Source organism: Podarcis vaucheri (assembly GCF_965113315.1).
Source record: "Podarcis vaucheri genome assembly, chromosome: 7".
NCBI lineage: Eukaryota > Metazoa > Chordata > Lepidosauria > Squamata > Lacertidae > Podarcis > Podarcis vaucheri.
In genome coordinates this window covers 19,188,241-19,298,249 of record NC_138765.1, presented here as the reverse complement: position 1 = coordinate 19,298,249, position 110,009 = coordinate 19,188,241, and the positions used below count along the sequence as shown (strand labels likewise).

Below are 110,009 nucleotides of genomic sequence, written 5' to 3'. Positions count from 1 at the left end.
GTTGATGGGGAGGAAGGGAAAGGAGAATGTTAGCCGCTTTGAGACTCCTTGGGGTAGTGATAAAGCGAGATATCAATGGCCTGGAGCCATTTCCTCTCCCTTCAGGGGACTCGTTTACACATCCTTACTCCCACAGAGCCTGAGAAACAGACTCAGCCACCACCCTTCCAAGATTGAGAATTTGCAATTCAATAGCCTCTTATGTGATCTAAGGTTAAACACTCATGTCAGAGATACCAGAGAACATTAACAGTTAATTATCAATGCATCAAGGAGTTCAGATATGACTTAGTATACTCCAGTTGCATTTCCCCATGTGACACCTTTTCAGCAATACACATTCTTAATTAAACAATTATATTTAACAGGATTTTTGGGGGGAGGGGGGATTATGGCGTGTTCTTTGACACATTCCTTTACAAATTTCTGGGGTGGTTTTTGCACCCCCTGGGCTCAGTGCTTCATGTGGGGGAACCAGTAACACTGCCCTAAATCTGCCTCTGGTTAATTCTTCTGTGGATCAGGCCACAGTTATCTCTGGGAAGTGTGGGGGACAGGACAAAAAAAGAAAAAAGAAGAAGATATGAGGTGTAGGACAGAATCTACAAGTGGACATGCCCGCACACTATCTCCTAAAGGCACAATCCTGCCTCTGATCTGCACCGTAAGGTTTCCCCATGAAACAAAGAGGCCCAATCTGGCTGTTTGCCTTGGAGACATTGGGCTACTCTCGGCAGCCTTCGACTTTTCCCATTTCCCCAATATGCCTATTAAGGATGCATGTGTGTGAACTGATTTACTCAACATTTTCAAACTTCACCTCAGCTCTTGTATGGATTTCAAAGCTACAGCGACACCTAATGGTGGCAGCTGTGGGAACACACCAGTGTGGGTATGGCAAGGTCAGGGTGTCCACGTAAGGCTTAGCGGCGATGTGGTGAGACACCAAAAACTGACAGATGAGCCCATATCTATGCACTGGGCCCCCCATTCAGGGCACGCACATGGTTTTGAAACTGTGCGGTCCCAAAACTGTCTTAACTGAGGGCAGTGTGCGCGATTGTTAACCAAAGAGATACAGCACAGCAATAGGCCCGATAGGAAAGTCTGTGGCCACATCCATGCCATACATTTAAAGCGTGTGATTTCCCCACCACTGTAAAGAATCCTGGGAATGGTAGTGTGTTAAGGTTGCTGGAAAATGCAGCACCGCAAGGGGTAAACTACAAGTCCCAGGAATATTTGGGAGAAGCCATGTGCTTTAAATGTGTACACCGTCTGTGCCAGATCTCCCCCTGTGTGGTGATGCACTGAACTGAAGGGGGCAGCTCCCCAGTGAGGCACCTTGAGACCCTAGACTGGCTATGTCCACCCAGCCTGGCCACTGGATCCTCCACGACAGGAAGCGGGACTGAAATGCTTCCTGTTGCAATTGAGCTGTGCTTGAACATCGTGGTCTTTTTGTATCCTTGGCTAGGCCAGGCCATTTGATCCTGCCTCCTGGCTTTGGTGGTTTGCTCACTGATTCCTGGCTTGTCTCACAGTTCCTGGTTGCCTGCTTCTGGCTCCCCTCTGATGGCTATCTCTAACCAAGCCTGGGCAACCTGCCTCAGTGCTCTGGAAAGAAGCGTCAGTCCTTCCTTCCAGACATGTGGAATGTGTCATTTCTGTTATTACAGTGGTACCTCAGGTTACAGACACTTCGGGTTACAGACGCTTCAGGTTACAGACTCCGCTAATCCAGAAATAGTACCTCGGGTTAAGAACTTTGCTTCAGGATGAGAACAGAAATCGTGCGGCGGCAGCAGGAGGCCCCGTTAGCTAAAGTGTTACCTCAGGTCAAGAACAGTTTCAGGTTAAGAACGGACCTCCAGAACGAATTAAGTTCTTAACCCGAGGTACCACTGTACATCTGTTGATACAGCACTGCACTTCAGGGAGTTACACAGATCTCTGCCCTGAGGAGTTTACGATCTAAAATATATGGGCGTGAGGGTGTGGGGAGAGAGAGATGGAAGCAAGATCGACACACTGCTTAATGAGGAAAGTCACTCTCCATGTGCTAACAAGCACTAAATATAAATATTCATATTCAGAGCAGGCAAGGGACATGTGGAAGGAGGTTTCGCATATTGCTGCTGGTCTATTGGGTTGGAGGAGTTCAGTGAGTCCGAAAACCACACTCACATGATATATTTAAAACATCATGATACCACTTGAAGCAGCCAGGGAAGAACAGCCAAAGAATTCTGGGAGTGGTAGTTTGTTAAGGGATCTGAGAGTTGTCAGGAGACCCCTATTCAGGACCTCAGGACCTAAACAACCACCTTTCCCTATACAAACTATTATCTGTTATCTAAGGCCCCTCACTATGTCCCCACACCCAAAGGGGTTCAGATGGTAGCAACAGGAGAACGGGCCTTTTCTGTGGTGGCTCTCCAACTGGAATACTCTCCCCCAAGAGGCTCACCTGGTATCATCATTAGATGTATTTACGTGCCACGCAAAAACATTCAGCCTTACCCAGGCCTTTTGGTCATTAAATAATAATCTATGGCCTGTTAAAGCTAGGTGAGGGGGCAGCTATTATGGTAATTTTATTATTATGTTGTCGGTTATTATGCTTTTTTATTGTGCTCCATAAAATACATTCTTAATGTTGTACACTACCATGGGATCTTTTGATAAAGGGTGGTATATAAATTGAGTTATTATTATTATTATTATTAATCTCCCCCCTCACAGAGCTACAATTCCCAGAGTTCTCTGTGAAGAGAGCTTGATTGTTAAACCATTCTGAGAACTGTAGCTCTGTGAGAGAAACATAGCTGTCAACATTTCCCTTTTCTTGTGAGGAATCCTATTCGGAATAAGGGAATTTCCCTTTAAAAAGGGGGAAAGTTGACAGCTATGGAGAAAAATAGAGGTCTCCTGAGAACTCTCAGCACCCTTAAAAAAACTACAGCTCCCAGAATTCTTTGGGTGGAAGCAATGGCTTTAAAGTGATATCGTGGTGCTTTAAATGTATGGAAGATGGCCTAAAAGCCCTTGCGCCCTATCAGCGAAGATGAACCCATCCATTGGATAGTTAAGTCAGGCCTGCTTGGCCAACAGAAACCCTACTGATGGCTATGGGATGTTCCACGGTAGTCAAGGTAACCAAGAAGCAAACGATGGAACTAGGAGTGGGATTCGACTCTAAAGAGAAGGGTGAGGATTCCAGGTTGTTAGCTTTTCATAAATTGAGTGGAAGCAGGGATAGATTGCCATTTCTGACCATGTCAAGAAACCCTGTCAGGAAACCATTGTTTGAAATGGGATCCGCTTAGAGAAAGCAAGTGCCGAAATAGAGGGAAGCCCTCAGACCTACTGACAGAGCTATGGGGTGGAACGAAGTCTTGGCTACAGGGTTCACAGTCTTCACTATCATTTTGCTTGTCTGCGCTGTCATGGATCACCACTGGATCCTAGTCGAGACCAAGATGCAGAATTACTACAGCGGCATTTGGAAAGTCTGTATCAAGCAGGTGTGCTCTGATCTCATTGCCGCTTCACGTAAGTTTCCCAAACCTGTGATTCCAGATTCTTTTCCTCAAGTTCCCAAACCTGTGAACCCAGATTCTTTTTCTCAGAAATTGGTCATTCAGAGGTTCACCTATAAGGAAGGATATAAAAAGCCACCTTTCCCCCATCCTACCTTGTGCTATTATTTTTTTTAGAAAAAGAAGGGCCAGAGCTCACCACAGACTTCTCCTTTGTTCTCTTAGAATGGCAATGGCGCACAGCTGAGAGATATGGCAGCTGAGCTCCTGCGAGTTCTGGCTGGGGAAAAAGCCCTCCCTATATCACAGCTAAATTGTAAAAGATAAATAATGGCACAGGGGGGATGGATTTCCTAAATGCAGAATTTGGATTTGGGAATGGATGGGAGGGGGGGGGCTTGCAATACCTTCCAATGTGGCTCTCTAAGTCTCACAGTCTTGCCCTCAGCACTCTCCTTAGAACACACCTCTCAGTGGCCCTGCTGTGCCTCTCAAGTGTTTTTCACCTGGCAGGAATGTGTCCTTGAACTGTGGCAATACCTCTTGCTCGTTAGGATAGAGAGGGGTGGGTGTTGGTCTTACTGTGTGTGGAAACTGGCCTAACTGCGCAAAGGAGAAACTTAGATAGTTGCTCAGAAGGGAGTGAGCTCTTAGTCTGAAAAAGGGTTCCTTTATAAAAGGTACATTTCCTTGATGGAGAATTTGGGTTTGGGAAGAGACATGGGAGTGAGTGTGTGTGTGTGTGTGTGTGTGTGTGTGTATGAGAGAGAGAAGGTGACCATGGAAGAGCCTTGCTATTCCCCCACCTCTAATAAGTTTTCCTTTGTTTTCTGTTCTACCACTGCAGCCAACGTCTATGGTGCCCGGACGCTCCTGGTCTTAGCCCTTTTCTGTGGAATTGTTGGGGCCTCATTTATGACATTCACTTACCGCTACAACTCCCCTTTCACAATATACCGCTACCTGGTTGCTGCAATGGGATCTTTGATTGCAGGTGTATATATATATATATACATATAAAGAAGTAGAAGAATGTTGCATTTCAGGGCACATACAGAATGAGCTTACACTAAGTCAGTCCATCTCTAACCTGGTTTTGAGGGTGGGCAGACAGCAGGTTGGAATGCTAGGTCATTTGTGTAGGAATGGGATGGGGGTTATTGTTTTGCTGCTTTGTTCTAATGATTTGCTTGTTTTTATCCTGTATTTTATTCTGTGAACTGCCCTGAGATCTTACAATTAAGGGCGGTATATTATTATTATTATTATTATTATTATTATTATTATTATTATTAATTTGCAGCAGAGCAGCAAGGACTCCTGCCTCCTGGTGGGGGAAATGAAGAGCATGAGATGTGCCAGGGAGGGGGCTTTCTGAACTCTGAGGACCCTCAGCCAGTTCCCAACTCAGCTGACCACTGGCACTAGGCTTGGGGTGCATCAGAAGTCAAGCTGTCTCCCAAAGCAGCTCACCCACTTTCTCTCTCTTTCTCTTTTAGCTGGAGAACCTCAGATAAACTCCTGGCAAAGCCCAAGTTCCTCAGGGCACAGTTTGGTTTGGTTCAGGGGGCCCAAACCAAAAACTGGCCTAAAACGTAGAAGCCAGATTGTTGCAGTTCTGCTGTCTCTCTTAAAACATTCCAGGGGACCACACACTAAATTCCTCCTTGTGTTTCCCCCCCCCCAGCTGCCTTGGTGTTCTTAGCTCTGAGCATTTACACCATCCGTATCTCCACGCACTCCATCAGCAGAACAGGCAATATCATGTACCTGTGGTCTTTTTACATGGCCTGGACTTCCTGCCCTTCCTTCATTTTAAGCGGTGAGTCAGGAGGGAGAAGTTATTCTGTCCAGTTTGCATTTAAGGATGACTCTTGTCAGATCTGAAGTTTCTGATACACAGAAGCGTCCTTTGAAATTTGCACATCCGAATTTTGCGACGCAGTTCTTCAGCCAAACAAAGTTGATCAAATAAATGCATATATATTTGGGGGAAGTGTGTATTGAAATGGATATATTAGTGAAAACGATACATTAAAAAGGCATTGTATTAGGAGAAAATGCTTGCAAACAACAACAGCACCATGTTATCTGCATACAAAATGTGTTCATTAAGATGAATTTGCCCTATAAAATCGAAGAATTTGCATTAGGATTTTTATTTTATTTTTTACTGCAAATTGCTGCAGAAATGTGGATACCTGAATGTCACATTGGAAAAAAATGAGAAACTGAGAAGAAACCAAAGTTGACTGATCCTTCCATCCCCAGTGGTGAGGGAAGAGGATAATGTTATAGGCTGCTTGTTGTGTGGTATGTTGGGGAGGAATAATAGGAAATTGGCTGCTCTGAGTGAACACCTGAGTGCTGGGAAGGAGTTGCCATGCAAGTTTCTGTACCCAACACAAGCTATGCATCCAGCTCCTGTGTCTCATGGAACTGCTGTCTTGGCTGTTCTAAAACCCTGTTCCAGCCTCACGAAAAGGCCTGGCAGCAAGGTGGCCATTTTGGGGTGGCACCAGTTCATTCCTATTATCCTAATGTGTGTCAGGCACATGGATGTCTTTATCCCAAACAGGTATCGTTTACCTTTTATGGTTGGTGTCACATCACACTATAATTCATCAGCCGGACAAAAAATGGTTCCTATTGAGAATTTATGCAATTGCATTCAGGGCCGCTGCCATTTTCACTTTGGGACTTTGAGACACCTGTATCTGCACATTCCTCTGTATTTTGCTACCTGTTAATGCTAATTTTGCATTTTTATGCTTGTTGGTGCTAAGGCCATGGTTTTCATGCATCTACTTCTTTTTGTAATATGGATGTATATTTCTTAGAGTCAAGGTCATTCAGTTCCTGCTTCATCCCCCTTTGCTTTGTCTTTTTCAATGAATGTGTTTCCCCTCCCTTCTCTTTGTGTTGCCTTTGGCTTGGACTGTATCCTGAGCCGGCCTCCCCATGAAACAGACTGGAGTCAGGACTTGAAGGACTCATATATGCCTTGATGAGTTGCATTTCCCACCTCTGCACACTAGACGGCACAAGATCTCCTTCCCTGTGTGCACCAGTTCCAGTTCAGACTGTCTGCACATTGAGCATGAAGGGGCTTAAAGGGACTTCTCGGTGCATTCAGCTAGAACATGCTTAAAAGCCTCCCTGCCATCAGAAACCCTGATCTTAAAGCCAAGCATACTTTGGCCACAACATACATGCAAAACATGCTTCAATCACTTTCACAGTGATAGCTCCACTCGCCAAGTTCTTTGGGGACTGTAGTTTACTTAAAGTACATAAAATGTGCTCTGGAAGAAATGGTGTTAGAGTTCTCATATGTATATATATACACACACAGCCTGCGTGGCTCATGGTGCTGGTAATCTCAAGGTTGTGGGTTTGATTCCCGTATGGGACAACTCCATATTCCTGCAATGCAGGGGTTTGAACAAGGTGAGCCTCAGGGTCCCTTCCAACTCTATGATTCTATGATATAGCCTAGAGAGGAAGTTGCAAAAGTGTGAGGCCACCACTGAAACTACCGTATTTTTCGTTCTATAGGACGCACATTTCCCCCTCCAAAAATTAAGGGGAAATGTGTGTGCGTCCTATAGAGTGAATGCAGGCTGCGCCGCTAAGCCCAAAGCCAGAACAGGAAGACGGAGCACTGCGGAGCGCTCCGTCTCGCTGCTCTAGCTTGGGGATGGCTGCACGCAAACCTCTGCAGGGCAGCAGGGTGCCTTCACCCCGCTGTCCTGCAGAAGCTAGCAAGGCTGTTCCCAAGCCAGAACAGCGAGAGGGAGGGCTCCGTCTCGCTGCTCTAGCTTGGGGATGGCTGCGCGCAAACCTCTGCAGGGCAGCGGGGCACTGCGCTTCAAAGGCTTCAGGGATCTTTGAGGCTGGCGGTGGGGGAAAGCAGCACTTCCCTCCACCGCCAGCCCCACAAGCTCTGGTGAATGTACCTTGAACGCACCTTGTTTTAGAGGGGGAGAACAAGAAAAAAAATATTTCCCTGTTCTCCCCCTCCTATGGTCCGGTGCGTCCAATGGAGCGAAAAATACGGTATATTGCCGTTTCAGCTTTCCCCAAGGTCCAGGGGTAGGGGGAATCCGAAATTCTTTTCTTTAAACTGGATTCCACCCTGTCAAGTTCCTATCCAGGAACTGTGCTGGAAATGCAGAATGTCAAAGTCTGGGGAAGAATTCATTTGAGCCAGATTCATTCTCAGGATTACCAAGTGTCAATCCTACTCAGTGATTTTTGCACCTTATGCTGGTGCCATCATCTTTTTTGGCTTGAATATGTTTTAGGTCTCCTTCCACATCAAGGCAAGCCATTGAATAGATCCCTGAAACAAGGGATCAAGGAATAAGAAAATAAATTCTAAATGAAATATCTAAATGAAATAATGTGCACTTTGTGCTGCTCCCGCCACTTCCCTTCTGCACCCCCACCCCCTCTGTAGGTTTGTTCAGCCTGATGGCACACCAACGTTTGCTGGTGCACGGATCCAGTTTCTCAGATGGAGAAAGCTCCACAATCACTTCGAGCTCCTCAGAATTTACCTCGAGCTCATCGAGCTATTCGGAGGATTCAGAAAGGGAAAGAAAGGTGTCTGTATCAGCAAGGCGGTCCCTTCATAAATAATGGAGGGGGCGCTTGTCTGTGTTTTGTTTGTCGGGGGCATATGGGTCCCAAGCAATCCTTTGTGGTTCAGAAATTGTCAGTGCATGTACGGGAGATGGGGGTGGGGGTGGGAGGAGAGAGGAGATGCCTCCTTGGATGTAAACAAAGATTTGTAAATTGTATGCTGCCTTGTTGGGGTGGGGTGGGGGGATGAAAGTGTGGTTTATAAATTCTTAAATAAATGAATAGTGCCACTGTCTGGTCTTCAGTCTGTTTGTTTGTTTGTTTGTTTGTTTGTTTGTTTGTTTGTTTGTTTGGATAGTGGATATGTTGCTTATATTAAAGCAAGGCAACGTAGGTTAAAACAAACAGCAAATACAAAAACATTGCAAAAACACGCACCACAGATGCGTTGACAGTTGAATGAAGCATCCTTTGGGGAATCAAAATTCAAATTGCATCTAAAAATCAAGAACAGGTATAAGGGGGAAACAATAAACCTCTGTAAACACCACAAAGTAAAATGCTACAAATCATGGTTTTATATTCTAAACTGCCTTGTGACCCTTGGATGAAGCACAGTATAAAAATTGTAATTATGATGATGTTAAAAAATGAAATAAAACTAAAAACTATGAGTACATTTTACTCAAAGTAGGCCCACTCTGAAATTAATGGACCTTAGTTAGTCCTGGCCATTATTTTCAATGGGGCTACTCTGAACAGGAATAACTTTGGATACAACCCGTAAGATATGATTGACCGTTGGGCCAAAAAAGACAGGAATCAGCTTAGTCTTCTCAGTCACTGCCTCTGCCCCTATTATATTATTACCGTATTTTTCGCTCTGTAAGACACACCAGACCACAAGACGTACCTAGTCTTTGGAGGAGGAAAACAAGGAAAAAAATATTCTGAATCTCAGAAGCCAGAACAGCAAGAGGGATCGCTGCGCAGCTGTTCTGGCTTCTGGGATAGCTGCACAGCCTGCATTCACTCCATAAGACGCACACGCATTTCCCCTTACTTTTTAGGAGGGAAAAAGTGAGTTTTATAGAGCAAAAAAAAAAAGGTAATTATCATTATCATTGCCACCATCGATCATCACCAGCATTACATTTAAGACCTGCCCTTCACTGATAGGGGCCAGGGCAGGTTAATAGAGATTTAAAATTCAAGATCAAAAACAGTTTAAACAAATCACCACCACAGTAAATAAATCAACTCTGCGCCAGGCCACTTCCTACCCCCTCAACCCAAGGATATGAAGGAAGTCAAGATTCCACGGCAGTTGAGACCAGCTAGAAGTATCTGCAGGAGCCTTAACTGCTGCACAGAGACTCTAGGAACCACTGTCACCACAAGTTCTCGGTGGTCCTCAGTGGCTGTTTCTTCCCCCTAGCGAAGATGCCCCCAGCCAATGCCTGCCAGTGGCTCCGCGTGAGCTTGCCCTATCGAGCCACCACAGCCGCCTCTACTTGCATCAGTTTCCTCCTCCTCTCCATCTCCCTGCTTAGCCCCTCCTGGATGGAAATCATTGTCCCGGACACGAACGGGCCTCCTAACCCCATGGCCAACAAACTCTGCAACAACGTGGCCTGCACCCAACTGAGCAGGAGCAGCGGTAAGGAGGTGCGCTGGTGCCCGCTCATCTCAGTCCTACACCTTCCGGCTCTCCGCCCCAAACACAAGCAACCATCTCCTCTTGCCCCACGGCTGCATAACTCCAGTCCTGGGGGATCTGCCCTTCAGGAGATGTTTAAGTCAGTTTTTGGATCTCCAGCGAGATCCCATGCCAACATGTACTGATGTGTAAGCCCAAATGAAGCAAGGTGTTTTGAAATGTTTATTTCATTATTTCCTGAGGAGATAAACAATTTGCTTCGAATCCCCGAGACGGGGTGAGCTCCTGTTGCTCGGTCCCTGCTCCTGCCAACCTAGCAGTTCAAAAGCATGTCAAAGTACAAGTAGATAAATAGGTACCGCTCCGGTGGGAAGGTAAACGCCATTTCCATGTGCTGCTCTGGTTCGCCAGAAGCAGCTTAGTCATGCTGGCCACATGACCCAGAAGCTGTATGCCGGCTCCCTCAGCCAATAAAGCGAGATGAGCGCCACAACCCCAGACTCAGTCACGACAGGACCTAATGGTCAGGGGTCCTTTTTATTGTTGCATGCAACCCCAATCTCTAAGCAGTGCGAGATTCCAGGGCCCAGAGTTTGTGTTTCCTTTGGAATGAAGGACAGCAGAGACTGTGGTATTTTTATGATTTATGGTTTGTTTGCACATATATGCAACCTGAGCCTACGGTTCACAGAATTAAGAACCCAAGAGAGCTTGCTTCTCCCATAGCTACAGCCTTGGATTCAAACAAACATTGTTTGCGCGCTCTCTCTCTGTTTTGCTTCTAGCTCACATCACTCTACTTCCTTTTCACAGCCCTGGCTTTATCCTCCTAACTACCCAGAGTTGAGGGAGGGTGGAGCTCCAGCCAATTGCCATCGCCCACAGAGCTTCCTTTGTTCCCCTTAATGGCCCATCACCCAAGCAATCGCCTTAACAGGACGCTAACCTGGCTGTCCCAAGAATTAGAAGGCTTGATTAACTTTTAACACTTATTTGATCCAGGGATTAGGAGGGGTGTCTGCAAACAGCCTAACACTGTCCCTACAAACTCATAACTAATATATATATATATATATATATATATATATATATATATATATATATGCAGGTTTTGGTGTCTTCGGGTGTCTTCCCGTGTAAGAGTCGGGGTGTCTGTGCGACGTTTCGACGAGGTCTCACTCGTCATCTTCAGGCTGGTGCTTTCGGCTTCTTGTTACTGGAACAGAGCAGAGTCTGGTGTTTGAGTTCCTATAAATACTGTTGAGGGGTGTGGTGTATAGCCTCCAACGTTCTGGGCAAAGAGGAAGTTCCTAGATTAGTGTGCCTTTTCTTCTTTTGTTCCTTAATTACTTGAGGGATATCTTGGGTGATTTCATGAGTGGTATTCAGAATATCCCTGGGTGGGTCATTAAGTGTAGATTAGTTGCTAAAGCTTTCGTGTCTTGACCTCTTGAGCTTGTGAAGAGTTTTTCTGAGAAGATGGCTGTGCTGCATTTAGTTGTGCTCTGGCTTGGCTTCGTGTATAGGGGCGAGCTATGGTTTTGTGCCTTGTGCCAGCCAGATCTGTGTAGGGATTGCAGGGGGGTGCAGCATCCGGAGGTGCCACTATAGTTTGGCTACTGGATGGAGTCTGTAATATGTCTGTGGAGAGGGTCTGGGTTTGGGTCTGGTGTGGTTGATTGGTGACGGCGTTCTGTGTGCCTCTGGTTCTGGTGTCGGTTTTTGTGGGGAGGGCTAATTTCCAGATGTCTGGCAGGCGGGACGTGTCGTCACGCTTGTTCATGTTGTGCTTGTTTCATGTGTTTCCAACACATGAAAGAAACAGGACATGAAATTAATTTTGCAGATTCCAAATTGCTCTTTAACATGGAACATCACCACAAGAGAATTATCATGGAAGCCATCGAGATAGAGAAACACCCTCACAACATGAACAAGCGTGACGACACGTCCCGCCTGCCAGACATCTGGAAATTAGCCTTCCCCACAAAAACCGACACCAGAACCAGAGGCACACAGAACGCCGTCACCAATCAACCACACCAGACCCAAACCCAGACCCTCTCCACAGACATATTACAGACTCCATCCAGTAGCCAAACTATAGTGGCACCTCCGGATGCTGCACCCCCCTGCAATCCCTACACAGATCTGGCTGGCACAAGGCACAAAACCATAGCTCGCCCCTATACACGAAGCCAAGCCAGAGCACAACTAAATGCAGCACAGCCATCTTCTCAGAAAAACTCTTCACAAGCTCAAGAGGTCAAGACACGAAAGCTTTAGCAACTAATCTACACTTAATGACCCACCCAGGGATATTCTGAATACCACTCATGAAATCACCCAAGATATCCCTCAAGTAATTAAGGAACAAAAGAAGAAAAGGCACACTAATCTAGGAACTTCCTCTTTGCCCAGAACGTTGGAGGCTATACACCACACCCCTCAACAGTATTTATAGGAACTCAAACACCAGATTCTGCTCTGTTCCAGTAACAAGAAGCCGAAAGCACCAGCCTGAAGATGACGAGTGAGACCTCGTCGAAACGTCGCACAGACACCCCGACTCTTACACGGGAAGACACCCGAAGACACCAAAACCTGCATATATATATATATATATATATATATATATATATATATATATATGCAGGTTTTGGTGTCTTCGGGTGTCTTCCCGTGTAAGAGTATTTATAGGAACTCAAAATAGACAACAGCTCCATAGGCTCACCTCTTACACCAGACCCAAAATAGAAGACAACAACCAACTCCCCTTTCTTGACGTCCTAATCTACAAAAAACCTGATGGCTCCCTAGGACACACTATCTACCGGAAAAAAACACACACCAACCGCTACTTACATGCACAATCACACCACCACCCTGCACAAATAAACTCCGTAGCCAAGACTCTCATCTCCAGAACCAAACGCCTGGCTGACAAAGACCACTTGACAACTGAGTTACAGAATCTCTCAAATGTGTTAATCGCCAATGGATACCAGAAAAACAGGGTTACGAAGCTAATCCAAAAAGAAACACCCCCCAAAAACCAAGACACAGAAGAAAACAATGGCATGGCCCTCCTTCCTTATATCAAGGGCACTACAGACAAAATTAGCAAAATCCTCCATAAACACAATATCAAAACAGCCTTCTGCACCAACCAAAAAATAGCCAATATCCTCAGAAACCCAAAAGACAAAATCCAGCTGGAAAACCAAGGGGTCTATGAAATACCCTGCAAAGTCTGCCCAGCCACGTACATTGGACAAACAAACAGACGAATAAATGCACGTATCGCAGAACACAAGAATGCCGTCAAAAAAGAAGAAAAAACTTCCTCTCTTTTCCAACACATGAAAGAAACAAGACACGAAATTAATTTTGCAGATTCCAAATTGCTCTTTAACATGGAACATCACCACAAGAGAATTATCATGGAAGCCATCGAGATAGAGAAACACCCTCACAACATGAACAAGCGTGACGACACGTCCCGCCTGCCAGACATCTGGAAATTAGCCCTCCCCACAAAAACCGACACCAGAACCAGAGGCACACAGAACGCCGTCACCAATCAACCACACCAGACCCAAACCCAGACCCTCTCCACAGACATATTACAAACTCCATCCAGTAGCCAAACTATAGTGGCACCTCCGGATGCTGCACCCCCCTGCAATCCCTACACAGATCTGGCTGGCACAAGGCACAAAATCACAGCTCGCCCCTATACACGAAGCCAAGCCAGAGCACAACTAAATGCAGCACAGCCATCTTCTCAGAAAAACTCTTCACAAGCTCAAGAGGTCAAGACACGAAAGCTTTAGCAACTAATCTACACTTAATGACCCACCCAGTGGTATTCAGAATATCACTCATGAAATCACTCAAGATATCCCTCAAGTAATTAAGGAACAAAAGAAGAAAAGGCACACTAATCTAGGAACTTCCTCTCTGCCCAGAACGTTGGAGGCTATACACCACACCCCTCAACAGTATTTATAGGAACTCAAACACCAGATTCTGCTCTGTTCCAGTAACAAGAAGCCGAAAGCACCAGCCTGAAGATGACGAGTGAGACCTCGTCGAAACGTCGCCCAGACACCCCGACTCTTACACGGGAAGACACCCGAAGACACCAAAACCTGCATTCCTGTACCCGTGAAAATCTACGAAAGCATATATATATATATATATATATATATATATATATATTCAGCTATATCTATATATCTATCTACTTATCTATCATCTCCATATCATGATCTGAAGCAATTTGATATGGAGCAGAGATTTGCTGATTATTTTTAACTGTCGGGTGATTGAATTTTTAAAAACTGTTTAAAAGTGCCTTTACAGAATGCCAAAATCCAGACAGCATAGAGAGATTTGATCTCAGGGACATGATAAGGCACCTCCAAAAGTTCAGCCCCTGAACATGGCAGTGATTTCGCCAGCAAGACCCTCTTAAGGTATCTTGGTCCGAAATTATTTAGGGCTTTGAACTCTATTTTTTTTAAATAAAATTTTTATTGGTTTTACAATTTTTTATACACAATACAAACACATAAAAAGACAGACAAACATGTATAATTTCATATCCTTTTTTTTCATAAACCTCACTTCTCGGACTCCCCCAAACCTCCCCTTTCTGCATCCAAAATTTCAAAATTGTTTCAGCAAATCCTAAATTTAATCTTGTCAAATATATTCCTTCATTGTTCTTTTCCTTAACTTAATCTTTTATCGCTGCAATCTCCTTATCTTTCTAAAGAACCTCAACATTTTAACATTCATCAATTTTATAATATTTCTTAAGATAGATTTTAAAAATCTTCTCCCGCCGTCTCTTTCCCCTGATCATGGATTCTGCCAGTCATTTCAGCCAATGTCATATAGTCCATCACCTTCATCTGCCATTCCTCCAGTGTGGGTAGATCTTGTGTCTTCCAATACTTTGCGATGAGTATTCTTGCTGCTGTTGTGGCATACATAAAGAATGTTCTATCTTTCTTTGACACCAATTGGCAGGCAATGCCCAAGAGAAAGGCCTCTGGTTTCTTAGGGAAGGTACATTTAAGTACCCTTTTCAATTCATTATATATCATTTCCCAGAAAGCCTTAATCTTTGGGCACGTCCACCAAAGATGATAAAAGGTACCTTCAGTTTCTTTACATTTCCAACACTTATTGTCAGGCAAATGGTAAATTTTTGCTAGCTTGACTGGGGTCATGTACCACCTATAGATCATTTTCATAATATTTTCCTTTAAGGCATTACATGCCGTAAATTTTATACCGGTGTTCCACAACCATTGCCAGTCAGCAAACATAATATTATGACCAATGTCCTGTGCCCACTTAATCATAGCTGATTTAACTATTTCATCTTGTGTATTCCATTTCAGCAGCAAGTTATACATTCTTGAAAAATTCTTAGTATTGGGATCTAACAGTTCAGTTTCTAATTTTGATTTCTCCACCTGGAAGCCAATTTTCCTGTCTTGTTTATAAACCTCCATTATTTGATAATAATGGAGCCAATCTCGTACTTTGGGTTTCAATTTCTCATGACTCTGTAACTTCAACTTATCTCCATCTTGTTCCAAAATTTCCCAGTACTTTGGCCATTCGGCTTCCATATTAAGTTTTTTCAACGCTTTAGCCTCCAAGGGTGACAACCATCTAGGGGTTTTGTTTTCCAACAGATCTTTGTATCTTATCCACACATTATATAATGCTTTTCTAACAATATGATTTTTGAAGGCCCTATGCACCTTAATTTTGTCATACCATAAATATGCATGCCAACCAAATGTATTATTAAAACCTTCTAAATCCAAGATATCTGTATTCTCGAGGAGCATCCACTCTTTCAACCAGCAAAACGCTCCTGATTCATAGTACAATTTTAAGTCCGGCAGGGCAAATCCCCCTCTTTCCTTTGCATCCGTTAGTATTTTAAATTTTATTCTGGGCTTTTTGCCCTGCCAGACAAATTTCGAAATGTCCTTCTGCCACCTCTTGAAACAGTCCATCTTGTCAAGAATTTGCAATGTTTGAAACAAAAATAACATTCTAGGCAATACATTCATCTTAATAACTGCAATTCGGCCTAACATTGACAATTTCAAATTTGACCATATTTCTAGATCTTTTTTAATTTCTGACCAACATTTCTCATAGTTGTCTTTATACAAGTTCAAATTCTTAGATGTCAAATGAACCCCTAGGTATTTCACCTTCTTAACCACTGCCAAACCTGTTTCATTCTGGAACTTCTCCCTCTCCATGACTGTTAATTTTTTTTCCAAAACTTTAGTCTTTTGTTTATTCAGCTTAAATCCAGCCACTTGACCAAATTCTTGAATTAGTTCCAACACCCTTTTTGTACTAGTGTCTGGCTCTTGTAGGGTTAGTACTAAGTCATCTGCGAAGGCCCTTAGCTTATAATGTTTAGCTCTGACCTGTACCCCTTTTACCTGCTGGTCATCTCTAATCATATTTAGCAACACCTCCAGGACAGAAATAAAGAGTAATGGGGAGATTGGGCACCCCTGTCGTGTTCCTTTTTCTATTTTAAGTTCTTCAGTTATCACATTATTTACAATCAACTTTGCTTTTTGTTCAGAATATATAGCACCCATACCATTCTCAAATCCTTGGCCTACCCCCATCCCATGAAGATTCTTTTTCATAAAACTCCAAGAGATATTGTCAAAGGCTTTCTCCGCGTCCACAAAAATCAGAACTGCTTTAGTATTTATATTCACCTCTAATAGTTCCAAGATGTCTATTATGTTCCTCACGTTGTCTGATAAATGCCTTTTTGGGAGAAAGCCTGCTTGGTCCCTATGAATCTTCTCCATCAACACTCTTTTAAATCTTTTTGCCAAAATGTCTGCAAAAATTTTGTAATCCACATTGAGTAATGATATTTGGCGATAGTTCTTAAGCTGAGTCTTTTCAGTCTCTGTTTTTGGTATGAGTGTAATATACGCTTCTTTCCACGATTCTGGTGCCCTTTTCCCCTCTAAGATCTCATTACAAACTTCCTTTAACGGTTGTACCAACCACTCCTTCAATGCTTTATAATATCTGGAAGTCAATCCATCTGGTCCTGGAGATTTGCCCAGTTGCATGTTTTGAATGGCACCCTCTATCTCTTGTTCTGTTATTCTCTGATTTAGATCCACTTTACTTTGATGTGAGATTTTTTGTAATCCATATTTTTTAAGAAAATTATCTATGTCCTCCTCCTTCTGCAGTCCTTGTGCGTATAATTTTTTAAAATAACTCAAAAAACAGTTTCTAATCTCATTGGGTTTATATATACTCTTTCCTTCCAATGAGCCTGGGGCAGCGTGTGCAATTTTCTCCTCCTTCGCCCATTTTCATCCTCACATAACTCTGCAAAGTAGATTAGGGTGAGAAATAGCGACCCCAACACCCAGTAAGAGATCCAGTAGGGATTTGAACTGTTCCACATCTTTAAGAATGCATCTTCTGTTTAGGGATTGATGGATAGTGGAATTATGTATGTAGATCAGGAAGGGAGAACCCCAATTCTCTCTGTCCAGGCCTGGCAACGATCTCCACGCAATGTGCCCCAAGTGTTTTTGTTTTATTTTGCCTAGTGAACTCTGAATCATGCCTCTAGTTAAGGGTTTCCCAAACTTGGGTCTCCAGCTGCTTTTGGACTACAATTCCCATCATCCCTGACCACTGGTCCTGCTAACTAGGGATGATGGGAGTTGTAGTCCAAACGCAGCTGGAGACCCAAGTTTGGGAAACCCTATTCTAGCTTCTCTAGATGGAGGACAGAGTGATGCTGCTGGTCAGTGTTGACAAAACTAATTTAGACAAACCAATGGTCCTTCTTGCTTCCTATGTTCCATGCCCCAGTAATAAACATTCTATACAGAACATTCTATACAAAGATCTCAAAATAGCTGTCTTATTACAAAAGAATTTCAGAAATAGACTGGAAAGAGAAGCTGCTGAATTGCAACTTATTACCAAACTGAAAACTATGGAAAGACCTGGTCTGAATAGAGACATTGGATTCTTATCTCATTATACATGATAAAGCTATTTTTAGCCATCTCACCCCTTGCTTTTTCCTGTAAGACCAATTGCAGTCGTTAACAGTCATCAACAGGTTTACCACACCTATCAGCCAATCACCCATTCCCATCACCCTTCTGAGTAATACCCCTCCCCACCCTCTAACTATATATAAAGGTCTGGTGACTTCTGTTTCAGTGTATCTGAAGTAGTGTGCATGCACATGAAAGCTCATACCAATAACAAACTTAGTTTGTCTCTAAAATGCTACTGGAAGGATTTAAAAAACATTTGTTTTGACTACGGCAGACCAACACGGCTACCTACCTGTAACTTGTCTGGACATGTTTGCTAAGGTTAAACTAGTGTAATCCCTGTCTACCCCTCCCCTTTGGTGACACGTCAGTGATGTAAAGATGATATATCAATGATGCTGTGTGAACTGTATTCTGGGATGTGGTGTGAAGTTTTAAAAGTCAATGTCGCTCCATGCTCTGGGTTCACTCGCTGCTGTTGAACCTGTTGCGCAACAATAAGGGATCTAAGTCTACTTACTGCTGTTTTGCTCCAAATTGCTTGGCTGGAATTTCCTTCTTTTACTGACCACATGGACCCGCGGAGGACTGGTACCCCAACAAGCTGGGCTGTCTCAACCCAGAATTTTCCTTAAGAAGTATAACTTTTAAAACTCACTTGTAATAAGATGAAGGAGGTTTTAAAATTAAGTACTGTAGTTTTCGCTCGATTACACACATTTTTTTCCTCCTAGAAAGTAAGGGGAAATGTCTGTGCGTGTTACGGAGCGAATACTTCCCTCCTCCATGGTTTCCAGCGGGAGAAGAGCCACTGAATGGGGAGGAGAGAGGGACAGAGTGCCTGCTTCTTTAAAGGAGCAAAGCGGGAGGGGAGGGGAGCCGCTTACACGAGTTTAGTTCTTTACCGATGAAAATTTAGTCTTTTACAAAAGGCTTTCCAAGACTTTAGCTTGCAGCCTTCTGTCCGGTTGGCTCCTTTAAAGCAAGCAGGCTCTCTGTATCTCTCTCGTCCCGCTTTGCTGGAAATAGCAAGAAAGATTTTCAGCTCGCTAAGGGCGGGGGGGGGGGGAGAGAGAGAGAGAGAAGTAGAACCTGCTTGCTTTAAAGGAGGAACTGACCTTGAATCTCTTAAGTGTTATGGCAAATGGAAAGGAAAAAACAGACGGGATGTCGACAGAAGAGGCCTTAGTGGTTGCATTATTGAAAATAAACGATTCGCTGGAACAACTTCACAAGAAAACAGACGTGATAAATGTGAAAATGGATGCTGCAAATATTGAAATTGACTTAATCATAGAAAGTTTACATAACTTGGGACAAAAGGTGAATACCAATTCAGAAACCACCCAGAAATTGACACAGGAATCTACTCTGATACGGCAAACTGCAGATGAAGTCAGGGGAAAAACCCTTGCTGCTGAATCTAAAGCAATACAACTGGAGAGGAGAGCCCCATCCATACAAAGACAACCTGATGAACATAAGCTGACATTCGTTATGATTGAACTTAAAGAAGAACAGATGAATTTGAGGACCAGAGGCCTATCTGAACTGGAAAAGGAAAGCTTGACAGAGTTTCAGGAAGTGACAGGACTAACATCGGTTGAGAAAGAGAGGTATTTGGGGGTTAGTATGACCGACAAAAATGTGAATCTGTTTAAGGATAACTGTGAAGGATGTTAGATTGAAGAGAAGGGGGATTTGGAAATATGGACAAATCAGAAGTTGTTACTGTTGGGCCGAGTTACTGTGGTGGGGATGAGGGCTGCTGTGTTGCTGGGGATGTTGCTTTTGTTTCAAACATTGCAAGCTTTGGATGGGATGGATTGTTTCAGGAGGTGGCAGAGGGATGTTTCTAGAGTTGTTTGGCAGGGCAGGAAGCCTTGAGTAAAACTTAAGATATTGACGGATGCCAAAGAAGGAGGTGGACCTGCCCTGCCAGACCTCTAAATTTCGTTGTGAACCATCTGCTTTTTGCTGGTTGAGAGAATGGCTGCTTCTTGCCCCATAAAGAGCAACAACAGATTGATACAGGATGTCTCTGCAGCTGTACAGTTGGAACATTAATGGCGCAAATTCCCCGGAAAAACGCAAAAGGATCTTCCATATTTTAAAGAAAGAAAATTTGGACATAATTTGTTTGCAAGAAACCCACGTGACCAGGCTACATAGGAAGGTGTTAATAAATAAAAGACTAGGCCAAGAATTTATTTCATCAGATAGAGTTAAAAAGAGAGGCGTGGTGATCTACGCTAAGGAGAATTTATCACCAAAATTTTTGTTCAAAGACGAACAAGGAAGAATCCTGGCTATTGAAATACAGACCCAAGGAGAGAAAGTTTTGATATTAGGAATCTATGCACCAAATGAGGGGAAATCAGAATTTTATAAGAAGCTACATGAGACATTACTGGACTATCTGGACTATTCTAACATCATTATGATGGGAGACATGAATGGGGTTGTCTCTACCTTTATGGATAAGTCACAGAACCAGAATTTGACCAAAGATGGAAGACTACCAAAAACTTTCTTTGAACTAACTGACAATATGGATTTAATTGATTTATGGAGGACGAGAAACCCCCTAGGTAAAGAAGGAACTTTCTTTTCTGAGGCCCACCTGTCATGGACAAGAATCGACCAAATTTGGACAACTAGAGGGCTGGCACCTAAGACTACAAAAATAGAAATCTGCCCAAAGACTTGCTCCGACCATAACGCTCTGAAAATGGAAATGAGATTTACTACTGCCGATTCCTTCAGATGGAAAATGAATGACAACCTGTTAAGAGATCAAGAGATTGTAAAGAAGGCCCAAAAAGCTTTAAAGGACTATTTTGAAATTAACTTGAATACCTCGGTGGAAAAAAGAATAATCTGGGACGCAAGCAAAGCTGTTATGAGAGGGTTTCTGATACAACAGAATACGATTAAGAAAAAATCCTGGAATGGGAAAAAGGATAAGATATTGGAGAAGATAAGAGAAGGAGAGAAAAAATTAAGATTGAATACAAAATCAAAAGAGATTTTAAGAGAAATCAAATTCCACCAATCACAATATTCGAAATTGATTAACCAAGAAGTGGAATGGAAAATTAAACAAATGAAACAAAGATCTTTTGAATCTGCGAACAAATGTGGGAAACTGCTAGCTTGGCAGTTGAAAAAGAGACAAAAATTAAACTATGTTACCAATCTAGAAGTTGAAGGGAAAAATATTCAGAAACCGGGAGAAATTAGAAAGTGCTTCCAGAAATATTTCAAAAGACTGTATACACAAGGGACCGAGGAAGCAACTGAGATAGAACAATTCCTGAAAGACAATGGCCTACCAGAACTATCTCAAGAGAAGAGATCAATCTTGAACTGTAAAATAACACAACAGGAAATCGAGGATGCCATTCAGAACATGCAATTAGGCAAATCTCCAGGCCCTGATGGACTTACCTCCAAGTACTACAGGATGTTAAAAGACTACTTGATACAACCATTAATGGAGGTTTGCAACCAGATTATGGGGGGAGGGAGGGCACCAGATACGTGGAAAGAAGCATTCATCACACTGATACCTAAAGTGGAAACTGAAAAGACTCAACTTAAGAACTACCGTCCCATCTCACTCCTAAACGTGGATTACAAAATATTTGCAGACATTTTGGCAAATAGATTTAAAAAAGTATTAAATGAAGTAATCCATAAGGACCAAGCTGGCTTTCTCCCAGGTAGACATTTGTTCGATAACACTAGGAATATTATCGATATTTTGGAACTCTTACAAACAAATATTAACACTAAAGCAGTGTTAATTTTTATTGATGCGGAGAAGGCCTTTGACAACATTTCTTGGAAATTTATGAAGAAAAATTTGGAAGGGATGGGAGTGGGAAGGGGGTTTGAGAATGGAATAGAAGCAATCTATTCAGAACAAAAAGCTAAGTTGATAGTGAATAATGTGGTGACAGAAGAACTTCATATTGAAAAAGGAACACGTCAGGGGTGCCCCCTTTCCCCTTTATTGTTTATTTCAGTCCTGGAGGTTTTGCTGAACATGATAAGGAAAGATCGGCAGGTACAAGGAATACGGGTCGGAGCGAAACAATATAAACTGAAAGCATTTGCAGATGACTTGGTTCTAACATTACAGGAGCCAGAATCTAGTACAAAAAGAGTTTTGGAATTGATTCAGAAATTTGGTCGGGTGGCGGGTTTTAAGTTGAACAAACAAAAAACTAAGGTGTTAGGGAAAAATTTGACAGTTACTGAAACAGAGGGGTTTCAGAAGGAAACAGAACTAAACATTGTCAAAAAAGTGAAGTACCTGGGGGTCAATCTGTCTTCTAAGAACTTGAACTTATTTAAAGATAACTATGAGAAATGTTGGTCAGAAGTTTAAAAAGACCTAGAAATCTGGTCAAGATTGAAACTATCCTTGTTAGGCCGAATTGCAGCTATAAAAATGAACGTTTTGCCAAAAATGTTGTTTTTGTTTCAGGCCTTGCAGATTGTGGACAGAGTGGAATGTTTTGGAAAGTGGCAGAAGGATATCTCTAAGTTTGTCTGGCAGGGCAAAAAGCCCCGAATAAAGTTTAAAATACTAACTGATGCAAAGGAGAGAGGGGGGTTTGCCCTGCCAGACTTAAGGTTATATTATGAAGCTGCGGCCTTCTGCTGGATGAAAGATTGGATTCTATTAGAAAACACTGATGTCCTAGATCTGGAAGGCTTTAATAATTCGCTAGGTTGGCATGCGTATCTGTGGTATGACAAGGGAAAAACACACGGAATGTTTAAAAACCATATTGTCAGAAAAGCAATATATATGGTCTGGAAAAAATACAAAGACTTATTGGAAAGCAAAACTCCGAGGTGGATATCACCAATAGAGGCCAAGGCTCGGAAAAAACCCAATATGGAGGCATACTGGCCGAAATATTGGGAAATAATAGAAAACATTGGAGGTAATTGGAGGTTGCAGAGCTTTGAAAAATTAAAGGATAAGGTGCAAAATTGGTTACACTATGCCCAAATTAATGAGGTCTTTAAGCTAGACAAAAAAACAGGATTCCAGGTGGAAAAATCGAAACTTGAGACAGAGTTGTTAGAACCAAAGACCAAGTTATTATCGAGAATGTATAACTTGCTGCTTAAATGGAACACTCAGGATGAGACAGTTAAATCAGCGATGATAAAATGGGCTCAGGACATTGGTTATAATATCATGTCTGAGGACTGGGAGAGGTTATGGACCACCGGTATGAAGTTTACTGCATGTAATGCTTTGAAAGAAAATATTATGAAAATGGTATACAGGTGGTACATGACCCCGGTCAAGCTGGCTAAGATATACCATTTGTCCGATAATAAATGTTGGAAATGTAAGGAAGCTGAGGGGACATTCTTTCACCTTTGGTGGACTTGTCCAAGATTGAAGGCCTTCTGGGAAATGATTTATAACGAGTTAAAAAAGGTGTTTAAGTACACCTTCCCCAAGAAACCGGAGGCCTTCCTTCTGGGCATCGTCGGCCAGAAGGTGTTAAAAAAGGATAGAATCTTTTTTATGTATGCTACAACAGCAGCAAGAATCCTTATCGCTAAGCATTGGAAGACCCAAGATTTGCCCACACTGGAGGACTGGCAGACGCAATTGATGAACTACATGGAACTAGCCGAGATGACTGCAAGGATCCGAGATTTGGGAGAAGAGGCAATGGAGGAGGACTGGAAAAAATTCAAAGACTATCTGCAAAAGTATTATAAGTTATATGAATCTTAAGATGCCGTATGGCTTGGAATGTTAGCCCCAGCAACGAAAGTTTAATTATTTATGAAATTGGATAACATTTATGAAAGAATCAAAGTTTAAATGGGTAAAAATGACAACATGTTATATTTTTAGAGTAAATGGAAAATAAGAGATTTAAACTTAAACTGCAATTGAAAATACAAAGAAACACACGAAATAAGGTTATAATTTGCTGATAACTTTATTGTCAAGAATGCACTATGTGGGAGATGTGGGGAAGTCCGATGGAAATCTGACATAAGTTGTTGAAATGGTTGTGATTTTCTGTTTTTTTCTTTCTTTCTATTTTTTATGTTATTTCTTTTTTCTGTTTTATCTGTAATTTGGAAAAAAATGCAATAAAAATTATTATAAAAAAAAAGAGAGAGAGAATGGCTGCTTCTTGAAAGCACTGAAGTGTTGGATAATGGCAGACAAAGTTGATGGACTATATGGAATTGGCGGAAATGACTGGCAAGATCCGAGACCAAAGAGAAGAGTCGGTGAAAGAAGATTGGAATAAGTTTAAAGACTATTTATAGAAATATTGTAAAATTAAGGAATGTTAGAAAAATGTTGGAATGAAGTTATATGGCTTTAGTAGAAATGTTATAAGGAATTAAGTATAAATAGATTAATAGAAAATTAAAGGAAAAATAAGGCAAGAATGTGTTATAGGATAGAAAACAGAGTAAGATGGAAAGGAATTGCTGAAACAATTAATAGAAGTGGAATACAAAAAGGGAGGTGTGAGGAGGTCGCTGGAAATAAGTGAATGAAATATAAGATATTGAAAATATTTGAGGTGTTTTTAAATTGTTTTTTTTGGTTTTTGCTTTGTTTTGTTAGTCCATGCAGCATTTTTGTATTGTATTTGTATTGTTTTTTCTTTTTTCTTTTTTTGTTTGTAGTGTTGTGTTGAAAATGTTGAAAAAGTAATAAATATCATTTTTTAAAAAAAAACAAAACAAAGCATGAACAATCCGTAGTAATCTTTCTCTCCCTGGCAGGTCTCATGAGAGTTTCGAGAATCCTCCTGGCACTTGCTACGGTCACTGGCTTCGTGGCAGCCATCTCCCTCCTCATCTCCTGCCAATGCCTGAGGCGTTGTGGGGGACCTTCCAACATGCTGGTGTCCTCAGCAGCAAGCTTCACCACAGGTAAGAAAGAGGACTCCCCCTAGTTTCGGAAGGGCTCAGTGGGACAACAAATCTCACATGCAAAAGGTCTCAGGTTTAAGGCTCCATAAGTCAAAAGCAGCACTTTGAATTGGGCCCAGAAACTAACCAGTTCAGTCGGCCCAGATTTGATGTAATATGCTCACCCCACTGAGCAGCTTGGCCATCAAATTCTGCACCAGCATTCAATCCCCAGCATCTGCTGGTTGGCTGGGGAAATCCTCTGGAGCCTTACAGGGCAGCTGCCAGTCAGTGTAGACAATACTAAGCTTGTGTTGCCTGTGGCTTCATGGTAGAGGAATTTGTTTTGCATGCAGAAGGTCCCTGGTTCAATCTCTAGGGGGGCCTGGGAGGGAACCCAAGAGAGCCTCTGCCAGTCAGTGCAGAGACCATTGGTAGGCAAACTAAGGCCCGGGGGCCAGATCCAGCCCAATCGCCTTCTCAATCCAGCCCGCGGACAGTCTGGGAATCAGCATGTTTTTACATGAGTAGAATGTGTCCTTTAATTTAAAATGCATCTCTGGGTTATTTGTGGGGCATAGGAATTCGTTCATTTCCCCCCCTTCAAAATACAGTGGACGCTCGGGTTGCAAACGTGATCCGTGCAGGATGCACGTTCACAACCCACAGTGTTCGCAACCACAGTGTTCGCAACCCACTTCTGTGCTTCTGCGCATGTGCAGGTTGCAATTCGGCGCTTCTGTGCATGTGCAAAGCGCAATTTACTGCTTCTGCGCATGCACGACTGCCAAAACCCAGAAGTAACCTGTTCTGGTACTTCCGGGTTTCGTCAGTCCGCAACCCAAAAAAACGCAACCTGAAGTGGATGCAACATGAGGTATAGTCTGGCCCCCCACAAGGTCTGAGGGACAGTGGACTGGCCCCCTGCTGAAAGTTTGCTGACCCCTGGTGTAGACAGTACTAAACCAGATTGTCCAATGGTTTGGCTCAGTATATGACAGCTTCCTGCCTTCCTGTGCATTCACAAGGCTTATTTTGCAGGCTTAAAGCCTCCATTCAACAGGTTCATGAAAAAACCTGGATCAAATGGATCCCCCATCCCTACTCAGGTGTCATCTCTAACTCACTTTTACTCCTTGTTAGGCATCTTCGGCTTTGTCACAATGGCCTCATACACAGTTGACATGACCCAGAAAGATTTGAGTTCTGTCGGCCACCTTCACTTCACATGGAGTTTCTGCCTCGCCTGGCTGGTGTTCACCCTCTATGTCATGAATGGTGAGCTTTGTTAAGCCACAGTTTCTTAGGGCATCCCTACTGGGAAACTGTGGTTCAAGTACTGCTAACAGGCCAGGATGTTATATTAAGCAATCACTTATTAGGACAGCAAAGTGGAAGGTGGATCGGAGCCATAGGGCACAGTCCACCAGGACGTTCTCTCATGTAAGTCCTATGGCAGGGATGGTCAGTCTCCTTAGGCCTGTGACCTTCTTGGGAGTTTTGAATGAGTGCCAAGGCACTACCCCCTCTGGTCAATTCTCTCCCTTCTCCTACAGGTCAGCCGCCCCCCTGGGGGACAGAAAGAGAGCTAAAGTTTAGGTTTCCCAGGGTATGAGGGTCAAAGTCAGATCCAGTGGAATTAATCAGAGCCTTTGTAGCACCCTGCTTGTGGTTAACGCTTAGCTGGAATGAAATATTCAACGCAGCAATAGAGAAATTAAAATAATAATTTATTTGTCAGACAAATAAATGAGAGACACAGTGGTATATGGTTACCAAAGCTCTGCCTTTCCAGCCCTGATGGCCAGCACTTATATTCCCTCAGCCCAGCCCTCTTGCTCCTCCTTTGGCTGTCTCTGTCCAATCAGCCTGGTTGAAATTCCTATTGGCTGTTTGCTAGAACCAATCATAAAAGATACACCCATTTCCTATTACCTTTTATGGGAGACAAAGAGCTATATTTCCTTCTATCCATAAATGGCAAACAAGTAGCCATATATCTTACATTTGCCTCGACCAGGCACCTTAATTACCAGATAACCTTTGGCCCCTGCTGCCCTATTCACTGCGAAACAGATGGCTAAAGCAGATGGTGCATGGTTCTAATTTTATCTTAAAGAGATCTTGGGTTCACCTTCTCACACACCATCAATGAAATAAGAATCTAACATAAGAATCTAACATTTCTTACTTTCTAAATCCTTTGTATAATTACATTTAAGCCAATATATTTCATACATAACATATATAGATTTTTAGAAGAAAAGGAACTTAGAGAACTTAGAGAATTTAGCTTTTACTAAGTTCTTTGAAGCTTCAAAGCAGCTTCAGAGAGAAGTCTCTTTCCTTAGCCAGCTGCTGTTCTCATTAGCTCTTGCCCTTTTTAACCTTATGAAAATATGACTCGAGTCTTCTGTTAAACAATAAATTTCACTATTTACCAATTCTTAATTGTGTCTTTGCAGCTTGATTGTATTCTGTAATTTGTATGGTCAGTGTGACCTTTTGCTCCTAGCCTGTAATTTCCTGTTACAACCCTGAGGCACTTGCTTAAACAGGGGCCCTTAAACAGGAAGATAAACAGCTGCCAGAGCACCCAGCTGGTTTATGCCTGACATGAGAGAATGAGAGATACAAACATTTACAAATATATTTTTAAGCTCATTTTAAAAATGCAGGTCTTCATCAGATGCCTCACCTTGCCTTGAACAGGACATAGAGCTGAAAGAACGAAGTTGGGAAGAGCACCACTCTACCAACTTCCTTCTACTCTATGAACTTTTTGAGAAATAAAAAGCTAACCATCCTCACCATCTCATAACCAAGGAGGCTTCGTGGACAGCAGGGGAAGATCACAGGGGCATCGCTGTGCCCATGGGCACCACATTGGTGACCCCTGCCCTGTTGAAATGAACAGGAACCACACAGGCCATTTTGCAGAGCTCATGTTCTTTCCAGTTTGGCTTATGCAGGAGAGCTTCCTTGCAGCTCTCAGTGTGTTATGCAGGAGAGCTTCCTTTAACAGCTCTCAGTGTGTTCCCCATTTCCAAACCTGGGGACCAAAATGCTTTCAGTGAGGCTTGCATTATTACTGTTATGTACTGCGAGGAGTTGGATGAGTAATTGGGAAGTGCCTGTTATGCTGAGCTCCTAGGAGGAAGGGTGGGACAAAACTGCAACCAATCAATTCAGTTCAACTTTAAAAAAAACAGAAAAGGAACATGGTCCTTCTTTTCTCCCCACAGGTTTCTTTAGCTTGATGACACACTGGCTGACCATACAATCCGGCAGCGAACAACATTTCAACACAATCCTCTTGGAAGGGAGCATGCAGCAACCTGCGGCTGGGGACCACACAGCTATGGGGCTGTCAGTTCTCCAAGGTCAGGGCCTGGCTGCTCCACCTGCAAGAAGCCCCCTCCCAAGCCCATCCCTCTGTCTTAATTCCACCATAATCTAAACTCTTCAACCTGATAGTTTCTCATTTCCCTCCCATGCTATTTTTTATTTTATTTTATTTTGAATCCGCATTGCCTATTAAAAAAAATTATCCATCCTACTGCTTCTCGTTTTTGTTTTGTTTTTTTAAATATTCCAATGTCTGATTTTTTTTAAAAAAAGCCAACACCTAAATCTTGTAATAAAGTTGTTTTGCATTTTCAATGCCTGGTCTGTAACAGTTTCTTCTCTCTTCCCCACCTTCCCCCTCCTTTTAGGTAAGTAAAACCAAAGAGAGCTGTCCATTTCACCAGGAACTTTTAGTGTCCCCTAACAACTCTCAGCACCCTTAACAAACTACAGTTCCCAGGATTCTTTGGGGGAATGCCATGGCTGCTTAAAAGTGACATGGGGCTGCTTCAAATGTGTAGTGCAGATGGAGCCTTGGAGTGCTTTAAAAATTATAATTCATCGCTCTAAACGGGTTTTCCCCTGACTGTGCTCCCGAGTACGATGCGGTGTTTCTCTGACGTTCTGAAAAAATGGGTGGCATCAGCACAGCATATGGAAAATTGTGATACAGTGGTACCTCGGGTTAAGTACTTAATTCGTTCCGGAGGTCTGTTCTTAATCTGAAGCTATTCTTAACCTGAAGCACCACTTTAGCTAATGGGGCCTCCTGCTGCTGCCGCACCACCGGAGCACGATTTCTCATCCTAAAGCAAAGTTCTTAACCTGAAGCACTATTTCTGGGTTAGCAGAGTCTGTAACCTGAAGCTTATGTAACCTGAAGTGTATGTAACCCGAGGTACCACTGTAGATTAAATATTTTCCAGCATGGTGGATGTGTAATAATAGTGAAACTGTCAGCTACTAACTTTCTAAGAGGCAGAGCAGCCCTATTAGGAGGGAGGAGGAAAGTGACAACTCTTGTAACTGGGTGTGCCATGCATAGAAATGTGTGTGTCTTTGTGTGACAAATAAATAACCCTATTAAAAACAGAAGTGAAAACACTTCAAACCATTTAAAAGCACACAAAAATGAAGTAGAACACCCATCATCAGAAGACCTCACCACAAAGGCCAGTTAGTGGCCTAAAACCTGTGGGAACAAAAAAAAGTATTTGCCTGCTGGTGAAAGGAAAGCAGAGCAGCAGACAGCCTAGCCTCCTGTGGAAGGGAGTTCCATAGGCCCTCTCTTTTGTCCTCACTGAGCAGGCCTGTGCAGGGGGTGGAGCCGAGATACAGGCCTCCCCCAGAAGATCACAAAGCCCAGGCAAGCTCACATAGGGAGATAGCCTGGACCTAAGCTGTGTGGAGGGAAACGGGTGGCTCTGTGGTTTAACCCACAGAGGACTTGCCAATCAGAAGGTCAGCGGTTTAAATCCCCATGACGGGGTGAGCTCCCATTGCTCTGTCACAGCTCCTGCCAACCTAGCAGTTCGAAATCACACCAGTGCAAGTAGATAAATAGGTACCGCTCTGGCGGGAAGATAAACGACATTTCCGTGCGCTGCTCTGGTTCGCCAGAAGCGGCTTAGTCATGCTGGCCACATGACTCAGAAACTGTACGCCGGCTCCCTCGGCCAATAAAGCGAGATGAGCGCTGCAACCCCATAGTCAGCTGTGTGGAGACTAATTGCCTTTCTTTTCTTTCTTTTCTTTCTTTTAAAAAAAATTATTTTCAATGCAACATTACAACAAAAATTACAAACATTGAATGCAAAATAAAACAGTACAAACAAGGGGGGGGAATGCAAGAGAAAAAAGAACACAAAAAAACCCCAAAACAAAAAACCACACATCTACAAATAAAACCATATCATCATTCTAATCTACTCATTACATACATATACACATATTGACTTCCTTCCTTTGTTCTAAGACCTCAAAATTTTTACTCTTTCTAAGTTGTTGTGTCTAATGTAGATTACCTCTATCTTTATACATTTCACACCATTTTTCTCTTTCTTTAACCCTGCAAAGCATCATTCATTACAGACAGATATGCTTACTCCATATTGCCTTTCATTTCATATATTTGCCTCTAATCCAGGTGAACTCTGACCCCCGACTCCCAGAGATCCCATGGGAGAGATTCCAGACACTAGCAAGCATGGACGGCCTTGTGTTCACTGAACAATCCCCCTTTGGATTTGGGATGTTGGTTTGGGATGCTGTTGGGGGAGGGATGTGAGAGCTGTGACAGTTTCCACGATGCAAACATCGGACTGTTATGTTGAATTAAAAGAAGAAGAAAATTGCCAGCCTGGTCAGCTCCTCTTTGTGGAATCAGGGGAGAGGTGGGGTGCGCTGTGCTGCCCGGGGCCTCAGGAAGCGATCAATCTTAGGCCCACCCTGAGAACATTGCAGCATCTCCCCACATAAACCACAGACACTTTAGTCTCCCCCCCCACAAGCACCACTTCCTCAGCATGGGGGGCACAGAGGACGATAGGTGCTAAAAAGAAAGAAAGAAAGAGCTGCAGTAGAATTTGGGGATGACGTGGCGAAAGGAGGAGGGGGTCAAATACACAGGGAGGAGAGAAACGGGGAAAGCAGAGCTGAGGCAGACTATAGAAGAAGACCAATAAGGCTCCATGCTTTGCAACCACAGCTCTGTCCTGATCCCACGCTGACAAGGACCAGCCTTTCCTCCTACAAAACCTCAAGCCAGCAGCTCCTGACACACGCTTTCCTGCTCTGGAGTCCTCAGCATCGCTATCTGACCAACACTTTTTCTTTCCGCAAAGAGAAACAGGTAAGGATGGCAACAGTTCTGCTCCTCTCTAACCCTTTTTAGAAAAAAATAAGGCAGGCTCTTCCCCAACCTGGTGCCCCTTCAAATGCTTTGAAGAGACAGTTTCCACCAGTGCCCCCAGCCAGTATGGTCTGGAGTAAGGTTTAGGGAAATTCCAAGAGCATCTTCCAGCAAAATATAAAAACAAAGTAAGACGTCAAACATTAAAAACTTCCCGATACAGGGCTGCGTTTAGATATCTTCTAAAAGCTTTGTAGTTCTTTATCTCCTTGACATCTGGTGGGAGGATGTTCCACAGGGAGGGCACCACTGCCGAGAAGGTCCTCTCCCTGGTTCTCTGTAACTTCAATTCTCGCAGTGAGAGAACCACTGGAAGGCCCTCGGAGCTGGACCTCAGTGTCCGGGCAGAACAATGGGGGTGGAGATGCTCCTTCAGGTATACTGGGCTGAGGCCATTTAGGACTTTAAAGATCAGCACCAACGCTTTGAATTGTGCTCAGAAATATACTGGGAGCCAATGTAGGTCTTTCAGGACTGGTGTTATATGGTCTCGGCGGCCACTCCCAGTCACCAGTCTAGCTGCCATATTCTGTATTAGTTGTAGTTTCTGAGTTACCTTCAAAGGTAGCCTCTCATAGAGTGCATAGCAGTAGTCCAAGCGGGAGATAGCCAGACCATGCTCTACTCTGGCAAGACAGTCCACGGGTAGGTGGGGTCTCAGCTGCATACCAGATGAAGCTGGGAGACAGCTGCCCAGGATACAGAATTGACCTGCACAAGCGATCCTCTTGGGTGTCATCCTTATATGCTTTCTGCATCGTGATTATCGACAAATATTTCTGCCCAGTTCACAAAGCCCCATCCCTCCTTCAGCCTGCTTGGGATGCAAAAGTCCCTATTGCTGCAGGAGAGGTGAAGAGGAAATCCCTAACATTGTGCTGAGATAAAGATTCCGATAGGAACGGCTTCCTTTGCTCCTGCAGTGGCGAGATTTTGGGATTTGCAAAATTCGTTCTTCTTACACTGTGGATAAAAATGCCATAGTATTGCCCACTGCTGTGTTTTGCAATGGTGTGTGTGCTGATTTGAACTTTTATCTATGGGTTATTTCTGTAGATCATGGCATGAGTAAAAGTTGGCATAAGGCTGAATTCACACCATACATTCAAGGCACATTTAAGGCACATAGAGCTGCTGTTTCAGTTATTGGTTTGTATATTGTCTGCTGCTGCCCAGGAAACCCTTCAGAGAGAAAGGGCAGGCTGTATACAGTTAATAAATAAATATAAATGGGCTGAATTAAAGGGGAAGAATTGTAGCTCAGTCATAGGAGCCAACTCCTAGGGGCCATGGGGGGCTTTAGCCCCCACAATAAAATATTTGAAGAGGCCGGATCCCCACAAAGCTGATGGGCATTCCCATTCAAATGGTGTGTGTGCACTGCATCATGGGACTGATTATGCAGGGCGGGGCTTACCTGGGCCCCCACAGTATTTTATTCAAGTTGGCACCCCTGAGCTCAGTGGAAGAGAAGCAAGTCCCAGGTTTGATCCCCAGCATCTCCAGACAGGGGTGGGTACATGACCTGTCTAAAAACCTGGACAGCTCATTTCCAACAGTGTACTGTAGACAATACTGAGCCAGATTCATCTCAGGGTTGGCCTAGGAAAGACAGACTGGAATTCTGGAGAGCCACTGTAGACCAGAGGTCTTCAGATGTAACCCATGGACCACTGGTGGTCCACTGAAAGGTTGCAGAATATCTGAGGTTATCTGTTCTTCGACCTGAATTTGATTGAGGCTGCATACAGAACATACACTTAAAGCCACAGTTAATGCACATGACTTCCTGCAAAGAATCCTGGGAACTCTCTTGTTAAGGTTGGTGGGAAATGTAGTTCAGGAGGGGAAAACTACTGGATTGATATGTGTACCATCCCATTGAAAAATAACTTCTGAATGCTAGCTTCTAAATGCTAGGTAAAGGTAAAGGGACCCCTGACCATTAGGTCCAGTTGTGACCGACTCTGGGGTTGCAGCGCTCATCTCGCATTATTGGCCGAGGGAGCCGGCGTACAGCTTCCGGGTCATGTGGCCAGCATAACTAAGCCGCTTCTGGTGAACCAGACCAGTGCACGGAAACGCCGTTTATCTTCCCGCCAGAGCGGTACCTATTTATCTACTTGCACTGGCGTGCTTTTGAACTGCTAGGTGGGCAGGAGCTGGGACCGAACAACGGGAGTTCACCCCGTTGTGGAGATTCGAACCGCTGACCTTCTGATCTGCAAGCCCTAGGCTCTGTGGTTTAACCCACAGCGCCACCCGCATTCTGAATGCTAGCACACAGTTATTTCTTTGAAAACTGAAGTGGTAACACTTCAATAGGAAACGTTCAAGGCCAGCCCTTTGCCTGCAATGCTGGGTTTCTGTTTGCAGGGACTTTTGACTGCAACAGATATATTAAATATGCCCCCCACACACACTTCTGAGGTCTGAAACGGAGCAGTCTATTCTACCACCTCATCCCGCTGCATGCAGAGACCAGGACTCAGAAGCAAAGTTCCTTTGATGTTATCAACACTCAAAGTGTGAAGGCTCCAGGAAGTGGCTTAAGGTTAAATATGAACCTGACTCTGTGAGCTGTCATCATAACCACTGAATTCAACCCCCCTCATCATGTCCCTCCAGAAAGAAACAGTTTTATTTACTGAGCACATTTCAATCTCGCCTCTCCAGCCAGTGGCTTTCATACTTTGTTCTGGGGGACCCCGTGGAGGATCATTCCCAAGGTGGAGGGGTCCTGCAGCAAAACACCATTTGGAGAGCCCCACAGCCAGCCGCATGTAACAGCAGCAGGTTTCTCCAAGGCAGGCTGGGAAATTTTATTGCTGGCCCAAGCTGCAAACTCTGCATATTGCCCAAGAATGATACACACTGACACCATACCTGTAGAAATGTCACCTTCCAGTGTGTACTCACAGAAGAAGAAGAGAAGAAGAGTTTGGATTTGATATCCCGCTTTATCACTACCCGAAGGAGTCTCAAAGCAGCTAACAATCTCCTTTCCCTTCTTCCCCCACAACAAACACTCTGTGAGGTGAGTGGGGCTGAGAGACTTCAGAGAAGTGTGACTAGCCCAAGGTCACCCAGCAGCTGCATGTGGAGGAGCGGAGGCACGAACCCGGTTCCCCAGATTACGAGACTACCGCTCTTAACCACTACACCATACTGGCTCCAAGGGCCTAAGGACTTGGATCTCAGGGAATCTATTGTACTCCCCCTCCCCTGAATCATGTTGCTATCTATTGCTATTGCTATTTATTTAAATCAGAACCACAGAGATTTGGATTTAGAATTCAATAAGAAAAGGCACTAATAATAATAATAATAATAATAATAATAATAATAATAATAATAATAATTTATTATTTATACCCCGCCCATCTGACTGGGTTTCCCCAGCCACTCTGGGCGGCTTCCAAAAGAATATTAAAATACTGTGATACATTAAAAGCTTCCCTAAACAGGGCTGCCTTCAGATGTCTTCTAAAAGTCTGGTAGTTGTTGTTCTCTTTGACATCTGGTGGGCGTTCCACAGGGAGGGCACCACTACCAAGAAGGCCCTCTGCCTGGTTCCCTGTAACTTGGCTTCTCGCAGTGAGGGAACCGCCAGAAGGCCCTCGGCACTGGACCTCAGTGTCCGGGTAGAACGATGGGGGTGGAGACGCTCCATCAGGTATACTGGACCGAGGCCATTTAGGGCTTTAAAGGTCAGCACCAACACTTTGAATTGTGCTCGGAAACATACTGGGAGCCAATGTAGGTCTTTCAAGTCCGGTGTTATATGGTCTTGGCAGCCGCTCTCAGTCACCAGTCTGGCTGCTGCATTCTGGATTAGTTGTAGTTTCCGGGTCACCTTCAAAGGTAGCCCCACGTAGAGCGCATTAAAGTAGTCCAAGCGGGAGATAACCAGAGCATGCACCACTCTGGCGAGGCAGTCCGCGGGCAGATAGGGTCTCAGCCTACGTACCAGATGGAGCTGGTACACAGCTGCCCTGGACACAGATTTAACCTGTGCCTCCATGGACAGCTGTGAGTCCAAAATGACTCCCAGGCTGCGCACCTGGCAGACTATGGCTTTATGAAGATGAGTTAGTTCAATCTAATTATTATTGGTTTTTTTAAAAAAAAATTATTGGTTTTCCAAAATTTTCAAACAAACAAACATACATACATCTTAATTGTACATTCAATCTTAGTAACATTGTTAAGTGACTTCCTCAAATCCCCCTGGCTGAATTTCAGTGTATATCATTGTAACAGTTTTCCAAAACCAATTTTCTCATAAAATTAACTTAATCACTTAACATCTTTCTTTCTTTTCATTTTAACTTTAAACATGTTATTCTCTAACAATACATATATAAATACTAACCCCATCTGATATTTGCAATTTTTTCCAATTAAGTTATCTTAACATATTTAACTAAATAGTCTTTGAATTTCATCCATAGTTCAATCTAATTAAACTGAGGCTCTAGTAAAAAACACATTAATGCAATTAAATGCATTATGAGCTAAATATGAGCTAAAATCATTATAACTGCATACACTTGAAGATGTTTTGCCAATAATCAAACTTACCACAAGGGATTACTAAAACTATTAAGCACTAGGTATTTTTTAGTTTTATTAATTACGCATGAGTAGTTAAATGTTTAATGTGTGAAATTCATGCTGTTATAAGTCTTTCAAGTTACACAGCATCATCCTCAGCGTAGACCCATTGAAATAAGTGAACATGCCGAAGTTTGGTCCATTAATTTCAATGGGTCTACACTGAGGAAAACTTAGTTGGCTACAATCCCACTTTTTTTTTTCCATCCAAGGCAGTAAATACTAAAATAAATGTTAGTAAAATACAGTTTACTCCACCTGGTTAGTGGTCCCTTCACTGTGCTACCCGTGGCACGAATGTCTGTGAACTGATCCCTCACCTTGTGCTCCAAATTACACCACCAAGATTGCTTCTTTGTTTGGTGGCAGGCTGTTTGCCTTTGGCACCTTGTTACCCAATGTTGTTTCCATGCTTTCTGCTTCTGCGTTAAATCCCATTCTCTTGATTGTGCCCTTCCAGGCAAGAAAGCAGCCTACGGGGGTTAATTTTGCCAAGGCTCTTCCATACAATCGTGAGGATGCTGCTCTGCAGAATCTTAAGCATACCGGTGGCTTCCATGAGCATCATTGCTTTGTTCATCGCCCTGACCACCGATTACTGGCTGGTGGCTTACGGACCGGCTGGCATCGCCCACAGTGGCCTCTGGCAGGAGTGCATGGATGGGAGCTGCTGGACCCCAACCAAGGCTAATGGTAAGGAGAATGGTGGCAGCTGCCAAGGGACACCCCCCCAATACACAAAGGTTATGGGATGAAGGGGGGTCATCAACAAGGTGCTCAGGGGCAGCAGTGTGCCTGGTTGCACCCGTTGTGACACTCTCAAAAAGTCTTGGTTAAAAATTCCCCTCAGAAAATCCACCATGCATGTGGTACACGCAGGACTAGTTATCAGAACACAATGCATTCTCAGGAAATCACTCTTTAGGTTAGTGTTTGCACAATGAGTTGACAATTTCCTTTTTTTAAAAAAAACATATTTTTTATTAATTTACAACAAAACAAAACATACATAAAATTCTACATCCTATTTTCACTGATTACTTTCTTTTTGGACTTCCTTCAGCTTCTCCACAAATCATCCATAGTCATTTTTTAAAATACGCATTTCATAATTTATACTGACATTATTTATATCCTTGCTTTCCATTTCTCTTTAGACAATACTCCTACATTTTTCACAGTGCTCTTTTAAACCCCACTAGCGTTATCTGTCCCTCACTTATACTTTCCAGATATTCCACAAATTTCCCCCAGTCCTCAATGAACCTTTGGTCTCTTAAATATCTAATTATGAGTTGACAATTTCCATTGATTTCTATGGGAAACTTTCTAATGCATTCCTGACCACAGAATTTTGACCCTGTAATGATGAAAACACCCAGGAAAACCCTTTGAAACCTTGCAAAAGGCAAACAAGGAAGGGGGGGCTCTCTTATTTGTCCAGTCTCCCTCCCACCCACCATGGTTTCTGACGAATGGCTACTACAGGCCAGAAAAACACAAAAATGAGGTTTGTTTAAGGCTGCTTATTTGTTTACAGTCTGGCAGTTTGGATATCTGAATCTGTGGTGAGTATAGAGAGGTCTGGGTGCTACCTGTTTGGATAAGTGAATTTTTGTATAATGAACGTTTAGGTAGCGGGACCTGTGTGTACTTTTTGATATAACAACAACAACAACAACAACAACAACAACAACAACAACAACGGTAACAATGATAACAACAACAGATGGGGGAACTATATTCACCTCAAGCCAAGGTTACATTTTGTAACCTTAGGCAAATATCCTCTTTCTCACACTTGGTCCTCTTTCACTTTGAAATTGAAGCCTTTGCAGTTTAAACTGGTAAGTTACACTTTAATAACTAAACCTTCAACATATCATGGGTGATATCCAACCTTGGTTATGCCCATTAAGATGAATTATGGCAAGTAACACAAGTCTATTGCCTTCCATGGGTCTACTCAATGGGCATAACTAACCTCTTCTCTCTTTTTTAGGCTTCTGGAAGGTTCTGGGTACAAGGAATGAAGACACGCTCAACTAACTCTTTCCCCTCAATGCTTTCATTTACAGAATACATCCTTGCCACACGTGCGTTCCTGATCTTGGGCTCCCTGGCAGCTTTGGCCTCGGTCATTTCTCTTACCGCCTCCTTCATGCCTTGTGACTGCGGCTTCCTTGGCGGAGTCTTCGTCACGTCCATCGTTGCCTTCACAGGTGGTAGGTGTGCCAAAGATTATGAGGAAGAACCTGCTCACGGTCGCAGGTGCTAAATAGCCTCATGGCTATGCCCCACATGCCGTCAGCTTCCACTAGCCACAATGGCTATGGTCTACCTCCTCTGTCGGAGACAGTATGCCCCTCAAAACCAGTTGGTGGGAATTGCAAGTGAGGAGGTGGCGGCTGTGTTCTGGGCCTGCTTTTGGGCTTCCCATAAGCTCCTGGTTTTCCTCTGGGAGAAATGGACGCTGAACTAGATGGGCTTTTCAGCTGATGCTGTGGGACTTTTCTTACATTGTTATCCCTCGAAGAGATCAGGCATGGCTCTAGAATTGAGAAAGAGGATCTTGTAAGGGGGAAAGGACTGCTGGAGCATAGAAAGGGGAGGAGTGTTTTCGCCCTCTAAGGCCGAGCTTAAAACATTTCAAAGCCCTTTAAGGGCACTTCCACACCAGCAGGAAGGAAAGCAAGGGCCCTCAGCAGGGGCGGACTTTGGTTTTTCAAATTTCAGTAGCTCCCTGTGGAAGGCCAAAATTCAGAGCGTCCTGTCGCCTGCCCCTCACTTTCCATTCTGCTCAGTTTGCTATGTCACAGTTTGCAATGCCCCACGGGGGCCCCTAAGCTAGGCGCCCAGTGTGGCAGAATCGGTTGCGCTGCTCTAAATCTGCCTCTGCCTTCACCCCTATGGTAGGGTTGCCATACCTCTGGGATTCCAGTGACGTACTTAGCGTCTAGGGCAGCCTTTCTCAACCTGTGGGTTCCCAGATGTTGTTGAACTACAACTCCCATTACCCCTAGCTAGCAAGCCCAGAGCTCAGGGATGATGGGAGTTGTAGTCCAAGAACATCTGAGGACCCACAGGTTGAGAACCACTGGTCTAGGGGGAACTTCGGGAAATCATCCAAATGTCCAGATTTTTGAAATCGCCACTAAAAAAGCTCAACAGCTTTTTGTGTCTGGATCTTTACTTCTTGAAATATGGCAACCCTACCCTATGAGACAGAGCCTATGCATCAGCTTCATAGTTGGGAAAGGATAGGATAAGCCTCACATTGCAATCCTGATTTAAACCAACCACCCCTATGCCTGTAACGAAAGCAAAGGGGAAACCCATCAGATGTAGGAGGACCCAAGCACCCTTAGTGCAGTAACCTACAGTTTGCACTTGGATGTGTGAACTGAGTGCCGTGACCCTTTTAGATGACAATGATGATAAAAGAACACGGGGACACCAAAAATTGTGTTGTGATTGAGGAGGTACAAAAATTCTCTCCATGGTGTTATATCCAGTAGAGGCTGTGCCATTAGAGCCAATGGGGCACACTGCCCCGCCAATCTGTCTGCCCCCAGGCAGCCCTCACCTGCCTGCCTTCTGGCTTATGACCAGTTTAGGGGGAGGCCCCAAGTGCTGGCTTCCTCCTCCATAGCCTCAGTGTTTCTTTTGTAGAATTAAGCAGGGAGGAGGAAGGGGCCAAAACCAGAATGAGTTGATTCTCTCCCATCACTGCCTCTGGCGGCGCCACCTATTGTTCGTTTCCCTGCCTTCTGTCCTATCAGCATCAATGGACACCAGGCAGTAGGGTTAGATCTGCAACATACATACCAGACAGCCCTTGATAATTGAGTGGTGAGATTGCCTGTGTGAATCAGTGCTATGTTGGCTGCCCTGACACCTCTGCTCTTTTGTAGCACTCTTCACTCTGGTTGGTGTAGTCGTATTCACCACTGAATCCTGGGGGAAGAACAGGGACCCTCAAATCCAGCTCACCTATGAATGGTCCTTCTATCTTGCCTGGGTAGCATTTCCCATGCTACTCCTGACTGGTGAGTAGGGAGGGTGAGGGAGTTCGCATTTAAAGGCAAACCTACCCCATTTGCACTTTCTGAAACAATACGCAAGGTGAAACAGAAGCAGCCTTTCACATTTGCACTCCTCTAAATTTTGCAATGCATTTCTCCGGCAACGCAATCCGTACAAAAATGTGTACTGACTAAGGTGAAATGTACATAAAGATGCGTGTAGAGTCATACCTCGGGTTACAGATGATTCAGGTTGCACATTTTCAGGTTGTGCACTGCACTGAACCTGAAAGTATCAGAACAGGTTACTGTTACGATATAGAAGCAATGCGGCAGCGAGCTGCTGGCTTGAAAGCAAAACATAAATGTGAATGTTGGGGCTGTTCCGTGGGAAACAAAGGGACAGTCTATTCACAGTGCTGAGCACCGGAATTAGCTCAGAGTGTAATATGAGCTGTGCAGGAAGTACAGGAGGAGTTAGTCTCTCTGCTGTTGGAGTTTGAAGAGAGCAGACGTGTTTTCTGTAACGCTGCAAAAGACAGAAATAAAGACATGTAAATACGTTTCTGTCTATCTCTTTCCCCTCCCTGGGAGGGGCAGGAAAGAGTGGTGTGTTCTTCTCACGTTGAGGAGGATCGCCGATCGCGATCTTGCCTGGATCCTGCCGGGAAATGCAGACAGGGAGGTCAACCGGAGATCAAGCCGGGTGCCTGGAGAGTGGCCAGTTTCTCCTGATAATGGCTTGAATCCTGACAGTTACTTCTGGGTTTTGGTGCTCACACATGCACAGAAGTGCTAAATCGTGCTTTGCACATGCTTAGAAATGGTGAATTGCAACCCGCACGTGCGCAGACGCGGCACTGTGGGTTGCGAACGCTGCGGGTTGTGAATGTGCCTCTCGGACGGATCACGTTTGCAAGCCAAGCATCCACTGTATTAGTGAAAATAACATGCAAGAATGCATTGTGTCAAAGGAAATTGCTTTGCAACGATGTGTGCGTGAGTGAAAACTGCATACAAGCATGTATATTTTAAGGAGAAAATTGCACTAACATGCCGGTGAAATAAAAAACAACCCCACAAACTGGAGAACTCCACAAACTCTCAGAACTGGAGAGAACTGAATTTAAGATTGCGAAAATGAGCAACCAAAATGGACAGACTCACCTACACCTCTAGCATTGTGTAGGCAGTGTGAACGCTCATTCCAATGCCCTTCTGCCACCACAAAGAGCTCTGCAAAGTAGGTAGTGTTACGGAAAAGGAGCAATGCGGCAGCGAGCTGCAGCTGGCTGGAAAGCAAAACATGATGGGAATATTGGGACTGTACCGTGGGAACAAAGGGACAGTCTATTCACAGTGCTGAACACCGGATTTAGCTCAGAGTGTAATTTGACCTGTACAGGAAGTACAGGAGGTGGAGTTTGTCTCTCTGCTGTTGGAGTTTGAAGAGAGCAGATGTGTTTCTCTGTAATGCTGCAAAGACAGAAATAAAGGCATGTAAATACATTTCTGTCTATCTCTTTCCCCTCCCTGGGGGGAGCAGGGAGCAGGGAAGAGTGGTGTGTCCTTCTCACGTTGAGGAGGATCGCCGATCGTGACCTAGCCTGTATCCTGCCGGGAAACGCAGACAGGGAGGTCAACAAGGAGATCAAGCCGGGTGCCTGGAGAGTGGCCAGTTTCTCCTCATAAGGCTTGAATTTCCAACTGGTAGCTCTATAGCAGCACCTCACATGTGTGACATGCACTGTCAATGGACCTTCAGCAAGCTACCTGAGGTTCTGGGTTCTGCATTGCACAACCACCAGCCTATAGGCAGTCTCTGGATAAGTAAGGAAACATTCGCTTCACACAAAAGGAAGGCCTTCGCACATGCTCATTAGCACTTTGTCCATAGGTCTCTTTAAAAACAAATGCTTTCCCTTGGATAGAAATGAACTCTGCACTTGTTCAGCAGCACCCAGCCTCCAGTGAGAGTCAGAAGGTTGATAAACAGAAGGTGTCAATGCCATGTGAGGCTGGCTCTGGCTTCCTGAGGCCATTCCACTTGGAATTTATTTCTTGCTCTCTCCTTCTCTCATTGCAGGCATCTTCAGCCTTGTTGCTCACTTGTGCCCTTCGAGGCCTGGCTATGAGAATGTGTGAGGACCTGGTTCCTAAGAAGCAAAGGCAACCTTGCGATGCAGTCGACACACAACACACAAAGGAAGCCTGCCCCCTACCCTTCCCATGCCAGTGAAATCCCCTTCACAACTGTCCCAATAGTGCTTTCATCCCCAATCCATTCACAGCAACCCCCTGTAGGGCATCCAAGCTGCCTTGTCTTCAGGGAGCGTTTTCTGCATTGCCTTGCCTACAGGTTGAGCATCTGCCATGGAATCACTGATTGCAAACAAAAGATGTTTCGCAGGGGGTGGTGTTGGCCACCGACCAAACCGTAAACTGATGTGGAAATGTGGAGAACTAAATGTAAGGCTGGAAAAATAAAACAGATTCTCTCATCCTTGCCTTTGCCTCCTCTTTAATTTCTAACCATGGCAAAACTTAGAAAATTCAGGGCAGGCAACAACCGCCCAAAAAACACCAGGACTTCTTCACACAGTGTAGATATGGAACCTGCTCCTGCAAAAACTTGTGATGGCCACCAACCTGGGTAGCTTTAACAGAGGGTGAGACAGGTTCAGGAAGGGTCTCTAGCTCTTACCCACAATGACTATGATATGCTTTGGACTCCACTGGTGGAGGCAGTATTCTTCCAGATATAAGTTACTGGGAACACTAGTGGGAAGAGTGCTCTTTTGGGGGCTTCCCATAGACATCTGGTGGGCCACTGTCAGAAAAGGATGCTAGACTAGATGAGCCACTGGCCTGATCCAACTGGGCTATTTTGGGGTTTTTTATGCTCTTGCATTGGGAAAGGCTTGAAAGGAGTTCCCTGGGAAGAGGGATTTTAGCTCCCTAGGAATGGTAGCTCTGGGAGGGGAATAGGGATCTCCTGACAGCTCTCAGCACCTTAAGCAAACTACAGCTCTCAGAATTCTTTGGGGGAAGCCATGACGGTTTAAAATGGTACCATGGCACTTTAAATGCATAGTATGAATGAGGCCTGAAATATACTCGGAGTCGAGTGTGGATTTCATGCTCTTTATTCAGCTCATAGTAGTGAGGAATGAAAGTTCCCCCAAAATATCTGCTTTATATACATTATTTAAACAATGGACTGCATGTGATTGGCTAATTCTGGGATTCTCCTATAGGCCAATCAGGTTGCGGATTCACTTCTACCTGGAGCTGGATTGGGTGGCTCCTGCGGACCAATCATACTGCTGCATTGTTCTAGGACCAATCAGACTGCTGCATTCTGGACCCTATTGTTCTAGGACCAATCAGACTGCTGCATTCTGAATCCTGTTATTCTAGGACCAGTCAGACTGCTGCCTTTTGGATCCTATTCAACTCAGTACATAACAAGGCCTTAACTTTGTTGTTGTTTAGTTGTGTCCAACTCTTTGTGACCCGATGGACCAGAGCACGCCAGGCACTCCTGTCTTCCACTGCCTCCCGCTGTTTAGTCAAACTCATGCTGGTAGCTTCGAGAACACTGTCCAGCCATCTCGTCCTCTGTCGTCCCCTTCTCCTTGTGCCCTCCATCTTTCCCAGCATCAGGGTCTTTTCCAGGGAGTCTTCTCTTCTTATGAGGTGGCCAAAGTATTGGAGCCTCAGCTTCCAGATCTGTCCTTCCAGGGCTGATTTCCTTCAGAATGGATAGGTTTGATCTTTTTGCAAACCATAAGACTCTCAAGAGTCTCCTCCAGTACCTCCAGTACCTCCTTCAAAAGCATCAATTCTTCGGCAATCAGCCTTCTTTATGGTCCAGCTCTCACTTCCATACATCTCTATTGGGAAAACCATAGCTTTAACTAAAGCTTTCTTTCTAGGGCTCAAGCAGAAAGAAATTTTGTGCAGACTCAGAAATCCTGTGGGGGGAGGGGTTGTTTTCAGGTTTCAAAACTGACTTTCTGAATTTTAAGCTTTTTTAAATTTCATTTTTCCACAATCAGGTTTTCCGTTCTATTTACTGACTGGCCCATTTACCCAGAAACAACTCTGATTCAGTTCACGGGAATTTAAAAATGCTTATACTGCCTCTGATTGTTAGACATTCCATTCTGAAAAGTACCAGGGTGAAAAGCACTCGATACAGCGGTCTCGAACTTGGATCAATGAATGTGCTGGGGTATGCTTTGGACTGCATGCAAAGCCTTGTCCAAAATCACTCAAATCTTGGCCGTATCCAAACTGACTATAGGGGAAATCTGGCTGGGTGGTTGGTGGCTTGCTCACGTCCTGAGTTGGCAGAAGGAAATACTGGTGGGACCTCCTTCTCTTCATGTGGAAGAACCATCCAGGAATCTGGAGAGGTTCCAGAATGCTGGAGTTACTATGGGAGCAATGGTCTTCCAAGCTTCATCAGTAGAACCTTTGGCTGGAGCTCAGACACCCGAAAGGTTGGGGAATTGGGGGTGCCGAATGCAGTTCTTTTCCAAGGGAAATGAGCCCTGAGGCTAGAAGATGGGTGCTTGCCTTAATTGCCTCCGCCAACCCCAAGCTGAGGATCCTGGTGCTGCTACCACTTCCAAATTGCCCTTGCTTACATGGTTCAAGAAGCTAACGAATATTGAGAAGCTGCGTATAGGTGGCATCGCTATCTCTTGCCTGGAAACCATTCTGCTTGTGGTAGTGATCTCGACAGTATCCTGGGTCAAGCGGTTTGTTCGGGGAATCTTCGTGTTCCAGGGATTGTGGCAGGAATGCTCTTTGGGGAATTGTGTCTATCTGGCCGACACACCAAGTAAGGGCGACGTAATGCTCAGAATTTTGAACTAGAGATCACTCAATATTTCCTGCCAGTGATAGAAGCATTTAAACAGTGGGACAGGCAACTTGATAGCTCCTCTCCTTCTTTGTAAACAAAGGAAATACTTAATTCTTATTGCCTCTCCTTGAGGGAGCGGGGTTTGCTTCTGCAGGTCTTCAAAGTACTTGAATGGGGATAGAAGCCAGCTGTGGAAGCACCTATTGGCTAGTGCCCGAGTTATTATCAACACACCTTGCCCCGCAGATCCCTGGAACAGTTTTGCAACTATTTTAAAAGGAAGGACAAGGCAATTTAGCCCTCCTTTGTGTAGAAAAAACAGAGTGTGGCAGAGGCTGTTCAGCTTGCTGGTGGGTATGTACATTTGCAATTCAAGTGCAAAGAGGGCTCACATCACGGAGTGGAAACCCCACAAGATTGCTCTAAAGAGTCTCCGTTCATCCTAAAAGCAGCATTGGGCTTTGGACATTTCTAGTGCACAAGTGTTCCATGTTCTTACCCAATATTGTATGTGCCTTTTGTTCCATCTGCTGGCTAGCTCATAACACTTCAGGAAAGAAACTTCAGAAAAGAGACTTTTGCCAGTGGCCCCATCTGATTGGTTTTTAAAGTTTCTACCTATGCGGAATACCTTCCACATGGACCTTTCTGCTGAGGAATCCCTGGGCATGAGTCACAGAACCTGTGTGCCTTGTGGGATTTCCACGCATGCAGAGGCTGCACACAGAGCAACACTGTGAACTGAGAGTGTACACCCTCAACCATGCTGTCATGCATTGCTGGCCAGGCCAGCTCCAATTCTGAGTGGACACTTACCAAAGCACCTTTTTGTAAACTCTCTCCCAAAATTGTGGGGCACTTCCTGGCAACAAGGAAGGAAAGCAGAAGGGCAATCATTGCAGAGAGCCACCATTTTTATTTCCCACAATGCTCCCTGTGTAGTGTTGCTCCATGCCAGGGGTCAGCAATCTTTTTCAGTAGGGCTGGTCCACTGCCCCTCAGACCTTGTGTGGGGCCAGACTATATTTGGGGGGGAGGAGGATGAACGAATTCCTATGCGCCACAAATAACCCAGAGATGCATTTAAAGAAAAGAGCACATTCTACTCATGAAAAAAACATGCTGATTCCTGGACGTTTGCAGGCTGCATTTAGAAGGAAATTGGGGCAGATCCGGCCCCCGGGCCTTAGTTTGCCTACCCATGCTCCATGCTTTCTAACCTCCAGTAAATTTGCCACAGTGCCCTGGTAGGATACTCCACTGGGGATTTAAAATAGGGGTTCCCCTAAACCACAAGTCTGGCACTGATCAGAGAATCCAGGGCAGGTATACAGTATTTAACACCCCCCCCCCAGCATCAGCATATGTTAATGTCACCCTGAAATGGCATGGCTTTTCTGCAAGGGAACGATTCCGCTACCCCAAAGAGCAAGAGATGCATTTATGCAGTGGCGTAGCGTGGGTTGTCAGCACCCGGGGCAAGGCAAGTAATTTGCGCCCCCTAACCCGTGGATTTATGCCCCCTAACCCGTGGATTTGCGCCTCCTAACCCTAACCCCCAGATGTTGCGCCCGGTGCGGCCAGCCCCCCCTGCACCCCCCACGCTACGCCACTGCATTTATGTCCATATGCATGCATCGTTAAACAATAAACATATATGTTTCAAAAAGTTGCAAAGATGCTCTGAGATTTGAGGATCATGTGTCAGTTCCAGTAACTGCACAGGCACTAGCCAATCAGTTCCTGCAACGTCCTTACACAGGCATCTGTGAATCCAGCTTTAGTCCCCTTTCTGGGAAAGGGAAATCATGGTCCCCAGGAACACCTTGAATTTGAAGCCCAATTTAAAAAACAAACAACCCTAGTTTGATCAGAGTTGGGTACCACCTTTCCCGGTGGGTTTTGCCATGCAAAACAAACAGCAGGCAGAATCAAGTACAGAGGCAACTTGGTTAGTGTTGTGCCAAAAGGAATATAGGAGGAGTCCAGCTGGATTAGGCCAAATGTCCATCTATCTAGTCCAGCATCCCATTGCCCACACTGGGCGAACAAATTATTCTGGGGAGCCCGCACCAAGTATGTGAATGGTACACCATCCATGACCTCACGGGTGCTGAGAATAGGCAGGAAAGGAACAGGATATTGGGAAGGTGAGTGGAATCCTAGTCATAAGCACATAAGGAGAGCCTGCTGGATCAAACCAGCAGCCCATCTGGCCCATCAGACTGATTTTACGGCAGCCAGCCAGATGCTTATTTATGGGAAGCCCAAAAGCAGGCCTAAGCTCACCTCCACTCTCCTCTCCTGTGGTTTCCAGAAACTGGTATTCAGAAGCATCTGCCTCTGAGAGGTAGAACATAGCCGCCAGAGTTCGAAGTCAATGATAGCCTTATCCTTCGTGAATTTTTAAAAAACAATGCAAGTCAGTTGCCATCTCTGCCATCCAGCACCAGTGAAGGTTGCTCCATTGTGATGAATGGGGCACTGCCCCACCGACCTCAGCTTGCTCTCAACCAACCCCCAACCCCTGGAGGGGGGTTATTGGGTTGTTGTTTTTATTTTGATTACCGTAGATTCCGGCATATAAGACGACTTTTTAACCCCGGAAAAGAGGTTAAAAAGTTGGGGGTCGTCATATATTATGGGTATGGGCGGCGCGGAGCCCGCCGCTGCTGTAGCGGCTCCGAAGCAGCAGCAGCGAGCAGCAGGCTCAGTTCCACGCCGGACGGCTTTCTCCCGGCATGGAGCCGCCCGGCGTATTAGGCGACTAGGCTTATAAGACGAACCCCCAAATTGCAACTGCCAGCAGAGGTTCAAGCGATCATCTCCTCACCCCTGGCAAGGCAGGGCTGGGGAACTGTGCGGATTCCAGGAGGGCACAGGTCAAAACCTGGTCTCCTGGACCGACCGTAAAGAAAACACAAGACTGGAGTCACACACTATCTAGAATCATAGAATCATAGTTGGAAGAGACCACAAGGGCCATCGAGTCCAACCCCCTGCCAAGCAGGAAACACCATCAGAGCACTCCTGACATATGGTTGTCAAGCCTCTGCTTAAAGACCTCCAAAGGAGGAGACTCCACCACACTCCTTGGCAGCAAATTCCACTGTCGAACAGCTCTTACTGTCAGGAAGTTCTTCCTAATGTTTAGGTGGAATCTTCTTTCTTGTAGTTTGGATCCATTGCTCCGTGTCCGCTTCTCTAAGCCAGTCTTGGCCATTCCTCTTCATGGCCACAGATAAATATATCATTGTACTTCTGTCTGTTATTTAAACATACTGATGCAGCAGTTGAATGTTGATTTGTACAACTGTGTACCACTTAAGACAATTTTTGAAATGTTAGGCGGTTTAAGAAATACTTTTAGAATAAATTATAATGGTGTCACTCTGCCCAGGCACCTTTCTTTCAGTGACTGCATCGGCTGTTAAAAACGGCCAACCGATTTAGTTTCAATTCCAGAAGTTCCAGTAAGGACTGTGGTGGGACTGTCCTGCCTCAGGAACAATCAGGAGGTGTTTCAGAACTGTGGTAGCCCATTGGGTGGCCACACCTCCTTAAGAGAATTGCTCCTCCTGCTAGGATGGTGCTTGGGCTGTGAGCCTCCCTCTTGCCAGTGTGGTTAAGAGCGATAGACTCCTAATCTGGGGAACCGGGTTCGCGTCTCCGCTCCTCCACATGCAGCTGCTGGGTGACCTTGGGCCAGTCACACTTCTCTGAAGTCTCTCAGCCCCACTCACCTCACAGAGTGTTTGTTGTGGGGGAGGAAGGGAAAGGAGAATGCTAGCCGCTTTGAGACTCCTTCGGGAAGTGATAAAGCGGGATATTAAATCCAAACTCTTCTTCTTGCGGAGCAATTCAGAGATGGGACTGTGGTGGTAGTGGAGGAGCCGAGGTCTGAGATTAGGGAACGGGGCAACGAACAGAGGGCCACTAGGATAAAGTTTCTTTCTTTCTTCTCTCCTAGACTATATTTACATATCTAGATTTTTTATGCTGCTCTCTGCTGCGACTTCCTATGGGTCTGTGGTCACTGGGACACTTTGCCTCACACCCATCCAACCGCCAAAGTGGTGGACGACAACGTGGCCCGCACTAACCATCGGCCTCTGTTTTGTCTCGGGTAAGAGGAGCCATCTTCTGACTCTTATTTACCCCGCCACCTCCCCTTTTCGTTCCCCAAAAGGACTCCGTGCAGTTAGCACCCAACTGTCCAGGAAATGTGCAGGGAAGAGCAACCAAAATGAGCAAAAGAGATGGAGGAAAGGTTGCAGCATTTAGGACTTTTTAGTTTAGAGCCGTGTTTCCCAAAGTTGGGTCTCCAACTGTTTTGGGACTACAACCCCCATCATCCCTAGCTAGCAGGAATTATGGGAACTGTAGTACAAAAAAATAATAATCAGCTGGAGACCCAAGTTTGGGAAACACTAGTTTAAAGGGAAAGGAAGGATGACTTGATAAAAGTGTGTACAATTATGCGTGGCACGGAGAAAGCAGAAAGAGGAAAGTTCTCCTCCTTCTCTCATAACACTAGAAGTAGGGAACAACCAACAAATTTGAAAGATTTGGGATAGATAAAAGAAAGCACATCTCCATGCAGTGCATAGTTAAACTATGGTACTCGTTCCCACAGGAGGCAGTGATGGCCACTAATTAAATACCTAAAATATATAGAAACTTATTCATGTATGCCACTAGTGGCAAAAATGTTACTTGCCCCAAAATGGAAAGAAGCAGAAGTCCCAGTAAAGCAGTGGTGGCCAAACTTGGCCCTCCAGCTGTTTTGGGACTACAATTCCCATCATCCCTGACCACTGGTCCTGTTAGCTAGGGATGATGGGAGTTGTAGTCCAAAAACAGCTGGAGGGCCAAGTTTGGCCACCACTGAGGTAAAGGAATAATGGATACTTATGGAACAAGCAGAAATGGTGAAACTTACCGGAAGAATAAAAAATCAAGATAACATTTTTTTATATAAAAGAATGGAAATGGTTTATTGAATATTTACCGATAGATTATAAACAGATAAAAACACTGGCAGGATTATTGTAACAACCTGCGATTTTAGAAGAGTATATACTTAAAGATGATGAATAAATGAGTAAATTAAGTTAATTTGGATATGCAGAAGATACTAAAAACAAATTTAAGGAACCACAGACAGAGGGGGGTGGGAGCCGAGTTTTGAAATGTCAAAATGAATGTAAAATTAGTGAAATGTATAAAACTAGTGGAATGTATAAACTTTGAAAAGTATAGATAAATAAATAAAATGCAAAAATAATAAAATCTGATGGCTTTAAAAGAGGACTGGGCAATTTCATGGAGGAAAAGGTTACCAATAGCTTTCAGCCATGATGTTCTGCCTCCCTGATCGAAGGGAGTAATGCTTCTGAATAGGAGTTACTGGAAACCACAGGAGAGAGTGTTCCCCACTGGCATCTGGTTGGCTACTCTGAGAACAAGATGCTGGGATATATGAGGCATTGGCCTCAATCAGCAGGCGCTTTTTATGTTCTTATGACCAGTCACAAGAATGGGTTGCTGAGGCCAAATAAACAGACTGGTGAGATGGTTTCTGGAAATTCAGCAGTGTTACATGACAACCCCCACCCCCCACCCCCAATCTCTAAGCAGTGTGAGGTTCCAGGGATGCCAGATGCTCTGTTATCCCAGGGTCTGAGTTTCTAGTGGGACAATAAGGCACAGCAGAGACTGTGGTGTCTTTATGGTATATGGTTTATTTACACATGTATATAACCTGAAGCCGACAGTGGAGGAGACCACAGCATTCCTGCCACAAGAGGTTGCTCCTCTTATAGGCACAGCAGCATCCTTGCCCTGACAGTTTGCCTTTTCCCAAGAATTGTCACATCTCACCTGTTCTAATCTTGCTAACCTAAACCCTGGCCTTTTGTAACACACACAGAGAGAAGCCCCACTCATCTGAATTATCATACCTAGTTTTTTGATGCCTTGTTGTGCTAATTAGCTTTTACACATGTGGATTGAGCAACATTAAAGGGGTGGCTTATACACAAATTAGCAGGTTTGCCTAAGTTAATTAACACTTCACACATGCCACTTTCAGGGGGTTTGAAGCTGTTTTCACACATGACCTAATACATGCATGGATCTATCTTAAGACAGAACCATACGGTCTGACATCCTGTACATACCAGTTAACTAGTTAAATACCCAGGCATTTACGACCCCCCACAACAGACCTAAAACAATATGATTACTCCACTGTGGTCCTTTCAAATGATTTGTGTTGGATTGCTAAATAAGAAGAATATCAGCTTTTATTTTGAGGAGAAATGCCAAGGCAGTTCACAAACTAGTTATAGTTATGTACTCACACACTGTAGTTTGTAAGGGTCCCGAGAATTGTTCGGTAACCCCTATTCCCTCCTAGAGCTACAATTCCCAGCGTTCCCAATGAAGAAGCATTTGTTAAGCTACACTGCAAATTGTAGCTCTGGAAGGGGAATAGGGGGTTTCCTAACAACTCCCAGCATCCTTAACTACAGTTCCCAGAATTCTTTAGGGGAAGCTATGGCTGTTTAAACTTTAAAGACTGGAGTGCTGAAGAACTCAAGTGCTTGACCTTCCCATTCTTTGCTATCTCGTTGGCTCCCACCTTCCAGGCTTCAATGGAGCGATGGGCCTCTTCAATTACATGAGGGCAGCCACAGAGATGACCAACACTTTCCTTTCGTGGTCCCTGGCACCAGGGTGGTTCTCTGTCATTCTGGCAACCATGGCAGGTATGAGCTATTCAAAGCCCTGGAGGGGTTATGGAAAGATGACAGGACTTAGGTAGGGAAGACTTCCTGGATGCAAGCAGAGAAGGGCTCAGTGCACACTAGGCAAATTAATTGCAACCGCAGTTGTAAAATCCGGCTCTCTGAAACACTGGATTTAGCATCCTGGGATGCAGCAAGAAATAAGTGGTGGCTGGTCTGATGGGGCAAATGGGGCACTGCCCCACAAGCTTCAACCTGCCTTTACCCAGCCTCACCCCGCCTGCTTTCTTACTTACACCCAAGGGCCACATTGCCTCATGGCAAACTTTCCAGGGGCCGCCTGACAAAAGTGGGTGGGGCCAAAGCAACATAGCAGGCAAAGCCACCAACACTATACGTTACAAGAATACAGTCAAGTGGCCAAAAGCCATGAAGTTAGGTGGACAGGGAGGCACGAGGGCAACTTGCACCCAGCAAGTGAAATGGGCTCCTTTTGGCTTACAGGTGTTTGCCACTTGGTGGCGAAGAAATGGGAGAAGGATGAAGATACCACAGAGCTTTTCACAGGCATGACTATAAAGACGCTGAAAGAGGACTTGTTGGAAAACCCTGCCTCTCAGGGTGCCCTCCGAGGGAGGCCGAGGGGGGGCACGTCAAAATCTGTGACGATTATGTGAACTCAACGCTGCGAGATATACAAGTGGCATCAAGTTTGGGCAGGTAGGGTGCCCTGGCTGCGTGAGGGCAACCATGCACCCGATGGCATCTGAGCTGTGGGAATTAGGGTGAGAAGACACCTTGGCAAGGGGTTACTTTCTGCAGCAGATTCCCAGCAAGCATCAAACATCATCATGACACATTCAGTTGCCTCTAAGCTACAAATGATGGATGTCGGCATCAAGGGGCACTGCAGTGACACTTCACATCATGCTTCTGAACTTTTTTTAAAATGCTATTTCTTTGCTTTATATCCTTCCTGAATAAACTCCTTTAATATGCTTCATCCTATGACTGTTCTTCTAGAATCACCTCTTGACAGGTGCTATACCAGGAGTGGGGAACCGCTGGCTTTCCAGATATTGCAGGACTGAAACAACCACCATCCCCGAGTGTGGGCCAACACTGGCTGGTGTGGATGGAAGTTAAGAATCCAACACCTGGAGGGCCCTAAGTTCCCCATCCCTGCATTAGAGTCTAACGCAGTGGCCAATCAAGCAAAATTGGAGGTTTTTAAGCAGATAGCCACCTGTCAGGGATGCTTTAGCTGCGATTCCTCCCTTGCAGGTGGGTCGTCAACACTGCTGCCCCTTCCAACTCTATACAGGTCTCTTAAGTAGAGAACCCAGGCAGACGTGCAGGGTACAAATACAGTGGTACCTCGGGTTACTTATGCTTCAGGTTACAGACGCTTCAGGTTACAGACTCTGCTAACCCAGAAATAGTACCTCGGGTTAAGAACTTTGCTTCAGGATGAGAACAGAAATCGTGCTCCGGTGGCAGCAGGAGGCCCCATTAGCTAAAGTGGTGCTTCAGGTTAAGAACAGTTTCAGTCTAAGAACGGACCTCCTGAACGAATTAAGTTCTTAACTCGAGGTATCACTGTAATACAATTATTCTTTTGTAATGGGAAACAGGCATAGAAAATGTTTTGTATGCAGAAGGTGCCAGGTTCAGATCCTTGGCCTTTCCAGGTGGGTATGGAAATATCCTCTGCCTGAGACCCTGGTTGATAATACTGTACTCTGTCTGATGGCCAATGGTTTGACTCAGTCCAAGTCAAACTATGTTCCTACAAGATACCTGTTGTGGTGTCTTGCAGAAATCTTCTGCAGAGCTCTTCGCTCTCTTCTTTCCTTAGTACTTTAAATGATGTGTGTTAAGGGCCAACTGCACTTTGCAGCTTCAAGTATCATAGCAACCTATGGAGAGTGTTGAAATGCAAACCAAGGCCATGGATGCAGGATCTAGCCTTGAGCAGTGGAGGCCTGGAAAAAAAGGAACAAGGAAAATATTTTGGGGGAGCGACCCCTAGAAAAACAGGGGTCAGTTCCTCCCCCGTTTTCCAGGGGGTCGGACAGGAAGCCTTGGCTGGCAGCAACAATGCCAGTTTCGCAACTGCAAGGTGTTGAGGGTTTTTTTCTGTTGTTGTTCCGTTGTTCCCCTTTAGAAGAGACACGTGCCACGGGAGATCGGGGAACGAACCTCCGTGAGCAGAGGAAATTATTTCTAATCGTGGAAGTTGTCGTTGCGATCTTCTTTGGCTCCCCATTTCAGACGTTACATTGCCGACTCGAAGGTAGGAGGACACGGAGGTCGGCCGGGTGCAGTTAAATCCGAACCGACACCACAGACGGCGCGCTGTTCCCGCGAGCAGGCCAGCCCTGCGCGCAACAATTCGCACGTTACAGCCGGATCCGTAACTGCGTGAACAACAAAAGACACGCGTTACGACCTTTCACCCAGTTTCCTCCAGCGCGCGCGCGCGCAGCCTCCCTCCGCAAGCCTCTCCCTCTTCAACAGTAACTCAGACGCCGCTCTGATTGGCCTCCTTTCGTTTCGGAGGCGGAGTGTGGCGGGGTTCGCGTCACGTAAATGCCGCTGGTTGATTGGCCTGGACAGATGGCATAATCTGTCACCCCCCCATTCCAATGCTGTGATTGGTGAAAACGGCACATCACTCATCCAATTTGAAAAAGCAGTCGCTTTGCCTTCGTTCCCTCCCCTCTCGCCCTCCCATTATGCCCTCCTACCGAGTTCCTCGATTGGCTTGCGGAAACCCGAAAGAAATTCCCGATTGGGCACCACGGACAACTACACACCTGACCTTCTTGTGGAGCTTTGAAGACACACTCACGTGATTCCCTCCTCCCCTTCCCACATGCGCACGGATTGGACCGCCTGATCATCTTCCCGATTGGCTGGAAGAACCCGGTGGGCGTGGTGAGGAGGAAGCTAGGCGACTGCTGATAGGACAACTGAGAGCGGGGCAAGATGGCGGCGGCCGGGCTGAGGGCGATGGTGGGAGTGAAGAGGGTCATTGATTACGCTGTGAAGGTGCGCGCGGCGAGGCAGGGGAGGGCTGCGCGCGGGTAGGGAGCCTCTCGAACGCCTGGGTCCCAAGAACGCTTCTCCGGAGGTCCCCCCTAGCTCAAACCCGCATGTTAACACGACGCTGAGCGTGTGGCGCTCACACGTTCACATTGTCACGTGTCTGAACCTCCGTGTTTACGCGCTGTCTGCCTCATAATATCAGACGGTTTCCCAGAGGCATTTGCCTGGTGCTGCCGGCTTCTTTTCTCGCTGTCCTTGGCTGATTGTTATTATCTTTTTCAGTTACGTGCTTCTGAAGCAGTTTCAGTCGAGAAAAGCTTATAGCAATCCGTATGACTAGAAGGCCTTCCTCCTTATGTTTAGCATCTGAAATGCATGGCACAGGAGGAAAAAAAGGGGATTGAGAGGGAGAAAGGAAAGGAAACACAGGCAGTGGGTTTTACTCATTTATTATTTTATTGCGTTTGTATTCTGCCTTTCCTCCAAAGAATTCAAGGTGGCGTGTATCGTTCTCCCCTTCCCCACCTCCACATTTTATTTTCACAACGGCCCTGCGAGGTAGGTCAGGCTGAGAGACAGTGCCTGGCCCAAGGTCACCTCTTGCTGACAAATGCCTTGGTGGAGGAGAAAGCTGCCAGAGGCTGTCAGCAGCTGTGTTAGCAAAACGAAATCTCCTTTTTCAGAGACTGTATAGTTATGCTTAAGTTTTTCACCATAGAGTACTGTAAAAGAAAAGAAAAGAAACTTTTTTGCAATAGAGTTTTGTATTAAAAGGAAGAGATTTGAGGGAGGGAGGGAGGAGCGGTGACATCATGGAGGTGTACTGCGAGAGAGCAGAGTTGTTGAAGGAAGCCTTTCTTGCCATCATGTTGCATTAAACCCTGCCTGGTTTTATTCTGTACTTGTATCCCTCAATCCCTTCCTTAATATTTGTTTCTGATTCAAGAATCTTAGCTGGACCTTGGACCTGAGAGCAGTGTTTGAAACTCCCAATGTTGTAAGCACATTTTGCAAAAGGGAATTTTATTAAGCGTGAGCAGTTTTTGAGCCTTGGGTGCAGTACTGAGCCTAAGATTTGAGATTAAATCTGCAGAGTGGAAGGAAAGGAGGACCTTTTTCTGCCTCCCTACTTCCAGCTACTCTCTGAAGACTGGAAAAGAGACCCTCTTAAGAATATTAGGAGAGGTGGGCAGGGGAAGGACTAGACGGTGTGAAAAATGAACATAATATTTTCGCTGCAGTTCATTCATTTTCAGCTTTGTATTCTTGTTATTTAAAAAGTGTGCCTAGACATTCCGTTGTTGCGCCCGTAACCTGGGTTTAAGGTGCCATTTAGCTCCTAGCTTTCCTATTTCAGTTTCTAACACTGCCTGAGAGATCAGGGCTAAATTTCCATACTCAGCGGGTGTGTCTTTGGGCAACTTCGGTGTCTCATTCTCAGGTAAATGGGAATAACAGTGACCTGTTTGTTGTCAGGTTTCATGCTTATATCCTGTGTTTCTTCCACGGAGTTTGCTAGCTTGTATTCTCATGGGATTACTAGCCAGTAAGCGTCATGTTTTAGGATTTGACCCTGAGTTACCCAGCTACTTCTCCATGGAATCACAGACTTTGAGGGCTTCTTAAAGACCTTCTGATTTTCTTATATGAAAGGCACTTCCATGTAGGGAAGCTGTGTGCAGGTTAACATTTGTGTGAGGCACTCGTATGTGTGCCTCCTACTGAAAGCATGCATACTGGGAAATTGCCCTGTAGCATGGATAAGTTGTGAATGCATATATAATAATAATAATAATAAATAATAAATAAATAAATAATAATAATAATAATAATAATAATAATAATAATAATAATTAATAAATTAATTAATTAATTTTATTACTTATACCCCACCTGGGTTTCCCCAGGTGATAATTGCATCTGAGAATCTACATGCACCAGTCTCATGTTTTCTGTTCAGTGATAGTTTGGGTATCAGAAGGTCTTAACATCTGAAAAATCCGTGGTGCTGGTCAGCGTAATTCAGGTTGGCCCTCCAGATGTTTTTAAGACTGCAATTCCCATCATCCCTGACCACTGGTCCTGCTAGCTAGGGATCATGGGAGTTGTAGGCCAAAAACATCTGGAGGGCCGAAGCTGAGGGAGCCTGGCTAATGTGTGGAGAAAGTCTGCAGAATAATGCCAGAAGGTTCTGACTGCTAGAAGGTTTGAATGGGTGCCTTGCAGCTGCGTGTGAGCACAATCCTCAATTGCTGATTGCGCAAAGACATGTGTGCAAACAGCCGCCTTCTTTTTCTGATTTTAAGTCTGTGTTTACTGGATCTCTGTGCAGGAGCAGGCTGTTTGATCTTGGGTCTTCCTTATGCAAACAGAAGCTTCTTCCAAAACACTTAAACCCATAAACATTGAGGAGGCATACAATGAGTATTCCTGTTGTTCCTAGGTTTTAATGCTCCATTTCTTTCTCTCAAAGAGTTGAGGGAACTTATTTGAGAGTGCCTTGGACTTCAGCTGTGTGTTTTCTGTAATTCCTTGTGTGCTTTTGTATTGTACTGTGGATACAATTCTCCTTGGGAGTAAGTCCCTTTGAATTCAGTAGAACCTATTTCTGGGTAAACATGGTTAAGGCTGCGGTATTTGTGTATGAATGTGTTACTAGAATTTCTTCTCTAAACCAAAGATATTTCTGCATTCAACTGGTTCACATGTTATGCTAAGCCAAACCATGGTTTAACGCAAATGCACAAGCGTGAGAGTTCCCAGAGAGGAGATTGTGGCTGCTTTGAGCAAGCCCTAGTTTGGCTAAACATGCCATCTGAATGCAGGCTTGTGGCTTATCTGGAGGAGAAAATAATGAGCTCTGGTTTGACTAACGTGTTAAAACACGTTAGCTTGCAACAGGATCAGAGAGGAAGAGCAAAGTGGCTGCAATCTGCTCCCCAGCAGGCTGCACATTCATGCATTTGCACTAAGCCATAGTTTATCTTAAGCAATATATGCAGACCAGCTCATTGCCTTCATAAACTGTAGGGATGAGAGGATCAGGAAAGAGTAGAACCAAACCAATCAACTTGAGCACCCCAAGATTAACCAGCCCAAGGCATAGAGGAGGGTGAGTGGTTCCTGAGCGAATAGTTTTGTTCTCTCTTTTTTGGTCTTTACCTCCTGTCCCTATCTTCCTTCACCTGGACTGTTCCCAGAAAAGTTGCAGTGTAGAGATTAGCATTTTGTGAAACTGACAGTCTGTGGATGTGCTTCAACTTCTGCAATCTTGGCAGCCCTTTTTGGAGCAAACCCCAATTGCTGAAATCGCAGCTGAGCGTATCCATGTACCGATGGGTCATGTCAGAGCTTTCTCTGTGTAATTTCATTCCCATGCATGACCAGAGATAATCAAGTGGAGAAAAATCATAATTGAAAATGACCACATGAATCGGAGAGCAGAGAATGGCTGGAGGGAATGGGATGAGGTTGATTGCAGCCACCGCCACCCCCCAGCCATTTGTGTCATCTTTGTTTTCATTTGTTTTGTCAAAATCTTTTAATTGTTCCTCGCTTCGGGAATCCAAGATGATTGAAAGGCAGGCTAAAAATAAACAAGCAAACAGCCCCCACAGAAGGCTGTGCATAAGGAATAAATTGCAGCCTTATGTTTGTGGCAAAATTAGTGGATGGCAAAGATATAGATATAGTCTTGGCTGAGAGGTTTGGTTTCAGGTGTTGCTTGTTGGTTTCCCACTAGCAGGAAAAGGGCTCAGCCAGGTCATACCAGTGGCCTATCTAGTCCAGGTAGAGCAGAGCCTTATAAAGGGAGCGGGTGGTGCTGTGGTCTAACCCGCTGAGCCTCTTGGGTTGCCAGTCGGAAGGTTGGCGGTTCGAATCCGTGCGACGGGGTGAGCTCCTGTTGCTCTATCCTAGCTCCTGCCAACCTAGCAGTTCGAAAGTATGCCAGTGCAAGCAGATAAACAAGTACGCTACGGCAGGAAGGTAAACAGCGTTTCGGTGTGCTTTGGCTCTCATCACAGTGTTCTCTTGCGCCAGAAGCGGTTTAGTCATGACCCACATGACCTGGAAAGCTGTCTGTGGACAAACGCCGGCTCCCTCGGCCTGAAAGCGAGATGAACGCTTCAACCCCATAGTCGCCTTTGACTGGACTTAACCGGTCTTTTACCTTAGCCTTTTTGCATTTGTCTAATCCTCTGTGTTTGGCCTAATCTAGATGGGCTCATCTTAGGTCCTTATCTCAATTAAAAGAGAGCAAGCTCTTACAGCAAGCATTCATTAATACAACTCCAAACTATTTGAAAACTTTGCTAATATTTGCTACCCTATCTGTGGCTGATGATGCCCTGTGTCCTGCATTCAGCTTCTGGATCCTCACTCCCCAAAGAGGAGTGGGAGTGGTCCCCAAAAGCTTCCTCGCCTAGTTCCAGATCTTCCTTAGCTGCCTCCATGACAACTTTGCTCCTCTTGCAGGTGCGGGTGAAACCAGACAAAACAGGCGTAGTGACAGATGGAGTCAAGCACTCCATGAACCCCTTCTGCGAGATCGCCGTGGAGGAAGCCGTGCGCCTCAAGGAAAAGAAGCTCGTCTCGGAGGTGGTAGCTGTGAGCTGTGGTCCACAGCAATGCCAGGTGAGGAGGCATTCCCCCAAAGCAGGAGGCAAGGCAAATAGAGGGCAAGGGAAGGAAATCATTGTGTAACCAGAACCCACAGCTGAATATCCAGTACTGGCTGTGGGCTTTGACAGCAGTGGATGGTGTCCATTAGAACTGTTGAGCAGAAGGCAGGGAAACCAACAATAGGTGGAGCCAGGGCCAATGGCAAGCAGAGCCACCTGACTGGTTGGGGCAGGTGGGAGCTGAATGAGGACAGATAAGAGGTTGGTGGGACCCTGTCCCATCTGCCCTAATTGCCATCCTCCACTGGCCTCTATATAGGACCCCACTCCATCAATGGTATCTCAAACCCGAGTCCCATTCCCAAACGGCTGAGTCGGTCACTTCTGTTTAATCCCAAACTGCTGCTGTTCTCTCCCACCCCAGACTTTCTCCTCATTTTTGCTTTTACCCCCTTCTCTCCTCAGCCTTTAATTCATGTCAAAATTTTGTTTATGTGACATTTGGTATCTGGTGTAGAATTGAATTCCTGGAAATACTTTTAAGAAAGTCTAATGTCTAGCTGTTATATTTGTCAAGCTGTGCATTGGTTGCTTACGCACTGTAAGCAATTAAACCTTTGCAGTATAATAGAATATACATGACTTTCAAAAATGGCAGGTTGGCTCAAAAGTGAAAAGAAGAACTTGGGGGGTGGTGGAAGGAGATTCAAACTATTGCCTCTGTAGTCTGCTAATTTCCTGCAGATAATGTTTTATCTAAGTTTAGCTGCTATAACAACAAAGTGGGCAACTCTTGAAATTGCTTTCCTTTACTGTGTCATTTAACAAATCCATTAACTTGTTCGGCAATGACCAGCCTGTTGTTTTTTCAAGGAAAGAAAAAAGACCCAGTAATTTTGTCCCTTGGAGCGCTTTAGAGGAAGTAGAGGAAGTAAAACAGGCTCCTAGGTAGTTTCTCAGTCACCTTGGCAAAGTCTTGCTTTGTAAGATGCATTAACTGCACTTCCTTAACTGAAGACCTTATAGTTTGCACTTGAGGAGGTGGTGATCATATTAGAAGACCTCAGGTCTAATAAGTAAGTAGACCTGTAATTCAGTTGAGCTACATATAGAAGCACACATGGGCTGAAAATGTGAGCATATCAAGGAGACTTCAATTCCTGGTTACACATGTCTCTTCCCTTGCTGCTGCCAATTCTGGCTAAGTGCTGTGCAGGTGTACAAATGATCTAGTTCCTGCCTAGAGGTGCACCTAATGCCAGCCTGTTGTAGGGGGCAGCCGGTGCCTTCATACCCTGCATGTGAACACCTGCCTGGCTGTAACTGCAAACAGAATGCTGGACTCGATGGGCTGTTGGTCTGATCCAACAGGGCAGTACTTGTATTCTTAAGAGTGGTCTCTGACAAACAGGTGGCAGTTGCACAATCATATCTTGGCTTAAGAACCTGAGATACATGTGAGCTTCAGGGACCTGCCTGCAGCCACTTTGTTCTCCCCTTCATGCGAGTTCCTTGTCTGGACATAACAGCAAGCTATGATTAACCGTGACTTCTTGGCTTGTTTTTGGCTCATTCGCAGAAGAGGGAGAGCAAAGCAGAAGCAAAGGGGTTGCATGTGGGTACATGAAGCTTGCACGCTTCTCGACTTATTAAGCTGTGCTTTGATTATGCAAATGTAGTCCTGCAGAGAGATAGAGAGATAGAAAGATGGTTCTTAGGTCCAGTCATCTCTTGAAGCGCCTCTACTTTGCCTTTAAAATACATCTTTTCCAGATGTGTCCTTTTGGGGTGGGGGATGGACGTAACCAGAAGGCATCCTAAGTACTGAGGCTGAGTAGAAACAGTGAGAATCTTGTGGAACTTTAAAGCCTTGCAGATTTATGATGGTATACTCTCTCTCCTCCACTGTACTTGTCTGACCACATGATGCATCTGATTAAAATAGACTGTAGTCCATGAATGCCTATGCTGTAATGAATTTGTTTGCCCTTTGTATTGCACGGGACCCTTAAAGACTAAAGCAAGACTGGAAGAGCTTTTACAGACCAGGGGCCACCCTTCAGGGGCCTCATGCCTGTGGTGGATTGGCAGAGGAGGTAACTCGTACCTTTGTACAGTAGGCTACAGATTACCATAGCTGCTCCTACTGGGTTGAGTAAAACTGGAGATGTAAAATAAGAAAAGCCTGGCATAGACTATGCTTTGCAGGGAGCCCTGTTGAAGTCCTCCAACTTTGGACCCCTGGCTAAAATGAGGTTGCTGGTTTCTCGTGAGCCTGGTTCTGAATGAAAGCGGGCAAGTTGTCGTCATTGCAGGAGGGCAATGTAGCAAGAGAAGGGCTAGCTCAGCTGTGGTTTACAGTTTTCATCCTCTGCAGTTCTCCTTGGGTAGGAAGCTTGCTCGGTGAGTTTTGCCCATGGTACTTTCCTTTACCTTATCTTTTTAATTTTTTTATTTTAAAAGTATAAAGATTCAACGTACATATACAAATACAGAAAGACGGGGGGAAAGAAAAAAAGCAAAAGAACTAACACTACAAACACCACTACCCATGGTACTTTTCTGCTATAATTTGGGATCAGGAAGGAATCTTTCCTGCCACCAATATTGGAAGTGATTTTTAAAAACCTGCCTTCCTCTTATTTGTGGGGTGGCTCAAGATGCAGTAGGCATCCTGTACGTTCTAAAGCAACAAAGGTCACCAGCAGACCAGGGAACTGGTGGCATCAGCGTACCTGGTGGGGCACAGCTCCCCTCCTACCTTCCCTAAGTCTGCTTGACTTGTGCAGCCTGAGGGAGGGCAGAAGTGAAGAAGGCCCGTAGCTCAACAATAGAGCATCTGCTTTGGATGTAGAAGGTCTCAGAGTCAATCCCCAGCATCTCATGTCTGAATCCCTGAAGGAGAAAATACTACACAGACCAATGATCTGATTCAGTATTGGGCAGATTCATATGTTCCTAATAGCAGGCCAGGGAGTTTGTGCCATTAGCTCTTGAAAGGACCATTAACCAGCCTGAGTAAACTATGTTTTTGCAACGTATATTTAGTATTTCATTCCTTGGAAGAAAGGCAATATTTAAATGACTCAGAGTAGGCGCACTGGAATTGATAAACCTAAGTTCATCACTGCTGTTAATTTCAGTGGGTCTGCTTTAGTAAAAGTTAGTTGAATACAACCCTATTCTTCTAAGAACACCCCCCTGAAATCCCTGCTGACAGCCTATGATCAAATTAAGGGTCATTAGCTGAGTCATAGAGCCCACGATTTGCCGGCAGAAGGTATTAGATGCAATCTCTGGCATCTCAGAGTAGGACTGGAAAAGACTATTGTTTGAGGGTTGTATCCCAACTACGTTGTGCTCAGAGGAGACCTATGAAGTTGATAGACCTGTTAGTCGTGTTCATTAACTTCACTGAGTGTACTGCGAGTGTGGCGAACGTTGAATGCAGCACTGACTCCTTGCCAGTCAGTGTAGATCAGGGGTTCCCAATCTTTTTGGGTCCCCGGGAGGCACATTATCTATGAAATTGCTGCAGGCAGCGCAATGCACCCATTTCACAGAAGAAAAGTGGACAGTGCTCAGACACACACCCCTTAAAAAAGGAGGTAAAACACCTGCATGCACCCTAAATCACAGACAGATAAACGACAGGCAACTCTCTCTGCCCAACCAAAGAGAGAGAGAGAGCGCCAACTTTCTCCTCTCAATTTAAATAATAAAAATAAAAATTGAGGGGTGCAAGGGCCCATGGTGAGTGCAAAGATGGCCCCAGTGTGACTCAACATGGGGTAGTTTAGTATGTTCTTATGCTAGTGGTCTGCTTTTGAGGAATCTGATTGTTGTGGGAGCAGCTTTCTCTCATAAATACCCTCTGTTTGTACAGCTTTGGTCTGTGTTGCATGGACAGGTGGAACAGAGTGGACTCCTCAGGGCAGGTCCAGTGTGACGCTGGGGGACAGCTTTCTTGCTCCTTGTCTGGTGACTAGAACTGCTTGTCCCAAATTCTTTTCTCCATCCTCCATTTGAAATTGGTGCTCAGGCGCACCTAATTGCTTGTCCCAAATTCCTTTCTCCAATTTTCTGTTGGGAAATTGGTGCTCAGGCTCCTTTCTGTCTATCTGCCAACTTGCTGAGTGGCTTGTGATCAAAATAATTAATTCTAAATTGAGAGTTTTTTACAGCTCAGGGGGCTGAGTGCAAAGAGATGAGGGATGGGGGCTGGACTAACTGGTGTTAGTTAGGCTGGTGGCCACCAGGTGGTGCCAGCGGCACACAAGAGAGAGCTCTGTAGATATGCTGAGAGCAGCATGTTGAAGATGCTGGAGCCAAAACCTTTTCTTCTCCAAGTACTGGGTACCAACCTTTGACAGACTTAACACATAGAATCATAGAATCATAGAATCATAGAGTTGGAAGAGACCACAAGGGCCATCGAGTCCAACCCCCTGCCAAGCAGGAAACACCATTAGAGCACTCCTGACATATGGTTGTCAAGCCTCTGCTTAAAGACCTCCAAAGTAGGAGACTCCACCACACTCCTTGGCAGCAAATTCCACTGTCGAACAGCTCTTACTGTCAGGAAGTTCTTCCTAATGTTTAGGTGGAATCTTCTTTCTTGTAGTTTGGATCCATTGCTCCGTGTCCGCTTCTCTGGAGCAGCAGAAAACAACCTTTTCCCCTCCTCTATGTGACATCCTTTTATATATTTGAACATGGCTATCATATCACCCCTTAACCTCCTCTTCTCCAGGCTAAACATGCCCAGCTCCCTTAGCCGTTCCTCATAAGGCATCGTTTCCAGGCCTTTGACCATTTTGGTTGCCCTCCTCTGGACACGTTCCAGTTTGTCAGTGTCCTTCTTGAATTGTGGTGCCCAGAACTGGACACAGTACTCCAGGTGTGGTCTGACCAGAGCAGAATACAGTGGCACTATTACTTCCCTTGATCTAGATGCTATACTCCTATTGATGCAGCCCAGAATTGCATTGGCTTTTTTAGCTGCCGCGTCACACTGTTGGCTCATGTCAAGTTTGTGGTCAACCAAGACTCCTAGATCCTTTTCACATGTACTGCTCTCAAGCCAGGTGTCACCCATCTTGTATTTGTGCCTCTTGTATTTGTGCCAGGTGTCACCCATCTTGTATTTGTGCCTCTCTCAACACACCTGAAGCAATGCAGAAGCCTGCCTTTCACAGCCTATTGAGGTGTGCGGAGTGTAGTTGTCTGGGCTAGAACATCGCCTGTGTGAACATTAAGGGTGGTTTTCTTGTCCGATGAGCAGCAGAGAGAGAATTAGGAGTTTGACAAATGAAAATGAGGTTCCCGTAGCTTTACTAGTTGTGTAGATGAGGGGGTTTCAGCAGGGCACACTGTTAAAGGTGCAGGGCCACCATCATCTAAACACCTCACTGGGTTAAGAAAAGGGGCTCAATTTAGAGAGCACCATAAGAGTTAGAAGGGACCACATGGTTGATCTAGTCCAACCCCCTGCAATCCAGGAATTTTTTTGCCCAACCTGGGGCGTGAACCTACAACCCTGATTAAGAGTATCATGCTCTACTGCCTGAGCTATCAGGGCCTGTGAGTCTAGGGCAGACACAGACAGACTTCAAGCTTTCCAAATTTACCTTTCTTTCCTTTTCCTTTTCTTTTTTTAACCATCATTTGGAGCTGGGGGCCAAACAGTGACTTGCGAGTAAGACTAGATCCAAATGATGACTTAAGCAGCAGAAGTAATGGACTCCTACACCCAGGATAACTTGCATATATGCAAGTAAAAAAATTGCATCTGAGTTAATTTGTACCTAAGCAGGAATTCTGACAATTCTATATTGGGGTGGGGGTTGTGGTGGGGGCAGCTTTTTTTGTTGCTATAATTGGGAACCTTTTCCAGCTGACTGAAAATCATCCAGCAACCTACAAACCAATCCCAATGTACCTTCCCTTTGCCCCCATCTATGGGGAGCCCAAATGCAGGATGGGAACCGCCAACAGAATTTTCAGTGGACACAGTCATAACACAAGAGATGAGAATCTGCATCACCTGCTGGAATTCCCTCTGTTAGATAGAGGGGGGGGGAGGCTGAGGCAGCAGGGCCCCCTTAAAGGTGCTGACATTGCAGCCCTGTGCACAATTACTCACACGTAAATCCCACTGTCTTCAAGAGGGGTTGGCTACCAGGTAAGCGCATAGGATCGCCACCTGCACAGCCTTGAGCACGGCCCTCCCGCAGCCAAAACCCAGCGTACTCTTCCGCCCTCGGACAGCTCCCAAGAAGGGCCATGGGAGGGAGGCACTAGAAGGCAGACGCTCCCCACTTTGCTCTTGAGATCCCACACGGCGTGTGTCAGTGCGCAGCTCCAGCCGGTGAAAGTAACCGGTTTGGACATGCCTCTCTTGCCTCCCCCTGCCTCTCCCCAGACCTGGCTCTGCTCTCTTTTCTCTCAGCTGCGGCTTCCTGACAGCCCCACCGTCGCCAGCTATTTTCTGCACTGCTGCCCCCGCTTCCCAGTGACCTTCACTTGCTGCGCTGCTCTCACAATCCCCCCGTTTTTTAAGAAAGCAGCCCTTCCCTTCCCCCTGCCGCAGCAGCCAAGCTGACGTTCCTCAGTCTCTGAGATTGGGAACAAATACAGGGCTTTTCTTTCTCTCCCAAGGCCATCTTCGCTCTGCCCTCCTTCTGATTTCTGCCTGCGGTTGTGTAAAGGGCTGGCTGGCGCAGTGATGGGTTTACTATTGCAAACTCAGCAGCTGCATCTGTTGGGGGGGGGTAGTGCCTTGGCTCTGTTCCCAGTGGGGCAGGCATCCCCCTTCCCTATAGAGGCTATTATCATTGTCATTAACAAAGCTGGAAGAGAGAACTCGGATTTCTTCATGCCAGGACTGTGTATCTTGAAAGCACAGCATCCAATTTTCTTTATATTACCGGTCCCGCTCAGGGCAGCATAAATCTTCCAAGACTGCCACCCAATACTGGTTTCTTTCTCAAGATGACTGCGTTGATTCTCGACCTGTATTCTTCTTAATCACCGCAGTCTTTCCTTAGTGAGAGGCTGTGTTGGGCGACCTATGGGGCTTCCCAGTATTGTTGGGCTCCCAAAGTCCTATCAGCTCTAGACAGCATGACCTATTATTGGGGGTGATGGGAGATGTAGTCCCATGGTGTCTGGCAGGTATGTTTGATTGCTAAACAAGCAAATAGGCCTGAGAGGAGAGCTAACATCACAGATGTATTGTTTTCCCCGAGAGCGCTCTTCTTCCATACCTTCCCGAGGGACCTTTCTAGGACAAGAATTAATACCTTAAAATTCTGAGGAAAGCAGATGTGTGTGTCAAGTTCAAGGCTTCCTTCTTTATTGTTCCTTTTGCCTCCTCCCTCCAGGAGACGATCCGCACAGCCCTCGCAATGGGGGCCGATCGAGGGCTGCATGTGGAGGTCCCGGCCAAGGAGTACGAGAGCCTCAGCCCCTTCCAGGTTTCGAAGATCCTGGCTGCTCTTGCCAAAAAAGAAGGCGTCAACCTTCTGCTGCTGGGGAAGCAGGTAATAGAGATGCAAGTGCGTTTGAAAGAAGGGATGAGCTCTTGCACAGGTAAATGGTGCAGCATGGAAGTGAATGTGCACCCACCATGTTGCTCTCCTTACGAACCTCCGGGGATCAAGTTTCTAGTCATCAAGCTTCTGGAGAAGGACCAGTGCACCTAGCAAGCTGACACCTGTTAAATCCTGATCTCATCCCTTCTCATGCCAGCAGTCAGTCCAAAAGACAGCTTTCTGCATGGGCGTGCCACCATGGCCGGGGCAACATTTCCATAGGAACATGGGAACCTGCCTTATACTGAGTCAGGTTACTGGTTCACCCAGAGGAATCTTACCTGCCTTGCTTTCCAGTGGCTTTCTCTCTCAGCCCTACCTGGAGATGCCGAGGGTTTGAACCCGGGACCTCCAGCGTGCAAGCAGATGGTCTGCTGCTGAGCTATGGCCCTTCTTCAGAACGGGGACGTTAATACGGCCTCTTATTACCTAGTGGACATAAGAGGAAAATGAACTGGCAGGAATAGGGGCAGAGTTAAAAGAGGCTGAACCTAACAGGCCCAAGGGCTGAAAGGAGCAAACATCTGGGTTGCCAGTTGCAGGTTTCCAACAGTATATCTGGACTCAAGCTGATCCATGGAGATTTATGATCTCTGAGATGATTGGAAAGCAGATCTGAGACTTGGGACTTGGGAAAAGGAAGCGGAAAACAGCAGGGGAGGTGCTGCTTCCGCAGCATCACCTGTTAAGGCACAGATGGGGAACCTTTGCCTCCCTAGGCCAGAGTCAAAAGAAGGCAGAGCAGTAGTTGTGGATCTTACCTTTGTACAGCTGGCTGCATTCCAGACACTCAGGAGCCTGAACTTCCTACATATATATATACACACACACAAAACACGCTTCCATCTAGACAAGCCAGAGACAATGCTTCAAGAAGACATTTCAGCCAGGCAAAAGCACATGACTTGAGGCTGCTGGGCATCAGAAGTGGGGGATGTGGCCTGGGAAGAGGGAGTCTTCCTGGAGAGTCCCGAGGGCCAGGTCCCGAGGCCTTGATAACCACACTTGGCCTGAAGTTCCCACCCCCGGTGCCGAGAACTCTGCTTCTGCACCCGAAGGATGCAAGGTCTCATTTTGCAGGGGCTGTTACTTGTCAGAAGGATGGTCCTTCTCATTTCATGTGGCTGGTAATTTATCTGGCTCGAGGGGAACATTTTGTCACTGCTGAAATGCTCAGGTGACCGCAGGTACCCTCATTCCTGTTGGGAGACCTGCCCTGACTTGAGCCTCCCAAAGAGAGTGCAACCAGTACATCCCATGTTACAACTTTTCACCACTTAACGATGGCTGGAGACCCTGGCATTTTGGGGCCGGATGCAATTGCTGCAGAGTCCTGGGAGAGGTGCCCACAGGGATGCGTTTGGGCTGCTCTGTCCCCTGAAGGGGAAAGGCTCTTTGCCCTGAAAAACAGCTGCGCTTCCTTGTCCTTTGTGTGACACCTCCTCTTTCCAATCCTTTTTCACCCCTTGCTTGTTTTTTCCAGGCCATTGACGATGACTGCAACCAGACAGGGCAGATGACCGCAGCGTTTCTTGACTGGCCTCAGGTACTATTCGGTGGGGAGGGGGCGTGTTATGTGGAATAGATGGAAGTGAGCAGCAGGGCTGGCAGGCAGAGAGCAGGTGGCCTATTAAGGAAGACGCATTTGTTTTCCATACTCGAGGAGGCACAGCTTGAAGAAGGGAGCCCATCCAATAGGCTACAGTGATGGTATGAAGGACTGGGGTTTGCCGGCAGTGGTTGGGGCAGAGCCAAGAGTGGGTGGGCACCCCTTCTTTCCTTCCTGTTTGCCATTTTCCTTTCCCCTGTTTTTCCTTTTCCTTTCCTTTCTGGCCTGAGGGCAGCTGTGTGGCCACCCTGCTTTGAGAACCAGCGTGACGTAGCAGTGAGAGTGTCTTGACTAGGATGTGGGAGACCAGGGTTCAAATCCTCGCTGAACCAGGAACCCCACAGGGTGACCTTGGGCCAGCCCTGGCCTCTCAGCCTAACCGACCCCACAGGGTGGTTGTGTTGAGGAGGAAGAGAACCATGTATGCCACCTTGAACTCCTTGGAGGAAAAGGTGTGATACAAGTGCAATAATAAATACAAATAAAGTAAAAGGAGGGAGTCGTTCGGCATACAGGCAGCCCCCTCCCCCGTTTACACAGGGATTACGTTCCGAGGTACCGTACTCTTTGGTGAAATCACATATAATTGAAAAAGCCTGCAAACACCCTGTTCTGCTCCCCATGAGCCCCCGTTCCACTCTTTTTTTCAGTGACATATTTATGTCGTTTTTGGGTCACTTCCAGGTTCGGGTGCAATGTGCATATACACGGTCGCGCACGTATTGACCGCGTGTAAACGGGCTGCCGATATATAGGTTTATAACAACCAGGCCAGTCACCAGTCACCTATTTTTGTTTGATTTGATTCAACACCCCACCCTAATCTAGTGACCTAATTAACGTGCCAGTGAAACGCTGGACTAGCTGGGAGGCGAATGACTGACTGAACTCTTCTGAACACAAAGTTGCCAAGTTGCCCCCAGAGAGCCACACACATCCCAGGCTCCTTCATGATGCGGTTCCAAGAATATATTAAACATGCAGACTTCAAACGATTTAATGGCTCTCTGCCTAGGCCCTCGGGTTGTGCATCCCTGCCTCTTCTGCCGTGGATGCCAGTGGCTCATAATAGAGATGAACACCATGCCCTGGGCTTGAGTTTGTGACGGCATCAACCAGTCATGGCAGCCTCTGCTTATTCTGAGGTATGCCTGAGGGTTTGTCTGGGCTCAGTCGCCTAAGGAGGCAGGTTGTTGCGATTCTCCATTGTGGTTTAATGTGCCACCCTGGGCATGTGGGTGATTGGCAGGGTAAGAAGTCTGAAAAACCCCTAAATGATTTCAATATTCGCTTAGCTTTTGTCATTTTTTAAAAAGCTGGTAAGCTGGTGAGTGCTTCAAGCATGTGCAGTTGGTATAGCAACTGGCAAAACTCTTCTGAGGATGTGTACTTGTAGAAATTCATGTAATGTGTTACTTGCCCTGCCTTTAATCCAGCAGCCCTTCTCTCCCCATTGCAGGGAACATTTGCTTCACAAGTGACTCTAGACGGGGACTGGCTGAAGGTTGAGCGGGAAGTTGACGGGGGTCTGGAGACGGTGCGTCTGAAGTTGCCAGCCGTGGTGACCGCTGACCTGCGGCTGAACGAGCCGCGCTATGCCACCCTGCCTAACATCATGGTATGGGCCTGACAACTTTTCATGGGTATTCCATACTTGGTACAGCAAACCCTTAAGCAGAGCCTTGTTCTGGAGATAAATGACACACACACTCTCCCCATTTTGTATCCATTTGGGTCCGGAGGACATGAGGACGAGAAGCAAAGGGCCCCAGTGACAAAACAGTAATTGACGATTTGTGCAGAGCCCTTGACTTCCCCCATTGATTTTCACATTCAGCATTTCAGCAGCAGCTGATGATAAAATGGGCAGGGGAGCAAACAAGGGTGGGTTGTTTAAGTGCGCCTTGTTTTTATTCCCACCCCAACCCAGAAAGCCAAAAAGAAGAAGATTGAGGTAGTGAAGCCGTCCGACCTTGGTGTAGAACTTACCCCACGGGTGAAGATTGTCAGTGTGGAGGACCCTCCCCAGCGTCAGGCAGGAGTCAAGGTGGAGACGGTAGAAGATCTGGTTGCTAAGCTCAAAGAGAGTGGGCGGATCTGAATCTTCAAGTGGTTCTGGTAAGGAGAATATGCATGTTAACTACAGTTGTTGTTAATGGGCTCCAGCTCCCAGCAGCTCCTGCCCAGCATATCCAATAGTAAAGGATGGAACTGAAACCAAACCTGAAATCTGTTGCAGAAAAGAGTAGCCTTTTCAAAAGGAGTGGCTTAGTTGTCAGAAGATCAGGAAGAATCCATCTGGTGATGCTGAAAAAGATTGTCTCCTGTCTTCATCCCCAAAGAGGAGCAAGAAAGCTATTTTCCCTTCATCCCAGGTGCATTTTCTCCTGGATGGGGACCTGTAAAGCTAATTATATGGAAGCGTGGACTCATTTTGGAGTGTCTAAGGCCTTCTATCTAAACCGCGTGAGGCTTGCTTTTTTTCAGTAAGAAGTGTTCAGTTAGTGCAGAAGATAATCTTTTTGACTTTGAGAATTCCAAGCAAGAAGAGGCCATTTGTTCAGCAGCGAGACCCACACACTTCTTGGTCCCCCCTTGGATTCCTTTTATCACTGAGCCTCATCTCACTTAAAAGTGAAAATAGAGAATGTGAGAACTGCCTTGCTGGAGACTGACATCCATCAAGTCTAGCATTGTTTCCTGCAGCATCGAGGCAGTTTGCCCCTTGGAAGTGCTTGAGCAGAGAGTGAAGGCAATAGCTGCCACCTGTTTTCCGATCCCTGCATCTAGTGTTCAGAGTTAAATTGCCTCTGAACATGAAGGTTCCACCTCACCTCACCCTTGTTATTCATACCTGTTGATTCCCCCCCATTTCTTCTTAAAAGCCATTGGTGCAAGCGCCCATCATGTCTTGTGGTTCCATAGGGTAAGTCACTGAGTAAGTCAGTGTTGTTGCACTGGCGAAGGAGTTCACGGCAGCGGAACACTTTTGTGCAAGTGGTAGCGTGAGCAGGTTTCTGGTAACTCGGTTGTGCAATAGATTGCTCAGTCTGTTACACACTGAATTTCTGCTAGCACATCTGTTGCATTGTATCCCGCTGTTGCACAGTGCTGAAATCCACCCATCCTCTGGCCCAAGAGCCATTGCACTAGCAGACAGAGAATGTTGTGCACAGCCCATTGAAATCGATGGACTTAGGTTAGGTATGCCCATCAATTTCAGTGGGTCTGCTTTGAGTACAACTAACATTGATTGCAACCTGTGGTTTTAAGTGATCTCCTGGCGGGGAAACATTTATAGTCTCTCTTGAACTTACCTCCCACAACTGGCAGTACCCAACTGCTGGTATTTGTATGAGAGGAAACAAAATGCCCACTCTCTCTGTCTCTCTCTAGCCATTCATAATTGCATAGGTGCATGTGTCATTTACCCCCTTTAGGTGTGTGCGTGTTCCTCACAGGAAAATGCTCCAAGCCATTGTGTAGCCCAGCACTATTCATGTGCCCTTGGAAGTCCCTCTCTGTATTTAGTATTTAGTGGAACTTAACTCCCACACTCCATAGGGTCTTCCTGCTGGGTAACAAGAACTGTGCAGACTATTCCAAGTGTGATTGCACCATAGATTGATATGTGCCTTTATAGTTGCCGTTCTTCGCCAGAGAGGTAGGTATGTGTGTATATAAAATGGGTGTTTATATTTGTATGTGTGTGTATGTGTGTACACACACACACACACACACACAGCTAAATCTATGGGTTCTTCCCAGCTGCACAAATCAATTCTGCAAGAACACATGAAAGCAGAAATTCATTTGATTTGATCTGTGGTCAAATATACCTTAACGAGTGTTCTGGAGGGTGCAGTATTAGTGCATGCAAATAGTATGCTTGAAAAGAAAAAAATTAGAAGGTCATGACGTGAGGTGGTTACAATTAGCACAGTGCAGCCGAACCAAGAGAGACGCATAGCTTTTGTTGAACCCCAATTGGAACAGAGTTCATATTTTTTAATGGTCTGACTCCCTGAAATGCAGCCCTGCGTACTTTTTAACAGAGCGCCTGTAATCACTTGATGCTTTGACAGAGATTAAAAATAAAGCCGCAAGTGCTCGGGAATCATTTGAAATGCAACTCTGGCTTTTGCTTTTAGGATAAGAAGGCATAATCGACCCGTCCTTTCTCCCTTTCAGCTTTGCCTGGAGCCGCTGCTGCTGCTGCTGTCGAGGTGGGTGTGGCCCTCGGGGAAGGGGGCGCATCTTCCCACCTCACTGGGTCCCTCCGACTTCCTAACCATGCTGCCTTCCAGCTCAGCTGGCCACTGATGAAAGCTGAATGAGACTCTATTTTCTGTATTAATGATTGGTCAGATTGCAATAAATGTCCTGTGATTTTCGGAGGTGCTCTGAGCAAGTGTCACGTCACTGCCGTGGTTATTTTTTTGGAGTGGGGTGGCGGGATTGCGTTCCCAATTGCTTACTTTGCTGTAAGTGGTCTGCCCTGGGCACGAAGTGGTATAGTTGTGCTTCCAGTGGCATGTGCTTGGCCAAAGTGGTGTCTGAATAGTTCTCCTGAGCATCAAAGCTGGAGGCTAACTTTGCCCTGTTAAATTGTCATAGGATTCACGGGCATTTATATGGCTGGGCCCCAGCATCTGGTTACTTTTGGCCCTTAGCTGGGGGAGCTCACAGAGAATCCCTCTCCACTTGCATTCATAAAATCATCAAGTTAGAAGGGACCACGCAGGCCATCTAGTCCAACCCCTTGCAATGCAGGAATCTTTCGCCCAACGTGGGGATCAAACCCATGGCTCTGGGATTCAGAGTCTCCTTCTCTGCCGACTGAGCTGTCCTAGTCTATCCACGAGGATACCTCTGGAATCAGAGGACGCTCTGTTAACTGCCTCCGTTGTTTGCCTCCAGCAATTCTGGCATCTGAAGCAGGAAGTTACAGCCTCTGCAAAGTTTTATGTTCTTCTAAAACGAGTCTCGAAGGTGCTACTCGACTTGGCTGTTAAATAATGATAACCTGAGGCTGACATAGCTGTCCTAGTGCATTTGGTGTCTGGAAGTTGCTTCCACTTCTGCTGCTCTGAAGAAGGCCTGGTTCATGCTACCAGCCAAAGGGGTGAAAAAGCTGTTCTGGGAGCCTACTTTTTCAGATTGGAGGGAGGGAAGCGCATGGTTTTCCCATGGGGCGAGGCATGAATTTCCTGCACAAATGAAACAAGCATGTTGGAAAAGTCTAGGCTAGAACTGTTCCCACTGATAGCCTTATCCTTCATGAATTTGTCTAATTATTTTGTTAAGCCATCGAAAGTTGGTAGCCATTATTGCCTCCCTTGGGAGTGAGCGCCGTAGTTTAACTACATAATTATTTTATTTCATAAAATTGATATGCAGCTTGATTCTAGGAAAAACCTCAAAACTGTGTTCTGCGTAGCTATGTGGGTTGGCTCCCTCTCGAGTGGTCTTTTTTCCCTTGTTCTGCAAGCACCGCCAGGTCCCAGAATCCTGCCAGTCATTCCCCTTCTCACAGAGGATTTTTGGCAAGTCTTAAGAGGTAGCAAAACTCCGTCTTTCATGCTTGTTAATCTGCCTTGCACTGGAAGGAACACACTAGGGTGTGTCATAGGAGAATTGCTCCTTGATGGTGAATGATGGTCCTTTATTCTAATGAGCCAGTAGCCAGTCCTCCCTATGCTTGCCTCCCTTTCCAGCGATGAGTAGCAGGTTGGGGACAGAGTCTAAAGCAGGCAACCAGGCAACTGCCAGTAGTTGCCAGGGGCTGAGACAGGTTGGGAGCAGCAGTGGCAGAGGCTGCACCAAAACCAATGCTACTAGTTGTAGCGGATCAAATTTTTATAGTAGTTAACATAAGCTGCTGTGGGATGAGTCCTGGATCAAAAGACGAGTTCAATTACAAAGAGAGATTTTGGTTCACCCAATAACCCCACGAAGCAGGTCACTGCCAGGACTACATAAACTCTTCTATTTATCATTATTATTTAATCCCATATAAATAATGCAAATTTGTAAGAGTTGATAATTTGGCATGCTTCCAGTTTTGCATAGTTTGAATTTGCTAGGCATGGGGTGGGGGGGGGGCAGGCAGGGAGGCCTGTGCCCTACTCCTGGAAAGTTCACCCTAGTTTTAGTAACACTGTCTTAGCAGCTGCTCTGATAAATTTTGCAAGAAAATTTGGGCGTGGACAGTTTGATGCAAGAACTTTTCCTTTCATACTTGCCAGTGAACATCAGTTCCTACATGAACTCTGGACCCAAACAGCTTCTCTGCTTTGGAAGATAACCTGACCCTGGTGCCTCCAAGAATCAAATGGCATCCCTGGCCTTCTGGGTTGGATTCTGCCACAGTCAAAGCAGTTCTGTGTTGTTCCCTTCACTGCAGCCCAGTCTCCAAACTCCTCCTACCCCATTTTTTGGCCGAAGAGAGAAAACTTGCCTCAGGCCTGTTTTGCAGAACTGGGCCGCAGAGTTGTGTGTAACCCTGTTTAATATACATGCTGGTCGCTAATAGCTGGGTGGAGCCTGATGTGAATAACTGGTTCTGCAAGCAATGCATGGCATCAGCGGGGGTCCAAGCTTGTGCTTTGGAGGGAGGGCTCTTGGCTTGAAGCTACTACAGGTGTGCTTTAAAGCTGAAATCCTGGTCAAAGGAAATGATCAAATGGCAAAGGGAAAACTCAGTGGAGACGTGATGGCCATCTTCAAATACCTGGAGGGCTTTTCGCACAGAAGATGAAGCAGGAATTTGAGGGATGTAGATTTTGGTTAACATTTTAACGGTAAGAACTGTTTGACGACAGAAGAGTCTGCCTTGCTCTTTCCTTTGCCGGAGGTCTTTAAGCAGACGCTGGAAGGTCACCTTCAAGAGCTGTTGTAGTTGCACCTTACATTTCAGGCCCTGCATTCAACCTGGCTGCTGTGTCTCTGAACGAGTCTCTGTTCTGCCCTGTCTCCGTTCCCCTGAAGCTATTGCCCGACATGGATAATTCTCTTGCACTCCTGGTCGGATGTGATGAGAGATAGTTCGATTGCCGTGCGTGCACATCCGAAAACAGGTGGTAACCTTTGCAGAAATGCTGAGAACGGGCTCCTCTTGTATTCTCTCCCCCCCCCCCCGGGTTCGGTTTTTTTTGCATTGTGCAATGTGCCTTCATTTTTAATTTGGCAAGAGCATCGCATGATTCGGAGAGCAAGGAGTTTGCTCCTTGGCAGAGACATTCCCCGCATAACTCCCCCAGCCTGTGCCTGCTCCAAACCTCGGTTGCGAAACCCCTGGCAACTCGGCTGTGCAATTCTTTGGCACGCAGCGCTCCTCCCCACCTGTGACAGCTCAACAGGTTTCCCTGAATATCTGAGATGCTTTTGTCATCCCTCCCCTGAGGGCAGGGGAGGATCAGGTCTCTTCCTGAGCCTTGCCGCCTCCTTCCGCTCTACCTGGTGACACCTGCCTTCCGGCCAACGCCATAAGGCCCTCCCCTTGCCTCTGGCTCTCAGGGGGGAGAGAGAGTCTTTTGTAGATCGGAGTGTCCCACCTTGCGCCTCCGCCTTGCCCTGGCATGGCTCCCTGGCATGGCACCTGTCTCTCTCCTACCTTGACCGGCTGGCTTCTCTCGCTCCTGGGTGAGTCAATTTGCTCCGGGGTTTATTTCCTGCTTCCAAGTTTGATCTTATCGATACCTGGGAGAATTTGAGCTGTATTGGGGAAGGGGTGGGGGAGCTGGCTGAATATCTAAAGGTGTAGTTCCTCCTTCCTCGCAGTCCACATCATAAAAGAGAATGCTGACACGTTCCACTCACAGCGAGCCTCTGCCGTTGTTGCTCTTTTGAATGTTTGCAGGGAAAGGAAGCATTCTCCCAAGCCCGACTTCTGTTCTCTTGTGGCAGCACTGCAGGAGGAGAATTGGCTTGAAAGGCTTCCGTGCTGTGTGTCCATTAAACCTGCCCTGTGCACCTTTCGCTGGGTCCACCAAGCCAAATGTGGCCTTTCAGATTGTAGCCGAGGGCAAGCAGGGGCACACAGTTTCTCCTTTCGGCAAGCCACCCCACCGTGCCACCTGCAGGCTGTGGCATCTTCCCTGCCCCCCAAGGCTGCATTTGTACCATACAGTGGTACCTCACGTTAAGAACTTAATTCGTTCTGGAGGTCCATTCTTAACCTGAAACTGTTCTTAACCTGAGCTACCACTTTAGCTAATGGGGCCTCCTGCTGCCGCCATGCCACCGCCACACAATTTTTGTGCTCATACTGAAGCAAAGTTCTTAACCCGAGGTACTATTTCTGGGTTAGCGGAGTCTGTAACCTGAAGCATCTGTAACCCGAGGTACCACTGTACATTTAAAACATGACGAAACCACTTTAAACATTAGTGGATTCCGCCGCCCCCCCAAAGAAACATGGGAGCTGCAGTTTGTTTAGGGAGCTGGGAGTTGTCAAGTGACCCTCTGTCCCCCTCCTGGAGCTACAATTCCCAGAGTTCCCTCCGAAAAACGGAATTAATTGTTAAACCATTCTGGGAACTGTAGCTCTGAGAAGGAAATAGGCATCTCTCAGCACCCTGAACAAACTACAACTCCCAGAACTATTTTCAAAGTGGCGTTACAGTTCTTTAAATGTGTACTGTGAATGCAGCCTTAGTCTCCGTGTTGCCTTTGTGGTATTAGTCAAGGAAGGAGTTGGGGGCAGTGGCGTAGCGTGGGGGGTGCAGGGGGGGCCGGCCGCACCGGGCGCAACATCTGGGGGGGGGCGCTCGCACTCGCAGCTCTCTGCCCCTACCTGGCTCACTCTCTCTCACTGCAGTGCTGGCTGTGCGAATCCGATCCGAGCCGCTGGGTCGCCGCCCACTGTGGAGGGGGTGGGTGCCAGGCGTGCGGTGCGGAGAGAGAGCGAGGGACTATTTGGGGGAGGGACAGTGCAGCGGCCGCCCAGCGCAGCGCTGAGCGCCGGAGAGAACCACACCAGACCAGACCAGGCAGCAGCAAGAAGAAGCTGGCAGCGGCGGCAAGTTAGGGGGCGCAAATTACTTGCCTTGCCCTGGGTGCTGACAACCCACGCTACGCCGCTGGTTGGGGGCAATGCTAGAATTAACTGACTCTTCCTGTCCTTGGCTCTGGTTCTGCCTAGCCCTCTACCCCCCCCATCCCCCACCCCCTGCTTTCTGCCCTACCAGCTGCAATGGACACCAGCCCAAACTTGGACCTGATATTAGCCTTCCATCCCAACCTTCTTTTGCAGTCTCTGTTAAACAGCGAAAACCAGAGCCCTAGCATATCCTGGTGGGCTGCATTGAACTTGATGGGCCATGCAGGCCTGCGGTAATGAAAAAAAAGACCTTGTCTGCCCCCTCCCTTCCCCCGCCCCTCGGTTGTAGTCCCTCCTATTACAGGCGATGCTTCCGGGCCTGTATTAACAGTTGCAATCAGAAAGGGAGATGGCTGCCCCCAAGCTCTCTTGCCAGCAGCCTTGAACACGCAGCCTAATAATAACCTGCCTTGAGGAAGAAACCGAGTTTAGGGAAAATGAAAAACCTTGCTGACTTTTCAGGATTCGTAATTGTATCTCTAATGTTTTCCCCTAATTAAGAAATGCCGGAGTTTAAAAGATTTCTGCTTGCAACTGTTTGCGCGACGGCCATCCGAACCCTTTAGCTGCCGTCTCAAATGGGGAGGCCCGCTTCGTACATTGCCAGGAAAGAGGAAACGTGTTGCCAAAAGAGAGAGAGAGAGAACAAAGACTAAATAGGACACCAATTTGCATATGTGAATATGTTTGGAGATATGCCAATCAGCAAATAATTACTAGGATTTGAATCGAAATAGATCTTGCCATGGTGGGGGAGATTCTGTGAACAGATGACCTGTGCACTTCCTGGGTCCAGGTGCTCAGCATTATTATTATTATTATTATTATTATTATTATTATTATTATTATTATTATTATTATTATTATTATTATTATTATTACCCCAACCACTCTGGGTGGCTTCCCATTAAAAAAGACATAATAAAATGTCAAACACGTAGGTGGGCAACTTGTTTCTTCAGCTTCTTTTGCTTTTATAAACTGTTCTTGTAATGGGCGCTCCCTCAGAAAACAGAGGACTGTCCTTCAAATAGCGGGCTGCCCCCTGCGGTCACTCTGGTTTCAAATGCTATGCGAAACTGGGTGGAAAAATAATTGTGCATATCACGTTTGCCTCCCATTCTTCCTCTTTGAGGGTTACGCCAATTTTATCCTGCCAGCAACCAACTGATGGAGTTGGTGGCAGAGAGCAGGAGTGAATTGCCTCATGGCCCAGCCGGTGAACTTAATGGGAGGGCCTTTGATCCCAGGTCTCTCTCGTCCACCTCCAAGCTATTGCATCACACTTGGCCCTGGCTAAGACCCTGTTTGCACCAAAGAATCTTGGGAACTGTAGTTTTGGAAAGTTGGTGGGGGCTGTTAGAAGAGCCCTATTCTAAGAGTGGTGTAACAATCCCTCTTCTCAGGGAACTCTGGGAGTTTCAGCTCAGTGAGGTCTCATAACAAGTCTTAGCATCTTTAACAAACTACAGTTCCCAATATGCTTTTCGGTGGTATAATATGAGCTTTTTTTTGCAAGGCTGCTCATTGGAGTTGCAGCACCTCTTCTTTCTTTCTTTCTTTCTTTCTTTCTTTCTTTCTTTCTTTCTTTCTTTCTTTCTTTCTGCTGGCACTCACAACACTCATCAATATATGAGTACCGGCACCTCAGGGTTTTGTTTTGTTTAACCCAAAAAAACCCCAACTAGGTATATTCCTGCTTCACATTTAAGCTGCAGATGTCACCAAGAAATGCCATTGAGGAGTGTTCATCCATGTTTTTCCATTGGGCTCCAAACAATGCCAACACACACACCCTATCTTTTTTTCTTCCTACCCTCTCACATCTCTAGGCCACAGTTATAGTGTATTTTTTGTGGGGGGTGGAAAGAAGCTTTAGAGTTGCTGGCAGAACTTGGATCATTTGGACCAGGTTTGGGGTGTCTGCTCTTGTTGAGAAAAGGTCACTGTGTTTGAAATTGGGCTGAAAAGGTCTCAGGCCTCTCCAGAAACCGCTTTGCGCTGCTTATGACTCCCTTGCTGAGAAAGACACACACCCGTTCTTGGCAAGCAAAAGCAAAGTTAACCTCTTTTGTCTCCGTTTAGTGGGATTTTATAGAATGCATTAAAAGAAAAGAAAAGTTACATTTGCCCCTTCCACAAGTCCCTCAATAAATTTGGGATAAGTTAACCTCTAATCATTTTTTTAAAACCCCCAAACCAAAACAAACAAAATCCTTGATGTAATGTAGGACCTCTATATTTTTGGCACTCCTTGCGTCTCTGATGGTTTCAGATATTTCTGCGTATCTTGTGAGTCATGTGTGAAACAGCTCTTCTATTTTACTGCAAATATCTGGATAACCAGCCTTCTCGTGACTGTAACATCCAGTGCTTTTTTCGGGGGGGGGGGGACGACGACGCATGCCCCTAAATATTTTGTGAATCTAAGTTTGGCCTCATTGAGTGGCAGTATTTCAATATGAGTAGGAAAATGAGAGTACCCCTAAACACTGGTAACATCCCAGGCTAACCTTGGTTCAGTTCAGTTCCATTTCTTTGCGTTTTCCTCATGAAGTTCTGTTTGGTTATTTGGGCCATATAGATAACATTCAGTGGAAATGCAGTCATACCTCAGGTTATAGACGCTTCAGGTTGCATTTTTTTGGGTTGTGGACCACCAAAACCTGGAAGTACCGGAACGGGTTACATCCCGCCACTCATGCGCAGAAGTGCTAAATCACGCTTTGCACATGCGCAAAGTGCCGATTCGCAATCCACGCATGTGCAGACGCGGGTTGCGAATGCTGCGGGTTGCTAACGTGCATCCTGCACAGATCACATTCGCAACCCAAGTGTCCACTGTACTTTCAAGACGACAACAGCACACCTTCCTTGACGTTCCTGCAAAGTGATCTGAGGGAATGCTAGGGCAGAAGGCCTTTCAGAGTAGAAACTTCCTCCCTTGAGATGCTGCTGGAACACAACTCTTCTCATTCCCTCAGGATTGGCCATACAGTGGTACCTCAGGTTACATACGCTTCAGGTTACAGACTCCGCTAACCCAGAAATAGTACCTTGGGTTAAGAACTTTGCTTCAGGATGAGAATAGAAATCGTGCTCCGGCGGCATGGCGGCAGCAGGAGGCCCCATTAGCTAAAGTGGTGCTTCAGGTTAAGAACAGTTTCAGGTTAGGAACGGACCTCTGGAACGAATTAAGTACTTAACCCGAGGTACCACTGTACTCCGTGGGGCTGTTAGGGGTCCGAAAGCACTGGAGGATCACAGAGTGTTGCAGAATGCAGGTTCCTTAGCCCTGCGGTAGGCCATGACTCGTACTTTCCTGGGCAACATTTGCAGGAGTATGTCAAGGTTGCTTCCATCCCCCCCTCCCCCCATGTGAGAATTATTAATCTATAATCATGCTGAAAGTGCGAGGCTGGGTGTGCTGAGCCTGCCCTGTCCCCACTTAACCTTGCTGCTTTCGGTGGCGAGGTTGGAGAGGGCTTGTAAGCACGCTCGCTAGATCACACTTACGAGCCCCCTTCAGACCTTCCCATTCTGTGCTGTGAAGCCGGGTTCGCGGCCCTGAGCCTCCGGCACAATTGCCGATGAATAATGCCCCATTGCAACCCAGAGAACGTCTTTGTGATCCACCTTTTGTTGTCCTTGGGGATAAGACAGCAAAGCCGTCTTTAGAGAAAAGCGGCAAAGGATGCAATCCCCCTTCTTTGGGAGTAAGTCGCATTGTGGACCCATCGATATATTACGTCCGAATAATGCGGAGGATCAAGCTGCAAGAGGGGTGAGCTTGGGAATGTGTCTTGCTCACTCAGGATCTACCTCAGCCGTGAAGTGACCTCGAACCAGCGGCTGGTCTCGGTCTTTGCCTCACAGCAACCTTGTCTGTTGTGTGGGGCATAATTGTATTGACCAACCCTATGGGAGCTAAGATTACTGAGCTAATGCAAGCGAAGGGCCTTGAAAAGTCTATTCCTGTTCAGTGTTCCGGATAGCCTGCCATGCCTTTTTCATAATACAGTGGTACCTCAGATTAAGTACTTAATTCGTTCCAGAGGTCTGTTCTTAACCTGAAACTGTTCTTAACCTGAAGCATCACTTTAAGTAATGGGGCGTCCCGCTGCCACCGTGCCGCCGGAGCATGATTTCTGTTCTCATCCTGAAGCAAAGTTATTAACCCGAGGTACTATTTTTGGGTTAGCGCAGTCTGTAACCTGAAGCGTATGTAACCCGAGGTACCACTGTACTCCATCTCTCCCCTACCCAGCAAAGAACGCCACCCCCCAAAAAACCTCGGATATTCAGCATTCCATGGCCTCCTATATTTCTCCGATGAAAACAGGCACGTCCTAAGGAAAACCAGGACATTCTGGGATCAATTCAGAAATCAGGACGGCTTCTGTGAATCCGGGACTGTCCCTGGAAAAGAGGGACACTGGGAGGAGCTGCTCCGTTCTCACTGGACTCCTTTGGCGGTTTTCGTGGCACTGTTATTTTGAACCCCCTTAGGTGCCCTGCCCCATAGATTCCCCTCCCAGACTTGGGCTTCCCCCAAGCATACTCATGCCTCCCTCTCATTTGGTGCCAGTCCTGTTTTGGCCACATGGCCGTCATAATGACCACAACGGCGAAACAAACTTGCTTCTGGGCTCAATTCAGATTGTTTTGACCTATAAAGTCTTGTGTGGTTCAGGACTGCAAGACCTCAAGGACTGACTGTCCTCATACGAACCGACCCAGACCCTGCTATCATCATCTAAGTCCCTTCTTCGTGTGCCCCCTCCATGGGAGCTTCGGAGGGCAGCAACACAAGGAAGGCCTTTTCAGTGGTAGCCCCACACTTGTTGAATACTCTCCCCAGGAGGCATACTTGGTACCAACTTTCTTTTCCTCTACCTAGGCTCTGGCCCTAATATCTTTATATTTGTGTTTTTCAGTTTTTGTTGTCAGTTGGCTTTAATGGAAGTTGCTTTGTAAGTCACTGAGAAAAGCAACTAACAAATATAATCTTTGTCACACGCACCCTTTTTTGTGATGGCACCATAGCCTCTTTTTGCTGTTCATGGAAGCCATTTTGTGCTGGCACTCACATCCCTTTTTATCAAAGCACACACACACACCATAGCTGTAAATGTTTCCCTTTTTTAAAGGGAAATTCCCTTATTCCGAATAGGATTCCTCACAAGAAACGGGAAAAGTTGACAGCTATGACACACACACACACACTAACACACAGTAACACACTCAGCACTGGTATCAATAAGTTGGCACTGGACTTCCCTATTCATAGGTACACCAGCCTTCTCTGATTCAGTGCCCTCCAGATGTTTCTGGCAGCTGTGCTTTCTAGGCTGATGGGAATCCTAGAGTTTGGAGGGGACCCCAGGGGTCATCTAGTCCAACCCCCTGCAATGCAGGAATCTCAGCTAGAGCATCCATGACAGATGACCATCCAACCTCTGCTTAAAAACCTTCCGAGTCTGCCACCTTCTGAGGGACACCTTCCCACTGTCCAACAGCTCTTACTGCCACAAAGTTCTCCCTGATGTTTAGCCAGACTCTCCTTTCATGTAAACTGCAGCCATCGGTTCGAGTCCTACCCTCCGGAGCTGGAGAAAACAAGCTTGCTCCGTCCTCCTTGTGACAGCCCTTTAGATATTTGAAGACTGTCATATCTCCTCTGCCAAAGCCTAGCCTTTAAAAACAGCGGTAACAGAGGTCACCAATGTGGCGTTCTCTAGATATCATGGCCTGCGACTCCCATCCTCTGTGACTCTTGGCCATGTTGGCTGGGAATGATGAGAACTGTCGTTCAAAACCCCTGGAGGGCTACCCCTGGGTTATGAAATACAAGCACGGGGTCAAATACCCATTAAGTGGTAGCGGTGGAGCTGCCAGTCCTTCCTGCCTCGAGGAACCAGCCCTCAGTGATGGAAATGAGATGGCCAGGGGCCTTCAGGGACTGCCTGACAGGCAGAAATCTCATTGCTGCATCTTCATCCCAGGCCAAGCTTCCCCTGTTGGTTTCTGCCTGGCATGCCGCTGTGAAAAGGCCCGGGGTCCTTCTATGTTGTTAAGCGGAAAAGAAAGGGGGGAAAGATGGCTACCTTCACATCAGCCCCCCGCTGCCTCCTTAGAGGACGGCCCGGCACATAGGAACCTTGATGCCCACCCTACCCACCCCCTCCTGTTAGATTTATGGCCTTCTCCCATCCATGCCCCGCTCTCTTTCCCCACAGGGAGCCGGCCCATCCATTACAGCTTGTGGTGGCTGCTGGGCTCCCACTGAGCCAATTTTCATCCATCTTCCCCTGTCGTCGTCCCCCGCTGCCTCCCGGCTCTCCTCACTCAGCTCCCGCTAATGCAGCCCCTGGCATGTGGCCGATGCTGTTGTTCGGCTTTTAATTTACAAGGGCTCAGACCTGCAGGCCCCGCCGGCTTGGGGTTTGTTATATGGATGGTTTCAAAGAGCCGGAGATGGAGGGGAAGGGGCCGGATTAGACTGGGCAAATAAATCCAAGCGCGTTGCCTCTCTCTCTCTCATCTCGGTCGTGTTGACAGACAATAAAAGGGCTTGTGGAAGGAAATGAAAAGAGGAAGGGCTTGAATATCGAGAGGCGGCCTTGTTTGCCGCCTCATATCCCACATTATCAGCCTAAGGTGGGGAGGGCAGGGATAGTCAAGATGCCAACATCATCCATGCCTTAACCGAATTAACCTGTAAGTTACCAATGGGATGAGCCCCGCTGTTGTACTTCCAACACAAACACACATACACCAGATGTTTTGGACTACAACTCCCACCGTTCTCAGCCAGTGCAGCCAGTGGTTGAGGATGATGGGAGTTGTAGTCCAAAACCGGATGATGACAACATGCACACTGTGCCTCTGTGGCTCTTGTAAAGGTAAAGGTAAAGGGACCCCTGACCATTAGGTCCAGTCGCGGACGACTCTGGGGTTGCGGTGCTCATCTCGCTTTACAGGCCAAGGGAGCCAGCGTACAGCTTCCAGGTCATGTGGCCAGCATGACTAAGCCGCTTCTGGCGAACCAGAGCAGCGCACGGAAACACCGTTTACCTTCCCGCCGGAGTGGTACCTATTTATCTACTTGCACTTTGATGTGCTTTCGAACTGCTAGGTTGGCAGGAGCAGGGACCGAGCAACAGGAGCTCACCCCATCGCAGGGATTCAAACTGCCAGTCTTCTGATCGGCAAGTCCTAGGCTCTGCGGTTTAAACCACAGTGCCACCCGTGTCCCGTAGCTCTTGTAGTGCTTCTCTAAGTCTCATCCAAGAAACGCTCCCTCTGGTTGTTTCTTGAATGCAAAAAGGGCCAAGCTAGTTTGTGAGCTGACGCTGGGGATCAGAACTGTGAAATGTCCTCCTATTTTAGCTCCTGCTCTGGATCCGACCCCCTGTGCTTCCCTCGGCGTGGCCTCCGGAGCAGATTGGGGGAAATGACAGGATTGGCGCAGGTTTCATGGCATGCAGGTCACCGATTATAAGCTAAATGCATCAGGCAGGGCTCTTTGTCTGGATGCAGATAAACGCCTGTCAGGGCAGCTGTGCAGAAAGATGGAGGCCGAGGCCAGAGCTTGTGAGCTGCTGGCAAATTCACTGGCCTCCCATTCTGCTGTCTGGTGGGGAGAAGCTGTGTGGCAGGAGCAGTCCTGCCTGCCTGGTTCAGATTGTGTCAACAGCTCTGCTCCCAGATCTATTCAGGGTCGGTGGTGAGAAGGGCTCCCAGGAAACTGCTGCTATCCAAGACAGCCAGAATCTGCACACAAGAGGAATTATATGTTCTAAAAGATTTCCCTTTAAGTCTTGATCTTGCTTTTTTTCCTTCTCCCTCCTGTTCCCTTTTCCTCATGTGCTGTGTCACCTTTTTCTTTTTTTTTAGTTGTAAGCCTGAGGGCAAGGTCTTTCTTACCACTATTATTTTTTATATTTGTAAGCTGCTCTGGAGCCTTTTTGGCTAAAGGGTGTGGTATCAATGCCTTTAACAAATGAATAAATGTGTCCCTATTACAGTCTGAGTGAATGACATGCAGGATATCTCACAGTCTCCGCTCGTTCCAGGAAGGGGCCCATTACAACAAGCCTTCCCTATAAAGTTACATTATTTAACCGGATTTTGAATTTATTTAAATGTATACAAATTTAAAGTAGCTGCCGGCAAGCTTTGGGACTGAGCTTTAGTATTGTTGTTCATGGCTATGTAGCATTAATTAGCGCTAATTAGAAACAGAGTCTTAATGTAGGCAATAGTTGTTTTTACGGAAAAAGTGAGCTGAAGGTTCTGTGAGAGAAGCATAATTTTCTATACAGTGTACACGTCAGTTCCTTTCGTCCTGTTGTTGTCTCCATGCAAACAGGTTTGGCAGGTTTTCGAAACGCAAATCCTACAAAACCTGTGAAAAATAAAGGCTGACACTAGGGTAGGAATGGACAGATTCAGTGCTATTTTTCTAGAAAAAGAGGTGCTGGAACTCACCATGAATGCCTCCCTTTTTCTCTTATACAGTCATACCTCAGGTTACAGACGCTTCAGGCTGTGTTTTTATGGGTTACGGACCGCTGAAACCTGGAAGTACTGGAACGGGTTACTTCTGGGTTTCAGCAGTCACACATGTGCAGAAGCGCCAAATCGCAACCCACGTGTGTGCAGACACACCACTGCGGGTTGTGAATGCTGTGGGTTGTGAACGTGCATCCCGGACAGATCACGTTCACGACCCGAGCGTCCATTGTAATGGCAATGGCATCCACTTGAGAGGTGCTGGAATTCATTTCTGGTGAGTTCCTGCTGAAAAAAGAGAGCCCTGGACAAAATCCATCAGTTTCAGTTTCTCTCTGTTTCTCATTTTTGCAAACTTATCCACACTTACTGCTTGGACTCTTCTTTCCAGGCACAGGTCTGCAATTTAAACCTCTGTGTTTTGGGCTCTCCTTTTTTTTTTTTTTTTTTTTGCACCAGAGCTTTCCCCGCGAAAACCTGCTCTTCACAGCTAAAGTGCAAAAAGTGGCAATTTGGGTTATAATAATAATTATTTGTACCCCGCCCATCTGGCTGGGTTTCCCCAGCCACTCTGGGCGGCTTCCAACAAAGATTAAAAATACATAAAAATGTCACACACTAAAAACTTCCCTGAACACGGCTGCCTTCAGAAGTCTTCTAAATGTCAGGTAGTTGTTTATTTCCTTGACACCTGATGGGAGGGCATTCCACAGGGCGGGTGCCACTACCGAGAAGGCCCTCTGCCTGGTTCCCTGTAGCTTTGCTTCTCTCAGCAAGGGAACTGCCAGAAGGCCCTCGGTGCTGGACCTCAGTGTCCAGGCAGAACGATGGGGGTGGAGACGCTCCTTTGGGTATACTGGGCTGAGGCCGTTTAGGTTCTCTGTGGATTGCCATTTCAGTGGGATTTAGTGGGGAAAGTTCCAGAGCAAAAAAGAGAGAAAAGAGTGCTTGGACATGGAGCTTGAAAACGCAAGCCTTTTTTTGGAAAGCACAGAGAGAACGTATGTGTATACAGTGGTGCCTCGCAAGACGAAATTAATTCGTTCCGCAAGTTTTTTCTTCTTGCGAGTTTTTCGTCTTGCAAAGCACGGTTTCCCATAGGAATGCATTGAAAATCAATTAATGCGTTCCTAGGGAAAGCGCTTGCCAGGCTGGCGGTGCGGAGAAGGGCTTTTCTCCCCACCGCAAGCCTTCAGGACAGGTACGGGAACAGAGGGGAAGGGGCGCAGCATTCTGAATGTTGGTGGTGGGAAGGAAAACCCTCCTCCCACCGCAAGTCTTCAGGACAGCCATCCGAAGGCTGGCGCGGGGAGAAGGTCTTTCCGCCCCACCGCCAGCCTTCGGAGGAGCCTTCCGAAGGCTGGTGCGGGGAGGAGGGCTTTTCTCCCCACCGCCAGCCTTCGGAGGAGTCTTCCGAAGGCTGGCGCGGGGAGAAGGGCTTTTCTCCCCACCGCCAGCCTTCGGAGGAGCCTTCTGAAGGCTGGCGCGGGGAGAAGGTCTTTCCGCCCCACCGCCAGCCTTCGGAGGAGGTCCAAGGACAGTGAGGAAGACGCGCTGCGCTTCCCCGCTGTCCTGGAGATTTCCCTATGGGCTTTCGTCTTGCAAATCAAGCCCATAGGGAAATTCTTTTGCGAAGCGCCTCCAAAACGGAAAACCCTTTCGTCTAGCGGGTTTTCCGTCTTGCGAGGCATTCGTCTTGCGGGGTACCACTGTATAAGCTCTTAAATGCAGTTCTCCTAATTTCTGCAGCAGTTTGTGATTTTTTAAAAAAGTCTATGCGACATCAGTATTTTGGCACAGATTTCTCCTAACAAACACATATTTTGCATGCACTTGTGACCAACGTGGACCTTTCTGCAAACTATTTCCCATAATAAACAATACATTTTTGGATGTGCTTTCCACCTATATATCCATTTTCATGCACACTTCTCCCCCCCCCCCCCATGCATTTTTGTTCACATTGCTTGGTTCACGAAATCTGGGCAAGTGCGAATTTTCGAAGGATAGTTGTGTTTTGGTTCTTGCATTGCTATGAGAAGTGCAAATTAGGTGGTCTCTTATTAAAATGCCAACTACATTGAGTTTTCTCCCTGGTCCTCACAGCAGGATCAGTCCTCACAAAGGCAACAATGGGCTTTGACATTTGCAGAAGAAACAAATCAGATAGCACTGCCGTACTTTCACATCTCTCGAAAAGGCCATTGTCTTTTTCCAGCAATGGGATAAAAGAAAAGAAAAAGACTTTTATCTCCCATGTCTGAGGCTGATAGGAGTTAAAATGCAAAACATCTAGAGGAGGCCAGCCCGGGAAAGGCTGATGTAGAAGAACTTTTCTGTGTGTGGATACGAGTTCTTGTTTCAAGTGATTATTGCCGCTGAACCACATGAGTGTTAGCAAAAAATATAATAATCTCATTCTCCCCTCTCTTCATTTTCAGTTCCCTTATTTCCTGCTCTGCCTTCATCTCCTCTGGCTGTGCGAGTGGGGGACTCTGTTTCTCTCCCGGTCCCATTTGCCTTACCCCCCTCTCACTCTCAAACCACCATTATCTGGAGGCAAAATGCAACCAACATAGCAATGGGAACCTTGAGACCCAACTTCACTGTTGTGGTAGCAGACACATTCCATCCTCGGTTCAGCGTGCTCCCTGGGAGTGGGAACCTCAGTATCACGGCTGTGATGACCTCAGATTCTGGCATCTACACGGTGGAGATCTCCCCGTTAGGGAATGCGGTACAGAAAGGCAACATCGCTGTCACGGTGTACGGTGAGTACTGGTGTTTTGCCACTGTGGATGGGCAAGTCCGTAGCATAAGTGCCTTTCCTGTCTCTGGCTTTAGCCTCTCACAAAGTCTAGCCACATCTTCACCATATATTTAAAGCACTACTGTACCACTTTGATGGGACGCCAGTGGCGCTGCGGGTTAAACCACAGAGCCTAGGACTTGCTGATCAGAAGGTTGGCAGTTCGAATCCCCGCGACGGGGTGAGCTCCCATTGCTCAGTCCCTGCTCCTGCCAACCTAGCAGTTCAAAAGCACGTCAAAGTGCAAATAGATAAATAGGTACCACTCCGGTGGGAAGGTAAACGGTGTTTCCGTGTGCAGCTCTGGTTCGCCAGAAGCGGCTTAGTCATGCTGACCAGATAGCTGTAAAAGTTCTAAACAGTTCCATAAAGTTTTTTTAAAAGTGCTAATACTTATATTATAGTTTAGATTAGAATTAGGGTCTGAGCTGTGACTCGGGCTCAGTGCATGTCCTACATTCCTAGTCATTGATGAAGCATCGAAGAGAAGAGATCAGATAACAGAGGGCAGAGAAAGAGAGCACGCCGGGGAAGTGACCAAATTATATAAATTGCTCCCCTTTAACAGTGTAAACAAGTTTTGATGGATGCAATAGTGGAATACTGAATGGCATAGTTTTTGTAAAATATGCGGGGATTTATGATATGTAAAATGAACCATGGAAAGAGAAGAAGGGAAGTCACTGATATCTTAAGGATGCAAAATGAGTATTTTAAACTGTAAAACAGAAAATTTAATAAAAATTAGATATATAAAAAAGAAAGAGAAATGGCTTGTGGCTGTTTTGGCCACCCACACCATCGCCTGCCTGAGGCAGCTGCTTCCCTTTGCCTAATGGCATGGTTGCCCTGGATCCTGACTGCTCTGGCCCGCAGATTGCCCTCTCTTCAGGTTTATTTAACCCTGACCATGGAAGCTCTTATATCTGCAGCATCGCAAGTGACAAGGCAACACCTCACTGAAAGCAGGTTGCCCTGCTTCCTCTTGCAATGTCAGCACACCGGGGACACCCAATGCGCTGGTGTGCTAGGGCTGTGCACATAGGAGCAGAGCTTTTCTCAACATGCCCTCCGGCGTTTCAGGGTATGAAAACGGGGGCATGCTTGCAGAGGTTCCCTTCCCATACCAGGGATCAGTGTCCCAGATGCTGTTGTGTGTTTTCCGAAGACTCTGCTCTTCCAGCAGCACACTTGTTTTCATGTTTTCTGCACCAGAGACAGGCAAGCTCTCCCATGCTCATCTCGGATTAACTCAGAAATCAGCCAAGCACAAACAAAAGCAAAATAACAGAAGGACTCTGACTTAACCGCCTCCCTCCCAAGTGAGGCCAGGGCTACTTCTTAATTCTTCTCCTGTTCCATGTAATGAAGCAATTTCACTCTATTATATTAAACTGAGGCAGAGTGAAGAGGCCCCAGTGGCAAAGACTGGTCCAACAATAGAAGGTCCTTGGCTGCCAAAGCTGCCAGTCCAGCCTTGGGCTGCAGGGACTAAAGGCAAGAGCGAGGAAGTCCTGAAAGTCCACGTAAAAGAGGCTTCCCCAGTGGTGCTGGTGCCCTTTGGGACTTGTGGAGTGGAAGGCCGGGAGCCCAGCAGTAGGTGGCGCCAGAGCCCACAACAGGAAGAGACAAGTAAACCCCAGTTAGGTTCCCCATCCCTCCTGCTGCTTTCTACAAGGGGCATAACTGAGACTAAGGAAGAGGAAGCTTGATAGGCAGGGCCACCGCTTGGACTGGTTGGAAGTAGGAAGGCAGGCAGGTGGGAGCCTGTCTAGGGCTGACTGGGATTGATGGAGCAGTCCTCTGTTTAGAAGGAGTCCCTTATTGATGAGCTGCCCATGTCTGATCTGAATGCAAAGATGGCCTCGGAGTGGCCCAACAATACTTAGCTCCTAGTCCGCAGACAGTGCAGGCACACATGTCACTGGGTCACAGATGTCGACATTGTGGCGGAGGTGCGTTGTCTTTCTATGTAAATCAACATTTCAAAATGTGCAGCTGTGCATATAAAGTAGCATGTGCAAATCACCTTCGTATTGAGTGGTGTGTGCGTGTCCTCATTTGCCCTCTTAGGCTGCCTAGATGGGGCAGCATCGCCCTCTTTCACTGCACAGGGGACAATTAAGTAAGTTGCAAGGGAGGGGGAGCAAGCCAGTGTCCCAGAGATATCTTGCAGGGGATGCTTTTCCGTGTCTTCTTCCATTATTGCCCCCACAGCCTGAGGGTGGAGTGGCTGGGTTTGGCAGCTGAGGATCATGGTATGTTGACAGATCTGTCAGTGTGTGTGATGGGTGTGGCAAAGTCAGTGGGTGGGCTTAGCAAGTGGGAGGGGGTGAGGTGGCATGGGAGGTTGGCGCAGTGCAAACGCATTGGCAGGAGGGCTGGATTGGCTTTGCCGCCGCTTTTGCACCCTACCAACCTCCCTGCCACCTCCCCATCTCCCTCTCAGTAACCAACAGTGACCTACTTGCTGGGAAGCCAGTACCTTGCGAGTTGCTTCTAGCTGGTGACCTTCAGCTACCAATCTGTCCCAGCCCTAGAGACTTCTGTCCCCTGCAGGGAGTCTCTGGTTAGATGATTCCTGGCTGACAACGGCTTTGCTCAGCTCAGAGAGCTCTCTCTCCTTGCCATGCAAAACCTTTCACAGTCAAGGAAGCCAGAGATTCTTCTGAGGCTCCGATTTTCATTGGACGTCGAGAAGAATACCGGGACGTGAAGTTTTCCTCTCCCTCTGAGGAAGTGTAAAACTCACCTCTCCTTTTGAGCCTTAATTGAACAAGCCTCCAGAGTTGCTTTTTCAAAACCTAGCTTGGGGGAACTCTGCTGCCACCTCTATTCTGCACTTGCCTGATATGAAACAAAATGCAAATTTAGAAGTATATGCATAGGTGCAAACTTAGGAATCTGTTACTATAACAAGAGACTAATGCACAAAGACGGGAGCTGGGAAGAAACACTTCTGAATTCACAGCTCCATTGGGAAGGGAGTGGGAATTAGTGGCTAGAGCAGGGGTAGTCAATGTGGCACGCTGTGGATGTTGTTGGATTACAACTCCCATCATCCCTGAGCATTGGCCATGCTGGTGGGAGCTGGAGTCTGACAATATCTGGGGGGTGGGGTGGTCCATGCTGGTTATTTCTGGGCTAGACCTATGGTATGGGAGCATCTCCCACTTCCCATTCCTGTATTTACTTATTTTCCAGAGGAGGTGGGCAATGTCTCTGTGACCCCACCCTTTGCGGAGGTGACAGAAGGAGACAGCTCGGTGGCGCTGAACTGTACCCCAGTCCGAGGCTCTGTCTCCTGGACCAAGGATGGAAAAAAACTAGAAGAAAACCCCCGATTCTTGCGCTCGGCTGGTTCCTTGCAAATCAGAAACCCTCTACGTACTGATGCGGGCGTCTATCGCTGTACTATCACCAACCCTTTTGGCAACGGGACTGGCACCGCCAACCTTACTGTCTATTGTGAGTACACACTAGAGATTACCGTTTTTATATACTGACGTATTGTACCCTTGTGGTTGGACGTAAACTGCGGACAGCCAGCTACATATACCTGCTAAGTCACTCATCTTCCTGGGTGGCCTTGGGCCAGTCGCTGGCTCTCAGCCTAGTCCAACTCACTGAGGCCAGGTATTCTTTCTTGAGTTTCTCAGACAAAGGGTGGGATAAAAATGTAGCAAATAATAACTTTTTGTGTGTGTTTATTGAATTTGTATACCGCCTTTCACCCAAAGATCGCAGGGTGCTTTATAGCATCAAAACACACAAACAAAAACACATAACTAAATAACTTTTAGACTTCTAGGGAGCCCTGCTCCTAAAGATCACAGAGGCAGGCTGACAATGTACTTGAGGACTAGCCTGGTATCTGTGCTTATTCATTCCTTGGGTATTTATTACCTGATTTTCAAGCTAAAAACCAGTCACTTTATTTTTTAAAAAATGTATACAGTAGTACCTTGGTTTGCATATGTCTTGGTTTGCATACATTTTGGATTACAAACACGTCAAACCCAGAAGTGCGTGTCCCAGTTTGCAACCTTTTTTTGGATTACGAACAAAATTTTTTGGGGGGCCCCATTGGCGAAAGCACGCCTGGGGTTACAACCTGTTTGGGTTTACAAACGGACCTCCGGAACAGATTATGGTTGTAAACCAAGGTACCACTGTACTGCCCTTCATCCAAGGATCATAGAGTAGTTTACAGTATAAAAACACAGAAATACATAACGCAATGACAAACAAAACAATGGCCCTCAAACACAGAGTTTAAAAAGCCTTACATTGTTTAATTAGCCAAAGGCCTGGGGGGAGAGGAATGTTTTCGCCTGTCGCCTATTATTGATGATGTCATCATAACGAAAGGAATAATGAAGCATAGCTCATTCGGTAGAGCATGAGTTCTAAATATTACAGACACCCCAAGTGTCCTTTTTTCCCAAGGATATCCCTGATTTAAAGAAGCCATCCCAGTTTCTCATTTGATTCCAGAATGTCCTGCTTTTCTTTAGGACGTCCCTATTTTCATTGGAGAAAGGTTGGAGGGTATGGTGTTATCCGACCCCCGAGCCGTCTGAAGGCAATCCTGTATAGGGAGGGGTTTTTTTAATGTTTAACATTTGGTTGGCTCCTGTGAAAACAGGATACTGGGCTAGATGTCCTTAAGGAAGATTTACCAGAGTTCGATTGGCTGCTCGAAGGGAGATGTGGCTTAAGGGCCAGTCACACGTCCATCCTGCTTCGAGACAGCTGCTCTCCTCTTCTTCCTCCTCCTAGCCGCTGGCAAAGACCACGTAGTCAGAATCATTCACAGGAGTTCATGCACTGATTCTGCACACTTTCTTCCTCTCCCTCCCCCCTCCCTTGCATGTGCTTGCGGCCAGCGACCTCGGCCAGCATTTCGCCGCGCTTCTTGCAGAGAAAGGGCAAACATCCTAGCCGCAAGCGGAAGGGACACTACTTAAGACGGCTGCGCTGCCTTTTACCCAGGTGGCTGGGCAAATACAGCTGACCGCAATGCACCTTTCTGCTGCTAAATGACCACTGAATGGCCACATTCGTCAGCGAGGTCGCAACCTGGATAACCGAAGCTGGGGAGAGGAGGCAGGTTCCCTGGCAGTTAAGCCTGACGGATAGATTGCCTGTTGTGTCTTTTTTAAAAAACACCCTAGGAAACAGACATTTCATTGGCACTGTATTACATGGCTGTGTGGCTTTCATTCCTCTCAGATGGCCCAGAGACCCCGACGATTACCGTTTCCTCGTCGGAGCAGGACTCTGACGCGGGGAGTTTTGTGCTGGTGAACAGTACCGTGAACCTAACGTGCCTGGCGCCGTCTGAGCCCCCGGCCAAGATGTACTGGAATGTGGCAGACGCTCAGGACCTCTACGTGCCTTCCTTGCCTGTCCTGCAGCTCCCCAAGGTGCAGCTGAATCAGGCCGGCCCGTATTCCTGCTTGGCCATCAATCAGCACACGCAGCGCCGAGTTCGAAACACTCACCATCTCACTGTTGCCCGTGAGTTGAATTTGACGTCCGTCTTCCTGTTGCACTTCCTGTTGCACTTCCCGTTACTCTCAGCAGGGAGGGAGTCAGGCACAGGAGCATATTTCTGCACCAGAAAGGTTTGCATGTGGGGAGCTGCAGCAAAATGTTGCAGTGTGGAATGCCCCCCCCCCTTTCAGGAGCCCATCAAGTTCCAACCCCCAGTTTTCCAGGGCGGAGTGGGGGGTGGATAGTGGCTGTGCTCTTGTAAACCAAGAAATCCAGACAATTCTCTCTATTTTTTTCATATCTGTGTGATTCTTTCTCCACTCTTCTCTTCCAGGATTAACTAATAATATCATACTCGTTATAATTTTATTATTTCTACTGCCTTCAGATGTCTGAAGGTCTGCCCTCAGGTGTCTTCTAAAATTCAGATAGTTGTTTATTTCCTTGACATCTGATGGGAGGGCATTCCACAGGGCGGGCGCCACTACCAAGAAGGCCCTCTGCCTGGTTCCCTGTGGCTTCACTTCTCGCAGTGAAGGAACCACTAGAAGGTCCTCGGAGCTGGACCTCAGTGTCCAGTGTCCGGGCTGAGCAATGGGGGTGAAGACATTCCTTCTCCCACCCTTAATGGTTATTCAACAGTCTGTGGTCACAGAGCAGGCTCAGCCCCATTGAGTTGTGTCGGGTGCAAACCCCATTTAGAATTCATTTTTAAAATGGGTTTTCCCCAAGCCTGTTGATACTTCGCTCTTGTGTGTGGGTACCACTACCTAAGCAACATCACTCAGAGCTTCACCATCAGGAGCAAATGATACTAGCTTCCCTCTCAAGGCCTTCCACAAAGAGCCCTAGGAATTATAATTTGGTGAGTTGCTAGGTTTCCATTGTAGAGTTTCCCATCCTTATCAAAGAGCCCAGATTTCACCAGAAGTGGAATGACTGTTAATTCAGTGGAAGTCTGGTGCAGAGTGATGCCTTTTCCTCTACAGCAGAAGTAGCTACTGTGGCAACTTCCAGCATCCCTGACCATTGCCCATATTGGGGCTGATGGGAAATGAAGTCTAAATCATCTGGAGGGCTTATACTTTGCTTTACATCTGCATGAAATCTTCCTTCTCTTTTGATCCGGCTTCTGTTGAACTAAATTCACTGCCTTTGCCTTTTAGGCAGGCATCTTTCATGCTTAGGTTTTTGTTTTTGTTTTAACCTCAGCTATTATTAACACAAGCTTACCCTGCTATGTGACCCAGTTTGATGTTTTCTCCTCCCTTTAATGTTTTTTTTCTCAGATTTTTTAAATTATTATTATGAAGTTATGTTGATTTTGTGACACATTCTGCTTTGAGAAAGTTTCTCCTATTTCTTGATTTAGGGGCTTGGACTCCCCTAGAAACCCACACCCCCATGGCAGCCATGGAAGCCACACTTCCTCAAAATTCCAAACATGCCCACTGGCACAGCAAGGTTGGCAAGCCCTGGCTAAAATTACCTAACCATGCCACCTCTTTTCCCTCACCTAGCCCTATCTCCCACTTAGCAAGAGCTGGTTCTGATAGCCGCATACGTGAAACTAAGTTGTCTGAAGATCTTTTTCCTTGTTATGAAATATTCTGTCTCTCTGAATCCAGCCAATCTGATTTGTGTGTACGGTTGAGTTATCTCTTTCTTTCTCCCCTCTTAGAACGACCCTTTGGATCCCCCCGTTGCTCTGTGGCCTCAGCAGACAATGGTACCGCTTTGCGTTTCATTTGTTCCTGGCCTGGTGGCTCCCCTACCCCGCAATTGACCTTCCAGGGGCTCCCAGGACACGAGGAGGTCAGCACCTCCAACTTGCAGCGATTGCTGGTCTCTCCCTTCCCAGCTGAGCTCAGTGGCACCAAAATCATCTGTCTCGGACGCCATATGACCGGGCAGGGCAATTGCAGCTTGATTCCAGGTGAGACTAGCGGTGTAGTGGTTAAGAGCGGTAGTCTCATAATCTGGGGAAGCGGGTTCGCGTCTCCGCTCCTGCACATGCAGCTGCTGGGTGACCTTGGGCTAGTCATACTTCTCTGAAGTCTCTCAGCCCCACTCACCTCACAGAGTGCTTGTTGTGGGGGAGGAAGGGAAAGGAGAATGTTAGCCGCTTTGAGACTCCTTCGGGTAGTGATAAAGCGGGATATCAAATCTAAACTACTAAACTGGTTACCAGAATCCTCCACAAGGAGGAACCAGAAGGCAAGATATTGGTTCTGGTTCTGGTGTAGTATTGTGCTGTAGAAGTCAGAGTGTTGGACTAGGACTTGGCAGACCAGGGTTCAAATTTCCATTGAGCCATGGAGCACACAGGGTACCCTTGAGACAATCGTGGTCTCTCAGCATGACCTACCTCAAAGGGTTTCTGTGAGGATAAAATGGGGATGGAAGGATCATGTATGTTGCTTTGAGCTCCTTGGAGGAAAAGGTGAGCTGTGAATGTTAACAATTAATAAGCCAGCTGTTACCAGCAAATGATGGGGTGCTTGGTGCATGGTTTAGGGGTTTAGTAGGCCCCCATTAAGAGGGCTTAGCTAGTTAGAACCCGTGAGATTCAGTGGGCAGAGTTAGAAAGAGAGATGCTCACTTGCTGATCTTTGTCCCAGTCCCTTTCTCTCACCCTAACCTACGTCACGGAGTTGTTGTGAGGATAAAATGGAGTAACCCCAATATTTGTTCTCTTGAAATCCTTGGAGGAAGAAGATACAAATGTTAGGGATAATACTAGAAAGGGGCACTGAAACTGAAAAGAACAAACTCACTATATTAGGCAAAATGGACATTACGAATCCAACTTGTTATAGGTTTGGGGGGGGTCAGTCTGGATGATATCCACGGGTTCCTTCCACACCTGTGATTCTGCATCAAGGTGGCTTAGAATCTAGTAGATGAAGCTGCTGAAACAGCCAGAGCAATTTCTTTGTAAGATCATGGCCTTAGACAAGTACTTCCATCGACATGTCCAAAGAAGTTGCCCTGTTACCATGGAGACAAATGGATAAGTCTTTTCCCACCTCACTGGGCTGGATGCCACAACATCCTAGGATGTAGAACAATAAGCCAATGGTGTGAGAGAGTTTTTGGCTGATGCCGAAAACTTCAGACACGGTGGCTTGGGGCTCTCCTTGGAAACCCAGCTGAGAAGCGAGATCTGTTGGCGCACCTCCATCCTACACTCTGGTTGCATATATGTGTAAATAAAGCTAGATATCCTAAAGACATCACAGTCTGGGAATACTCTAAAGACAACACAGTCTGATGATGATGTGACCAACATATGGAGCTGCATTATGCTGGTACATCAAGCTGACTGTTGTCTATGCTGACTAGTAACAGCTCTCCAGGGGTCTCTCTTCAGAAAGGGATTATCTCCCAGCTCTGCCTGGAGATGTCAAGGATTGGACCTGGGTTCTTCTGCATGCAGAACAGATGCCCTACCACTGAGCTTTGCCTCGTCTTTGATTTTCAGAAACTTTTGTTTACCAGCATAACCGACTTCCCTCCCCTCCCCCTAATCTCCCACCACAGAAGCTCCCTCAGGAGTTTTTCTCTCATTCCGGACATATAGCAGCACTGAAGGGTCCGTTACCATGGAACTGCATTGCCAAGGCACCTTCAACCCTGTGGAGATTGACTGGTTTCGGAATAAGGGGTCTCTCATTCCTGTCGGAGGCCGTTACCACCTGAACCCCGGTCAAACGCAGCTCACCATCTGGAACTTCACTTCCCCAGATGACCTGGGCGATTACAGTGCCACCTGCTATAATCCGCTGGGATCCCAACGTTCGAATCTCACCATCCTTGGTGAGAGCTCCTTCTACCACCACTGAAGTCCTATTTTCTATATTTATTTCTTTTCATGGATTCCTAACACCAGCCTTTTGCTCCCTGCTGTAAATAGCAGTCAGGCAGCTACATTAGGTGGGGAAAGAGCGAGTGTAGTAGCCACCATTTTGGTTCCTGGCAGTGAAGTGTGAGAAGCTGGAATGTGTGCATGGGGACACCATTTTGAATGAGGGCATGGATGCTCACTTTTCAAGACAAAGCAAGATTTGGGAGAGAAACAACCAATATGTAGAGAGCCAGTGTGGTGAAGTGGTTAAGAGCGGTAGAATTGTAATCTGGTGAACCTTGTTCGCTTCCCCGCTCCTCCACATGCAGCTGCTGGGTGACCTTGGGCCAGTCACACTTCTCTGATGTCTCTCAGCCTTAATCATCTCACAGAGTGTTTGTTGTGGGGGAGGAAGGGAAAGGAGATTGTTAGCCGCTTTGAGACACCTTAGGGTAGTGATAAAGCAGGATATCAAATCCAAACTCTTCTTATATGTCTTTTTAAACCATCCACGTCCAGACTGAGGAAGGGGCTATATTAGGTGGCAGGGCAGTTTTTACCTTGAGGAGTGATTTGGGTAGAGCCAGTATGATGTAGTGGTTAGAATGTGGGACTAGGATCTCAGAGTAAAGGTAAAGGTACCCCTGCCCGTACGGGCCAATTGTGGGGTTGCGTGCTCATCTCGCTTAAGAGGCCGGGAGCCAGCGCTGTCCGAAGACACTTCCGGGTCACGTGGCCAGCGTGATGAAGCTGCTCTGGCGAGCCAGCACCAGCGCAGCGCACAGAATGCCATTTACCTTCCCGCTATAAAGCGGTACCTATTTATCTACTTGCACTTAGGGGTGCTTTCGAACTGCTAGGTGGGCAGGAGCTGGGACCGAACGACGGGAGCTCACCCCGCCGCGGGGATTCGAACCGCCGACCATACGATCGGCAAGTCCTAGGCACTGAGGTTTTACCCACAGCACCACCCGCGTCCCTAGGATCTCAGAGACCAGGGTTCAAATCCCCACCCAGCCATGAAACTCACTGACTGACCTTGGACCAGTCACAGTCTCTCAGTCTCACCCACCTCACGTCTGTTGTGAGTGATAAAATGGGGAGGAAGAGAACCATGCACACCTCCTTGACCTCTCAGACTTTGGGGGGAAAGGGAGGCCTAAGTGTGAAGTAATAAATAAAGTGCTCTCTGGTGGGCCTCCTCCTACAGTGGTGAACCCTAGTCTTGCCTTAAGTAATTAATCCCAAACACATTATTTTCCTGATCTAAATCATCCCTGCCTGGAAGTTGAGTGTGGGCTGGGGGCGGAAACTTCAGGCATTATACAAATATCTGTATTTTTTTAAATCCAATAGCAGCTGAGAGGAGAGGGGAGTGATGTAGTTTCCTGGTTTCCTGGAGTAAGAGCCATTAAACTGAGTGGACCTTATTTTGATGAGATGTATCAGGAAATGAACCCCTGTGTGTGTGTGTGTGTGTGTGTGTGTGTGCATGTGTTGAACATTCACGTTACTACTTCTCCAGTTATTATCAGACACTAGCCACTTAAGAAACTTTAAAATACAATTTTAAAACTGGGAAATATGATCACCAGTAGGACTATAGCAAGGATGCAGAACCTTTGACCCTCCAGATACTTCTGGGCTGCGGCTTCCATCATCCTCAGCTGTTCGTCATGCTGGGTAGGTGATGCTGGCTGATGAGAGTTGGAGTCCAACAACATCTGGAGGGCCATGTCTTCAGAACATAGGAAGCTGCCTTACACTGAGTAAGACCATTGGCCCCTCTAGCTCAATATTGTCAACACTTGTCCAGGTTTTTAGGCAGAAGCCTCTCCCAGCTCTCTGAGACCTTCTGCCTGCAAAGCAAATTCCCAACCACTGAGTTACAGACATTCTGCATCAAATCTTCCGTACCGCATCTGTTTTGGTCCTGAGCAGCAGGACTGTACCTGATGGACTGCACCCTCCATGAGTTATCCTCTCTTGGCAGGTCCTTCCATCGCCGACTGGACTCTCTCTCACGGACCTCATCCTGGTTCTGCCTCCCTGGCCTGGACTGTTCCAAATGGATCTGCAGTGACTAGCTTCTGGATCCAGATGCAAGGTCCTCAGCAGCACCGTTCTGCTGAGGAATGGAAGACGGTGCAAGTCTTAGGAGCCAACAACCGATCCACCACTGTTATAGGATTGGAGCCCCATACGCCATACTCCTTCCAGGTTGTGCCTCGTTTGGGATCCCAAGCTGGGAACACCTCTGTTGTTTACATCCTTCAACCAGGTGTGTGTTCCTGATTTTAGGAGACATGTGGAACAGGGTGGTTTGAGGATGGGGATAGCATTGCAGATAAGTCTAGAAAAATGACTGGCCCACAACAAAATTTGCTAGTCTATATTTCTCTCTCTCTCTCTCTCTCTCTCTCTCTCTCTCTCTCTCTGACACACACACACCGTTCGACTTCCAAAATGTTTGGAAACCACAGTGCTGCTTCTGATTCACTGCAGGAACCTCCTGCAGCCAACCGGAAGCCCCATCGGACATTCAGCTTCCAAAAATAGTTCGCAAATCAGAACAGTCACTTCCAGGTTTCCCAGGTTTAAACCACTCTGGGAATAGTAAATGGGACAGGCGTCTCCTAGTCTCATCACCCTCAACAAGCTACAGTTTCCAGGATTCTTTGGGGAAACCATGGCTGTTTGAAGTGGCACGATCCTGCTTTAAATGTACCATGCAGATGGGGCCTCTAAGTTTAGTCAAACTTCTCAGGCTGCTGATGTTTACGTGCAGCTCGGTTGTATTCCTTCACAGGGACTTAAAGAGGGTGACAGTAAGATTTATTTCCAAATCTGAACGATGTCCATTCCTCCCAATGGGCCTTCCATGGCATTCATTTCAACAAATAGCCGCATTTTTATGGAACGTTTGTATAGCACTAACCCCCATGTGGCCCCCAACCTGTGGAGGAAGAGAATTGGGGCTAAAAGGGCAAGGGAAAATGTCGCTGCGTGGTGGCAACATTGCAAGCGAGCATGAAATGTCAGACTGTGCACTGTTTCTGTACCTCACATGGTAGGGGAGTGAAGGCAGGAACCTTAACTTATGATATCCATTAGGGCTGTGCATCTTGTCTGGAGAAATCACAAACCCAGTCGAGCCAATTCAGGTCCAGTTTAACACCTTAGCTTTTAATTAAGGGCAGTGCAAGGCTCCCACTTTGTCTCAGGACTGAGATCGGTCCGGGTCAGATCAGAGCCTAATCAGGGGTGCAAAATCAGAGTTGCCTTGCGCAGCCCTAACAGTCATGCTTTTTGATGCATACGTGCATTTTGTGAGAGTTTTCATTCTTCGATTAAAGTAAATGCGCTTTTTAATAATGACCCGCAAGAGTGGGAAATTCTCTTCTGATTTGCACAGGTTCCTTGGCTTGGTCGCCTGAAGGCAATTCTTCACTCACCACAGGCGACCAGGCCAATGGCCATTATGAGGCTGGTTTGGAGGGGGAAAGGAAAAGAGTCAGGTTTTATGGGACTGAATTGACACAAAAGGCGGCTAGAGTGCTTTAAATGGCTTAAAATAGTTTAGCGCCAGTACTAAGCGTTCACACCTACTGCTTTTAAAAAAGCACTTTGCAGCCATTTAAAATGCTTTGCCATAATTGTTAAAAATGAAAATCTTTAACGAAAAGTAAAATAAAGCAGAGGTTCACCAAATGTTCTCCTGCTTTAATCATGGGGTTATAAAAGCACTGCTTTCAGAGTCAGGAATATTTCCCCCCCAATGCTCCTAAATTATATGGTCACTACTGACCTTTCCCCCAATCCTGTTTGCTACTATTGTTTCCCAAATGTGCTTCTGGTTTTGGACTTTTTCTGTAATACTTGGTCTCCTTTCTTTGAATAGTCACATGGGTGATCCCAGCCAGCTGGGGATTTTGTAGTGAAAAGATAAATTTTATTATTTGTTGACATCAGTGAGGGCAAATTAAGCCAATTGAGAGGGAGGTGGATGCTCCCTGGGAACAGTGGCATGAGCAAAACCAGGCAATTGTGATAATTAATGATGTGACATCATAACAACATAATCAGTCATGTCTGGCTCTGTGGCAATGTCACTAAGGTCAAACAAAGCCAGTTCCAAGTGAGGGCAATGATATCTCCCCCCAAAAAAAATCCATTCAGATTATTTCACAGCAAACTCTGAAAAGTTGTATGTTTGGGGGATGCTTTTCTATGCAAAGGTTTCATGAAAAATGTCACACTATTATAAACCTAGATCACATTTACAGTACCCCTTGTCCTTTTCAGAACCTAACCCTTTTCAGATCTGGGGCCCTTCTTTAGTCCAAAGATGCATATTGCAATCCCAGATCTCTATTTTTAACAATATATCTATGATGATGGTGCTGCTGCTGTTAAAATTGAACAGTGGGGTCCAGCTCATCACCTGTGTGCTAGAAAACCCAAAGTCTGTGTTCAGAGTTAAGCCTGATTGCAGAAATCTTTTTAGTTCTGTGCATTTTGTGTTATTTCACATGGTTTAGTTGTTGTTTGATTGTTTAACAAGCCAGGGCTTGTTCTGCCATGAGGTCTAGAAATTTGTTTCTTCTTTCTACTTTTCAAAAGAAAGCTACTCTTTCATGAATGTTAAATTCTACTCTATGCGTAGCAGTACAAAAACTTGTTATGCGAATGCACTGATCCCTCACAGCGAGCCATTTGTGGGTCCTGCGGCCCCACCATGCTTTTGCCTCTGGTAGAAGAGTTTTGCCTCCTTGGACAACAGAACATCTCCTGGGTCGTGTGGCCTTTGTGGCTCTTGGTGCAACAGTTTCCCATCCATGCCACTTACAGTAGTGCCTATCCTCCCTTTAATGTCCAGCAGAGTGTTGTGATGGTCCACAACAGGGAAGGGCAACCTGTAGCCCTCAAGTGGTGTAATGGTTGGAGTGTTGGACTAGGACCTGGGAGACCAGGGTTTGAATCCCCACTCAGCCATGAAACTCACTGGGTGACCTTGGGCTAAGTCACCACCTCTAAGTCTAACTTACCTCACATGGTTGTTGCAAGGAGGAAATGGGGAGGAAAAGAACCATGTACATTGCCTTGAGCTCCTTGGGAGAAAAGGTGGTGTTTATGTATGTAATGTTGGGATACTGCCAGGGAGATAAAGTCCATCATGGCCCCAAGCCGTCTGCCGGACGATCCATCGATCTCCCGTAGGCACGCAGTATCAGCAATTGGCAACATGAGTTTCTAGAAAATATCTTGCCACATTCTAGAGCTAATGCACAGCCAGAAGTTGCACTCAGGAGAGCATTATTTGCAAGTTTTTATTCAGCGTTGATCAGAACAAAGAAAGACATGACTCCCTGCGTCAGTGTCTCCGACAGAGAGAGAACGAAAGCAATAGCAAACATAAACATCCTGTGAACAGGACATGCGCAGACTCTGACGCACAAAGCCTGCTCCCTTTTAAGGCGGAACAGAAATATCCTAACATGTAATAAACACACAACACAAAAATATACAGATGCAGCTGAACTCCAGCTCCCATCGTCGCTGACAATTGTCCGTGCTGACAGCAGATGATGGGTGCTGGAGTTCAGGTTTCTCACCACGAGCTTACAGTTTCAAGGAAACCATCTGATGAGGATCAGATTCCTGGCTTTCAAAACTTTTCTGGCTCTAGAATCTTTGATGGATAGAATCTAAAATAAGAAGCGAGGGTCAACATTTCCGAGTCTTGGAAATTCCTCAGTCTTGCGAGACAAATATGTAAAGCTCAAGAGCTCCTTTGTGGACTGTGGTTGAGGTAGGACAAGCCTGAGGACCCCTGTGTTTCTAATCCTGATTTCCCCTCCTTCCTCTGTGTCACAGATTCGGGTCTGAGCGCAGGCGCCATTGCTGGAATAGTGATTGGCTCCATCTTCGGGGCACTTCTGATCCTCGCTCTCCTGTTCTTGTTGATCTGCTTGATCTGGCCAATCTGCCTTCGGAAAGGTGGGCTGAACCACGGACGAGCGAAACACAAGCTAACCGAAGTGCTGATCTTTACCGATTGGGCGGGAAGCATCACATGGCAGATGGGTGTGATCAGCTGACCTCCCTTCAGCCAGTTAAATACCAAGCATGGAAAGTCAGGCTCAAGAAATAGAATAACTATGTTAGCTTTAAACCACAGTTGCCCAAACTGGTGCCCTCCAACTGTTGTGAACTGCAATTCTTATAGGCTTGGGGATTATGGGAGTTCTCAAAATCCAGAATGTTTGGAGGACGTCAGATGGGATTTTATTCTGTGGCCCGCCCTATACCTCCTGGTATAGGGCGGTATATTAATAATAATAATAATAATAATAATAATAATAATAATAATGGCTGCTTTGAAGTCGATTGTGTAAATGTAGGATAGAGAAATAGACACACACCCTTTCTTGGAGGAGCCCTGAGATTTGCAGAACAACACATCTTTGTTGGGTGGCGGTGGTGGGGGACCCAAACCAGCCTGGTGAAGATTGAGCATGTTCAGTGGCCGCAGAATGCCACACGTCTCTTGAGGGTGAGAAAGGGAACAGAACAGGGGGAGCAAAGTGGTGCCTCCAGATATTGCTGAACTCCAGCTGTCATCAACTGCAGCCAGCATGACCAATGGTCAAGAATTATGAGAGTTGTAGTTCGGCAATATCTGGAAGGTGCCACATGAACTGCCCCTGCATGGGAGTGTCCTGGAGGAGGGGGTAGCTGTCTGCCTGTAACAGCAATCAGGAAGACTCCATGCGGCAACATTTTGTTGCAGATCCCACTTGTAGTGATACCAATAAGTCAGGAGGGGAAAATAATCCTCTAGCCCTTGTGCTGAGCTGGTCACAGTCAAAGAGGATAGGCCAATCGGGAGCTGGCTGTGATCACAACTAGCCAGAAGGGTTCAGTTCTGGTTCAGCATTCCAGGGGATATTTCTTTGGGAACTGAGAGACAGCCAATTTCACCATCAGTGCAAAGCTGTAGTGACATCAGCCTTTCACTCCTTGCAGCAAAGGAGAAGAAAATCCCCCCAACGCCACCTGAGAACCGACAACACTACCTGTCACGTCAGGTAAGATCAAATGAGATGCAAGTATAATAGGGATATGTGTGTGTGTGTGTGTGTGTGTGTGTGTGTGTGTGTGAAAGAGAGAGAGGCCATTGTGTGCTGTGTTGAACAGTTGCGAAACTCACCTCTAACCAGGTGGTATCATTAATGTGCACAGGTGTTTTGTAGCTAAGAACAATTAATTGTCTTTAGATGCTGATGTGTATTACTTCAGAATGTTATAAGGCATCCCTGATGCTGTTGGGGGGCCTTGCTCCTGATCATCCTGCTGCGTGGGACCCCAACATCTGCTTTTAGGTTCTGCTTTGATGGCAACACTGTCTAAAGGACCACTTCCTCTCACTTGTAGCTGCTCAACTTTTGAGATCCACCTCGGGTGAGGTGAGCTTCTTGGAGGGGGAGGCACTTGGTGAGGCAAGGCAGAGAAAAGGTCTTCTTAGTGGTGGCACCTCTTTTTTGAAACAGCCTCCCCAAACAGATCCAATGACATTTAGGTGCAGCTTAAAACTTATCGTCTGAGCACAGGTTTTGAATGATTGGTAATTTTCTGTTTTATGGATACATTGTGTTCCCACTCTGGATTTTTGGACTGGTGGATCGGTGCTGTTTAAAATGATTTTTGCTACCGGATTCTTTTTGTCTGTTGTTAGTGTTTTTGATTCTTTAATGTTATGGCAATTTACATGTGTCACACTGTACCTGGGTAGGCAAGTGACTAATAAAAACCGCAGACAAATAAACCAACCCAATGTCTTCCAGACAATGCCATGCTATAACTCCCACCAGTCCCAGCTAGCATAGCCAGTCGTCAGGGATGATAAGTCAGCAATATCCAGAGGTTACCATGTTGGATAATCCTGAAACAAATCATCAGTAGTTTCTCTCTCTGTGTGTGTCCCTATTCAATATCTCTCCATCTTTCCAGTTCCCAAATGGCAACAAGCGGGAGTCGAACGCCCCCTCTTGGGGCAACCCTCGCTGGTCATCAGGAGACTCTGACATCTATGCCATTACCTATGAGGAACACTTACGCAAATATGGTGGCCCTGGAACTTTGGTAAGTGCTGTGGGAAACACACGGTTAAGCTGTGGCAGATGGGGCCAACCATAACAAGGCCATCCCTGTTCTACTCCTTCTGCGGCGCCACCTGGTTTTTACTGGGGCATCAGACCAGCATTAACCATTAGCTAGTGCTTTCGCCTACAGAGCTCCTTCCAGTCTCAACCCCCTATTTATTCTCTGCACAAAGATGCCTTCTCATATCCTTCTGCTGGCATAAGTGGCTACTACCCAAAGTCCTACTGCTTCAGGGCAAAAGCTGAGTGCACATGTTTAGCCCAGCCTGGGCTCCTGTGGAGGTTTAAAGGGCCAAAGAACCATTGTTTGCAAACTCCACATAGGCTGGGCTGAGTCACAAGTTGTGAAACTCCAGGTCAAATACAGATTGCATTGTGGCCTCTTCTCAGCCAGGGAGCAGAAACAGGATGTTTAGCAATAGTGGCATGCAATCGATACGCCGCAGGGGTGGCTGTGCTCACCTGGGTGTGGGCAACAACTTGCCTAGGTGTGGTGGTGATGCAAAGTAACATTTTGGCAAGCTGGATAAGGCCAAACAACATGTGATGTGAATCATGTGGTCTTTGCCCTCCAGCACAGTTTTTCTTCCAGAAATGTCTGCATGTGTGTTGTGATCTGTGCCAGGGGTTAGCCCTTTGTTCTGTGTTGCAGTCCCAAACCACATCATGGGGCCTCAAGATTGCCATTTGAAAGGTGTGGGAAAGTTCCCGTTTACTCTTCCCCCCTCCCTTTGTGGCAATTGCAGGAATGAGGATCCAGATCTGGATCAGGATTCCAGCAAGGGGGAAAGAGTCCTAAACTGTATCGATTATTCGACCTGTCAACTTTATTTATTTATTCATTCGTGCATTTATTAAAATGTTTATAAGCTGCCCTTTGTCCAAAAATGGATTTCAGGACCGCATGCGGAGAGATTTTAAAATTACAAAACATATTATTAAAACAAAAACCAGCAGTGCAATAAAATTAAGAGGAATACAGCTATTCAACCAGCTTTAGGAAATGCTACAAATCTGAAATTGCTTGGTCAAATAAAAAGGGTTTCAACCTGACACTGAAAGGACCACAGCAGTGGGGGGTAGAGAGGGCGCAGGGGTGCCTCCAACCTTTTTGGGCCCATGGGGAGATTTGAAAATTGGGGAAACTGTTGTGGGCATCATGTGTGCACCACAACTCTTCCCTCCCAGGATATCACCTGCCCCCAGTTCCCCGCTCTCTGCAACACAGTTAGGCTTGGAATAATGGCTTGGAATAATTTCAGAAAGGGGAGATGGGGCCCTATAGCTGCCAAGAAATGGCTCTGTGGGGCCATATGTACCTGGTTGGTAGCCCTTGGAATTACAGGGTTGGCAGCAGGCATATTGTTCCTCCCCAAACAAGGCATTCCACAGGCAGGGTGCCATCACAGAGAAGGGCCTCTCTTAGGAGGCATCCATAATATACATCTTTGTCTAAGAAGGTTCATGGGAAAAGGACCTCTTCTGGCATAGGAGCTTGGGAAGCTGCCTTGGAAAATAACTCCAGGGGATCCTGATGCTTTTCAACCCACACCCCCAATTATTCTCTGGCTTGCATAAAAATCTGAGCCAGGGAAGAACTCCCAGCTCCCTTCGTCACAGGAACACAGGATACTGAATCACACCAATGATCTCTCTAGCTCAGTGCTGTCTAGATTGACTGGCAGTGGCTCTCCAGAATTGAGGCAGAGGACTTTCTAGCCTTACTTGGAGATGCTGGGGATTGATCTCAGGTCCTTCTGCATGCAAAGCAAGTGCTCTGCCACTGAGCTACGGCCCTTCTTCTAAGAGTGTATCAGAGCCCAGGCATGTTGGTATGGGAGAAAGCACTCCTTCAGGTGCATGGGAAACATACACACCCCAAGCCATTTAGGGACTGGCATTTTCAGTTGGGCTCAGTAGCACAAAGAGAGCCAGTGTCGTTCCTTTAGAACTGATATAAACATGGTTCCATCACGGTCAAACAGCAGGCGATGTGGTTGCTGGCTTCTGTGCTACTTTCCAAGCCATTTTCAAGGGCAGCCCCACATATAATGCATTGCCGAGTTCCCACCCTGCGTGTCGTGGAGCACCCTGGCTATGGATTTTCCAAAGCTCCCTGAGAAATGTTGACAGCCTTGCAAAAACTCTTTGAGCTTCCCTTCAAAATGGCCCAGTGGCTCTGAAGGAAGGTGGACCCACCCCACCCAAAATTTGCTGTGAACAATGCTTTAGGCCAGGGGTGCCCAAATTTTTTTCAAAGAGGGCCATATTTGATGAAGTGAACATGCATGAGGGGCTGACCAAACAACTTTGTTGAGCTTTTTAAAGGATTTTACCCACAGGGGCCAGATTAAATCGACCAGCGGACCAGATTAGGCCCCCGAAATGGACTTTGGACATGCCTGCTTTAGGCTCAACAGTTTTCTGACCTCTTCTCTCTCCCATTTTTCTCCAGCCCATCAGCACCACGGACAGCAGCTCTCCCTTCCAACCTATACAACCTCGCACCAGGAATGTGCGCAGTGCTACTCAAGTCTGACATTCTGAAGGTCCATCTTGGGCTGAAGAGGACGCTTCAGACCAAGCACGGTCTTCAGTATGGGACCCAGGCCACTGAAAATGGAGCCATGCTGTCTTCTTGTGGGGCTTGACCGTGGGGTGTATGGAATCTAAGGTTTTCAAATTGGAGCTTTGGTTTCCTGGCATAATGATGAGAGGTGAACATGCCGTGCGGGGTCTAGGGTTCTCAGTCAATAACCTAGCCAACCCAGTTAAGGGGAACCCAGAAGGTTACATTGTGTGTAGATGAATTCTGATGAAATATTTCTGGGATTCTGAGTCTTTCATTGTGGCTGCAGAAGGGATCTCTTGGAATGGAGCTGGTTACAGAACAGCTTGAGGTGCTGGGAAGAATCCAAAGGCTATCCAGAGGGTTAGGTGCTGGAGGGATGATACAAGAGCTCTAAGCTCATCCTTGCAGCAGATGATAGTGTGAAGGAGAGTGATATGGGAAACTGCCTTATATTGAGTCAAACCATTGGCCCAGTATTTTCTGCATGGACTCACAGCAGCTGTCCAGGATTTCAGGCAGGGTTCTCTCTCAGCCCTACCTGGATACTGAACTTGGGACTTTCTGCATGCAAAGAAGATGCTCTACCACTGAGCCACAGCCCTTCCCAGAGCACTGATGCGGTACAAGAAGTGTGTGAATTGGACGGAGGGTGGGCTGTCTCTTTGGAGAGGAAAGGTCTTGGTTGCCAGAGTAAAAATGTGCCTTTTACAAAACCACACCAGTGCATATACTTTTTGTTATCTTCACGCTGCAATGTAGCCTTTGCCAAAGTTCTTCTTTGTGTTATCAAATGACTGGAGCCACACCTGATACTGATTTTGGGAATCTTCCCTGGACCTTCTGTTCTGAATGTATTTGAAACTGGTGGAGTTTCATACTTGAGTTTAGATTTGAAAAAAGAAAAAAGTGATACTTTTAAGCTTAGGAAGAAGGTGAAGCTGTCTGATTTGATTGGGACTGCTGAGAAACCGGAAGAAGCCCTTCCCGATAATTGGCTGGTGGGAGATAATGGGATGCCCTGGTCTTCTCTAGGGGTGGTATGGAGAGGGATTTCCGATCCGAACTATTTTGGAAAAGTGAACCTCGGAAGCTGCTCCCACAAGATGGCCACCAACCTGGACGATTTTAAAAGAATGATGAAGGATAACTATCCCCATTCTGTATGTGGCACGAATAAGCTGGCCAGAAATGCAGATGTCCCTAAATGAATAACTATAAAAATAGCTACTGGCAGCAATGGCTACTGTCAGGGGTTCAGGAGCAGAGG

The 110,009-nt window shown here is 46.3% G+C and overlaps 6 protein-coding genes and 1 long non-coding RNA gene across 10 annotated transcripts; 6 read left to right on the top strand and 1 right to left on the bottom strand.

Moving 5' to 3' along the window:
- Positions 1–3,045: 3,045 nt before the first annotated feature.
- On the top strand, positions 3,046–8,422 carry LOC309537303 (protein NKG7-like). The gene is made up of 4 exons (XM_082232141.1): positions 3,046–3,555; positions 4,390–4,536; positions 5,230–5,364; positions 8,005–8,422. Exons 1-4 carry the CDS (start codon positions 3,381–3,383, stop codon positions 8,184–8,186), a joined length of 639 nt encoding a protein of 212 aa, XP_082088267.1. The 5' UTR covers positions 3,046–3,380; the 3' UTR covers positions 8,187–8,422.
- On the bottom strand, positions 7,609–9,419 carry LOC309537401. The gene is made up of 3 exons (XR_014221888.1): positions 9,296–9,419; positions 8,568–8,626; positions 7,609–7,887 (listed from the first exon to the last, which is right to left on the bottom strand). It is a non-coding gene; the product is annotated as an uncharacterized lncRNA (long non-coding RNA).
- Positions 9,420–9,451: 32 nt separating this feature from the next.
- LOC309537281 (uncharacterized protein) lies at positions 9,452–28,383 on the top strand. The gene is made up of 4 exons (XM_082232089.1): positions 9,452–9,789; positions 24,696–24,845; positions 25,968–26,102; positions 28,070–28,383. Exons 1-4 carry the CDS (start codon positions 9,573–9,575, stop codon positions 28,282–28,284), a joined length of 717 nt encoding a protein of 238 aa, XP_082088215.1. The 5' UTR covers positions 9,452–9,572; the 3' UTR covers positions 28,285–28,383.
- Positions 28,384–36,135: 7,752 nt separating this feature from the next.
- On the top strand, positions 36,136–42,226 carry NKG7 (natural killer cell granule protein 7). Its single transcript, XM_082232188.1, has 4 exons — positions 36,136–36,393; positions 37,779–37,925; positions 39,615–39,749; positions 41,812–42,226. The coding sequence occupies exons 1-4, from the start codon at positions 36,219–36,221 to the stop codon at positions 41,868–41,870; spliced, it is 516 nt and encodes a 171-aa protein (XP_082088314.1). The 5' UTR covers positions 36,136–36,218; the 3' UTR covers positions 41,871–42,226.
- A 1,960-nt stretch (positions 42,227–44,186) lies between these two features.
- On the top strand, positions 44,187–52,356 carry LOC309537280 (lens fiber membrane intrinsic protein-like). 3 transcript variants are annotated; one of them, XM_082232088.1, is made up of 4 exons: positions 44,187–44,346; positions 48,572–48,727; positions 51,255–51,374; positions 51,858–52,356. In XM_082232088.1, exons 1-4 carry the CDS (start codon positions 44,298–44,300, stop codon positions 52,028–52,030), a joined length of 498 nt encoding a protein of 165 aa, XP_082088214.1. In that variant the 5' UTR covers positions 44,187–44,297; the 3' UTR covers positions 52,031–52,356. The 3 variants fall into 3 exon arrangements, with proteins under 3 accessions (XP_082088214.1, XP_082088212.1, XP_082088213.1); XM_082232086.1 differs by having other exon boundaries at positions 44,187–44,577; XM_082232087.1 differs by lacking the exon at positions 48,572–48,727 and having other exon boundaries at positions 44,187–44,577.
- Positions 52,357–54,254: 1,898 nt separating this feature from the next.
- Positions 54,255–72,627, top strand: ETFB (electron transfer flavoprotein subunit beta). The gene is made up of 7 exons (XM_082232053.1): positions 54,255–54,407; positions 58,881–59,039; positions 66,412–66,570; positions 68,105–68,167; positions 69,690–69,848; positions 70,161–70,348; positions 72,422–72,627. The coding sequence occupies exons 1-6, from the start codon at positions 54,345–54,347 to the stop codon at positions 70,329–70,331; spliced, it is 774 nt and encodes a 257-aa protein (XP_082088179.1). The 5' UTR covers positions 54,255–54,344; the 3' UTR covers positions 70,332–70,348; positions 72,422–72,627.
- Positions 72,628–75,368: 2,741 nt separating this feature from the next.
- VSIG10L (V-set and immunoglobulin domain containing 10 like) lies at positions 75,369–109,460 on the top strand. Of its 2 annotated transcripts, XM_082231589.1 has the most exons (11): positions 75,369–75,874; positions 88,292–88,621; positions 91,864–92,127; positions 93,895–94,182; positions 95,840–96,094; positions 97,702–97,977; positions 99,999–100,286; positions 103,883–104,005; positions 105,035–105,096; positions 106,019–106,150; positions 108,626–109,460. In XM_082231589.1, the coding sequence occupies exons 1-11, from the start codon at positions 75,811–75,813 to the stop codon at positions 108,707–108,709; spliced, it is 2,166 nt and encodes a 721-aa protein (XP_082087715.1). In that variant the 5' UTR covers positions 75,369–75,810; the 3' UTR covers positions 108,710–109,460. The 2 variants fall into 2 exon arrangements, with proteins under 2 accessions (XP_082087715.1, XP_082087716.1); XM_082231590.1 differs by lacking the exon at positions 88,292–88,621 and having other exon boundaries at positions 75,372–75,874.
- Positions 109,461–110,009: the final 549 nt, after the last annotated feature.

What these genes read in the sequence shown, in the direction of transcription:
- LOC309537280 (XM_082232086.1), top strand. Translation starts at nt 44,298, where the DNA reads ATGGGTGCTTGCCTTAATTGCCTCCGCCAACCCCAAGCTGAGGATCCT. An exon ending in CTATCTGGCCGACACACCAA is followed by an intron (nt 44,578 to 48,571) that starts GTAAGGGCGACG and finishes CTTCTCTCCTAG; the next exon opens with ACTATATTTACATATCTAGA. An exon ending in CGGCCTCTGTTTTGTCTCGG is followed by an intron (nt 48,728 to 51,254) that starts GTAAGAGGAGCC and finishes CCCACCTTCCAG; the next exon opens with GCTTCAATGGAGCGATGGGC.
- NKG7 (XM_082232188.1), top strand. Translation starts at nt 36,219, where the DNA reads ATGCTGCTCTGCAGAATCTTAAGCATACCGGTGGCTTCCATGAGCATC. An exon ending in GACCCCAACCAAGGCTAATG is followed by an intron (nt 36,394 to 37,778) that starts GTAAGGAGAATG and finishes TTTCATTTACAG; the next exon opens with AATACATCCTTGCCACACGT. An exon ending in CATCGTTGCCTTCACAGGTG is followed by an intron (nt 37,926 to 39,614) that starts GTAGGTGTGCCA and finishes GCTCTTTTGTAG; the next exon opens with CACTCTTCACTCTGGTTGGT.
- VSIG10L (XM_082231589.1), top strand. Translation starts at nt 75,811, where the DNA reads ATGGCTCCCTGGCATGGCACCTGTCTCTCTCCTACCTTGACCGGCTGG. An exon ending in GCCAATCTGCCTTCGGAAAG is followed by an intron (nt 104,006 to 105,034) that starts GTGGGCTGAACC and finishes CACTCCTTGCAG; the next exon opens with CAAAGGAGAAGAAAATCCCC. An exon ending in ATGGTGGCCCTGGAACTTTG is followed by an intron (nt 106,151 to 108,625) that starts GTAAGTGCTGTG and finishes ATTTTTCTCCAG; the next exon opens with CCCATCAGCACCACGGACAG.
- LOC309537303 (XM_082232141.1), top strand. Translation starts at nt 3,381, where the DNA reads ATGGGGTGGAACGAAGTCTTGGCTACAGGGTTCACAGTCTTCACTATC. An exon ending in TGATCTCATTGCCGCTTCAC is followed by an intron (nt 3,556 to 4,389) that starts GTAAGTTTCCCA and finishes CTACCACTGCAG; the next exon opens with CCAACGTCTATGGTGCCCGG. An exon ending in CCCTTCCTTCATTTTAAGCG is followed by an intron (nt 5,365 to 8,004) that starts GTGAGTCAGGAG and finishes CCCCCTCTGTAG; the next exon opens with GTTTGTTCAGCCTGATGGCA.
- LOC309537281 (XM_082232089.1), top strand. Translation starts at nt 9,573, where the DNA reads ATGCCCCCAGCCAATGCCTGCCAGTGGCTCCGCGTGAGCTTGCCCTAT. An exon ending in CCAACTGAGCAGGAGCAGCG is followed by an intron (nt 9,790 to 24,695) that starts GTAAGGAGGTGC and finishes TCTCCCTGGCAG; the next exon opens with GTCTCATGAGAGTTTCGAGA. An exon ending in CACCCTCTATGTCATGAATG is followed by an intron (nt 26,103 to 28,069) that starts GTGAGCTTTGTT and finishes TTCTCCCCACAG; the next exon opens with GTTTCTTTAGCTTGATGACA.
- ETFB (XM_082232053.1), top strand. Translation starts at nt 54,345, where the DNA reads ATGGCGGCGGCCGGGCTGAGGGCGATGGTGGGAGTGAAGAGGGTCATT. An exon ending in TCATTGATTACGCTGTGAAG is followed by an intron (nt 54,408 to 58,880) that starts GTGCGCGCGGCG and finishes CTCCTCTTGCAG; the next exon opens with GTGCGGGTGAAACCAGACAA. An exon ending in TTCTGCTGCTGGGGAAGCAG is followed by an intron (nt 66,571 to 68,104) that starts GTAATAGAGATG and finishes TGTTTTTTCCAG; the next exon opens with GCCATTGACGATGACTGCAA.